The 144,179-nt window shown below is 35.6% G+C and overlaps 11 protein-coding genes and 1 long non-coding RNA gene across 16 annotated transcripts in view; 8 read left to right on the forward strand and 4 right to left on the reverse strand.

Annotated features, from left to right (window-relative positions):
* Nucleotides 1-1,364: 1,364 nt before the first annotated feature.
* Nucleotides 1,365-11,129, forward strand: LOC116160408. Of its 3 annotated transcripts, none has more exons than XM_031473597.1 (11): nt 1,365-1,595; nt 2,328-2,453; nt 4,218-4,334; nt 4,441-4,605; nt 8,091-8,207; nt 8,259-8,463; nt 8,513-8,586; nt 9,650-9,844; nt 10,064-10,278; nt 10,342-10,735; nt 10,781-11,129. In XM_031473597.1, the coding sequence occupies exons 1-11, from the start codon at nt 1,491-1,493 to the stop codon at nt 10,946-10,948; spliced, it is 1,881 nt and encodes a 626-aa protein (XP_031329457.1). In that variant the 5' UTR covers nt 1,365-1,490; the 3' UTR covers nt 10,949-11,129. The 3 variants fall into 3 exon arrangements, with proteins under 3 accessions (XP_031329457.1, XP_031329456.1, XP_031329458.1); XM_031473598.1 differs by having other exon boundaries at nt 1,366-1,595; nt 10,345-10,735; nt 10,781-11,128; XM_031473596.1 differs by having other exon boundaries at nt 10,064-10,735.
* A 1,433-nt stretch (nt 11,130-12,562) lies between these two features.
* Nucleotides 12,563-18,719, forward strand: LOC116182504 (RING finger and CHY zinc finger domain-containing protein 1-like). The gene is made up of 6 exons (XM_031503037.1): nt 12,563-12,736; nt 12,954-13,115; nt 17,310-17,465; nt 17,512-17,790; nt 17,839-17,935; nt 18,597-18,719. Exons 1-6 carry the CDS (start codon nt 12,647-12,649, stop codon nt 18,716-18,718), a joined length of 906 nt encoding a protein of 301 aa, XP_031358897.1. The 5' UTR covers nt 12,563-12,646; the 3' UTR covers nt 18,719.
* A 3,149-nt stretch (nt 18,720-21,868) lies between these two features.
* Nucleotides 21,869-35,089, reverse strand: LOC116159079 (mediator of RNA polymerase II transcription subunit 16). The gene is made up of 12 exons (XM_031471980.1): nt 34,889-35,089; nt 34,695-34,841; nt 33,744-33,942; nt 33,448-33,697; nt 33,245-33,397; nt 27,882-28,075; nt 26,454-26,995; nt 26,268-26,407; nt 25,847-26,221; nt 22,302-22,411; nt 22,040-22,248; nt 21,869-21,984 (listed from the first exon to the last, which is right to left on the reverse strand). Exons 1-12 carry the CDS (start codon nt 34,960-34,962, stop codon nt 21,921-21,923), a joined length of 2,457 nt encoding a protein of 818 aa, XP_031327840.1. The 5' UTR covers nt 34,963-35,089; the 3' UTR covers nt 21,869-21,920.
* Nucleotides 22,976-25,776, reverse strand: LOC116159081. Its single transcript, XM_031471982.1, has one exon. The coding sequence runs from the start codon at nt 24,586-24,588 to the stop codon at nt 23,491-23,493; it is 1,098 nt and encodes a 365-aa protein (XP_031327842.1). The 5' UTR covers nt 24,589-25,776; the 3' UTR covers nt 22,976-23,490.
* A 560-nt stretch (nt 35,090-35,649) lies between the features above and the next one.
* On the forward strand, nt 35,650-36,370 carry LOC116159083 (protein FAM136A-like). The gene is made up of 3 exons (XM_031471984.1): nt 35,650-35,852; nt 35,902-36,120; nt 36,170-36,370. The coding sequence occupies exons 1-3, from the start codon at nt 35,766-35,768 to the stop codon at nt 36,302-36,304; spliced, it is 441 nt and encodes a 146-aa protein (XP_031327844.1). The 5' UTR covers nt 35,650-35,765; the 3' UTR covers nt 36,305-36,370.
* Nucleotides 36,117-39,035, reverse strand: LOC116159080 (separin). Its single transcript, XM_031471981.1, has 8 exons — nt 38,806-39,035; nt 38,513-38,755; nt 38,142-38,467; nt 37,766-38,095; nt 37,404-37,708; nt 37,188-37,355; nt 36,563-36,708; nt 36,117-36,500 (listed from the first exon to the last, which is right to left on the reverse strand). The coding sequence occupies exons 1-8, from the start codon at nt 38,894-38,896 to the stop codon at nt 36,346-36,348; spliced, it is 1,764 nt and encodes a 587-aa protein (XP_031327841.1). The 5' UTR covers nt 38,897-39,035; the 3' UTR covers nt 36,117-36,345.
* A 612-nt stretch (nt 39,036-39,647) lies between these two features.
* Nucleotides 39,648-40,735, forward strand: LOC116159082 (translin). Its single transcript, XM_031471983.1, has 5 exons — nt 39,648-39,856; nt 39,905-39,998; nt 40,046-40,258; nt 40,306-40,385; nt 40,435-40,735. The coding sequence occupies exons 1-5, from the start codon at nt 39,782-39,784 to the stop codon at nt 40,669-40,671; spliced, it is 699 nt and encodes a 232-aa protein (XP_031327843.1). The 5' UTR covers nt 39,648-39,781; the 3' UTR covers nt 40,672-40,735.
* A 1,541-nt stretch (nt 40,736-42,276) lies between these two features.
* Nucleotides 42,277-65,955, reverse strand: LOC116159078 (enhancer of polycomb homolog 1). Of its 2 annotated transcripts, none has more exons than XM_031471978.1 (9): nt 65,119-65,955; nt 64,676-64,814; nt 57,891-58,150; nt 57,407-57,799; nt 57,155-57,355; nt 52,152-52,672; nt 48,657-49,252; nt 48,477-48,606; nt 42,277-43,121 (listed from the first exon to the last, which is right to left on the reverse strand). In XM_031471978.1, exons 1-9 carry the CDS (start codon nt 65,269-65,271, stop codon nt 42,980-42,982), a joined length of 2,535 nt encoding a protein of 844 aa, XP_031327838.1. In that variant the 5' UTR covers nt 65,272-65,955; the 3' UTR covers nt 42,277-42,979. The 2 variants fall into 2 exon arrangements, with proteins under 2 accessions (XP_031327838.1, XP_031327839.1); XM_031471979.1 differs by having other exon boundaries at nt 42,980-43,121; nt 57,909-58,150; nt 65,119-65,271.
* Nucleotides 65,956-102,022: 36,067 nt separating this feature from the next.
* LOC116159017 lies at nt 102,023-107,367 on the forward strand. 2 transcript variants are annotated; one of them, XM_031471908.1, is made up of 3 exons: nt 102,023-102,230; nt 106,626-106,822; nt 106,869-107,367. In XM_031471908.1, the coding sequence occupies exons 2-3, from the start codon at nt 106,657-106,659 to the stop codon at nt 107,252-107,254; spliced, it is 552 nt and encodes a 183-aa protein (XP_031327768.1). In that variant the 5' UTR covers nt 102,023-102,230; nt 106,626-106,656; the 3' UTR covers nt 107,255-107,367. The 2 variants fall into 2 exon arrangements, with proteins under 2 accessions (XP_031327768.1, XP_031327769.1); XM_031471909.1 differs by lacking the exon at nt 102,023-102,230 and adding an exon at nt 102,436-102,589.
* A 7,999-nt stretch (nt 107,368-115,366) lies between these two features.
* On the forward strand, nt 115,367-116,014 carry LOC116159347. The gene is made up of 2 exons (XM_031472307.1): nt 115,367-115,476; nt 115,525-116,014. Exons 1-2 carry the CDS (start codon nt 115,429-115,431, stop codon nt 115,975-115,977), a joined length of 501 nt encoding a protein of 166 aa, XP_031328167.1. The 5' UTR covers nt 115,367-115,428; the 3' UTR covers nt 115,978-116,014.
* A 5,218-nt stretch (nt 116,015-121,232) lies between these two features.
* On the forward strand, nt 121,233-123,318 carry LOC116159420. Its single transcript, XR_004142981.1, has 3 exons — nt 121,233-121,390; nt 121,452-122,253; nt 122,308-123,318. It is a non-coding gene; the product is annotated as an uncharacterized LOC116159420 (long non-coding RNA).
* Nucleotides 123,319-141,747: 18,429 nt separating this feature from the next.
* Nucleotides 141,748-144,179, forward strand: part of LOC116158966 — an 8,197-nt gene continuing 5,765 nt past the window's right edge. Inside the window, exon 1 of the mRNA XM_031471847.1 lies at nt 141,748-142,038. Within this exon, the coding sequence (XP_031327707.1) occupies nt 141,870-142,038 (169 nt within the window). The 5' untranslated portion in view covers nt 141,748-141,869. The remainder of the gene's footprint in view (nt 142,039-144,179) is intronic.

Raw genomic sequence — 144,179 nt, forward strand, 5'->3', positions numbered from 1 at the left:
GCGTGGAGGAAACATCGCATAATTCGTAAAATTCGTTAATTGTTCTTCTGTGGCTTCACCATCATAGTCATGCAACATGGAAACCCCGCCAGCATCAGGGGGCACCCTCCCAGAGCATCGCAATGAACGAAATATTCTCATTATGACTTCTTTTCACATGTTGCTATACAATCAACATTGCATCGCTACACTGTCATTATGGGCTATGAAATGACCTACCGACCACAGCCAGCGAAGGTCGTACAGGACCTCAACCAGTACGTTATGCCACGTAGAATACTGGAGGAATATCTCTGGTCAAAAAGGCTCTATTAAAGGTGCCCTCCGACGTTGAGTGAGAAATAAGAGGCGCAACTTGATTAATTTACATGAGGCTTATTCAGGCACCGACGTATGGATACGCCACTTGTTAAAAGGCACCGGGATGTGCCAGTACCAAAGCAACTTCGTAAAAAGTGATCGATTTCCACAGTTGTTGTATATTTCAGCGACGTTTAAGCATCAGAGTCGCACGTCGACCACACTCACACCCGTCCCACTGTGGGGGGGGGGGGGGGGGGGTGCAGGAAGCTTCTGGGGTAAGGATAGGTTGTATCGCAATTTTACATTATAGTTGCGCCTTTTTACTCTTTCCCACTCAACGCCTCCGTCCAAATAGTTTAGTAAGAATGATATATATCTTTTGATGGGACACTGTCAGATGAAAAGACACCTCCAAAATGTGACACTCGAAGTAGATCCAGTTTGCAGAGAGTGACAGGAGGAGGAAAAACTCTTCTGCATATATTGTGGCCTGTGAGGCTGAGGCATATGTAACTGATCAAGATAGTATCTATTTATTTATTTATTTATTATCCCTCTCTTGTTCTGGGCCCTCAACAGGCTTGCGCCCAATTACAGAGTAACCCACATAATGCTTTTTAGAGGTGCCTCTGCAAGGTCTTAAGTTGTTCTATACTACTCCAGTATTTACCTTACGAATTAGGAAAACTGCAGGAAAACCTAATTCTGGGTAACCGGTAGAATGCTCGAAACTGGTCTAAGGTAATTCCCATCTCTGCCACAGATGATAACTTCTAGATTTCTTCAGATGCATATATTGATACCCTTTAGAGAGTGAGACTAAAAGTAGAGGATAGAGTAGGGTTTTAGGCTGCGGTACAGGGCCCCTGTTAAGAGACCATCTCTGAGAATAATAATGCTTGGTTACAGAACTTAACATTTTTATTTTATAATTTCCCATTTATCATTCCGTTTCACTTGATCTTTCGGATCATAACTTGAATTTTGTGAACTGCCTATTCGAAGTGCATCAAGAGTTGCATATCCACTCCTTACATGCACCAAACAAGATTAGTTCAACTTTTAATTTGTAGTTCAAATTCGTCAGTGAAATCGTCAACTTCGTAAACAATTTCAAATTTAACTGTCAAGCATTTACAAGTTGATTTGTTTTTAATTAATTTTCGTCGTTTAACAAGACAATTAGGATGTCTTACAATAACGAAGATTTACTAAAATTAATAGAACTCCATAAGCAGTATATTTACAATGATAAACGAAGGTTAGGATGCTTGCAAGACACTGGGGTACAGGTAAGAAAGTTCATTTTCTCTACAAAAATTAAATCACTTATTAGGCAAAATTATTGGAGCAAGTACAAAATTAAACTCTTAAATGTCTTTACGCTCAACGGTGTGCTTGTACGGTATTGTTCTTGAAGTATCCTTACGTCACATTGATTTATAAAAGCCCTTGTTCTTTTATTGCAGAAGAGACACTTTAATATTGCTTAAAGACTTAACTGTACATTCAGCAGTACGCATAACACTTTTGATCGGTTTACAATCGTAGATGGAGCATTACCATTAAGTTCAGTTAAAATTTGGACCGGAATTGATTCCATTTGATGTCTTTTTCTGGAAACTCAGCCTTTAGAGGGCTTTTTAACTTAATACTTAACAACCCAAAATACTCATGCTAAAAACGTTAATTTTTCACACAATTATTGCAAACAAATGATAAATCAAACAACACACCTTTTTTGCTGTATAATTTGGCAAGTAGCAGATTTTAGTATTGGCAGGAGGCCAGTCGCAAAATGTATTAACTGACCTTGTCAAATATTGATTTTTCTCCCTCGTAGTCAACATGAAGGGGTGAAGTTTGATATATTCTGTTATTTGAACCTAGTATCCCTACAATGTGTTCATCCTCTGCATATATTATCCAATTAATTTAAAGTTTACAACATTTTATTAAGCTTTAACTAATTTGTATTTTATAATCACAATGCTATTATAACAAACACCAATTATATTTTGTAGCACAGTGAATTTGGTAATGAAAATTTGTGCGAAACCAAGTCAGAAGTACAAAATTTTGTATCAAAATCCGAAGAAACTAAGCAATATCCGGACAATAGTATAAATAAGGACAATGAAGTCGGTCAGGTACGACAAAAGTGCGTTTTAAGCTTTGTTTTTTAAAGTATAATCTCAAAACAAATCTAATTCGTTTAGAGGTAAGCTTATTAAAAATTAGTCATTAGACGTGTTTGGTAATTCGTTGTTTATATAATTGCATTAAAGTTTTGATCATTTTTTTAATTTACCTTAGCCTAGCGTTAATTCAGCTCGTTGCCGAGTGTGTTGTGCATGCATGTTAAACTCGTAGGTTTAATGAATATTATTTATTTAATAATTGTGTTATTGTATTTGTTAAGTGATGCAGAATAGTAATTGTAATGATTCACATTCAGTCTAATCATTTAGTGGGGAACTGAACGTAAATGTCCTAAATATTTAATCATGTTTTTGTTTTTAGTGTCTCTATTCGTATAGTCGGCCTTGGAGCAACAGTAAGTGTACATTATTTATGAGAGAAATGAAAGCTTTGCTCGCGATGAAAATAATTTATTTCATTCGTTGATAGCTATAATTACCACAATGCCACAAGTTGTCCATTATCTACTTGTGAACGTACAATTTCTGAATTTGTTATCAGGTATTTTTCTTCTCTCTTAATATAAAAATAATTGAGGGTACGAATGTTTTTTTCTTTGTTGAGATTGGCAGTCACCAAGATGCATAGGGAACATTATTGAATTTGTAACTATCAGATGTTGGTTATATCTTATATGGCAAGAATTGTGATGATTTTCAATAGTTTAAATGGGAAAACGTAGATGTCTCTACCATTGAGAAAACCTGCCTTAGTTAATATACAGGAATCTGTAATGAACCATATACAAATTTATTATTTCGTTTTTTTTGCATAAAGAATTGATACTCAATCTCATATCTCAATCAATTCTTGGTCGCATTAAGGAAATATAGAAAGGCTCTATAGCTTTGTTTGTCTGTCTGTGGTCTGACCCACGTACAATCAAATCTTAAAAAAAGTCCAGCAAGAGCATATGATATTTTTGCTGTTAATTCACACCTACATTCTGCATACTGATGGCTGAGTACATGAATAAATAAACAAAAAAACCTGCCTTTTGCATCCCTATTAAAATTTGATGAAGTAATAAGTATCCAAAATTGCAATTTTTGTGACAAAATCAATCTTTTTACCTCGCTTTTTACATTTACGAAGTAATTTTTTTACATCAATGAGTGGACATTGTAGGTAGGATAATATCAAGGCAAGTGCCCATAGAAAGTGCTAACGGGAACCGCCCATTTCCGGTCGTTTAAGCTAGGGAAAATGAAAACAAAAGTTGACATTTTTAGTTTTTCGGTTACATATATCCAGTTATTTTCAATGATGTTCCAAAAATTTCAAAAGCGTTTTTTTAGTTCCAAAAATTTAACCTACACTGTAGGTAGGTATGTCTCGCTGTTACAGAGATCCCAAGAGCCACGAATTTGAACCGCCCTATACATTGCAACAAAAATACAGGGTTGTCGATGTGCTATATTTTGCTGTAATACCCGTATTTTGGTTCTATGGGATCGGCACTTCTGTTAGTTATATATTCGATGGGAACACTGCATTGCAGAGACCTATGCATTAATTAATAATATGAAAATGTACACAGTCCTCCATTAAAGTACCGTTTCCGGGACTACATATTTTAATTGCTAGTGATTTATTAGTTACTGCTGCACACTAAGTAACCTATTAGTTCTTTTTTAGTAGATAGATATAAAAAATACTCATTAAACCTTTACTTTATTATATTGCCAGCTACACATATATTACTTTTCTAGAATTTTCCATTAGTGGAACAGCTTGATTTAAGTAGTTGCAATGGTTCATTAGCAAAGGATAAGCAGGCTTTTATTGATAAAATTGCAAATTCGGAAAATCCATTATCCTTTCGATCGGTAAGCATGATTTTGTATTTTGGCCAAAGACCAGATTGGTTCTATTTAATTTATAATTTCTTTATCGGTAAAATTGTCCGCTATGAGAAAATTTCATTGTGCGTAGGATGCTGGTAGCGGCAACGCAATGCTGCGTTATGGTGAATTTAGTCCCAACAATCCTCAATTGAGAGTAGCGGCGGCACCTTACCTTGGCCTTGGGGAGTACGAACAGAGGAGGGCTCTTATTTCTAAGCAACGCCAAGCTGATTATAATGCACACATTTCTCAGGTAGGTTTTTCATTATTGATATTAATAATTAATAAACACTCTGTATAATCCAGTTCAATTAAAAGCGCTATGTTTGCAGGAGAGAAATTTTAGTTGTGTTCTTCTTTTCTTGTTTTTTTCCAAATTTAATTCAGAGCGATATTAATAGACCTTCACAATTACAAAATCAATAAGTTGTTCAGGGTTTATTTGAACTTTTAATTAACATTGGTGGTGTAACGCAATGAATTATTTTGTTTGGATATGTACCTAGTCATTATAATGTCGATATGCAGCAATTGATTTAGGTCCAGGGCTCGGCACCAATTGAACAATGGAAGAAATATTGGAAATTAGTGAGATACAAAAAAAAGGTGATCAATTTCCATTTCGTCACACGTTCGCGAATATAAAATACTCGTTTGATTCATAAAATGAAACACACAAAAAATACAATGCCTATTTCGTGATCAAGTGTCCATGCTGAATTTGATCCTTATGTAAAATTCATCTTATCACACAATGAATTACTGGTACGCCCTCCTGAATACTAAACAAAATTTCATTCTCCCAAAGAACTAGTAGGTATTACTGAAATTAAAGGCAAAATTGTAATCAAAGAACCAAGATCTTTTGTTTGGATTTTCAACAAATCTGTCAAGCAAATAATTCGTATGGGTTACTTCCTTTAGGACTTGCGACAATCCGTCACAGCTCTTAAAAAATCACTCCTTTATCGAAAATGTATGCGTTGTTATCGCCAGGCATACTTTTGTTCATGTTCGCTATGAAGCGCCACATGTGTAAATTTGTCTATGTTGAATAAAATACAAATTCGAATAAATACTTTTTTTAATTCTAAAGCGACCACCCGTTACTCTTGAATTATTATTAGTTTAGACTAAATTAATATACGAGGATTGTTCAATAGAAACACGTTTGATCTATACAGCCATGATCTGGTCGTCATGGCAACCGAATTAATTTGTTTAAATTGTTTGCGTACATACTAGTAAAGCGTCTGACAAAACTATTTGCAGTTTGCTCTTTTCTAAGTGTTGGGACTGCGTTTGAAAATGGCATCCATGGTAGAAAATCCATCCAAAGACAACTTGCGTGCGGTTATTTAATTTTTGGGCGCTGAAGGACGTCAGCCAACCAAAATTTATACGAGAATGAAAGCTGTATATGCAATATACAGCACTCTGAAACGCTTACGGGTCAGCATCAAGAATAAACGTCCCGGGAAGCTCACAAATGGTGTCATTCTTCTGCATGATAATGCCTGACCACATGTAGCCCAGCCGATTCAAGAACTGCTTAGTCGCATGAAGTGAGAAGTCTTACAACATCCGCCTTACAGTCCCGACCAGTCACCTTGTGATTACCATGTTTTTGGCCCGTTAATAAAGCAATTACTAAAAGGACGGTGGATATGCGGATGATATATCCATACTTATAACCGGCAAATTTGAGGCTACTTTATGCAGACTGATGCAATCAGCTCTTACAGTAACCGAAGAATGGTGTAGGGAACACTCCTTGTCCATCAACCCGACAAAAACGGAGCTAGTTCTCTTCACAAGAAAAAGAAAGGTAGAGGGTATTCGAGCTCCCCTGCTATTCCAAAAACACCTCCAATTTTCAGAGTCAGTGAAATATCTAGGAATCACACTCGACAAAAAACTGAATTGGAGCAAACATATCCACCTTAAAGCCGAAAAAGCAAATAGGGCTTTCTGGCAAAGTCGCCGCGCTATTTTCAAACTTTGGGGACCATCCCCGAAGGTTGTCCTGTGGCTGTACACTGCCGTGATTAGACCTATGTTCTGTTATGGAGCAATTGTCTGGTGGCCTAGAACCAGACTCTCCACAACTGTAGCACTCCTTAATCATGTGCAAAGACTAGCGTGCCTTGCCTGCACAGGCGCGATGCGAACGACCCCCACAGCCGTCATGGAGGCCCTCTTGGATCTGCCTCCACTAGATCTCCACGTGAGAGAGCAGGCCATTCTGGCATTCCTGCGTCTGAAAAATAAGGGGTTGTTGAATAGCAGAGGCATTGAGGGGGGCCACTCCCGAATTCTGGGCGAGGCGATCAAGCGTCTGCCTATCCTAGAGGGGAGATCGGACTCACTCACTCCTCAATTCATATTAGGGAAAAACTATCACATCTTCTTTGATGAGAATATGGCATCCCAACCAGATATATTCATCTTCACGGATGGATCTAAGACAATGGAAGGTACAGGCACTGGTATTTACTCCAAAGAACTGAACTTCCATATCACCCAACCACTAGGTAAACTTCCTACTGTATTCCAGTCAGAGTTGGTAGGATTAACGCTTAGTGCAAGAACAGTTCTTATGCATAACATAAAGAACAAAACTATCAGAATCTCAAGTGACAGCAGGGCTGCCTTGCAGTCACTTGGTCACTGTAAAATTACCTCTAGGATGGTTTCCGAATGTCACCACGTACTAGAGCAAGTAGCAAGCAGCAACACCCTTGAGCTCGTATGGGTCAAAGGGCATGCTGGAACGGAAGGTAATGAGAAAGCCGATAAATTAGCCCGACTGGCCTCAAAACAGGCGTTTTATGGTCCAGAGCCGGCTCTTCCACTTACAGTTAAAACTGTAAACAACCTAATAACTCAAGACACCCAAACCCAGCACAGAGCTAGGTGGAACTTGATGTTAGATTGTCGCCATGCGAGAGAAGCCTTCAGAGGACCATCTCGTAGCTTGGCGCGTTTTTGTACAGGGCTATCAAGGAAGAACCTGAGGTTACTCGTGGGCATACTTTCTGGGCACTGTAAACTAAACAAGCACATGCACTGCATGGGTTTGGTGGAATCACCATCTTGTAGAGGATGTTACACAGACGACGAGACGGCATACCACATACTCTGTGAATGTCCCGCTCTAGTCCAACTGAGACGATCCATGTTGGGGGAATCCTGGCCGGACATGGCTACGATTAGAGCCGCCTCCCCTTCCAGCGTCCTAAGGTTCATCTCACGTGTGGGATGGCTTGAGTGATGTTGAGGGGTCGGGCGACCCTAGTCAGGCAGGTAGTACAAAGGGCCTGAATTTGAGGCCTAAGTACGCGTGGACACTGTTCACCCTCCTATCGTAATCCAGAATCCAGAAGGACGGTGGTTCAAATCGGACGCTGAGGTAGAGTTTGCGGTTAGGGAATGGTTCCCCAAGCAGCCTCAAGAATTTTACCAGCACGGAATTTACAGATTAGTACAACAGTGGGATTCATGCCTGAATGTTAATGGAGACTTCTTTTGAAATCGTTGAATAAAAAATGTTGTACAGCCTCTAAACGTGTTTCTATTGAACAATCCTCGTAGAATACATTAGAGAACGCTAAGTGAAGGTTTTGTTCTAAGTTATAAACGTTACAGAATAGGTATTTTAAAGTGATTCCTGATAATAAATTTAATTTTATTGTATTAGTTAAGTTTTATTAGTAGTTAATAAGTTTATTTTTTTAGAAGAATGACTTGATAAAGAGCAAAGTCGACAACTTTTTTGTTGAGACGCTGCCTTCAAAGCATAAAAGTTACAACAAAGCCGTTCAGACAGACATCCAGAACATACACCATAAATTAGTAAGTCTTCAAAAGGATCATGGTAACAAGCTGTTAATAGATGGCTTCCAGGTGCAATATGAGTTACGTTCACATAATCCACCGGAAAAAGAATTGAGTCCTCAACCGGTTTTCACTGCGAATAATACGATGCACAGCAATCGCAGTCCTATTTTGAGTAGGTCGGAGCATAGGTTTTCATCTTCACAAAATGTAAGGCCAGAAACCAGCAAACCTAAAAGTATTTTGTCATCGCGGAGGACGGAGTCAGTACGAGGTACTTTAGTCGGTATAACTAATCCACTCTCTCATTGTAGTTTTTTTAGATTACCATTATTCTTATGTGCCAAGCATTTTAGATGGATTCAGCTATGAAGACCGAGCCGACCTTCTTGAAAAGGTAATTACAAATAGAATAAAAGGTAATCAACAGAAAAATTTGCAATAGTTTAATATATTAATCTTGATTTAAAGGCCACATAGATTATTACACAAACTCCCTGTTCCTCTTTTCTCAACTACAAGCCTAAGAGGAGGGGTGCTGACTATTACAACCTGGTGGCGCCCCTCGACTACATCCGTATGGAACCCATGTTACCGCTGCAGCTGGAAGCACCCTCATCTTGCTCTCTCTGGCCACCGCAAATTGTTTCTAGCGCCTTTGTCGTGTGGTCGCTTTTTGAATAGCCCTGTCAATATGTTCTATATAACAGAGACTCCTAGTATGTACGTCAATTGTTCTTTCGAAAATACTTCTACTCTTCAGACCGTCACCCTGGACTGGACTCGTACCCGCCATAAGCGCCGCTTTCGTCTTGGTCCTTACAAGTTGAGTTCAGCGTGTTGCTACCATATGGAGGTCGCCATTGTAGGCAATGTTCTATAATAGCGGACCCAGCACTTACCCTTGAGAGACTCCTCTGTCCACTCTTCTAGTGTTTTTTGTCTATTGGTAAGATATTAAGCGCGTTAAATACGTAGACGCTTCTTCATCCTGCAGCGCTCTTAGGCTGACTGACTTGGGAACCACATTGAACGCGTTTTGTCAGGTTAAGACTGCTACCTCCAGGGACTTCCACGTGCCTGTTTGAGTGTTCTACGGAATGGATTTTTCTCTAGGGCGTTCTTTTTGCCTTTTCCTTTCATGAAACCAAATTGCTCCGGGCTCAACCAGATCCGCCTGCCTTTCTGCTGTCACGTTCTCAAAAAGCGATCTTCCCCTCTTTCTTCTTGGGAATCAAAACAACGGACGCCTTTTGCCATGGGCTGGTGAGCAGCCTTGGCCCAACCCTACCCTATTTAAAACAAAGGCGAAATAATACCCAAAATTTCAGATTCATTGAAGATCGCTTTTATGTTTCTTTCAATGAATGCCCTTAGCTGATGAACTATTTTACATCTTTTTGATTTGATTTTATATCATGGAAGATTCAGCATAATAAATAATGTTTGTACTTGGTTAGGAACGTTTGAAACGAGAAGCCTATCAGCTAGAATTGAGACAGCAAATAGAGGAAAAGAGGAGACTGGCAGCGTTAAGAGATGAACAAGATCGCCGAGAACAGGAGCTAGAAAATAGGAGATTTGAACAACAACTGTTGAAGATGCAAGAAGAGCAGTATAGAGAAGATCAGTATCGTACTCAAAAAAACCAAATGGTAGGTTTTTCATTATTAGTTTTTTTTATTTTTCATTTTCACAATTTTTAGAAAACTGTAAAGTGAATTAAATTTGAAACTTGCTGCATCCAGATTTGGATTTTGTTAAGAATGTTAACGTTTCATAGACTGTGTTAATAGTTGGATTGTTTTGTTTTATAAGTTGTTATATAATTAAATAGTTTATTAGACGTGCTAATTACTGTTCATTTTATATAGTTTCGCAGGACAAGCGAAGATTTGAAGATGTATAGAGACGACCAGTTAGACCGATCGTTCAGGAAGCATGCCGATTCGGAGAGTAGCGTGACAAGCCTTCGAAATACCAAAGTTGCCTCCAGACAATTATCCCATTATTCTCCCCCAGTGAGTCGTAGAGTACCATACTCCTTTAACGTTCCCTCAACTTCCACATTTGCCAATCATCCAAATAGGTATAATAGTTCGTTCTACGATAATTATAAGAAAGACAGTTTTACACGAAAAAACTTTTTTAGTAGATCAGAATCGGTAAATCGTGACGAACCTCGGAGCCGTTCGAATTCTTTTAACCGTTACGAATCCGCTCTCAACCGTCATGAATCATTAAGTAGAATAGATTCGTTACAACGACAAGAATCGTTAAATCGTTTGGACTCTTTAAGTATTAAAGATAGTATATGTAGAGTGCCTCGGCGGCATAGTGCAACGCAACAAGATTTCAGTTTAATGAGAAGGAGCCCGAAATCACAACGAAGTGATAGAAGTAGCTGTAGTAGATTGGACGATCCGCTTCCGATTCCTATTCTAAAAGCACATTCGCCGGTTGCCAAAGATCTGAAGAATTCTATCGCGATAGATTCCAGTAAGCGGAGTACAGACACAGTTAGAAAGCTTGAGGATCGTTGGCAGGTAAGTCGATCGAATTGATTCTATTGTTTTATGTATCGCATTTAGGTACCTGTTGTTCAAAGAAACATAATAACTCATAGCGATCCCAGGGATGGGCAGGGACGAAGTATTTTAACTCAGTTAGGTGCAATACGCCTTCAGTTGCAAAAAGAACAACTTCGAATGGACGAAACGTTAAGAAAACGTGGGATTTCTCAACCTAAGGCTGTTTAAATATTGTAATTATTTTATTATTATTATTGCATTTCTTCAAGTGTAAAGTTTACTAGTTATTTATATTGTTAGAATTTATATTTATATTATAGATTGAACAATAATAATAATACGAGTTGATATTAAAATATTTTACCTATGTATATGATAGTTAATAAATGACAATTTTATCGCTCTTTGGCGCAGCAGAGAGTGAGATGCTAAGAAATGTGTATTTACAGTTACTACACCAATTATTTTTATAACTAATTCAATGTTTTATCCACAACTTTGCCTGTTAATATGAGGTTCCACAAGGAGATGTTTTAGAGCCTTATTTTATTTGTATTATTTATATTAACGATATTGTCATGTTTTTAAATTGCTTGACATACTCGAAAAATTACAAAATGTTCATACTTTTTGCCAGTTTTGGGCTTAAAAATCATAAAAAGATGCATTCCTACGGACCATTTCAAAAGTAGAGTAAATTTCCCACAATTTGGGCCCAACTCCATTTTTTTAAGTTAAATAGTTTCCGAGAAATAGCCATCCCAAAACTGGCAATTTTTTCCAAAAAAGATAAAAAAAAATTTCGCAAAATATTGCTTGAAATAGTAATTCCGCGAGAAGGTCACGAAAATATTAGGCTTTAATTTAAAAGCAAAACAAAGCATGTAGGACCAATAGTTCTCTTGTTATCTTCGAAAGTCGGATTTTTCGAAAATAAGTCATCTAAATAGGTGATGACTTGATAGTAACGCATTAATGGAATTTGGTAGGTACTTATCATATTAAAGTCAAATAAAAATCAAAATTTACAAATTGTAGACAGGTGCAGTGAAAGGCGAGGGACCAAATAAAAGACTGTTTTGGAGGAGGATAACGAGAACCGCAACCTTTTATAAAGCTTCTCTTTCTACCAAGTTTCTCCATACTCGGCTCTTTTGACTTCGCGCTTGAATTCAACTGTGGGACCTGCAATGAGTTTTAATTGAAAATGGTTTTTCTCATCGAACTGTGTGTCATTGGTTCATCCGGGTTGTTGCTTTTTGTGTGTTAAATCACTTGATGAAGGGATAAGAGGTAGGAGTGAAAAAACGCGATATTCATTCAGGTTTTGGCCATTGTGGCATATGTGACCATGGGTCTAATGATGGTTTCATAGAACCATTTGGTCATTTCAGTCGCTCAGCTCCAGTTCCTGCCTAGTAGCCTTCTGCAGGCCCAGGATGCCAGGGTGGCCTTTTTATCACCTTACCCAAATGGGAGTTCCACGTGAACCTCTGGTCAATGTTCACTGCAAGCTATTTGACCTCTTTACTAAGATCCATGGTGATTTCCCCATAGTCCCCCTTATGTTGGGCTTCCTCGTTCTGATAAAAATTGTTGTTATGTTTGGTGTCTACAGTCACTGGGCTAACTTATTACATTTACTTGGAAGCAGCCAAAAGTGAATTAAAACATTTGCATGAATTGTTCGACTTCAAAAGTCTAATTTGACCGTGCTTGTGAAGTAGTGATGGTAATTTTGTCCGAAAAAACAATTTACAAGGGATATAGTTTGTGGCCACGCTGTAGAGAAAACTTTCGGCGGTTAGTAACAGAGGGAACTTCAGAGCAGTGGCGCAACGTATTGCGCTAATTTCAGTACATTTGAACAATATGAACAATTGATCGCAACGTGAAAGTTCTTCAAATTTTTTTAATTGACGAAAAATGGCAGCCACCCCCAGAGCAGAGGGCCCTCCCGAAGAAGTAATAAAGGCAGTTGGCTGTGCCCATTACAAAAGGAAATCGAAATTTGTGGTAAATACCTGCATTCATTTTAAAGTGATGAAAGTGCCTTCAATTAACGATTTCTCTTTCATGCTGTTCACCAAAATAGCAATAAAAGAGAAATGTCATGCTTTCTATTTTTGATACTCTTTGTGTTTCGGTGAAAACAAAGTGAATGCGGTAATAGTATAACTTTAATTTAAAAAGGAGGTGCTTCTTTTTCTACTAATTGGCTTCATGTTTTCAGACACCGTGTTGCAATAAAGTGTACACATGTCGATTTTGTCACGACGAAAAAGAAGACCATACCGTAAACCGAAAGGAAGTCACAGAATTGATATGCACACTTTGTGAAACTAGGCAACCTGTGCAAGCCGAATGTCAGAACTGCGGTATTCGATTTGGCAAGGTAGGTAGATTTGGAGTAGGTATACAGCATTATTTAAATAATTATGTAAGGAAGTAGAATGTCTACATTGAGATATTTCGTAAACAATCATTGAAGAGAATTAATTGAGGCAATAGAGGTCAATGTGAGTGTGCTGTGACATATTTGATCTCTTGATTGGTTTAAATTACAAGTAATTGTATGTGTATACTAAGTAGATTAAAAGATTTTTAACGCTACTTATTAAGTCAGTATTCAAACTAATTTGAAATGTGGGATTGGTAGAAGATGCTAAATGAATAAAAGCTGCTATTAATTTTGGTAATTTCACGCTATTTAAAATGGAAACATCTTATACATTAATTCATCGCATACAGGGTGGACTACAAGGTAGAACACCCATAAACAGATTTGCAGAAAAAAATTGTAATCTACATATTTGGTACATGGGTGCTTTTCAACATGACAATGAATCGAAGATTAGGTTTTGGAAATCGTCCGTTTTTGATAAATAATTACTTAGGTGGACAAAATGGAAAATGTTGATGTGAAAAGTATCGTTCGTTTCTAATTTGAAAGAAATGTTCAAGCTTCTGCTAGTAGGATCTTAAACTTTGTCATTTGTTTTGCTCCTCATTAATAGTCACAATGAATGCCAATGTGCGTTGTAAGTTGTGTTGCCTAATCAACAGATGGTTAAGATAGGGCATTTGGGCGAATACCTTTTGAGTCAGTATTCTCCAAAAATGTGTATTGATTTTTATGTATATTTTAATATTCTGCCTTTTTAAGTTTGAGGACTAGGGTTCTGAAAATTCTAAGAAAGAAGAATGAAGTTTTCTTCTTATTATTTTATATTTTTGCCTTTTTAGGAACGCCTTTAAGTCTTTAGAAAATTTCGAAAAATCAATTTCATAAATCGCAGAAACTGTCGACGTGAAAAGTGTTGAGTTTGAGATCTAATAAACAACTAATTTGAATGCCCTTGGTATCAAATAAAAGCTTCTATACATATTTTAGTCGCAATAATATAAAAAAAATGGTCCTCTCTGTTCTGCAGTGAGAGTTAATAATATTCTACTACACTATGTCAACGTGCAACAAAACATTTTTAAAAAGAGTTCATCTTTTACTGTGAGAGACGCTCTTAGTTACAGTGCACCGTTATTCAGAAGATTTGTTGGGGAATATTAAGAAAATTGCCAACAATGTTTTAAAAAAAGTTTCTAAAGAGATTTAATGTGTCAAAGGTTTAAAAGGGCCATCACTGGTGAATGTTAAACTACGAAAAAGTCCATTACAGTTTGTTGTGAGTTTTTTAGTTTTTGAGAAATTTTGAATTGAAAGTTACATTATATTATTTTTATTTTATTTGCACTTCTCTCGAAAAGCACCATAGCAAATGTTAAATACGAAAAAGATGTGCCTTGATGAGCTGTACAAACAGTCATACTTTTTGCGTTGGGTTCACAATAAAGACTGTTTTCTATATGTTACACTATGACTATATTGTTAAGTATTTGGAAAGTCAAATCGGGAGATTACATTTTATTGTGATTTTTAAATAAAATCTCTTCCTTGGTGCATTATGCTTTCGTTCATAAATTACTGTTCTATGCATCAACGACTGAGAACCCCCCTTTTTAACAGTGTTAAAATTATTCGCTTTAATAAATAACAGATTATTAGCTAATTTTTTTAAACAAAAAACATCTTTCACCTTGCACTGTTATTTTTTAAAGTATGCATCTGTTTTCTTTCATGACCATTGAAAAATTGTTTTTCTCGCAACTGTTTGAAAATTAGAAATTCGTCAAACTAATTAATAAAAAATGTACAAAGAATTCTCGTTTGATTTTTCAATCTCCTACTTTTGAAATAGATAGCGTCAAAACTGGTAACATTATTTACACAAAAATGATAAACAAATTACACATAAGCTTGCCTTATCTTTCCAGTATAGAAATTTAATAATACAGCAAAATAACTTATTTTTCTTTATGGAATTGTCTTAATGTGTAACATATGTTTCGGACGCGATTAGAGAAACATTTATTTTATACATTGCTTTCCTAAAAAGTTTTGCTTCATACACAGGGTGTCCAGAAGTATGGATTATTGTAGATTACCCATTTTATAAAAAAACTAGCTGACCCGACGGACGCTTTCCTCTTTCTTAGCTATGAATACCTATTCAATTTGGACTGGAATAAATAATTACAAAAAATTATTTCAAAACATTTACTGTGGCTAGCACAGGTACCACCCGCCCCACCTGCGCATGCGCGATTCTGCCCTTCTATGTGTAAGAATATGTGTAGCAAATTTGGTTTAAATCGGTTCAACCGTTTAGCCGGAAAAGAGATTTTGACACACTTGCCCCAAAATCTTCCCATCTCTGCAAAATCATTAAAATTAAACGCATTCTCTTCTAGTTGCTTTTGGCAATTCAGAGCTAGCAACGTACCTTTTTTTTTTGTTGCGCCAAATGCCGTAATTTGAAAGCAATGATTGTATTTCTGGATATGATGAGTCAAAAAATGTATAGAATCTGGCACATTTCCGCAAACCAAAAAAGTTCGCAAAAAAGGTAGTGGCTCTGGTGACGGTACCAATTGCGTCAGTTTCACTTGGACACTGTCGCAACATAATCCCGAGGCTTCAGTTTTAATCTTAACAGTCTTGAAATGTGGACACACAAAGTTCTTTAGTCTAATAGCAACAATTTATTGTAAATTGTAATCGATTGCTACGTTATAATTAAATGCAACTCGATAGGGATTAAAGGGGACATTTCTGCGTTGTTCATATCGATTCCGTTAACTTCGTTTCGCCCTTCGCTTTTCTCGTCAGTTTGACTTAAGTACTCGTACATCAGAATTACGAATTCTGCGACTTAAGTTGGTAGCATGTTGGTACGTCTAATTAGTAGCTTGAAAAAACTAAAATTCAACTAAAAATAGAAATTGACTCCCAGTGTTTCTGTATAACTATGTATACCACGTGTTTAGTCTATCAACATTGAACACTTACCAAAAATGGATATTAGGTATATCAAACTTTTAATACAAAAGATGTGATTGCGGTGAAATAACCTCGAAACTTCTCAAAAAACTCACTGAAATCTGGATAAACTATCCGATCGAATTGACAGCACACTATGATATGAATAAATTAATTTTTTGACGGATATATTATGCTGATCCATTGCCGATCGATGTAGCTGTTAAAACAATTGCCGTCGCACCGTCCAACGCGTGATGTTTAAATAGTCGATAAGTTTTCTCCAATTTTCAAATTTTCTGCGCGATTTTCTTAGTGTTTCTTGCCGTAAGAACCTTCTACACAGTATTAGAAAATTTTTAAAAAAAGATGAATGAAATCGGTCAAGTCGTTCTAAAGTTATTGCGTGACCAGAAGAAACAGGGGTTCATTTTTATATATAGAGATGTTTCAAATAAAAGTTAGTTTGTATTTAATTATTTATCACATGGAATTTTTTATTTTTATAAATTTTTTAAATAAATCGCTCCACATAAAAATTTTTTTTTAATGCGATATCTTTTTTGCAACTTTGATAGTGTTTCATTCCTTTTTCAAACATATAAAATATTAATTCCCTTGGATTGGAACAATTTTAAAAAAATCGCAAATAGTGCGCGTACGTTTATTTAAACAACGTTCAACAATTTATTCTCATTGATCTAGTCACCCATGACCGTTTTATGCTCATCTAGGTATTAAAACAATTGATTGCGCCTTACAACTGTCAAGGTAATACGCGAACTTGACGTAAAATGTTACCAATTCACATCAATTTGGAAAATATGCTTTTGAAGTAAACAAACATGGCTCATTTATAGGCAAATTTTAATTACGTTGGGATATGGAGAAAGCAGGATGATGTGCCTTCGCTTGTTTTAACATTTAAACAAGCCTTAAACGTTCATGGGTGATTAGATTAATGAGCATAAGGCTGTTACTGTTTTACATTTTTGAAAAGGGAATAAAACACTATCAAAAAAGTTGGCGAAAAATGTATCTTGTTATTAAAAAACATTTTTTTATTTGTTGCGGTTTTGTTTTGAAAAAATAAAAAACTCCATGTGTTATACGATATTCCCTGCTTCTCGGACGCCCTGTATATATTTTGCTGTGTTGAAAATGTACATCATAATTGTACACACTCTACTAATACAGAATGTTCCTTTGCAGTATACATGTTTGGAATGCAACTTATTCGACGATGAGGATAAGAACCAGTATCATTGCAGCGGGTGTGGCATTTGTCGGATAGGCGGTGCAGGCCGATTTTTCCATTGTGAGAAATGCAACATGTGTTTACCAGTTCAGTTAAAAAATGGCCATAAGGTAATCTCGTGTGCGCTTACAATTGGCTTTAAATGTCCATCCGTAGTGCGTTGAGAATGTTTCCCGAGCCAATTGTCCTGTTTGTTTAGAAGACATCCATACTTCAAGAATTCCGTGTCACATACCCGACTGTGGGCACCTTTTGCATCGCACATGTTTCGAACAGTTACTACAGTCTGGCCATTACGCATGTCCTATCTGCCAGACGTCGCTGATGGACATGACGCAACTGTGGAAGTACTTGGATAACGAAGTCGCGCATACTCCTATGCCGCCCGAGTATAGTAATTACATGGCGGATATACTTTGTAAAGACTGTCATAAGGTAAAGGTGGAAAGTTTAGCGATCAATTCAGTAGAATTTTTTTTTAAGGAAAGCACAGTAAAATTTCACGTTGTTGGTTTAAAGTGTACTCAGTGTGGATCCTACAATACATGTCGTATAAAAGGTCCTCCGTGTCCAATAGCAGGTACGTTCTTCGTGTACATAGAAAGAATTCAAATGTCTACTCTACTTATAAAGGGGTAGTATGGCGACGTTATGAAAAAAAAGAGAGAATGAAAAATTGAAAGAATATTTTTATGATGATGATGGTTCTATTTGGCCATCTCCCATTCCTCTCTATCCATAGCTTTTTTTTCATATCAGCATATTTCCCCTCTTTCAGATCATTTATCATCTTCACTCGTCTTCGTTCTCTTTTCCCTGTACCCTCCATGGGACAAATATTTTAATACAACACATATTTAATTGAACACAACAAAAAATATTCGATCAATATTGATGGATAAAATGATGGACGAAAAGTACATGTGAGAATGCCAATATTAAGTATTCAAAAAAATTAAAGAAGAAATGCAAATTTTGAGACTTAGCATGCAAAAACCACATCTATTACTCAAATTTTTCTTGACATACATACATACATACAATACCTTGTGTTATCCATTTTCAAATTATAGTGAATTTAAATTTCCGTGAACATTGCTATAACAGCGTTATAAGCACGCCTCTTGGGATTTGGATCTTTGGTACTTTGCATCCTCAAAACGTTCGCCATACTTGACTGACATACTATCTGTTTATAAAGTAGTGACGAAGCGTTAATATGACATATTACAAATTTACAGGTGAGACAGCATCAAATAACACTAACAGGGTTGCATTATCTCCCAATCCGAACTTCTTGGACGATCATCCCGACAGCGGTAGTGGTCATGCAGATAATTCCGAAGGATCTTCGAATAATTAAAAAAAAACTAGTCTAGTGATACTTTACAGCTACTTGCAGTCGTAACGAGGGAAAAATAGTTTTAAGTACCTACTAAATTAGTAAAAAGTATAAATGTGCATAAGTGTTTTCTGTTTACAAATATTAGGATCGAAAAATTTTTACTGTACATACGATTATTTATTTTGATGTTTAAAACTAGTCTATTGTTCGGCGGTGCATACGCATTTTAATGGATTTTGAAAGGTAGAGAAATTTTAAAATATGTAAAAGTTGAAAGTATTGACTGTTACGCTTTTAATCTCAACTACACTCTCACCGGTTTTAATTATGGTGCGCACGGACGCAGATTAATTAATATGTTTCGGCAATTTATTTAACAAAAATATTTATTCTGCATTCAGTGCGTTGGTTAGAGTGTGGGTGTTTGGCAACTACTTTAATATTGCACTTTAATTGTTCAGTATTTTAAAATACCTGCATGCATTAAGCATACGTTTTAATCATTCAATTTTCAAGTATTAACAAGTGTAGGTTTACAGTTTTATTCATGTTTGTAAATAACATTGTATGTGATCTGAATAGTTATATGATGATAGATTTTAAGATACGTTTTAAAATAATTTGTTTTATCGAACTGATTAGTGATTTTTTGTAATATTTTAGATCTTAAAAAGGTTTTAGGTTTGTTCAGAACCATTAGGTTTTTCTTTAGGAGAAAATTTTGTGTTTGTAGTAACCATATTTGGTGAACTAGGAAGAAACCACGCCGACTTTTAATAAACTAAAAATAAATCAAATTAAGCAACGCGATGATAATTTTAGAATCACATTTGCTGTGCATGTGATAATTTATTGATAGATAATAGAAGCAAAACTGGTACGTAAACACGGCTAAACTAATTTTTTCCGTAAATTCAGTTCTATTATTGAATAAAAACACTAAACGGCCTAACGCTTATGGAGAAATGTGTGACATGGCCCCTGGCGTCTCACCATACTGCATGTGAGGTAAATACTGCCACTAGCCTTTGGTATACGGGAAAGCTAGAACTCGTTCATCTCAGTTCAAGATAGACTGTGTATCGGTGTACCGCCTGTATCTCAGTTCAATCGTCTGCTATGATTTATTTCCCGACGTTAGACTTCTTATAGTGTTTTTATTCGATGGTAATATGCATATAATTTTGCTTGGATCAAATTTTATACCATTATGTGTTGCATGTTTGGACAAACCTATTGTAAAAGATTTGAAGTAGCAATAATAAGCATCTGCATTGCGTGCCAATTAGAATTACTGCTTTTGAAGTAAGAAACTGTTAACAGTACAAATAGTGGAAGGACTTCTTTATAACCAGCCCAAACCATTCGAATTCTCATAGCTTTAGAATACATGAAGATTAAATAGTGATACATTATTAGAGACCATATGTCTTTCACATTGTACTGTAGTATGGTATTGTAACAGAATGTAGCTAATTTCAAATGTTAAAATCATCAGTAATTGTTATATCGTTCAATCTGGCCGATTTCAATACAATATTACATTTTAACATTGACGCTTTATTAATTTATCCTCATTAGCAAAAACTGGTTCTTATAGATTTTGACCTCTAGAATCCATCAAGATTGGGAAGCTAGGTCAAAAGTAAAAAAAGGAAGGTTATACACTGCCTTCTATTGAGGCCCGCAAAAAAAATTGTCTCAGATCGACCCGGAAAAAAATGTACTTTAGTAGAATGTGGCCTGTAGAATCCATAATTTCAAACAGTTCCAAGATTGGGCTACTATTTCAAAAGTTACGGCCCTTTGAATTTTCTTTTGAAATTGGTTTCTAGTCCATAACTATTGATTGAGAAGTCCGATCGAAAAAGTACGAATTGTTTTGGATTCTACGCACCAAAATTAATAAGAAAAAGTGTTTTCCGAGAAATTTTGGTGCAGTCGATTTTTGGTAAGTAAAAAAGGAAGGTTGTACATACACTTGTACTTGTATAAATTGTTCTACGCACCAAAATTAATAAGAAAAAGTGTTTTCCCGAGAAATTTTGGTGCAGTCGATTTTTGGTAAAAAAGGAAGGTTATACACTGCCTTTTTTTGAGGCCCGCAAAAAAAATTGTCTCAGATCGACCCGGAAAAAAATGTTCTTATAGAATGTGGCCTGTAGAATCCATAATTTCAAACAGTTCCAAGATTGGGCTACTATTTCAAAAGTTACGGCCCTTTGAATTTTCTTTTGAAATTGGTTTCTAGTCCATAACTATTGATTGAGAAGTCCGATCGAAAAAGTACGAATTGTTTTGGATTCTACGCACCAAAATTAATAAGAAAAAGTGTTTTCCCGAGAATTTTTGGTGCAGTCGATTTTTGGTAAAAAAGGAAGGTTATACACTGCCTTTTTTTGAGCCCCGAAAAAAAAATTGTCTCAGATCGACCCGGAAAAAAAAATTTTCTTATAGAATGTGGCCTGTAGAATCCATAATTTCAAACAGTTCCAAGATTGGGCTACTAGTTCAAAAGTTACGGCCCTTTGAATTTTTTTTCGAAATTGGTTTCTAGTCTATAACTTTTGATTGAGAAGTCTGATCGAAAAAGTACGAATTGTTTTGGATTCTGCGCACCAAAATTAATAAGAAAAAGTGTTTTCCCGAGAAATTTTGGTGCAGTCGATTTTTGGTAAAAAAGGAAGGTTTATACACTGCCTTTTTTTGAGGCCCGCAAAAAAAATTGTCTCAGATCGACCCGGAAAAAACATTTTCTTATAGAATGTGACCTGTAGAATCCATAATTTCAAACAGTTCCAAGATTGGGCTATACAAGATCTCTTTTCCATTTTGGTGAGGTTTCGAAAGTATACTCTTGGGATTTACACTGACCCCTCCAACGCATATTATGAAGGCGTACTCCCTTTGAATCACTTCGCTATCCTTTGATTTAAACACAGTTACGTATGGGACGGTGTCTGCTTCATTTCTCGCTATCCGATGTTTGTATCAACTCGGAATAGATGTCTCACATACCCGAGGAACCCTATAGGATTGGACAATCACCAACATCAAAAGTGACCAAGCTGGTGTGAAACACAAAGTGCTTCGTGCTCATCAGCAATTTGTTTTATCAAATAGCTTAGTGGATTATCGTTTAGCTCGTCACATTTAAGAAGTCATAAAAAATTATATATATATTTAATATAAACATATACAAGATTATTTAATGTGAAATTTAATGGCATGTTACATATGATTCATTTCCAGAATAAATTTGAGTCCGCCATAAACCTCCACACCTGAAAAAGGTGGACTGATATTGAAAAATCGCAAAAATTAAAAACAAATACATACTGACAAGATCTCGACCATCGCTGATCCCATGCTCTTATAGCAGCAGTTCGTGTGACAGAGATTGTGCTGGCAGATGCCCCACATCGAACGCACTGCTTAACTACTCTAGGTGTGCTGCCTAAATAAAGATGTCTGATAGAGTCGACAGTCTGTTTAGTGGAAAAATCCAAATTGATGAGTAGATACTCGGGTTCACTCAGAAATTCCAACTGAAATTGTGTGTCATAGAGTACTCCGTTAAGGGTGATATTAGCTTGCTTACCTGTAAGGGAAATGATTGTTGGGATAGTTGTGACGATGCTAAAGCTACCCTGTTATTTGAATGTTGTAGCGATTGTATTTGTACTTGGTTAGGTAAAAGGCAGCATTCATCTGAAAATAAGAGTACCGTTAAAAGGAAATGATGAAATTTTTGCTTTAATTTTATTGGCTCTATTTGAAGACCGTTCTTTTGGTACTTTGCATCTTTGGTAAAATTGGCGTTTTCTTACGAAAAGTGGGATCACGCACAGAAAACACAACCAAAAATTTCAAATAATTTTGAGCAAAATACTCGTGATTTGAATGTCTTTGTGAAGAGCGATACAGGTTAAGACACAACTTTTATGTCAAGTGCCTCACTTGATTACAAAATATAAGCTGATAGTAAAGGTGATGAGTAAAATTCTGTTGTTTCTAATTACTACATAAAAGTAAATAACCAATTTTGAGGCTTTGTAAAAATTGATCTTCGAGATTTTAATCACATTCAGCAGGAAAGGTTAATTCTTCTCAAAAGTTCAGCTGTCCTGTGATCAAGTTTTTAGTGTGTATAAGATGGCAATCGCGGGCTGTTTCTGGGACCATTACAGAAATTTGCACTCTTTCCTAGCAGTTTCTACTGTTCTAATTGAACCCGACAACAAGGTTGTTGACTAAGAAATGAAAATCTATAAATTCAGTGTCTAAAAAGACTGAAATCTGAAAAGAACCAGAAATCCGTTTAATTCATAATTCTTAAATGTTTATAATAAAAATTGATAACATTCAAAGAATAGTCTAAAAATAAATAAATGGTATTGATATTAAACAAACGTTAATTACGGAAAACGTCCACCATATTTACACAGGAAGTGTGTTGATAAAAACAGCTAATTAAAGGAACAATCATGGCCCATTTTCAATTTTCACATTTTGGCGAGGATGGAATAATGTTCCACTTCCAACATGTCACCAGCACTGCAATTTAAACTCACTCTAATCATGATTCTTTGTGCACCACGTCAACATGTTTAAGCACAAATCTGTTTTTATTAATCCGATCTATTCATCGAGACTCACTAAAATGATAAAGAAATCAACAAATGACTCTTAGGGTTTATAGTTTAAAAATTGTTACCTAAGCATTTAGATAACTTTGTATAAAAATAACAACAGAATAAAGCTACAAACAATGAATTACCAAACAATCATTAAACACAATCAGGATTATCCATTCTAATTCTGTAATACTTCCTATCAGCCCCGCCATCTACATATAGATACGCCTCTGAAGTTTCATTTTTCCGTTCAGATACGTTTGCAATGAAATACTGCGTGTCAGATGGTATATGCACGCTTGGGATAGTACGACGCATTCGTAACGAAGCATCTGATACGGAAAGCGGGGGAGACTCCTTTTTTAGAAGGGGTTCGTCCTCCACCATCCTTGGTTCATCAGGTACCTCTACAGGTACGGTAGAAGAAGTAAAGGAACCGTCTTGAACTTCTTGCGAGATTTCACCGACCGATTCTTCATCAGATCTAATCAAATCCTTATTTGAGGTGGAATCTTCTCCAGATTCAATGCCCTTATCACTTTCGTCGAAATTAAATTTCACACTATCATTTTTATTCGCACTTTGTATTAAATCCCAGAAGAATATTTCACGAGGGGTCAGTGGATAAGCGGGACTGTGCAGTTCGACTTTCGTTTCTTCGCTAACCCGGTCTAAGTTCGATGGAGGTTGACTAGATGACGGTTCTACCGGTTCATCTGTCCTTTGTAGATCGTTTCTAACAAAACCGCTCAATTCACTTTTAGTTGGTGCTTCTGGCTCGACGGTTGGTACTTGTTCTTTCTCACTATAGACCTTGATTTCGTCAGTATTGATGTTTACTTTAGTAATCTCCACATCCAATTTCTTTTCCAAAGCTTTGATGTTTTTATCAATTTCTTCACTGCGTAAAGCCTCTTCAGCTACGTCGACTTTTAATAATGCCTTTGTGTCCGATGGACTCTCCGAGACTGGTACCGCTGCAGGATGTGGACAACTTTTACACTTTTTACGCCATAACAAGACTAGCAATCCAAGAATGAGTAGAAACACAAGGAATGCAACAGCCCAGTAGTAGTAATGCCAATAGTGCGTCCAACCGAAATTCATTCGGCGTAAGGCCACATATAGTAGAGGGCAGAGACAAAACCAATATAGTATGAACAGAAATGTGGCCAAAATAGGTAGCCATATGCATCGTAACGGACGAGATCTTAGTTTATTCGGTTCGTAAGCGACGTTCGGTTCACCCATTTTGCCACAGTCACATTTATGAGGTAACTGATTGAAGTATATCTGAATTGTTCTAACAACGAAATCAACAGGAAAAGGTGTAGATATCAAACTTCCTCAAAGATTTGTAGGTAACCACAAACTCGAATTCTTTTCATCAAGGATATATTAGCCTAAGTACATTTCATATGCGTATGATGAACCATTCGAACGCATTACAGTTTAACCAAAAAAACATTTTTAAACACATTTTTTGCATGGACCATTCTCTTCCTAATTGCTTTCAAAAATCAAATTGGGTTATCAAAAAAAAGTCGCACAGCAAGATTGCTTATCTTTAACATTCCCAGGGCGAGACTAAATCGTTCCTCCCTCTAATTGGTTTTTTTATGTTACTACTACAGTTTGCATGATTGCATTTTTTCAATAATAAAGTTTGGACTTCCTGGAAACTTGGAAGGTTGGTCACAGTCTCAGATACTTTCAGACCGTCGTATATTATTAGGTATGTTTTCCACGAGTCCAGAGTTATCTGGTTTAAATTTTTTTCAGGTCCAAAAGCAGGGGGGGGGGTGACCAGCTTCGTCTTTTCTTAGCGTTTAAATCTCATTTAAGGATGCAATTATTGATGTTTTGATTTTTCTAAATTTTATTTACTCAAGTTAATTATTAAAGGTATAAATATTTTTTTGTTTTTTGTTGATAGTTAGATGCTCTTTATCGACGTGTATAACACAAAACTTTACTTGATAGCAGAAGCCATATAAAATAGCAGGCTTATAAGTTCTCCCGTCGTTTCCATGGAAACAATAGTTTTTGGTTCTGAATTTCATTTTGTTTCATGCTCCGCGTTCCATTTTTAATAGGAATAACAAATGTAAATTGATTGTTCTCATTAGTGAATTCTACACTAGTCAGAAGTACTAAAATTTATAGCGTTGGCGTACAGGCTGATCAAGGCGTAGGACTTTTAGAGATTGAAAACTAGAAGCGCTGTTGAGCTGGGAGCGTTTGAATTATTAATCTAAAAGAAGTGGCACTTTCTAGATTGAAAAAGTCTAGCACCTTTACGTTGTGACCAAGGTTTGTACCTTGAACTTGAGATAAAATCATTGTAAAATTGATTATTGCTTATTTCTGCTGATGTAACGATGATTAACGATTTATTAACAATGTAGAATAAGGTAAAAAACTATATTTTAAAAGCGATTATAAAGTGGCTGACTTCAATTAATAGTGCGCAATGATTGGTACCATCTAAAGAAAATGAACAGTTTACCTATTAGAGTATCATCAGGTTCATTCGTATTTTGCACAAGACGACTTAGCAGTCTGAACACTAAAGCCAGTACATCTAAGTTTCCATCGGATTTCGTAAACACAGGAAGACAGGCAGGCCGTAAAAGTCCCCAAATTCTAATCAAAACGAGCATTTCTCGTAACGTATTCAGAGCTTTGATATCTCGCAATATTTCGTAGGGTTTCCCTGCAGGTCTACTGTCCGGCAGTTTAACGAGTAGGTTCAATGCCAGATCAGCGACCCACTGGATTAACTGTTGGAGGCTCTGCAAAGTCGAAGGTTCCACAGTGAATTCCTTCGCATCTAAATGTATTAACACTTTATCGACATCGCTTTGGCCCTCCGCTATTACACCTGAAATTTTATAATTAACACACACTTGCGACTGTGACATAGATACCTGCTAGTGAGTCGGCTGGACTCTTATCGTGGCTGCTCATTTCGCTGGGACGCAACAAGCTTTTGAAAGCTGTGGAAATGCTGTGCAGCATCAGCAGCTGCGTTAAGTCATTTACTTTATTTTGGCCTTGTGGAGTTAGCCTAAGGTCAACAGTATAAAAGCAGTATAAAAAATAAATACAGTTACCTGTACAGAGATATTTTAATGCACAAATACTGCACGTAAAAAAACTGTTGTACATTCGGCATTTGTCGGTTAAAGCTTTCGGTCAGCCTTTCACACAACGGATCCAGCATTCCAGGACGAACAGCCAAAAGCAAGTCGTACCAATCAAGCCCAGTGACCAGACAATACTCCAACATCGTCGTCGCGTAGGGAACGCTCAAAGGTGTCGAGCTGTCAACTTGCGGTGGTAGTTTAAACAGATGCAGGTAGCCGTACGTGTCTACTATTAACAGAAGGTTGCCCAACCAAGTCATGTCAATTTGGGAGATCCGTATGTTTAGCTTTTGATACTTTGAACCGTAATCATCGCTTTGTCTTTGATTTACATTCAATGTTGCATTTGTAAAAGACTTTAATGAATCTTTATACAGACAGTGGATTGAATTATCGCTGAACGACGCAATTATATATCCGCATGACACACTGTTGGAGACCATTAATTTACTTGTTGCTAATGAGGTCACTTTGTGGGGGTAACTAAAGTGTGATTGATACTGCCACAGCTGTAAAAAAATATAACTTTCATATAACATTTGGGTCAAATGAGGTGTCCTTAGACCATACACTAGATGGACTGCTTTCAATACAAAATCATAGTCATGGGTATGTGATTCTCAGGGTAAACTAAAGTTGTGTGAAGACTACCAACTTGGACAGTCTCAAATCGTGTTCCATCCGACCACTTCAAACAGAATCATTTACTTACTCTGAAATCCATATATCCATGCAATGTCCTTGACCATATTTTAGTTGGAAATGACTGTACGGTCTAAGGAGGTGTCTCAGAGAGCCGTTGTACGCACTTTTTTGTTTGATTGATAATATGACATAATATACCTATTTTAAGTACACATCGGAGCCACAAATTGCTTGGAAAATGTGTTGTACAAGTTCTAGCAAATGTGGCTGGATTAAACGCCCGCCCGCTTAGAAATAAAAGCAAATAAAAAAAGAATGTCAAGTACGTCACGAAGATTGCATCACTTAAAAATATACACTGTGTGTCCCAGATAAGGAGGGGGATTCTGAAAGGGTAAGCGATACAAATTTGGTTATATATAGGAAAAGTTGCGCAATCAAAGGTCTAGGGAGACAGCGTTTAGAAATCTTCTGGCGTTAATATTTGGCTTAGAGCAAAACCATTGACACTTCTCCGCAGCAATTTTTAAGGTGGACTTGTCAATTTTTTAATCTGACATTTCGACTTTGCGAAACCATCATCAACTTCATGTTTTTAAATACAGCTCTGATATTCCGATATCATATTATTTTTAAGTGCTGAATCGCCCGGCCGTTAAAACAAACATTTGAAAATATAAATATTAACATTCTGAAACACCTTTGTCATTAAAACAACCATAATGAAAGTATCGCAAGATAAAACCTTACCACTGTATTAAAGTATTGTGGTTCAGCTCCAGCTAACAGTTTATGGACAGGTACTGACTTTTCGCGAAGTTCCCATACTTGTAAGCAACTTCCGCAGTCGTTGTTTGCAGCAACAACCAGTGAATCTGCATCTTCACGCATTACCCAATTTAAATGACTAATCGTGTTCTTCTTTTCTTTACAAATTACATCGCCTGCAAGTATTAGATTAGATCTTTACTAATTAGCGATGGGAAAAAGCAATGGCTTTTCTTGTTTTTTTTTCAACTATCCTAATCCTACAGAAAAACTGGTACTTGATTTGCTTTGAACGGAAGCGCAGAAGTCTCATACAAGTTATTTTTTAAATTAATTTACACATTTATCTGGATACTTATTGAAAGAAGCTGTCTTGGAATTTACAAATAGGTATATCTGGGAATTAAGGTAGAGGTTGATCAACAATGAAGTCCATTGATATCCCCAAAAGTGAAACATACGAGTTATTCAGTAAGCCAGGTTCAGCTAAAGTATTTTCAGTTTTGTATACTCAATTTTTGGGGAACTTCTCATAGAGACCATGGTTCGAGCTTTAGGTAACTTTAAAGGCCGAAACCCATTGGCAACACGCCACGCCACGCTACGCCACGCCACGCCATGTGACGAAAATGTATGCGTATATTCATCCATTTATTTACATGTACCGCGTACACACTTGACACACGCTATGCCACCCCACGCCACGCCACGCCACCTCACGTGTGACGATTCAAAACCCTCAGATGTGACCGACGCGTGTTGGTACGTGTGAATGTTCCCCGGTCGCCTCTCCACTCCTGCGGCAATCTGTTTCCGGATTTATTTTAGTATTAATAGTTTAAGGATAAAATCAGTAGCAGGACATTGGTCCTGTGCAGGTGCGTCCAGCGTGGTTTGTCGATTGGGAGCTGGTACTGGAAGCAGGGGAAGCATTTTTTGTTGTTGTGGGTTTGCTGAAAAGGGGTGCTGATAAGCTAAGGAAAGATTCAGGAGCCCGTGGAGTGCATCCGACATCTGTTCACCCACTATTTCGATTCCGGTTACGCATCTAATCATTCGGCAGTCCGCCGCTTCTTCGCCGTGTATCACCAGTTGTTCTTTTGTGATACGAGATAGAGAGGAGTTGGGTCGTGATTATCGTTGTCAAGCCAGGTACAGAAATTATCGTCACGTCTAAATTGCGTGAAAAGAAGGTGAAGGTGGTATTAGCTGATAACTGTAATCCGTTTGTGTTTGTAAGTCGAGTTGATTTTTTTTGTGGTATAAGGGTACCCTAGGAATTCTTGTACATAAGTAGGTAATATAAGAATCTTGTTAGAAGTTAAGTAGATTTGGGGTCGTTGTTCCCTTATCTGCTCGAAATATTATTATAAGAAACCCGGCCCACCATATACGTACATGTGAAATGGTAAAATTTGAAATAAAGAAAACAAAAAGGTTTTTTTTGTAGTTTTGTTAAGTATTATAATTGTTTTTTGTTGTATATTGTGGTGGTAATACTACAAATTGGCTTACTATTAGGGACATTCCGCGGGAATGTTGCCGATAAATGGCGAACAAGTAGAAAATCACCTAAAATTTTATTAAGCATGCAATGTCTTTCACGAATGAGTAGAACGTTTTTAAATATCGTAATCAAAAAAGGAAAGTTAGGTTTTGGTATTAAAGGATTTAATATTTTGTGCATCCAGAATCTTCTTTTTTTCTGATTCAAAACGATGGCAGCACATTATTCTAAAGAACTCTCACTAAACGAACTGCTTGTGCTAGTGTAGTCCATCGCACTCAAAGTTACTACTGCCAATTTTTTAAATAAAATGACCAGCGTGTCATCACGTGGCGTGTTACAAATATGTACACAATCTGTCCCACGTGAACCTATGCCACATGGCGTGGCGTGGCGTAGCGTGGCGTGGCGTGTTGCCAATGGGTTTCGGCCTTAAACCGCGTGACAAAATTCGCAGTGGACGGTAACTTTTGAACGCCTGATGTTGACTACTCTCTTAAGACGCGCGACTTGCAAAAGGTGGCTAATTTCGTCCCTAGGAAAAAAAAACAAATTCCGTCACCCAGGAGTTGTGCGCGCTTACAAGATCTTTCCAGCGACACCAGTTTGAAAACAATTGCACCAAAACTGTAGAAGACAAGAAAAAACTGAAAAATCACCACGTTAGTAAACCAAGCTAGGGGATGTCGCCGACCCCACATCATATAGCCCCGCCCCTAAAATTGTTCTTTCTTTCTACAAGCGATCTTCTACGGGCCCTGATGCGCTGCCAACCAACCAAAGTGAGATTAAAAGCTACCTTTTTTTTTGCAAAAATGTGCTAAAAACCAAAACAACAATTTCGCGTGCTGCCAAGTTGGCACAGGTCTTGCGAAACTACAAACACTACTGGTAGTGGCCATAACAACATATTAAAAAATCGGATTTAAAAAAAAGGTGCTATTGTTCAGGTTTTGTCTGTCCATCCAAACCCACTCCTGCAGTGTTGATTTTAGGAGAATTGTCCTAGAGTCCTTAAAGTTTTTGCAATAAGTAATCTATACCTTGAAGGTGTGCCAGACGACCATCAAATTTCGCTATCTTAAGGGAGAGCACCCCCATGAATTATTTTCTGAGATACTGTTTTTGAAAGTGAAACGCATAACTGTTATATGCGACAGCCAATTAGTCTCAGATTTTGCATACGCATGCCATTGGAGGTGCCAATTAAAATCTTTGAAAATGGGGGGGGGGGGGGGTGAACACACGTTCTACCCTTCATGGTATTCTATTTAAAGGTCTCATTGAAATGAATTGGTTTGTACTAGATATAACTTTCTTGCGTGACTCCTTTTCGAGATTAATAGGTAACCAGGGAGGGGGGGGGGGAATAATTTTATCTTTCATACAGGGCAATTTGGACGCCTGGAAGAAATACATGTATATCAAAAAACTTGAAGAGAGAATCTCTCGATAACGGTTTGTCGGAGGAAAGTACTCACAAAGGCAAAATGCATCGTCTGGACGACACATATCTTTATATCAAATGGTGGAAAGATCGTCTAGACGAGGCACATCTAGTGGTAATGTAAAAACTTAATTGTGAATCTCTCAAAAACGTTGGAGGAAAAGAAAATACGGAGGCGTTTATAGAATCTAGTGCTTTGGAAAGGGCCTAAACATTTGGGGACACCATAGAAGGTTCTTGCACCACGTTTCAGATGGTACTTGAACTTTCTAGGCCTTTTCCAATGCATTCTAGAGCTTCCTTTCACCTTTCTTAAAAGTCTGAGGTCGCTTCCTGGGACCCCCCACTGAGAGTATTGTAAGGAGCTTTCAAAGCTTTTTAGGTAACTGTGATGTAGTTTTCTGGGCACTACAGTTTACAGAGCATTATAGGCTAGCACACCAGAATGATGTTAAGAGTGCTCTTAAATACGGTGTAAATACAACGCTTCTTTACCGATGGTTTTTTTTTTATACTGGTAAGATTGTGAAACAAGAATTTAATTTTATGATTTATTTGGAAACTTTTTGGTTTCTTATAATATTTCGTATCTGTTGACTGTTATCGAGAAAAAATAAAAAGCAATTTTCAATACTTACCTAATGAAAGTATGATTTTTAAAATACTAGTCCAGTAGACCCTTACCTTATTTAGGTAATATCTTGTTTTCATTAATTTTAATAATAATAATAATGTCTTTTATTAGTTACACATCTTGCAACAAAATTTATAACAGAAAAACAAATATATTTATCGTGCAACTAATTGGGCAAAGTTCAGATGACAGTAGTGAAACCCACTGCCTCTGCTCTTCCACTTAACCCAGTATATTACTTACATTATAAAGGGATGACACATGGCTTCTAATTATAAATAATAAAAACTAAATAATGAAAATTATTGTTCACCAGTGCGGTACAAAAATTATGAAATGATTTTGACAGTTGGCATTTAAAATTGTGTCTTGTGTTTGCGGTAGACACCCTGTAGATCGGTAACGAAGCATTTGATGGGCCTATGTTTATGCGAACTTTTAGTCATAAAATAATAATTATGGAAAGTGTTCAGACAACTTTCAAAAAGTGTGAAAGGACCTAAGCAGTTGCTAAAGACAGAAAAGAAAGCAATAAAGGACCCTGGAAAGTCGTCCAACGCCCGTTAGTGTTTGAGCGCCTCCTCACTTAAGTTTTCCCCGAATTTCTAGACGTTTTGCAGATCCTTCCATCATTTTAAAAGCTTGTCTAGCGCTTTGCAAAGGAATTGGAAAACTCTGAAAAAGGTAGGGACAAAATTTCAGACGTGTCTACTTTGAATTTGAGCTAGACTGAACTAGATTTGCCACTAAATGAATTTTAAGTAGAGAATGAACTTATGACCACGCGCACTGAGGCCCTTTTGATCCCACATACTACCTCCACTATTACAGTAATCCGACCTCATGTTTGAGGCAAACTTGAGTTCACTTTGAGTTCTAATCTTGTGCATGTTTGACCACGATTCTCCCACAATGGGCTCTCATTTGGACCAGTGCCAGACACACACAAAGACCGTAGCGAGCCATCGCCGTGCCTGTAACGCATTCTCTACAGAAGGGTGTTTTGACCAAGCCCATGCGATACTAAATGAATTAACAGTTAATGTCGATATCAACAGGTCAATTAAAATAATATCAGATGTGAAGAATGAATGTGTTTAATAAGAAATAATTTTTATTAAGTAGATATTCTTCTACAGATGATCCAGCCCGATTGGTCATAGTTGAAAAGTGAATGGTTGCCGGCTCAGTGAAAAATCTATAAATTCTTGTAAATTTCCAAGATCTAGTAGGTCTACCGAATTCACAGATAAACATATGCAAATTTACAGTTAGTTCTGTAAATTGAATTGAAATTACTCTTGTATGTCCCTTCTATGCTTTCTTAGCTGTGACATATTACAAAATTTTTCGATAGCTTTTTCACAATCTCACTAACTAATAAATCAAATAAATTCTTCTCAAAATCCATATGTCAATAATGCACAAAGTAGGCCAGAGTCAAACAGACACCTGTTCTTCAACTGTTCATTTCAAAAAATCTCTAAAACACAAAAAAACAGCACCAAATACACTAGCTACCTAGATTAAAATAAAGATATTAGGTGATTCTATACAACAAATTCGAAAATCAAATTGAGCGCCATTTTGCTTGTGCCGGTGATTTTTGCATAACACTTGAGCTTACAAGAGGGTGGCCAATATCAATAGAAACTTGAATTTTTAACCCTGTAGAATAGGTATAAATTTCTGCTATACTCTTCTTCTCAGACTGTGCCACCCTCACATGAAATGTCACCAAAATCTAAACTACTTACTCAAAGCCTCCTTTCCACCTTCATACAAAAAAAAGCTAGGTAATGACTGACTAGTAATCACACACTTCTCCTCCACTTTCCGAACTTGCACTTTATAACATTGAATAGGCATACTCGCATCACCATTACTCACAGCCAATAAAAAGTGACCATCTACAAAAGAGCCAACCATTAAACATTCAAAGAAGAGTTTCAGACATTACTTTTTCCATAACAAATGTCGGCTGTTTTAATATGTATTCTCGTAGCACCCAAACTCTCCGTAGCTATAATCATCGAAGTTTGTGCGGTGAATTGTGGAAGCAGAACCGCAGCGAGCATTCCGGTTGTAGTCAGCAATAATGTCCCGTTTGCAGGTCGTCCTCCGAATTGCTTAACGGAGCAAGCAAACTTAACATGTTGAAATTTGTCTAAATACGCAGAGCAGTCTTTTTTTTCCGAATTAAGGCAGATCTTAAATAAGCATCATAAGCAGTTGTAATTAAAATGAGTAAAGTACCTTTTTACCGCAGTGGAAAAAGGCGGCCGCCAAAATATGTTCACCTGGAAGTTCCGTCTTTAAAATTAGATTCCAATCATTCAATAGATGATCGCGACATCGATAGATTTTGACATTGCCGCTTTCGTCCGCAATTAACAGTAAATCACCCGTAAAATCCCATTGTAATACTGTTACTGGTACAGAGTTCGATAATACCCTACAAAAAATTGGCTGTAAGGCGTAATCACTTATCAAATCCAGCAAACACATGCACTGTACACTGGATCATTATGGGGTAAATGAGTTCAATGTAAGGTATACAAAATGCAACATTTAAGTACAGTAAAGCCCCGATTATTCGATCTTCCGTGTTAAACAAGCCTCACAAATCTGATGAAAATTCCCTATTATGCGAGGTGGCAGTGGAAACGTCCGCTTTACCCGAGACGAACAAGTTGCGCATTTCTGACTTACATATGCATGTAGATATTCCGTTTTATCTGAGTTTTCGGTTATCTGAGGTATGTCTCCTCCAAGTTAGCTCGGATATTCGAGGTTCTACTGTATGTACAAAAAAAAATTGGGAGATTTTTTTTCATTTCTTTGATTTTTTTCTGAGCTACCATTAGAGTTACAAAGACAGGTGACAAGTCTTTGAGTGCGTATTTAGGTATTTTTCTACAATTATAACCCCAAGAAAACCCTCACATATATCAAGATCATGTTTTTTCAGAATGCACCAGTTTAGCGTAAGAATTTTGGAAAAATGTTTATAAAATTAGAAAGAGCACACCTAAAAGCCTGTTCAAATACGTGCCATCCATCTTTGTTAAGAAGTTGCTTTTCCAATCAGTCCGCAGGGAATTCGTATTGGAGAAATCAGGCATTTTTGCTGTACATAAGACCTACCATTATAAACCACATGAAAATATGCAATCTTTGGTAATTAAACAATACAACTGTACTCACTTGTGTACAAACCAAGGCGTGTTTAAATCTGCAACGTACACATGAGCACCCCACGTTCTTAAAGTATTGTCTTCAATGTCTGTATCGGTACTGAAGGCGACAACATTTGCACTTGAAACTGAGCATATTAGCCTGTGGTGTTCGAAACTGAAACAACTTTAAAATTTCAAATGCAAAGTACACCTTGAGGTTACCTTTCTGAGAAAGCCTGTCTCATTAGGTTACTTCCTTTTGAAGGCCTTCTGTTAATTGAAAAAATGTGGTCCATGTTAATCAGAATTCATAATCGCCGGTTAAAATAGAAGTAAATAACTTTTCAACTTGTTTATATTTGATAACAGGTACACAGTGCCAAAGCAAGCAGTAACCTTGCAATGGCTGTGGTTCAATTAGGTACAACTGAAGAATAACAAGAATATACAGAGTTGTTGGTTGACCCACTAATTTATTTTAGAACAAAAACAAACTGGTTTGATCAAACTGGATTAGTGACGTCACCAATGCAGTTTGATCAAACCTCCTATTTTTAGAAGCAAGCGCCTCTATTTTAATTAGTCAGTTTGATGTGAGATGTGCTGTAATTGGTTAGTTTAAGTAAGTTGAAACGGCGTCAAATTTTCGAAAATGAAACGTTTTAACGAAGTTCATTTTTGGATTAACTGATGCCCACAAATGGAACGGCGCGGCGTATATACGTACTTATTGTTTCATAAAACTCCATGGCCTCATTAGTTATTGATAGACGTGTTCATTTCAGTTCTCCAATGCTTCGCGAACTAGACTCGAAAAATTTGAATTCACAAATATAGTTTAATTTGTTTCAGTTTGCAAAGTATTAAAAATGTTCCGATTCATAGACTGAAAACTAACGAACGGTGCGTTGCTCTGTAGCATCCTGTAGAACCTGCTTAACTTGAGAAGGTATGGTAGGTACTAAAAAGTTCATATTCCACCTTTCCGGAGCACGTGATCATAAGTCCAAGAAAACTAACCTCAATATTTTTCATTGTGGAGTTTTTGGGATAAAACTACAATTTCTCTACCGTTTAGATTTTCACTCAAGTTTCCGAAATGGTTGAAAGACAAAGGCAACGGATCGAACAAGAAATGACAAAAATGGTCGACGAAATCGACAAACAGTACCTTAGGAAAATGCAGGTAAAATCATACAGTTAGCGGGCAAGTTAGTTCAGTTTTACTTTCTCAGGCTAGCATGCATAGATGCGCGGCTAAATGCTGCGACAACACTGATATTTCATTAGAACGGGTGCAACAGTGTGTTGAAATGTGCAGTACGCATTTAAATCAGTCTCAAAATTACGTACAAAAAGAAATTGAACATTTACAAAGCAGGCTGCAGAGGTGCGTAATGCAGTGCAATGATGAAACTAAAGACAAAATGGGACCAAATCCTAGTGAAGCGGAGGTAAAACATAATTCTTTATTTGTAAAGCACTTACTATTATCCCTTTTAGATTGACAAATATACACTTATGTTCGAAAATTGCGCAGTAAAATGCGTTGACACGCACATTGGTTTAATTCCGACAATTATGAAGGCTATGAAAACAGTTTTAAATAAGCAAAGTGAAGCAAGCATTGTAACATAACGTTTTAACTGTTTGTGGTTGAAATGTTTGTAGAATAAACGTCATTGTTGTATCTTCACTGGTAAACCACGTGCGACACATGCACCTTTCATCAAGTATTGTCTTGCCGCTTTTTTGGCATTGCACAAAGCTCTCAATAACTCAGGCTCATGTTTTTCAGCGTGTGAAAGCGTTGTTTTACTCTTCATCGGAACAACTGAAATTTGTAATTTCGTAATAATCGTAATTTTGGAATGATATGCAGAAGAGAAGACTTACGATTTCCGCCTGTTTCCCATTTTTTTTTATCGATCAATTTCCAATGTGTTTCGGCTTTTGAAGGAAGCCACTGGCTCAATAACTCTGTTGTGACCAAATCTGTATCCATGTCGGTCACTGGCCAAAGCATACCGACTACACAAGGGCTGCAATATGCTTAATTAATAAAATAATAGTAACATATTTCTGCTGGTGAGATTAACAAAGCAGAAATATATTTGTGAAAGACAACATCTATTTATTAATTCATATTCCCATCCTAATTTGAGATTATGGAATCTCGAACTTTTAATTTATTAGTTGAAATGCACTAATTTCATGGGAGGTATTCAATAAATTAAACATGGCACACTATAGTGTGTGGTGGCACCACAATCTGCAGAAAACTTCTTTTTGCGCCGCCCACTTACAAAATTCTGTTCATTCGCAGGCAGATCATTTTGAACGAGGCTGAGTCAACTCAAAAACAAATGCCAGACCAGAGATCGAATCTGGCACCTTCACGTTGTAAGCATGCAACTACCCATCATAAGAAGTAAATGAATCAATGATTTACAATTTTGATGTAGGTATCGTATTGAAAATTAAAGAGACAGCTTCTTCTAAAGAGAACCATAATGCTCACCTGCAAGCAATCTGGTACTTATGATAGGAACCAAACATCTCAACCTGTGGACCGAGGGATGTTAGTGACACACTGCTACACCCAAATAGCAGCACTACTTTGTCTATCCGCATTTTTTGAATTTTCTCACTGGCGAAAAATTGGCTACCATTTCCATGCCCGCTATATCTGTAAGCCAATTTCACAAAAACAATCAAAATGAGATATTGATCTTACACAAATAAGTCACTGTTGACTAATAAATTTTTAAAATCATCTTCAGATGGCGTTACTCCCACAAGGCCATCCCAATCAGGTAGCCAATAATTAAAAAACTTATTTAAACGATTCTGCATACTCCGTAGGTCCAGTCCTGGATTTATGAGGTATGTACCCTTACCAATAGTTACATTTTTGACGCCATTACTTATAGTACTTTCATGTTCTTTGTATAGGGCATAGGTGAAATGTATGGAGGGCATTCGTGAAATTGGTTGGTTTTCAAGAATGTCGAGCATTTCCCAAGGTAGTGCATCTAATTTCTACAAAAAAACGAAGGTAAACAATAATAAGTCGCAAATATGGAAATCCAAACCTACTTCATCTAAAATAAGCAAAACTGGGTGGCGTTTCTGTTGTGTAAACTCATACCGCTTCAGCATTTGCTGTATATCCTTGGCCAAGGTGACACGAATACTTTTCTGCTCATCAAATGGAAACATACTCAACAATCTGTCTTTTATCTCACTTATACTCAAATAAGATGCTCCCTTAATTAAACACCTCAAAATGTTTTTAGTTTTCTCTGTTGTATTCAGTTCATCCACTTTTTGTGCGACAATATTCTCAATGTCGGCACTCACAAATTTTCCAACAAATAAACATCTCCAAGGGCCTAACCACTTGCATTGAATCTCTTTAATCAAATTCTGTAATCAGCCACATTAAATGTTGCATACATAAAGATTGAATTACCTCCAAACGGTTGTTCAGGAGGAATCGAGCTTCAGAGTAGGCCATCTTCTCGCCAATGTGTTTAAAATTCTTTCCGCAGAATGACTTGAAATTCTCCAACAGCTTCACATTATCGTTAACAATTGAAAACATTTCTTGACGGATTTCTATAACGTTTCCGCTAATACCATCGTGTGGTGCGTCAATTCTAACTGTAAAAGGCGAAGGCTGATTCTTTCCACAATTAAAAACTGTTAAATGCAATGGATTTGTGTGGCGCCTTTCTAAACTAAGTTCTAAATGTTCCTCTACACTAAGCTCTGATGTTAACTGAACAATGGTCCATTCTGCAACACAAAAGTTCATATTAAAACCTTTTGCCAAAACACAACCTTGAGGAAATTCCTCCACCATTCTCAGCATGGAATTTACTTTATCTTCTGTCGTCTGGGTGGAACACTGAAAGTTAAAGTAGGCTTTATTTAATGGTGTAGGATCGTAAACGCAGTGCAGAGACTTTTCATAGCAATGGACTGCATTCAAACGCAGATTTGGCGAGTGCGATTCAACAAGATAATAAATAGCTTCAAGTTCGTTTCTCTCTAAGTTTAAGAGAGCTTTAGCTTTGCAACTCTCTACGAAATCATTTATTAATATCAAAGTTTCATGGTAAGGACAGCAGTACTTGTATAAATCGGTCCTGCAGGATAATGTATATTACCCAATCTCTGTAAAACGTCTTGTATTTTGAGATCATCATCTTCTTGATTAATCATTTATTATTAAGCAAAAAGGCACGGTATTGCGGTGGTACAAATAAAATGAATAATAACATTCACAATTTAATTTAACCGACGTTGAACCTTTTAAATTTCTTAGGTTAGGGACGCGCGATGTTTAAATTTGTGTGACTGTTGCACCGTTTGAAGAACAATTACATACAGGTACGAGTACTAGTAAAGCTACAGTGACTCAATTTAGATCAATGACGTCACTGGTTACGTCGTTATTGATTGGCCGTTATATTGGGGCTACGTTGCTATAGTTTACATTCTTGTGCCAAAACATTTTGAGCCTCCGCTTATTACTTGGAAAAAATGTCAAACATGTTTTATTGCGTATGTACTTGTTACACCTTGTATGTTGGGCAGTGAGCGAAAGTTTTGGGGCTTTTGAGTGTGTAGCTCCAAATGAAACTAGTAAAAAAGCGATAATTTTGTTAAGGTTGTTTTGGTGGTTTTCTGTTTACATTATACGATTTGCTACCAACAATTACGAATAAGTATGATTGGACCCGAAAACATGGCATGGGAAATCGTAAGCAAAATCACAATTACCTATGCCAATATATTTTTATTTTTCAATAACTTGCGTTTTCAAATTTATTGGAATCAATGCTTTTAAGAGATGTTGGTGAACACCATTCATTGCAATATTGAAAAAATTTCCCTAGACTAACCCTGATTTGATACAAACTGCGATTGAAACCCCTTGTACAGTATGTACATTGCCATTGAGTGTCGAGTTTGGTGGGACTGGAGCCACTTTGCAACATAGCAGAGACGCTAGCAAATCCTAACCTCTCTAATTTGAGAAGATAAAAGACTTTAGTGTATTTTAAAAAAAGATTAAAATTCCGGAAATCTCGTTGAACGTTTATAATGTCTAACATAATCATGTCGGAAATATTCACATCGTTCCAAGATTATTTGCACTCAGAACAAAATATGCGAGAGGTAAGGTGTTCGGAACTTGTTGGTAGCTGTGAATTATTTCCATTTTAGGAGATACGCAACATTGTCAAAGAAATTGAAAAATACGCCCGGGAAATACTGACCGTGTTACAAGTAATACATCAGGAAAACAGTGGTCCAGAAAGTAATGAATTGACGATGTCAGTTTAGTGCTTATCTGTGTATTTTTAGTTGGAGCTTCTTGTCACAAGGCGAGGCAACTATTTGAGGAGGTCCGAGCGAATTATAAGAAACTGGGGGCAGTTATTCCACCTGGTCAATATTACAGATTCAACGATCACTGGCGATATGTGACACAGAGATTGTGCTTTTTAGCAGCTCTTACCGTATTTTTGGAAGCCGGATTTTTAGTCTCAATGTCCACAGTTGCCGAAATATTAGGAAGTAATGAGTGCATTTGTTTTACAATAACTGATAAATTGAAATTGTAGTAAATATGCAGGCGCGTGAAGGATTTCACTTGGACTTGGAGGACTATTTAATGGGAATTTTGCAATTGTGCTCAGAGCTTGTGAGTAATCAAAAATTTATTGAGAAAAAAGTAATTGGTATGTTTTAAGGCACGGTTTGCTGTAAACGCAGTTACTAGTGGCGATTATAATCGACCGATGGAAATTTCCAAGTTTGTGGGTGATTTGAATGCCGGTTTTCGACTGTTAAATTTAAAAAATGACTCGTTAAGAAAACGTTTTGATGCATTGAAATACGACGTAAAGAAAATCGAAGAAGTGGTTTACGACCTGAGCATTCGAGGTTTAAAACCGGGTACACACAGCACAGAGGCGCCTGTCGAGTGAATGGATTTTTGAAATATAAATTACGCTTTGTTTTAGTTTTTTTAAATAAAGATTTTTTGCATTACGTTTTTATTATGTAGGTAGGTATCATAATGCACTATGATAGTATAAAGAGGCGATTAAAACCTGCACGACAGATTTTATTGATCACTCGTACACATGTAACTAGTTTAAATATATTTACAGGTATTCACATTTAGATGACCTAATCAAAAAACCAGAACTTCTCAAAGACCCGTATAGTAAATCGCAATTTTTTCTGTTAATTAAATAATAACAAATTCTATTCGTATGAAAAATAAGATCCTTATATTTAAAGAATTTTCATGTGTATCAAAATTAATTTTAACGCTAGGAATTATTTAAATGTAACGATCTTATTATCATTTCTACATTAATATAAGCATTTTTTTGTTTTTTATTAGTAGATGCAGTATAGTTAAGTAAAATTTGCAGTAAATGATTTTTTTGGGATTTACAGCATTGCGTTTTTATTTGGTAGCGTTTATGATGCAAATAAGGCCTGCAGCTATAATTAAATTCACGCATTATTACAAACATCGCTATATTGTGTGGATGGATCAATTCCAAGTACGTGATACTTCTCTTTTGAATTTTAATCCCAAAAAAACATTTCACCTCACGAGACAATATGGGGAATCCAAAATTTAAGCATCGGTGTAATTACAGAGGTAGATTAAATTATGTCTATACTGCATCACCAGAAAATTTTATCAATGAATTATTGAATTAACAGCCCAAAGTTTGGTTTATTTTTATTTAATTAGACTACCTATCTACGAAACTAATACAAAATATACAATCACAAGTGGCATTTCTTGCACTTAAAACTGTTAATTCAGCATTTCTGAAACACATAGAAATAGGAATGTCACTTACATATTCTAGCATTTGCACCATTGATTCTAGACATAATGAACTTAATTAACGCAGTAGACCGAAAACAACCCTAAAATTGAATAAATTATGTACAACATAATTGACAAATAGTTTGTACAGAAAATACTGTTAAGTTCTTAATATATACATTAGCGAAACAAATATCTACAGCAGTTAGTGCGTTAGTTAAGTTCACGTTACTTAAGAATTTTAAATCGCACATTAAGAGAGCTTAACTATACCAATTACTTTTAAACCTTGTAACAGCCTTGTTATTCCGTAACTTTTTAAAAAAATTATACACAAAAATTTAGAAAAATTCGTTTGGAAAACATTACAAAATCGTGTTTTATGTGCTAAGTGAAAATATTTTTTGTGAAACTACCTTGTTAAAACACATCCATCTTTCATACAAGCAACAACAGTTACAAAAACGCTTCACTTACGTATCACGGAAATAAAAAATTTCACACACTCCCAACTGTAACACAAAAAAATGAAATCGTCGTATAAAAAATTATATACAATTTAATATCGTTAAAATTACAATCACTTTCTTACAGCAGTTGACAAGAAAAGGTAAGTACATTTCACAAAAACATTTTCATTATAAAATAAATTACTAATAATTATTCAACAGCCTCGGAATTCTTATAACTAATATTTAGTTTAGATAATTACAGTTACATCTTTATATTAAAATAAATTAGAACAATTCCTAATAAAAAACAATTTGATATATTACAGCAGCACATAAAATGTCGGCCATTTTCAGACGAATACAGCGTAAAAAGCTTAATGATGAGTAACGGTACAGTGAACACAATACATTTCCATTTTGTAATACTAAGGGCTATTTTCATAACAAAATTGAGACCTCGTTACGAATATTGCCATCAGTGTTCGGTTGTGAACATTTTTTTAAATTTGCCTCAGTGGAACACTGAAACTACTTCGGGTTGTGTAATCATGGCAATACGACAGATTAAAAAAAATTGCGACACATTTTCTTTCGAGCGAAAATGTAATATGCGTCAACACAATATGTTATAACCAAAAGCTGTAAGAAGCGATCCATCATTTCGTCGCATACACGATTCAATTAAAGCTCCAGTTTTGGACATTTATTTATCTAGAAATCACTATCACACCATCAGCTACGAGGAGAATACTTTGTGCCAGCACGTTATAAACTTACAGGTTTACACATATTACACTTTTACTTTATAGAAAATAAGCTATTTTTTTTTTGTTTTTAAACACTAACCAGGTACCATCACTTCGTGATTTAAAAAAACAGATGCCATCTAAATTGAAACCCATACTCGAAGCTTACGGCGATTTTCAACGACTGAAGGAGAAGACGTCTTCCTGCACCGATTATAAAATGCAGGCCTAAGGTTGAGCATCAGGTTACTTCCATAACGAAATTATTTTTTTGAATTATGGCTTTACTTTTATTGTTGGGAGGTGTTGAATTCGATTCTGTACATTGTTTATGAGATATTGTATCCGAATCGTTAGTTAGTGGTATTTCCAAAATGTTGGCACTGAAATAAATATAATTAATATTTCGACAAATAATGTGTTAATTGTTATATACTTTCAGAGAAAAAGCCAATCAATATTTGGAGTTCTAACTACAAGATATTCTTCTTACTCAGCCCAATATATAAATACAAGCAGCAAAGTCTTACATGAGATTTAACCCAGAACCTATGTAACCCTACTGATTATAGTCGACTAAACAGTACCAGATAAATTAACAGGAAACAGGATTTCTTTTCTTTCTATATCTAAAATCTGCCTTCTAGTTGGCATACAATTAATTGCTGATCGTTTATTGAATTTTGTAACTTTTGAATCTTTCACAACATTTTAGACCAAATCTAATCTGTGACATAAAATAGATGAAAATATATTTTTGTACATCTCTGTTTTAATTTGTTATTATAGTTTGCTTTTTGACAACCTCCAAGTACCTAAAGTTTTTATCCATAAAAAATAAATATCAATAAAACAAAAAATACAAACATAAAAAGTATGTTTTTTTTCTAGATTATCCATTGGTGTATTAAGGTTGAATTGAATTTGACGAAAATGCCATTGTCTGTTGTGATTATGAAATACAAAGCGTTGAGACTTTATTGTCCTTTGCAATTTGGGCATGGGAAAAAATTACATTTGCGCATAATCTTAATCAGATCAAGCATAGGTACATACTTTTAATAAAAACAGCTCATATTACAAATTGGTAATATATAACCAAAAAAATTTCCTCGCGAGAGCACACGCACCTACCTTCTTTAATTATTCAGAGAAATTGGAGCCATGCAGTTTTTGTTCAAAAATTGGCAAAAGGTTTCTAGCTTGCAAGAAATGCATCAAAACAACCAAGATCTTCACTTTACTCAAATTAATTCCCTTCAAAATCTAATTATCCACTAAAATTCGAGTCTTATTTATAAAAATTAAACTTCACATAGTTTATTTTTAGCATTTATACCATTTTGAATACCAGAAATTGAATAGTCATAATCATAATGAACAACCATAAAACTACCACAATTTTAGCCAATTTTATAAATGGATATTGATTACAAATATACTAAAGTTAATCATGTAGGGTTAATAATCATATCCCACCCATTATCTGCTTTGAACGCCTTTATTGCAGGAAAACAAGAAGCGCCCAGAGTTGATAGTTTGGTCAGGTTGCATCGAGGGTTGCGTAGGTTTTTGAATATGAACTTTTTGAGTTTCTCAAAAGCTCAAGTCTCTCAAGTGTACACTTAAAACGTTATTTTCATGTTGAAAGTCCCCCAGATGTGAAATGTTCTAGAGAAATATTTTTACAGAATCAGAAGAAGTATACCCATAAACCTAGGTAACGCCGCAAGTTCAAACTGTTAGGTTACTGAAAAAGACCCAACCCAAATTAACAATATTGTTAACTGGTTTATCACGTATAGATGTTACACATTCTTAGCATGTGTAAGAAAATTCATAGAGTTGAGTGGAAGAGCAGCGAAGTATGCTTCAATTCTTGACTGAACTCCGCAACTTTTCAGATTATATGTAGATATTTATTTTGTAAATGCCCAATTCCTAATAGACATTTATTATAATAAACGTTTTCCAAAACGCCCTGCAAATTAACACAAATGACAGCAGAAGGGTATGCCTAAGAAACAAATAATTGCCTGTACCGATTCTAATTGTATCCACCCACGTTGTAATCTTAAGGCGCTGGTGCTTGATGGAAAGACCCTACTAGATTCTGAAAGAGGTCAGATCTGTATTGAGATAAGACCCCTGCGTCCCTAATTTGCGCTTTGTGCATTAGTTTATTAGTGATTTGTTTCTGAAAGGTAAACGCATTAAGTAATATTTTATGCAGGCAGGTCAGACTAATTTTAGCGCATTTTTACAAATTTATTTGTAAAAAGTTAGCTTTTAATCTCACTTTGGCCGACTGGCTGGCAGCAAACGCAGGCCCATAGCTCGCTTGTAGAAAGACGAGGGGACAAAGGGAATGTGGTTGCTTCCGAAAAGATCTTATTGATGGTGTAGTCAAAACTGCCTAATTAAAACACAAAAATGCGCTGAAGTCCTTTCCATCTCACACAAGGATTTTGATAGTTTTTTCCCTCATATTCATACTGAGTCAAGTGGACATTTTAACTCCCCAAATATTAATACATAGATCATAGCACTGTATACATCAACCTTGAACACAAGTCTGCAATCTTTATACACGATAGTGCAATTCATACTTAAGTTCACTATTAATCTTATGGAAGCTAGCGCTGCCGAAATGTGTTGTTGTCTCACAAAAGACCCGGGTTGGAGAAACCTATTAGCCTAACAATGGCAGGTGCCATTAAGTACCAATAATAAATCAATACAATACATCTATTTCAAAGAAAGAAGCAGGTAAAGGATTTGTGACAACGCTGTGTAATTTACGCCCATAAGAAATAACATTGGCCTATGATTTACATACTGAACTTGCAAGTGTGAATTGCATTATAGACTAGTGTTTTTAACTCTCTAGGCAATACACCCTAGTTTTCTGCTATTTGGGTGAATAGGCACATTCTATCCCTTTCTTGCAAAAGTGGTAAACTACAAGCTTGAAGTTCTCATCAAGATGTCATCTACAATCTACAATCAATAGAAAATTAAATTGATACAAACCGAAAAACCATAACCTATGTGCCAAAAAAGGACTACTCCATTTTTATCCATTACAATATAGCAGCCTTAATAATTCACATCAATAGATCTAAAAAAAAGCATTTATTTTGAAAGATGCAACATATCAAAAATTGAAAACCATTCAAAACAATTAATGGCACTATTATACCGTGTGTCCCAGCTTAAATGCATCATAGGGAAACAGAATGAATGTATTTTTTAACAAAGGATCCACAAGGCCTTTGATATGTATTTGAAGTTAGCCTTGAACGTACATAAGTTAATGTATATAATGGTATTTAGTATTTTGCTGCCAACAAAAGTAGTAGGTATTTATAAAGTTTCCTTTGTTGAGACCTTTCATTAGAGCAGATACCGTTACTCTACGGTACCATAAAGAATAAAGTCACCCCCCCCCCCCCCATTGTGTATTGTGAGATAGGAGAAAGGATGTAGAAAGCAGTTCCTTTCTTTGAGACCTTTAATTAGAATACCTTGAAAGATAAAATCAATAATCCCCCCCTTCCCTCCAGCCTGATTTCAAAAAAGAATCGCGGAGGTGTTATTATTATTATTATTATTAAACCAATTACGTTCAATGAGATGGATTTCAACAAGTTCTGACTCGCTTTACCTCCACACAATTTTATTACGTAGGAGACTAAGCGGGATCTCGTTTACTCCAGTCACAAAATGTTTAATTACAACTAAAATTAGATAAATGTAAGGTTGCAATGTAAACATGCCCGAGTATATAGGTATTTAACACTGTAGTACTCGCGTGGGGTACTTAAGTATCCCACTGCCTCTTCTGAGTGTCATATTTTGGAAGTGGAGATGAGTTCAAGCTTCCGGAGTTGGCTATTTGCGACCAGACATCTGTGAAACGTGATACTGCAAATCCACATATTGTACGAAAAGATAACATTACGAAATGGAGCAAGATACAACCACTTGTATCAAAAAGGAGAGCACATCGCATAGTACTGAAAGCTCCAGGACCAGTAGGTACCGCAAAAAATGTCCGCACCAAAGATCACTTTGCCCATACTGTCTTAGAGTGCTTCTCTTTATACAGGGTGATTCCTATAGTACCTGCCACCGTTTGGGAGCGTGTAGGTGGTGCGTAGGGGAGTATTTTGATATAGGACACTTGGGGTCGGAAATCTAAAATAAGGGTGCCAGAGCCAAATTTACCTTCTGGAATTTCGCGCCTGTAGGTAGGCAACCCAACCGGCCGGCGGTGCACACGGAGCGATCTCAGGCGGCGATGTGTGGCTGACACTTGATCAGAATTTTGTTTAAACCCACGAAATCCCGTCTGCAACGACGCGTATCAAGTGAATAAACACTATGGCAATAGTATAATAATAGTTGGCTAGATGTAGGAAGTGCATTGAGAACAACGGTGGCCACGTTGAACACTTGTAAATGTTATTGCTTTTGACTGTCGTTTTCCCTCCTTCCCTCCCATTTCGCTTCCTCGCGCTAACTCGCTCTGCATCGCTCCGCGCGAAACGTCGGTCGGTTGGGTTGCCTACATACAGGCGTGAAATTCCAGAAGATAAATTTGGTTCTGGCGCCCTTATTTTAGATTTCCGACCCCAAGTGTCCTATATCAAAATACTCCCCTAGGCACCCCCTATACGCTCCCAAACGGTGGCAGGTACTATAGGAATCACCCTGTATGTAATAAATGATCAAAATGAACGTGCAAGGAGCTTAAAAAATAATCTATTTCAAAGCCATAGGCGAGGAAAATGATACACTTACAGTATCTGATTAACTTTTACAAATATACTTAATATTTTACGTATAATATTACACGTGTGCATTCTGTTAATTACAATTAAGACATAAATACGTTTATTTTGTTACAATACACCCTTTACTACGTCATGTTTACGTGTCTCGTTTTTAGACAACAACCATTCTTTGTATTTATGATATGATTTGAACTCATACGAAGACGGCTTCGGATGAATCAATTCCGTTCTTAACTTTGAAAGCCACCTATAGTATTTTTATGGAACTACTTAAACGGTAAACAACTCTTGCATTTACACTGGCTATCTAGTGTAGCATGATCTTTGACTGTCGTTAGGGTTGACAAATTTACATACTCACAAAGGGATCTTATACACTCTTTTCACTCCCAAAAATGGGGTTGGCTAAAGAACACATTCCAAAGGCTTACTACAGTTCAAGAAATTTTGATAATCAGATGAAGACGACAGTACACTTATTTATAAACAGGAAGAATAGGAGAATTATTTTTTGGTGTGCATGAGGGCATAGTAACAAACCTGAATACAGACAATGTTCCATTAATTGGGAGATGCATATCAATCTAGTGAACCTAAAGAAAATCTGTCCTCCCAATAAAAAATTATATTTTTAGATCCAAGAATCAAAGGAATAGGTTCCGTGTATTACTCTGAAGCATTCCCTACAGAATCGATCAGCAAACTGACCTCCATAGTTCTACTGCACCTAATGCATTTCTTGCTGGTACATTGTTTAACATTTTATAAAATAGATTAAAGATATAATTTCAAAGTTTTTTTACAAAATAGCCCAATACTGCAAGGTGGTTGATAAGTTTACCTTTGCTCAAATCACATGATTGTAATCTGGCTTTTTCTCTAAAGGTGTATATTTACCTGTCTCATCTTCCTATGTAAAAATACCAAATAGGAACTTACCTATGACTATTAAGCGTATTAAGAGAATGTGTGGAGGTACGAATGTTAAGTGTGCTGGAAGGTGCACTGGAGTTGCCTCCCACGTTTTTGTAAGCGTATGTATGAAATTTGTTGTTCTTCCACTTTTCACCTATGAAAACGAACAGTTCACATTTACTCTCATACAAAAAATCAATTTACCATCGAATCCAATCTGTGTTAATACCCCATTCACATTGTTAATTGTTTCGTTAACGGATTTTCGCCTGCTGGAATCAAAGGAAAGACTAACACTGTTCGTTTTTGGACTAGTTAAGGTGTTTGATAATATCGATTGTTTTTCATGCTGTTCATCTGCACTATCACTAATATTAGAAACGCTAAACACCGAACAACCTATAGTTCTATCACCATCAAGAGTGTCATATGTTACCGTACTATCGTCGTAATTGTCCGTAAGACTAATATTGGAAGTAAAACTACTATTAACACTGGTAGTAAGCGTATTCAACCCGACATTAACGTTCAGATTAATGCCCGTTTGCACATTTGTATCACTTGATTGCCTCGTGTCCGTCACGGGTACTTCAATGTTATTTGAAGCGATTATTTCTTCGAGCGAGAACGGCGTTGTGACAAAGTTGGACGTATCGAGAAGCGAACTAGGAGCTTCCAATGTTTGTATTTCTAATGAGAATGGAGTGTTGGCACTAGGTATAAATACGTCGTCTTCTGCAGGTAACAGGTGGCATGGTGGTTCGTAGTTCGAAGGTGGCGTTTTCGGTCGAAAATGCAACCTAAACAGAAGCAATATTTAAATATCGCATTACAAATTCAATTTCTCACATTCTTTTAACTATTTTTAGTAGCACTCTTAACTCTATAGGTGAAGATGGTTCAATGTAGGAAAATCATTGGGATTAATGATGGAAATTACAATGGCTTTATGGGAACAGCAGATTAATGTAAATTTGGAGCCAAACAAACATTGATCTTCCTAGAGTCATATACCTAAAATTCATATATAGTTTGGGGTGGGAGTAAGTGTTTCTTTTGAAATTTTTTATTTAAATTGCAATTACTTAAGTAATTCTTTTAAATTTTTTGAAATTTTTCTTGCAAAATTGTGAAGCTTGAAGCTCTTAAGCTGGCCAAAAAACAAAGTTATGTGTTTTGTCTATCAAAAACACATTAAAAAATCCCACAATATTCAAAGACCTCACACAAAACAAAATTGGAATATGGTTGGCACCTCCATTCAAGAATGCAGTAGATTTATGGAATTTTTTACAAAATTATGAGTTGGCCTTTTCAAAAACCTAATCAGCTGTAGCCGATAGGAATATTGCATTTTTTGTGACTCGTTCCCACGCGAAATGTTTTTTTTTGACATACCAATATTTCTCTTGCCTATTTTATGCGATGTGACCCAACTGTTAGAATTCTTTTGGAATTTTCAAACGTACATTCTAATTATTTGTGTACTCTGCATCAAGGATGTACGATACAATTTCGTAAACAAATTTTCAAAAATTGTGTCATACCTTTGTGGCAGACTTAAACTAGGCACCTAAATATTGAATCTCTTAAGGTTAGCTCCCATAAGAAATGTTACACTAAGTTTATTTTGGGAATATTTTTATGTCATGACATTTTGATTAATTTTTTTGTCTGCAGGGTGTCTTTTAGGGAGCTTTAGTTAAACGTTTCTGGGAAAGTGAAAAAGAATTGTAATTTCATGTAGAATTTAAAAATGCAATAAAACATAGTGACTGCTATTTAAAATAACAAAGTTACTAGCTACTTCCGAAAGTGCACCCATTTTTAAAATATATTTTCCATTGATTCTGGATTCAGAGTAACTCCTAAGTGCAAATTTTCAAAAACCTACCTATTTCACTTTCCCAGAAACGTTTAACAAAATCTCCCAAAAAAACACCCTGTATATTTTAGTCATTTACTTGTGAAAGTACAATATGTGATCAAATTGTTTACTTCTTTTTTAATGTTTTTTACAGATTTATATTTGGAAACTAAAAGTGAAAATAACATAGTGATAGACCAACACTGATATCTGTAGGTATATGAAAGCTAGTCAAAAAACACTAAATAAATACACTTTCGTATTTAAAAATACAAATAAAAAACAGTACAACCGTTTATCTTTAGTACTTAATTATACATTTCCAAGTTTTGGTAGGTTAAAAAAAACATGTCAAACTAAATATTGCATCCTTTCTTGTATTCCCTGGGGAACTTCCATAGGCTAGCCAACTGGATACTTGAATTACTTCTGTTTTGAAAAACGTTCTAAAAACCAATCAATGTTAAAGTAAAATTTACAAAATAAAAAAATGGTCCTTATACCGGGTATGTATTTTTTCGTGTGCCAATATTTGTATCTCCGTTATTTAAGATATTTTGTTAAAGCAAAGGTGCTAATTTTGAAGTTTAAAGTTTGCATAATAGTTGAATCTCAATTCGCAATTTTCAAATATTTTTTTTACTAGAAAACTACCCATCTTTACTAGTTTTACTAAAGCGAGTTGAGAAGAATGGCATAAATTTCTTTTTTTTACTTATGATGACCAATTTTCATTTTTGAATTTTAAGCAGGTAATCTTTTCCAATTAAAACGATATACAAAACCCGATTGTGACGATGTATTACAACGTGAAATTGTTTTTTACTAAATAAACATTATTATTATTATTATATTATTGTTTTCTCTTACGATTTGACTACATTCAAGAGATTGCCTTGTAAACAAATGACAATAATTGCTATCACACATTAATTGTTTTATTTTGGTTAGGACATTCAATTTAAAATATTTTACCAAAATATGTATCTTATCCCAATGCAGTAAAGCGTGGTAATATTAATTGGTGGCCATAATAGCAATAAAAATAAAATAGTATATGGATATTTTAATCAACCATTATATAAAACTAAAATTCTTTACTGAAAAATCCGAAAATGCAAAATGGTCGCCATAAAAAGGTCCAAGTTGTACACCATTCTGCTTAAAAAGTGATTCCATTATTATGAAAACTAAAACACAAAGATGCTTTTATTTTAAGATTTAGTTAGGTATTTATTTATGATGATCATCCCTAATTTGAAATGCAAATTTTACACTTCGTGAGATTAGCTCCCATACATGTACACAAATTAGTTTCCTGTCTATTTGTCCTTTACTCATGATGTGAGGATCGTTTTTTCGAAATTGCAACAAAAATATTTAACCAGAATTTTTTCCCCCACCCACGCTCAAGGATGCTGCACTTTGGAGTAGCTAGAAGTTACTCGAAATGTAAATTTTGCAGTTGTATCACTAGCACAATGCAGAACTGCAAATATTACACATGTGGTCCAGGTCCCCGGTTACTTCTTTTTTGCGAGTTCAAGCGCTTTGATAATAACGCTGCAAATCAATTTCCATACAGGGGGCAAAACTTGTAATAACATTTAATCTTTAATATAGTAAAATGTTTTTTGTATATTTTCCCTTTGTTTCCCATTTAAAAAGATTACAAGCAAAGGATATAGCGCATTGGAAATATGGAGTCCTTGTGAAAATTTTAAATATTTTGGGAAAGTTTGAAACTGGTTCAGATATATGTAGGAAATTATGGAAATGACTAGAACAATGATAAAAACTAAATGTAAGTGGTGAATCATTGGAATACTTGCCAATCCTTCCTAACTTCTTGAAGAAATTCGACCATTTCCTGTTGTTGTTCTTTCGGAAAATTACTTTCAGCAGGTATGCTCCATTCTTCGACGCTCTCCTCCGGCTCTTGTTTGACCGTACAACCATTTTCACTAAACGCACCCTCACTCACACTTGTCCGTAAATGACTATTTTCAACAATTACTTCGTTTTTAATGTCCGTTTTAAAATAATTTGAATGGTTATTTAAGTGACTACCTACATCTAAATTAGTAATTGAGTCTGCGCAACTTTCACTTTTGATTTCACTTGATACTAATTTCGGATCGTATATCGTAAAATCGACATTCCTCCAAAAGTCGTCCACATCGGTCGCTACTCGATCTAAAATGACGCGACCACCGCGCCCCAATCTTCTCCTCGCGAAACCGATGCAACGTCGAGGGTTTGATAACGATGTCAGTGTGAATCGATACCTCTTATCGCAAGAACCGTTCTCTTCTCGCGAACACCACGGCCAGTTACCTTCAGTCTTTTGTGGCTAGAATTATTAACGATTAAAGATAGTAAAGCAAGGAATTTGTAATGGCCCCCCCTTCACCAACAATCCCACAAATTCAAAAAATTAATGCTAATTTGTTGCTCATAAAGAATACAGTAAATTGAAAATGATTTCTTGACCCATAGAAATTGGTTATCAAAAGAGGGCAAATTTGGTGCAAATCTGTACTGGGATATCAAAATCTGCTACTAGGGAGTGTGTGGATTCATTCTCCCTCTTACGGTTTATTGTTAGCAACAAATTCGATGTATTGTCAATTATTGTGTAAAGAACAGTTAGAGCAACAGATCATGTATGCAAATAACTACCGAGCGATTTTCGAAATTGGGTCGCCTCTTTAACTTTTTTGTTTTTTATCTCCATTATGTTATTCACACGAATGAATTTGTGACATTTTGAAGCTGGTTTCTTCTAGAAAAGTTGAAATATTTTTGGGTAAAAATTTTTTTTTGAGAACCAAATGAGGTGTAGGGATTCCATTTGAAAAAATTGATTAAAAGTAAACAATATGAATTTTCAAACTTTGAATGAGTCTGTGTAACCATAAGTGACTTGACCACCTATCAATGACTTTCAATGGTTCAAAGCACTATTTATTTTATTTATTTATTTATTATCCCTCTCTTGTTCTGGGCCTTCAACAGGCTTGCCACCCAATTACAGAGTGACTCGCATAATGCTTTTTAGAGATGCCTCTGCAGAAGGTCTTAAGATTGTTCTATACTACTCCGGTATTTACCTTACGAATTAGGAAAACTGCAGGAAAACCTAATTCGGAGTAGCCAGTAGAATGCTCGGAACTGGTCCAAGGTAATTCCAATCTCTGCCACAGATGAAAAATTGACCTCAACCCAGGTTCGAACACCCGACCTCCAGATTTATAGCCCAACGCTCTACCGTCTGAGCATAAAGCTCTAGATAACAACATAAAAAATAAACCATATAAAAATAAATAAAAATGAAACTACGAAGTCCAAAAATAAATAAAAAATATGTATGTCAAAAAGTGACAAATGGAGTGCGATTGTCATTTTGTATCAAAATAAATAAAAAAAAACAGGGTGTCCCATTAAAAAATCGAAAATTAAGCTCAAATTGCATTTCTTTACTTCAAAAAGTACAAAAATTATAGGTCACTTTTGAAAATCACTCTGTACAAATAGAGAGAGAAAACAGCACTCCCCAGAAGGCTTACCGCGAATGTCGAATTGTCATCAATAAAGTTGGAAGTCCCACTTGTCCCAAATTTGAAAGTTATGTGCCAATAATTGAAGACTAATTAAGATTAGGTAATTTGTGTTCACAAAATTAGAATTTGTGTCCCTATTTTTTCTGTTGAAATTCGAATTTTCATTAATTTTGCAGCATGCGATTTTTTGGTTTTCTAATAGAACGCTAAATCAAATGGACAAATTCGAGAAGCTTGTTTTTTGAATTAAAGACTAATTTGTCCCCACAAGTATGCACTGAACGAATTTTTTTCTTTTGAAATTTGGCAACATGAGATTTTTGGAATTTCTAATTAAAAAAAACGTTAAATCAAAAAATCCGAAAAATGTGTGTAGCTTGCATATGTTTTGAAATTAGCTTGATCGAATCTTTACAAAAAAATAAGTTTTTTAACAATCCTTTGTTGTTCTTGAAGTTATTTTGTGGACTACGAATGGATACACACGTGACAAAATTGATGAAAAAAGGTTTTTCATTTAATGAAAGACGGTTTTTCATTTAATGAAAGACTTTATCAGTAAATGTGGGTTGCCCCTAAATTCCATACACAAATTTGAACTGTATTGCTTTGTTTCTATTTTATAGGAAAGAGTCTCCTGACCACAAAAGCAAAATATGACCACGATTTTAGAATTTTTTGACACCCATAAAAAAGGTGATTAGCAATCTCCCACAATTGTGGGAAGGTGAAAGACTGCCTTCCTAGGCTCTGTAGGGCTACCATCTGGGTCCCGGGGAACCTTACAAACTGGCAAGTCACTCCAGAAGGAACTATGTCAAATCTTAGAATAATTTCATATGAAATTAACTGCAAGACAGCCGTCCAGAAAGGGTTATCACAACCCCAAGGTAATGCATATTCCCCTTTACAAACATCTACTTGGAGAAACACTTACAAGAGCTTCCTTTTGAGTGACGCCTCTCGGGTCCTGCTGACTTATAGGACAAAGTAGATCTTACTTACTCCATGGTGGAGTCATTTGCACAGGCATGTTCTCTGAGGACTGTCAAGATGTCTTATAACCATCCCCGGTGGTACAGGGCGCTCAAAAAGTAGAAAACTCTGTTCAAAAAGACAAAGAGCAAAGCTATAGCAGATTGAGAGGTCTATAAGGTAAACCTAAAACCCGCCCTACATTATCAGTTCCAGCAAGCGCCGCAACTGTCGAGTGAACTGTCATGCCTTAACTGAAAGCAGAAAGTAACTTTCACTCTACACACAAATCAAAAAACATCACTCCAAACCGTTGCATTAAACAATTTCTAAACTACGCGCAAAGTCATTTCTTCTTATTTTCTTGTATCTACAATTTTCAGTAGAAAGAAGTTCGTGTTCTACAAGTCGCAATCAAAAATAACCACAGAAATGTGTTGCTGCCACTCTAATTGTAGTGTTATCGTAGAAGAAAAAGAGAAAATGGCTGAAGGAGTCAATATGAATAGTAAACGAACTTTGATTACCTATTAGTTACGTAAATGCATACTCAAAAAATGAAAATTTAACGATAAATTGGAAGGAAACCTTTGGTACTTAATTAAACAAATAAATTAACTACCAGCCATTTGGAGACTGACAGTTTGAGCTGTCCACTCTATTATTTCCAATGACGCTATCTTTATTTTGGCGCGGCTCGATGAGTGGAGACGCACTACACATACATTTTTAATGCTTACAGTCCATAACTCAGCCCAGGAGTTTCGTCGCGCTGAAAGTTCGCAAGCCGGGCCTCAGTTCAGTCCAAGCTTAGCGTGAAACATCCATACACATTTAGGCCTGGATTGAACCTGACTGAAAACTGACAAATAACTGTGTGTATAGGGGAAGCATAAGGCAGCAGGACGTCGGAGAGAGGCGTGGAAGAGTTTGCAGCGTTATAGAATACACCTCCTCTGCATCTCGTTTAATAAAATTTTAACAAAGGGTCATATTCCCAGCTAGCCTCAGACTAGAGGATGGTTGCGACATGGACAACCTCTCAGAGACAGCAGAGGTACTGAGGGACGCTCACTTTCCCGGAGCCATCACAGCGCCATACCCCACCTGGACAGAGGTAAGCCCCTTCATACCCACAGAGAATGACTGGGTAGTTGCCAGTTAGATGCTGGATGTGGCGAGATTGACCTGGGCAGTGAAATTGTTCTCAGCATACAAATCACCAGGATTGGATAGCATAATACCGGTCCCCCTACAACGGGGAATGGATGTTATTGTCATCTACCTAGTGAAAATATATATAGGGGCTCTATTGCTTTCAGATACATACCTAAACAATGGAGGAAGATAAAAATTGTCTTTAGCTATACCGAAAGCATATTGCCCAATCAGTTTGATGCCTTTTCTTCTCAAAACACTTGAAAGACTGTGCGATAGATACATAGGGAATTTCTGCTGCACCCTAACCAACACGTATACTCCCCAGGAAGATCTGCACTGCGCCATAGGACAGATTGAGAGATCGCTGGACTATAAATAGTCCACAATGGGAGTCAAAGATATAGAAGAGACTTTTGACAAAATAACCTTCGAAACAATGAAAATGGCTTTACGCCGCCATTGCATAACGAAAGTCGTACAAGGCTGGATTGCGTAGCTGCTGAGTCTCAGAGCAGGGAACATCAGCGTTGGCGACAAAATACTAGGTGCACAGTGGGGTGCTATCACCACTTTTGTGGATCTTACAGTAAATGGTCTCTTCTGTCGCCTCCATAACAGTGGCTACTATTGGGGTATGTGGATGATATATCCATACTAATAGCGAGCAAATTAGAGCTACTCTATGCAGACTGACCACAAAGCAAAGTATTTTATGGTCCAGACCCGGTTCTTCAGCTTACAATTGCAATCTTAATAACTCCAGACACCCAAACCCAGAACAGGGATAGGCATGTCACTACGCAAGAGAAACCTTCAAAGGACCATCTCGTAGCGTGGCGAGTCTTTGAAGACGGCTATCAAGAAGGAAGCCTAGGTTACTCGTGAGCATACTCTCTGAGCACTGCAAACTTAACAAACACATGCACCGCATGGACTTGGTAAAATCACCATCTTGTAGAGGATGGATACAAATTATAATTTTGTGAGTAGAAAGTAGCCACGTTATAGGCATATTAATTTCAAATTTGGGACAAGCGGAACTTTAAGCTTTATGTGTAGTTGACTCAGTTACACCATTTTTGAATATATACTATTTTTGTTGGAAGGGGGCCAACTTAATACATTTGAATACATACCATATGGTAGGTACACATCTTGTTGCGACGAAAGGCGAACTGCCCTTCATCTTCAACATCTTCTGGTTCTGGAGAAGCGTGGGGCAGAAGCTCTTCGTCAGAAGACAAATTACCGAAATCGAGCATGCCCGATCCTAATCTATGATTTGATAATTTGTGTTTCCTCTTTTTGTACTGTCTCTTTTCCTTACGAGGTATAATCTGGAACGTTCAATTATTAAACGGGGAAGGTGAATAGCATAAGATACGAACTTCATCTTTAAGAATAGGCTTGGACGACCATCCCTGATTGTAGTGGTTATGGAAAATAGGCGTGAAAGCGGGACGTGACGACTTAATTGCCGATAATTCGGCAATAACGCTGCCACTAAAGTCCTTCGCTTGATACCTCTTTTCGAACACCTCCACCGTCAGATGTACAAACTCCCTCTTCATTTTCTCTCTCCTTTTGATTAGCTCCAACAAGGTGACCGCCCGAGATAGATCCCTACGTAGTTTAAGCATTTTCTCGTACGACGACTCATCATTTTTGCGATTTTTCCGGGTTTGCATTTTTTCTGTTCTCCGCCTAAACGCTATATACGGATTATTACCCGCCATACCCTGTCGGTGTTCTGTTTTGACGTGCAAAATCAACGGATGTTGCTAAAAATGAGATCGTTAGAAGTACACAATGCGCAGAAACTAGTCGAGACATTCTACTACTTCTTTTTTATGTACACTCTCTAATATTTACCATCAAATTTCTGCTCACCGTTTTCAGCCTCTTATTCAGCCAATAATCGAACACAGCAATGATGAGATCATCGTCCTCTTTAAGGAGAGCTTTGGCCTCGTTTAGTGTAACGACTGTCTGTCCGCTGCTTTTCTCCAGCTTATCCATCATCTCTTCGAACTTCAATGGTGTTAATTCCAATCTTTGCGTTTGAGACATTAACCACCTTTCATCATCAGAATCCATATCATAGTCGATGATATCTTGTTCCATTGTAAAAGCTATTTAAACAAAAAACACTTTAACAAAACGAAACAATTTTGTTTTCCGTCAAAAGTAGGTAATTTGTTTATTTTAAAAGACATTCACTAGTGCATTTTCTATCAAACAAAGTCATAATGAAGATTCAAACTAGTATGGCAATCCAATTGGCCACCATTGGAAGAAAAATGAAACATTGTCCATTCTCATTATTTTCCACTTCCTTAAATTAAGGAAGGAGAGGGTGAAGCAAAGGCTGCTATCAGAAACCTTGTGCCGTTCCGACTGCAGAGATATTCAAATGGCTTTCCACCCATAAGTCACAGCCCAGACACGATAGGCAATGAAATTTATTATTTTATATTTGTTTCTTAGAATAAAAAAAGTGGTGGTATGTGATACCATTTTAATTGATTGATATTTTGTAAAAACAGCCAACAAACAAAAAATATATCAGTAAGCTCATTCATTCAGTTTCAAAGTCTAAGGACTGACCCAATTACCCAAACACTTACAAGATATTTGAAAATCATGTTTGAATTTTATTTTTTTAACTACCCTTATACCCTGTCTATATTTTACAAACTTTTTTACTAACTATAGACCACAATACATTATAGAGGACAAGCATTTCCTTTATTGTCTAAAAACTGACACCACCTCCCTTAATTTAACTGCACCTCCCTGATGTATTGCCTTATATGTCTCCAGTTTCTGTGTGAAGTGAGTAATTTAATTTTCTTAAAAATTGCAGTTTATTCCCCAAAATCCTTCATGAAGAAATATATGTAGTTTATACTTGCATAAATTCCGCCCGTCCACGGGTTTCTGAGATCTCGTAGAAGGCTGCGGTTCATCATCGTTCAGTTATTACATTCACTATACCTATCTGTTATGCATTTCGTTTTATTTTAGATTTTCGGTCGGCAACCTGCGGCCCTTTTGATATAAAGTTTATCTTTTTCGAAATTTACTTGCAGCAAATAATTAATTTGTGATACTTGTTTACTTTCTGCCTCGCTTTCTGACATTCCTTTGTTTTTTATTAAAACAGCCTACTCCCATGTATAAACATGTAATTAATTAATGGATAGGTACTTTTGTGAAAAATATTGAATAACTTAAAACTACAACACATCTTATAAAAATTGAAGAGAATACAAAAGACAATCGAATAGTGAAGTAAGTTTGGAAATTTTACAATTTCCTTGCGAACACCCTGTATCACTAAAGCCAACTTTCTCATTATCAGAGTGTTGCCCTTTACTCGGATTAACATTATTGATCAAATGTATTTGTTAACTTCAAAATCAGGCTTGCCTATGGAGATTTACTCGGAAAAAAATTAATAAGATGGCAACGTTGACAAAAAACCAAAACATGAGGGTTAACAAGTGTCGTAAAAATGGGACGCCCTGTACATTCAAAAATAACTTTTGTAGATGCGCTACCATCTATAGTTCACATTTGACAACAGATTTTTTTAATATTTTTTAACAGGTATGAGCTAGGAAAAACCAACGCACTGTTGCAGGACCCTGTATATAACCAAATACTATAATATTGAATCGAAAATTTTTGTGGCTCTTAAAAACCTGGGAAATTTTGACTCTTCCGTTTCAATAGGTTGCTGATAGGGAATGTAATAAGTGATCAATGTAAAATTTTTTTCTATAAAAAATAAACCAGGTTTCATTTGAAAAAAATTAACTTTTTAAGGTTTAAAGTTATTAAAATTGAATTGACCATTACTTTTAAAATACCCTGTAAAAGGACGATTAAAATTTAAGTCATTTTCACGTAGTATCAAGTCATATTAAAAAAAAAACTGTTTGATACTAGGGATGCCGCGGGTACCTAGCAACTACGTGGTATCCAGCCATTTTTGCCCAATCGCGACCTTTGTAAAAAAATATAAAAAATCTTACAAAAAACGTAAATTGGTTTTAATTTTCATTTTCATTACATTATCCCAGCTATTATCATACACAATCAAATTAAACTTTCATACTATTTTTATTATTATATAATACAACAAAAAACTACCTCTTTTTAAAATAAAATCCACACAATTAATTTAGAAAAATACTAAACCGACAAGCAGGTTACTGTAAAATGCACTATACCGTACTTGTTTTTTACTTTTGACCTCTAAGTTAACAATAGTAGTAATCGTAGTTACTGGTGTCTCGACGAACATTTTACAAAAAAAACCACACCATTTCACATCAAACCGTTTGGGATAAAATCGATGTATGGACGGGCAGAGGGATAAGACATTCCCATAATGTGCCTTTACAAAATAGTAGCTTGCTGTACACAGTACTAGCAGGTGACCATAAATAAATTGCAATAACTTCTCGTTTAAAATTCTCATTTTTAGGGGTATTATAGCAGTTTTTATGGTAGTCAAATTATAGTTATATTTATAGTCGGATATCCGATACCCGGTCACTGTTGTGTATTAGCATGACATTTTGGAAAAGTAGGAGTTGCTGTATTCCTATATAGAATAATATAGGTACGTTTATTATTTTTGATAAGTCGTATATACAAGATGTGTGACAATGAATGTCTAATGTAAGAACCTGTGATACTCATCTACATAATTTTAACTTATCTATATGTTGTGTCACGTGAGTTTAATGTTTTTTATGTATGACGCGTCCTATGTACTTGTTGTATGCCAAAGGAAAAGAATTGAATTGAATCTCGTCGTTAAATATACAGGGTGATCCCAACTATGATGTTAATACGGAAGGGGCCAATTCTTTGGTTTATTTTATGACTAAACGTTCGTATAAACATAGGCCGCAAACAGTTCGTTACCAATCTACAGGGTGTTAAAATTTCAAGATTTTTTAAGTGTTTTATATTTCCTGAATTTTTTTTCGCTTAAATTTGAAATACGTCTTAAATCATTGTCGTGTCAATGGTAGTGAGATACTACAAGGGTGCTGTTTTGTCAGGAGTCATGTTCTATTTTCTACCCCTGAACTTTTTTATTTGGATCATCCCTTGTTTCTATTGGTCTTGATAGGTCACAGATTTGAAATTGCATCTCGTGTTTGCATATGTTTATAAATTCAAGGCATCGAAGTGTTGTTTATATGAACTTTTAATCATAAAATAAGGCAAAGAATTAGCCCCTTCTGTATTTAGATCCCATTTAGGAACACCTTTTATATAGTGTACACAGCAAATTTTGTAAAATGTTTCCCAGAAAAGAATTGCAGTTGGAATTCTTTTGGAATTGTCAAAAGTTCTTGGACACTGTTTTTTCAAAAATGGGAAACGAACACCCAACAGAGTAGGAGATTGTGTGGTAATCTTAGCTTATTTAAACTTTGTCGTCCTGTAGTTGAATTTTCCACAAGGACAATACATTTAATTATTATTATGAATTGAGTATTACCTACTTCATTTGTTAATGTTTTGTAATGTTAGTCAACTGCTCTGTGCTACTTTTCTGTCCATTTTCCTTATGCCAGAGAGCTAAATTTCTTATATAACCCATGGAATAATCGTTTAGGGATTTTGCACTAAAGTGCAGCACATTTTCAAATTTTATCGTCGGTTTGTCACACTTATGGTATACCATACAAAACCGATGTAGACAAAAGTTCAAAGAAAATAAACTTATGACATTTCCATGTTTGTATATTTTCTATGCACTAATTCAGGGGTGCTCAATCGCGAGTGCTGTTTGAGTCAATCTCTAGAAATACCTATCAGTAGCAGATATATTCTTTAAAAGCAATGACTCCCCAGTTGAATTTTGATTTATTGAGGAAGAATTATCAAATATTTTGGGCGAATCTGAAAGATGTTTTTAGTATGAGTCATCTGTTTCGGGTACATGCAGGTAATAGCTACTGACATTGCAAATTAGTTTAACATGGACTCATCTTCGGTTGATTTGGGATATGTGAAGATGAATATCCGAATCGAGATCCGAATCAAAAGCAAATCGCTCTTCAGTTGGCGGCAATGTTTGATGCACCTTAGTTGTGTGATGAAAAGTCATACCTACGTTTATGTAAAATGTATAATAAATTTCCAAACTCTTTTAAGTCTGCCATAACAGACCACATTAAATTGAAATTAAAAGAAATGTTAATTCAAGAAACTTGTTACTCAATTGATGAAGGCTTTTTGCACTATTGCGAATTTGAAGTGTAAAATTCTCTTGTATTATTAACACATATAATAATAATAAATAATAATAATTATTATTAGTAACTACAAGGTTTGGTCAAACTTAAATTGGTTAAATCAAAAGTTAAAAATATTTGTTCATTTAAGAAATACGGGGGAAAATAAAAAAGTTGTCAATTTCAAAGTGACCCTATAATTTCTTAATTAAAAGAGATACAGAAAAACGTTTTTTTATAATGATCGTTGAGTAAGTACACAGCGTCAGGTAAAAAAGTTATCGGACGTAACCTCATTTTTTGAATGGAACACCCTGTATACTTTGATCTAAAAAGATACCGCATTTTAAGTGATGTCACCCACAGCTTACTGGAATTGAACTATACTTTTGTACAGATTTGTATGAAAGCAAGTAATTTTTAATTTTATTTGACTTTATTTTTGGGTGCACTTTCGGCCGTAACAGCTCTAGTCGTAACCCACTAAACACACCTACAAAACTTCTGTAGGTACCCAAGCCCAAATTCAAAACGAGAGATAGAGACCTTTTTGTTTGTACCCAAGCATGTACTCACTCCGGTATTGATTTATATTTTATTATAAAAGCAGTACGATAGTTAAATATAATGCAACCTAAATAAAATAAGTAGATCGACGAAAAACAATTATGAAGGATTGTATTACCAACGTATCGCACTCATAGACAAACAGGAACCGGAGCAAATTGGAAAACGATTGATTTAGTCTTATCATTAGGCCGTTACATATTGGGTTCCAAAAAAGTAATTAATCATATCCGAGATCATATCTTAAGAGTCAACCATTGACTTTGGTCCATAAATATCAATGATGACATCTTTTGAACAAAAAGATATTTAACATTAAAAAGGTTGGTGCATAAAAAAATTGAGTTTAGTCGTTTTCATGTAATATTGGTGCATAAATAATTATTTTACCAACCTAAAGGGAGGTAAAACAATGTTTGATAGTTGCGTATGTTAAAAAGTCAACGAACAAATGAAAATAAAAGTGAAGACAAAAGCACTGTCGGAGGTTGTGCTAAAAATAAATGTCTGCCTACTTAGTGCACAATTCTATATCTATCTGTATGCAGTTTCTCAAAAATTAGGAGAGTGGTGAAACATACATCCATCCGTCTGGATGATTAAGCATATAGAATGGAGTGTTGAAAGAGGGTGTTCATAAATAGTAATACATATTAATATTTCACACAATAACTCAAATGAGACAAAAGAGGATACTGAACACTGTGGATCAATGAGTTCCATTGAGATCCCTTTTGGAAATCCGCAGAATATTTATGCTACAATGTCAATCCAGAAAATAATTTCCTTGATATTTGAGAGAATTTTGTGATCTATTTTTAATGTCAAATGGTGCTCAATAAAGTGTTGACCCTCAAAATATGTTGACTATATGACGAACTCACAGTCAGGGAAATCATACATGATTACTCAAATACAAAAATGTGTACCATAGAGTACCATATTCCAAACCATCTTCTTAGGCTTAAAATTAGCTTATACCTACGATATATATAAATCTTTTATCTGTCGACTATTACCATAATTAATATGTTATGGTTTGCAGTGTTCATTAACTGTAGTGACTGGAACGTCTTTTCCAAGAACTGTAGCAATGTTTAGAGAATGTTAGGGAATTTAATGCTGTACAAGACTTTTGCAGATACAAAGTTTAGCAAAACTTGTGTATAGTGTCTGCATGTGGCACATGTCTGCACAAGCTTTTCCCTTTGGGGAATAGTTATCGATATAATTAGATTTGAGTGTATTGTTGTGGTTCTTATGGCCCTCTTCCAGAAATAAAGGATGCAGTTACCCATCTAATATTTTCCTATCCTTTTCAAATGATCATGGCAAGCAAAATAGCTAGCTTTTCACATGTCCTCAGAAAAGAGCAAAAGTATCTTAATTGGCTTGTTTCTTGATCTCATAATTGCGAGCATAATTGCAATGCCATATTCTTTGCCAGTAGCGAACAAACCTTCAAGATTCAGTTTATGGAGAAATACATAAACCTTATAAAAGCAACAAGAGAAAGAAAACACTAGCTTTGCGAACTTTTTTATTTAAAACAATTCTAGACTGTATCGTATGAAGAGCATAAAGATGAGAAGAGATTCGAACAGCTGTTTAATCACGAGAATGGTATTAGAAGTATAGATTTATTACAAACGAGAGCAATTCGGAAGTTACGATTGCCAGCTCAGAATGCAAATAAATACACTTCTGTGTTAGCATAACCTCACTTCACTTTCTTATAAACAAAATCACCATAGCTACACAAATAAACATAATACCTACTCATGCTCTCTAAAGCAATATTCTAAATAATTGTAGAAAACTTACGTTGCATATGAATAAGTTGTCGAGGTTGCTTATAGTTTGCGGGATAGAGCTTTTGATAGGCCTCTTCATCTGAAATGGCAGTCACCTCGGGTGTGGGAATGATAAGCCCCGCACAAATTGCACGTTGCAAATGATGCTCCTAATAAAGTATTTATTGTAAATACTCGCTAATGAAAAAGGATGGTTCAGTAAAAGTTAAAGGTAAGTGCTACATGAATTCGTTATAATCAGCTGACAGCTCGAGAAATTATATTAATAGCGCTTAAATTTGAATTTTACTCGTAAATCGCTTATCAAATTTGTATTTAAGTGAAAAATTGCTGTTAAAATGTTGTTTTGTATTTGTATTTTGCCGGGCGCATGTAGCGCCAATGAAATCCAATATGGTTGACACTTTCCTTTAAACAACTGTCCGGGATGTCAGATTCATGTATAAAACTTACACATTCCTCCTCTTTTTCCATTCCAGACGGCATTTGAGGAACAGCCCGGTTAATCGCTGAGTAATCAGGAAGATCCGGGAGTTCCTCCGCCATGAAAATTGGCATTGGTTTGCTAGCATCGAGGGCCCTCGCCCTAAACGAAAGCTTGGACATATTTGTTGACAGCTCACACCACACGACAAGGCCAACATATAAATACACCTTAAAATCGACCTTCCCGTGCCTCGGACCGTCCGAGACGGGCACTAAACGATTCTTTGTATTCTTTAGTACGTTCCCATTGTTTTTGTTTACACGCACTCAGTCACAAATACAGTAAAACAACTTCGAAACTTTGCATGTTAAGCGTGTAATACAGATAGCCATCATGGCGGCTCTGCCTTGGAACCATATAAATTTTACAACCAACACGCAGTGCGCGGGAATCTTTTACGCATCTAGTGTAGAGTGTGGTTCATTCATACTGAATGTATCCAATATTTATATATTACCATAACAACAACTAATCGAATTCGCATAATTACATTCGATGTACGGAAGGTATTTCCTTATCACAAATCGTCACCTCGCATGCAAAAATAACCCTCAAAAACCGTGAATAAGATACAACAAAGTGCCTGCATTGACTAGCGAGTTGAACAACTCGTATATTAAGATGGACCCACACGAATAGTTCCGAGATGGAAAAAACTATTAAAATTCCATTATGATTAATTTTTCTCATTCCAAATTATTTGCACTTCGTTATTTATGGCCAAATTCGTAGTTACGCCGGCAACGTATTAAATGACAACTCGTAATATACTTCATTTTCTTGTGAAAAATCTCGAATCGTAACGTACCGACATTAGAGCGATATTTTAGAGTGGGGGTGAATACACGGAAATTCCCACTACTTTTCAGGGCAGGGACGTTGTTACCACATATGACGTAATTGCTACACGTGGAGGTTTCCCAGTTTGGTGACTAATTTTTCGATACTACTCAGTACACTATGCGACATCTACTGGACGTATGGTTCGTTGTGGTAGAAAACTGTAATTTAGGATTTTTCACATAAAACAGTGGCGTAACATGTGCCCGGTTTTTAGCGCTGAAATATCAATCAACCTTTATTTAAGCGTTTTATGTGGCACGAATCAATTGAATTGGAATGTAATTACACCAAACTTTCTTTTGTAATAAAAAGAATGCACTCTATAAACAATAAGCAATTAGGTAGATAGGTATCATTGCATAGATATATAAGGTGGAAAAAGGAATAAGAAATATTTCATGATGGTAATATGGGAAAAAAAGTTCGCGTAAGCATCCGCCTAATTCTTTCTTGGTTTGATGGCGTTGACTTTCATACACACACTATGACATTCTTATTTTAAGACATTTAAAAGAAGTTCATGAATTATCAACTTCAGGAATGACTTTCAGCTTTCAGTCTAAGTGATGCGGGAATAATACAATAGTAATGCCCCAGATATACGTATAATGCCGAAAACCCAAAAGTTCTATGATATTCCGTTGCTATGAGGTCTCGATCGATTTATAAAAGGCGCCCAAACAGCCGAAAGTTAGTGAAACAATAAGGTGCTTGTTGAGAATCAATCATCAAATGCGCAAAAAATTATCCTTTTCCGTTCCATTGTAATAATCGTTCACTTGATGAATAGAGTGAGCTGGTCTCTCTCTTTTTATGGTCGGTGCCTATCGGTTTATACCCTGGTTCATACTCTGTGATCAAATTTTGTAGGAATGGTACGTGTGCCCAATTAAAATTGTAGGTAGTAATAAATTACGTTACGTTTCTACAAAAAAAAATTTCAGTTACATCATAATTATTGTTTTAAAGGTGGGCAGGAAACGTTGATTACACCACGACGGTGGTATTCCCCTTATCAAGTTAGTGATAGTAATGTCCTGCGGACATACATTGGGAAGTACAATATGCAGTGCAGATTCGAAAGATGTGGCTCCCTCACTACTCAAACTCAATGTAGCTATGAAGTCCGGTTTTTATTTTTAAATAAAAGAAAAGATCTCAGCATTGGAAATTCATAAATACCAGATTAATATCTTATTTTATAGTGCAAATTTCAGTAAAATTTGCATTTATTTCCTAGAAACACATTTAGCTTGATGAGCAAGAATGTAAATTTTGGCAATTCCTGTCTGGTCCTGGTGTTTCAACCAGAACTGGCTCTACCGCTAACTTTCTAGCTACAAAACGCTCTAAACTAATTTATTATGAAGCCCTTTTTTTTCAGGATTAGGTATAATCTTCAATTGAGAAAATGGAGAACAGAAAATTGAACCTCGGACCATCATATCGAGATATTCAATAAAATAACATTTTTTTAATGGGCATATCACCGCATTGGAGGAGGAGTAATCCCACAAAATATCAAACCTTCTAAAATCTAAATTATTTCCATCATACAACAATCGTTGAGCCTTCGCTTTTACTTTTCGTTTATTCTCTTATACATGGTTGCCATTGCCATACGTCTGATAATGGAAAAAGAACACGTGATTTGATATAATTCGTTGAGTGTGCTCCACATTTTTTTTTCGATCTGCTTGAGTTAGTTTCCTAACCATTTAATACATGCTTCCATAAATTACTTAATGGGTAATTTTTAACAATTTCAAAACATACAGAATTATATCTAGGTACTCAAAATCGGATTTTTTCGGATAAACTCAACCCTCTTGGAGCGGATTATGAAATTGATGTGCTTCCTTTTAGAAAAGATTTGTTTCGGCCGAGGATCCTCGGACCTGTTGCCTTGTCAATGTTTGATTGATGTAATTGGCAACTCCACAAAGTAGGAGAAATGTGTTACAATAGTATATTGAAAGACAAGTGTTACAATGCGACCTATTGTAATACGACTATCTTGTGGCACGAGTGGCGACGCCAAGCGTAGCCACGAGTGTCCGCAAGATAGGAGTATTACAATAAAGCATTGTAACACGCGTTTTTCATACTATTTTTTCTATTTCGGTGCTTTAATATCATTATCAGAAACTATAGGGAACATTAGAACTAACATGTTTTATGTTGGGAACACTTTTTATGCCGTTAAGTTTTAGGTTGGCAGCGTAGTAAGACTGACATTTTGAAGTTCAAACATGGAAGTACCCAACGAAGTACCTACTTGTACTAACTAGTAACTGCCAACTTAAGAGATGAGTTACCAAAAAAAAACGACTATAATCACTGTCTTTGTACAACTGTTTTCGGCCCAAAACAGTTGTACAAAATCATCATTGTGACACCGAAATAGAAAAATATTATTATTCATATACCTACATGAGCTATCACTTGAGTTTGGTGGTGCAGCCTTTTTTAATTAAAAATTGTAAATTTATATTTGAGTCTCGTGTAATAGTCCCAAAGGAATCACGATTACACCCAGTTATCATCCATTAAAGTAAAATAATTGAACGAACTCGTCTGTACATTTTTATTGCCATCAATCGACTGCGCGCGTTCTTGTGCGCGACCTTTACGCCATCTCATGTTATATTGTACATATACAAGTAAATTAACTTAAACACTACATATCCCCCGCACTAAAATTAAACTTAACTCTTAATTATTCGATACCTAATTATATCTTAGTCTATCGGGTTCTCTACGTCGCCTTTGTGGTCGTTCAGGTACAATTTCCTCATTTGTAATTTCCACTTCCGAAAAAGTAGTTTCTGGAGAAAGAACTGCAACCTCGGTTGCGTCCTGGTTTTCCATTTTTGGCGAATCTAACATTACATCATTAGTGACCTCTGAACCCTCCTTTTGTGTCCGGTCAATATTTTGTGAAAAGTGACTATTTGGCATTTCCTCATGATTAATTTTGCGTATTTGATTAGCATGTCTTTTCGACAAAATATTCCCGTGCACCTGTACAATGTAAACATTTCTACCTTTTTTACAATTTATTTTTGCTTTGGTCCATCTAGGTTTACTGAAACTATAATCTCTAACAAACACATCTTCACCTTTACAAAAATTAACAATCCTTCGTCCTTTATAATACCTCTCATTTTGCGTTTGTCGTTTCTTTAAATTTGCACGTACAATATTTACATCCAAATTATTTCGAACATTAAAATTAGGTTTCAATAAATCTAATCTAGACCTCAAAGGTCGTCATTAAACGAGCAGGCGTTTCATCTGTCGAGCAATGTCTTTTTTTTTATTCGTTACGAACGAGGGTTAGGCACAATTAATGAAATTCGAGAAGATTTGAAAAAACCGAGTTGAGACCAGGGCCCCGGACCCAAATGAAATATCGGTTCCGGTTCTGTTTATATTTAAGCGAAAATATTTATAACGGTTCCGGTCCGGTTTCGGTTCGAAAAAGAAATAACGGTTCGGTTCTGCGCATTTTTTTCGGTCCATAACGGTTATTTTCGGTTCTAGTTTTTCAGAAAGTATGGCATTCAAAAAATTCAAGAGGGATATAGGAGGAAGAGGGAAATATGTATTTACACTTAATTTATTACTAAAAAACGGAAAATTTTATCTTCTAAAACCTCGCCCCTCCTTTTTTATTTTTTTTAAGTAGTGGCTAAATTAGTGCCACCGCCACCCGTAATGCCTTCAATTTCGACACCTTATTAAAAATTTATAATCCACCGATGGCAATCATAGAGTAATATTTTATCAACTTTCAGGACGTGGTTGCCGGCGCGTCCTTCAACTTCCAATAACCTGTTAAGAACCGTAAAAAAACCGAAAAAAGTAATATAGGTTCCGGTGTTCAATACGTTTTCATTTCTGAAGGAATAACGTTTTCGGTTCGGTTTTCGGTGCAGAAAAAATACCGGTTTCGGTCCGGTTTTCGGTTCTTTTTCGGTCCGGTCCGCGTGCCTGGTTGAGACATGGTCATTTGAGAGTGTTTTAGAAAATATTCACTTCCATTGAAATAATTTCTATCTGAATCTTGTAAAGTAACAGTATCTGATGCTTTTGTTGTTCGATAAACTTTTAAACATTCATCCATTTCTATGTTGAATGACTCCCATGTAACACTTTCTACTAGGTAGGACTTATTTCGCACCCACAATGAGGTGCGCCATCTTGTGACATACTTAGTTACGACCTTGAAAGGGCCATATCCATAACAAAAAATCTAATTGAAAACTGTCACTTATTCCTATTATTCATTGGCGAAAAAAATGTGAATTTGAGAACTTTCTAACACATTTTTCAAACATGAACATACCCCATGCGTTTTAACCGCCCGTCCATCCGTGTGTATCAAGTGTGACAAAATCTCAGCACTAGGAAGACGTAGATGTCACGCTTCATAAATAAATGCCCCCCGTTAGTGCAGCAATAACCAAATTTTCCAAACTGGTTTTGGATGATCCCCAAATTTGGGCTAAATCTTTATTTATTTCACCGATTTCGTTGGGCGCCTTTTGGTTAAGTTAGTTCCCCATATCATTTATATGCAATTATAATTAGAGTTGTGGAGACCCTTACCCCTCCTTAAAGATCTAAAATTCCTGAATTAGTTCCGCCGAAAATCAATGGAAAAGGCCCCGTCAAATGTTCTGAAATAAAAACTCCCAACATTGACTATAGTCACAGATTAAATTAATTAAATTATTAACCAATTTTGTACCAATACCCAGTAGTCTATTCTTAATCTGTACTTCCTGATGGGAAATACTTCTATACAAAACTCTAAGTCGCACCATTGACTAGGTATTAGTCAATGTTCGCACTCAAAATGGGTTAGTGGGTATAAAACATGTTGAATATTTTCCTCTGCATTTAATAAATTAAAAATCCCCTTAAATTTATAATTGTAAGGTTTACCAAAAAATTCTATTTCGGAAAGTTTCAGATCTATTGCGCGAGTATAAAGAACGACCAAAACTCAAATCAGAACTCCAATCGGCTGCAATGCAATAATCTATAGCTATATTATCATCATTATTATTAATTTCAAGCGGCAGAAAACGTAGTCTGCTCTGCCTCTGTCATAGAAACTACAATTTCCTGACAGAAAGTAGGCATGAAACTGAAGGCTACAGGACGATTTTGGGTAAAAACATATTAAAAAATTGGAACTACCCGAACATTGCAATCGCGACCCCTGACCTATTATGGTGTATGATGAAAATATTGATGACGTTTTTTGTGTAATGGTGAACGATGTATTTGTTAATGTTGATTAACAGTTCTCTACTACATTTAAATCCTATTGTAACAATTCAACATCATAATTACATGAGACCTTACTTACTATATATTTTTATGTCGCTTGACTTGAGACATTTTACTAAATTATTTACACAAATAGATTAACGGACCTAAATCATTTCCTTGAGCTACCCCGGCTACTTTATCCATTCTAAAAACATTCAATGCACTCTAGTGGAAATTTGCGTAATCAATTAAAAAGTTAAAATGATTTTAAATATTTCTAATGCCAAGGAAAATACTCAAAATTCTTAATACAAATATTGCGTTCTGACTTAAGTTTCCTATAGCCCCTTTTTTGCGCTTTCGATGATACTTTTTGTCATGACAATTTTGCGTTTAACCCTAAAATATAAAAACAGTTTCTATTCAATATTCCACGAGTTTCCTTAAACATTTGCATAAGAGTTTTAGTTTTTTGGCGGAATTCTGGAATTCCAACCACAATTCCCATTCACCCTACACAAGGTGTACAATTATTACGAGTAATTATAAGATTTTCTGTACAATGTGTAGTTTTAGTAAAGAAGTAAACTATAGCCAATACCTACGGGGAGTTTTTATTTCAGACCATTTGACGAGTACCTATGTATATTTGTTCAGCGATTTTTCGCGCAAATTACTATGAAACTGGCCTCTCATATTTTCGAAATTGTTTTTTATGACTTAATTGTAGGAACTCTGTCTTTGTAGCATTTATCTAGAACCTTACAGGAGAGTCTTCAGAAGTCTATAATTACAATTATACAAATGTTGGGCTAACTTCATATGCCCTGATGTGAAGTATAAAAATGGGCCAAAGTCTGCCAAAGAACGAAATAAAATATGATGACAATTATTACCCAACCCACCCTGTAGGTACATATCTTCTTTTCTTACACGAAATTGTTACGAAGAAACTGGTCACTCTCAATATGAATAATTTGGAATTGCTATTTAAATTTACTACGCCATAAAACCAATACTGGCAATAGTCCTCGAACTTGATACCCACATACTCGTAGATTCGCAACGAGTGTTAAGCGAACGCAAGTTGTATAGGTCGGGAGCTAAGCTAATTAACTAAAATTTCAAATCCGGATAGTAACGTAGAAATTGAACGTAATTAATACGTTTGTTTAAAAATAACGATTCCCTACGATCGAAACTTGGCTGACGATTTCCATTTCCGCGTATATAGTAAAGGGAGACTTCAATGACGCGTCAGAATACGACACCAAATTTTGGATGGCGTCAGGATTGTCTCGCCGACCGGATTTCTTGTATAATAAGAAGCTAATATATGAATCAGGAATTTATGCACAGGCGGATTTCCAGGACACCACGGTAATGCTGTAGTGGGTAGGGAAGGAAAAAATTAATTACCATTGGGAATTGCTGCATTGCAGCGAATGTGACTGGAACAATTTTGAAAAGATCTCGATGGCGCCTAACAATAGCAAGACCTTGCGACTGTGGACAACCTTCACGAGGTAGGAATTTGAAGTATGTGTAAGTCCGGCACTTGGCATCATAAGAGGCGACAGGAAGATCTAATCCCTATATAAAAGCGGAGAGGAGTTATCTAATATCCCTTGATAAAGGTGCATTACATTGACGATTGGGATGCATCGGCGTTTTAAATGCATTGAACAGCTTGCAGACCACCGGCGGCGGCGCCTTCCTAAACTTAAAATTTGTTAAGTCAGTCGATAATTATATAATAATTTAAAATAGCTGGCTTTTACATGGAAGGCGCCAAATATTATCTTCTAAAGGAGTGTCCTTCCATTCTTGTACGTTTCTTCCTCAATTTACAATACCCAAATTGTAAAGTGCGTTATAATCCAAAAATTACTAATTAGCCTCGCCTAATCAATCGTGAAAGTTAAGTAATCGCACAATTCAAGACTCTGCGTCCTTCAATAACGTCGGACAGGCGGACGCCGTTTTTCTGACAAATTAATAAATGAAATATTAATCCATTCAACCGAAAATCGGTAATGCTCTTACTCAATTTCATTTTCTGTTAGTTAACGCATTTATTATTTGATATAGCCCTATCACATCATCTGTACCTATGTAAAAATTATTCAGTAGATATTCGTAAGTAACCGGTTTAGATTTTTTTTCCAATTTCTTGGCGCCATTATTTACATCGTCCCCACACGTGTCTATCGATATGTACAATTAATAAAACATAATTTAATTTCTGTTTGATTGGAAACCTTCGTTTCCGGTTCGAATTCGGTCACTATTAACACTATCCTAGGTATCCAGGGGTCTCGTCCCGATTAGCGATCCTGGAATTTATTTGTGTTGAGTTATGTTGTTATAATAATTATGAGTTATGATGATAATTAACTAAATGAATTGATTATCCTTGAAATTGGAACACATATCTTCAAAACAAAAATTCTATTTTTAAATGTACCTATCTAATGTTCATTTGTAATGACTAATGGTTCCAAATTGAATTTTCATTTACTTGAGGAATGTAGAAAGATTTGCAATTAGCAAAATAACATAACTGGAAAACAAGATTAGGTTAGAATTCATGATTTCAACTTGCAAAATTCATGTCAATACCCTTGGAATACCTACAAGCACACATTTGGAATGGCGGCTACAGTAATAAATTGTAATAATTAGTTCAGTTTGTAGTACGATGCCTTATACGAAATGATTGTGTCCATTCATAGTAGATACACACAATATTTCATCCGAATTTGGAAAGCAAAGATTGTGAATTATTCTCAAAAACCCAAAAATTATAAGGATTAGTTTAATTAAATAACTTAAGTTGGCATCCTTGCATTGCAGCTCATCCGAATTTTAGTCAACAGAGATTTCTATGGGGGTTCCCACTTTACGTAACACATTTATGCCCGAGAAAAGGCGGTTACTCTTTAAAATCTTAAAAATGCGCTAGTTCGAGTACCGTCGTTTTTTCATCTTCTTGCCAGGACATAACAAAAAACTTAATCGCATTTCTGGAATGCTCTGATAATCTCTGGTACCTTTTGATATTGTCTGCTTTCTTCCTCTTTGAACGTTTAATGTAAGCATTTTTGTAGTTGATATTATAATCCGCATCAGTTGTTGTACGACCTGCCTCTATGTGCAGCTTCTTTTATACATACAGAAAATGTTTATTTGGTGAGCAGTACAAACATACAATAAAATAGGGGCTTTAAATCATAATGAGTATGACGGGTGTTACGTTAAGGGTGGGGAATTTGATACAAATTAAAGACATATCTAGTGTCAAGAACAACTGCCAAAGTGCTTAATATTATGCTACGAAATTGATACCACGTGTAGATGATGAACTGATGTATAGCATGATATATTTGCAATATGACTTGATGCGTAATAAGTACGTAATAAATTGCCAAAATACTGAAATTTTTCAGGGAAAGAAATGCTTTCTTGTGAGGTGATATATTGCTTGCATCAACTTCAAATTACCGTCATACCGTACATAAGGGTTGATATTAATGATTTGCCGACACATAGGCATAGTGAACTTCAAATAAATGAGCTGTTCTTGACACTAGTTTACCCTATCATTACTTATGAGAATAAAAATGTAATGTGTGCATAAGATGGAAATTTGCTGCCCTTAAGCTGGAACTCTCTAGAGGAGTCTCCATTTTTAAAACGGAGGGGGTAAATACTTGCTGATGTACAACTCTGCAAGAAAACTATGGCATAAGTTCGCAACATTCCCAGGCACACTTAATTTTGAATTGCTTTTGATTTTTCCGGTTTGATTGACTGGTGCAAGACATTTGGAAGATTTGGGAAAGAGGGTTGCAAACATATTGTTCCTTGTTTCATTGTGTTGTACATGGTCCAAAAACCCCCCGTTAAGTAAACATAAAGGTATAGGCCCTCCCCGTTTCAAAACTTACAAGTTTTTTCTTAACTTCACTTTTACATAACGATTCCTTTATTGTAGGGACTGTTTGGAGAAATGAAATTACCATAATATCAATACACAAACACTTCCTTACCAGATGATGGATACAAAAATGTAACTTTTGTTTTAATGGCCAAGATCCTTTCCCCCATATCCAAGAGATGTCAAATTCGTGTCTAAACGACAACTACTTAACTAATACTTTAACCACATCTAATCTGTGTAGATAATTCATTGGTTTATGAACGTTTTTAATATTAAATGTGCCTTGGTTTTGAATTGGAGGTACTCACTAATCGAACTATATATGTTGAGTGGAAGAGAGTTATACTGGAAAATTATACTAGTATTTTCATGTCGACTCTTAATAAAAATTAGGACAGGGAGCTAATATTACGACTCATTTTGACATTTTCAGTTTGGCCCGCAAGAAATTCCGCGAATTTGGAATGTTAATTAAAAGCGCATATATTTGGACAAATAAAAAGAATGCATTTATGCAATTAATATAACTGGTTTTGTCTATTTTTAACTAAATGCGATCTTCATACCTATACATATTCCTCCCCTTCACATTCCATTATAGATACATAAAAATCAAAATAAACAGTACGATTACGAATGAATTATTAAAATACTCTTTAAGCAAGGTCAATATTGACCGGTAGGTATTTATTTTCTTTTGGAAGTTTTAATGGAGCCGTGAACATTATTTTATGGCACCTATTTAAGTGTTATCCCCACGAGTGAGGCCGTAGTGTTACAAAATTAATAAATAGAGTTGTATGTGTTGTACTCCCTCATACATTCGATGCTAACCTCGGCAGTGACTGTGAGGAGTGTTAATTAATTCATTTGTGACACAATAATACGTTAATAGAGACGGCGGTGGCGGCGAATCGTTGCGGGAACGCCGAATTTAAATTAAACGTGTGTTATGTGTTTTAGTTTAATGGGGTGCTCTGGAAAGAGTTTTCACTACTTCGAAACGTAAGACCTCTAATTGAATATAATATTTCTTCGCTGGCACGTGCTCATTTGAAATTATTGCAATTGCACACCTAAATTGAGTTATTATATGTACCTACCATTTCAAAATGTTCTACTGTGTCCTAATTATTAGTTTATGTAAGTGCGATATTGATCAGTAATAACAAAGGGTTGCAGTTTTGTACTAACCGGAACTTGTTACCACAACCGCCCAAATCAGAGTCTGTAACTACCCAACTGTGCTTTTGGTCAAAGGATTTTGTAAGGCAAAGTATGCAAAAGACCGCGGGTGAGGTATTCCTATTTTTTCTGAAATGTGCACCACACTACCCAGAGGACGTCACTCATAAAGTAATGACGTTTACTTCTATTTATAAACATCTAAGTAATCTATAAAAGGATTTTGGTTGACCAATCAACATACCAATCCAGCGAAAAAGGAAAATTGCACGGCGTTTCTAATGGGTCACAGGTCGTCATTTTATGCAAAGAGAATATTTTTTCCCAAAAATTGTATACGTTTTTTAGTGGTCAAGTTCATATAGGTACGATATTCTATTTACAAGACATGTATTGCATTTTAGAAGAAAAACATCGAGTTTTCATTTTCGAAGTGGTGCCGAAAATTGTTTGGGAACCGAAATGAATTCCTTAGATTTTCTATGCACATGTACCTAATTATTAAAAAAATGTGTACGATTTTCAAAAAGTCAATTCGTATATGATGGGAGCCAAGAAAGGGTGTTACGTTAGTAATTTTATTTCAATAAACACACATAAATACATTCTGTTTAAACATTTAAACCTATTAATTGTTTGCGATCTTCATATAATACGGACTAGGTTTTCACTTGTAATTAAAATATTATTTGTATAAATGCAACTTACGAGGAGAATATTCTTTGTTTATTGAATACAACTACCATTTAGGGTAAATGGCAAGTGTTAACTTGTACCTGGGTACTTATCCAAACCGGATAATGTAACGAAATTAATACCGTTGAGTGAATATAGAAATTAATAAAACTCAATAGGGATATTTAAACTTGAATTCTGAAGCTTCAGTTATCTAGATACAGAATTATCTGGAATCATATATTTCTTGGGCATCAAGCAACTTTTTTGTTGTATTCCCCAATTTACTCATTTTAATGTAAGTATACCTATATAAACAAACACAAAGCAAGGATTTCTAAATAAAACCAATTGGGGTTCGATTTTTGATTAAAATTTGGAAATGAATATTGTTACATAAAGTTGTTCAAACAGCACCTATTTTTTTAAACCTAGAAGCGTAGATGGATTTTTTAAGTGGCATACATTAAAATTCTAGACATTCTTAATACCTAATAACAAGCGCCACTGTATAGGTTCAGAAATACATATGTGTTAATAATGGGTTAATTGTTTGGCTTATTCTATGACTACATTATAATTTTACTAACATTTTTAGCTTTAGCTAATAGGTATTTCCTCTAATTTCGTCCATTTCCTACATATTTCCCGGCTATTTCCTCGAAATTTCCTTTATGAGGGATAAGAATTTCCCACGTGATCAACCCCTCGGAGCGACCAGAACCAGTATTAAAAAAATCTCTCTATTTCCTCGTTACAGTCCAGGAAGAATAGTCGAATAGAAAATCTGATTTCATAGCTGAGTTTTTCAGCCTAAGGGCATTGCTTCTAACATAGTGTTACGTGTACTGCAAGTTGAATTCTTAATATGTTCCCTTTTATTTAAGAATGTAAAAGGCTATCGAGTTACATTTGTGATTATAATAATAATAATAATAATAATACTGTAAGACGTAAGTTTTTTTTAAAATAATTTTTATCGAGTGTGACCGTCGATTTCTTACTTAATCCCTAAACCCCAGACGGCATGTCATTCATCCGTAACACCGTTCACGCAATTTACTACCCGAAAGGCGACTATTGGTAATATGATATTATTTTTGGGTTATTTGTAAACATTTGAAAATATGTTTCGTTCTACGAATGGAACTATAAATCAGTCACGTTCGCTACTTTGTTTTAATTAAAGGAAGGGATGAAGGAACAGGCAGTTGGTTTTTATACAAATGGGCAGTAGCTGCGTATTTATTGGAATTGTATTAGTAGTGAGTGAACAGTGCGTGATTAAGTGTCTGTGTTCTTTTGGAGAATAGGTGAGTGAATCTCACAGAGCAATTCAGTTTTACAAAGCATGTTTAATTAGCGTTCATTATGAAATTGATATACAAATATGGTACCACAGTTTATGCATAAACCAGGTAGAATTATTGGTTGGCGTAATCTATTCCACGCTGCTTGTTGTTGATTACTGTGAGGCGCGTTGAATCCCCTCGACAGTGTTTTGTTGATGGAACTGTGCACGGTTCCAGGCTAGTACTTAGGGTAGGTATTAGGATATCGTGAATGGCGATTGCGTTGAATCCCCTAGGACTTGTTAACACTTAAAACGTAGTGATGATGGGTTCTAGGTTGCGTCATGCACGGTCGAGTTTAATCCCCTAATACCATTGCACACTCTATGCTAGTTGTTGTGGCACTTTTGGTTGGTGGAGGGTTGCGTCTTTGAACCCAGGACCTACCACACACGTTGAGCAGGGTGATGGTCTGACCTGGACTTTGACGATTGCGTTTAATCCCCCAACACCACTGCACAGCCAAAAGGGAATGGATAACTCTAATTTAATAACGAGAATGAGTAACTATAATATAACGAGAATTAAATAGAACTCTCATAGAATATCGAAAATAAGTCCAATCTAATGACGAAAGATTAGAACTCTCCTATGATTATTGAGATTATATTATGGAAGTTTTCCATAGAGAGTATAGTAATTGACAGTCAGTATTATTTGTAGTCATCCATGTTGGGTTGACTGGTTGCTCAGAGAACTATTTTCTAATTGCAGGTACGATCATCCGCTGCCAACTTTCAGGTCAAGTTTAGTTTGATTTTGATTCCTTGTTGTAAGTACTTACTTTATCATTGTTTTGTAACTAATTATTTTATTACAATTAATCATCCTGACAAATTATGTCTATTCTTCAGCGATTTAATTATTTAAAATGATTGTGGTCAAAAACACGCCTTCCCCCCCTGTCAATCCATAATTACCCCACTACAATACTTTATTAGTGTAGTTTATCACAAGATATTTACACAAGTCAAATACAATAATAGAAAACTTAATGAACAGTTATAAGAATTTAATTTGGAAAAATTCATCAATAGAATACAGAGGATTACTTATCAGTGTTTCTTTTATGCGTTTTTTAAATAAGTTTGTGTTCAGACTCTGTATATGCTTAGGTATCTTATTATAAAGCCTTGCAGCCCAATAATTAGGTCCATATTTTGAAGTGGATAGCCTCAGAAAGTCATTATACAAGTTCTCACTGTTCCGGGTATTGTAAGCATGAAAGTCCTTATGAGTGTTAAAACACTGTAAGTTAGCTTTCGCATAGCATAGACACGAATATACATATAATGAATAAAATGTCATTATACCAAATTCTATAAACATAGGCTTACAATTCGCTCTATAAGGTATTCTTGCTATAATACGGATAGCTCTCCTCTGCAGCGAAAACACACTTTTGGCAGTAGGAGCATGGCCCCAAATAACAATGCCGTATGCCATATGCGACTGACAAAGGGCGAAGTACGCAATCCTTAGCACATTAGGGGATACATAGTTCGCTAAGTTACGTAGCGCAAAGATGTTGCCTGCTAACTTAGTCGAGACATAATTCACATGCTCATTCCAGCGTAGTTTGCAGTCCATACGCATACCTAGGAATATGCTATTATGACTAAATTTACCAGTGGTCGTAAACGGTCTAAGTGCAAAAATAGAGGTCTGAGTTTTATTACGATTCAACGTTAAGTCATTAGCGGCGAACCACATTTCGGCATCGTTAATTGCAAGTGAACTCTTGGAAATAGCATCGTCTAAACTATGACTGGAGACATTCAATGTAGTGTCGTCGGCAAAAAATATAGAAAGTGCTCTACTAGAGTAATACGGCATATCGTTAATGTATATAAGAAACAGGAGCGGTCCTAGGACGGAACCTTGGGGAACTCCTTGTCTTAAATGAGCCAAATTGGATATTGAATTGCCAATTTTTACTGCTTGCATCCTATTGAAGAGGTAGGATTGTATAAGTTTACTACTTACTAATTTAATTATATTATATACCTACTCGTATATTATACAGCGAAGCCCACTGAAAACGGACAATGCCAGTTTTGGCCGCTTAAGGACAGTTTGTGGGGGATATCTGAATTAAAGAATATTATTTACGTAACATCAACCATTAGAAGGGGGTTATTTGTCCAGCAAAAATTTTAAATGGGAAGGGGTGGTAAACATTAGCAAGTTTGTCAGTGTGTTAAATGTAACTGGCTTAATTTTGTGGTAACTCAAAAACAATTATAGTTTACACTATAGCGGAAAGGGTGAAAATTGGTTTTAATTTTTTTTAATGGTGATTGCGTTCAAAACAGCAGCTCTACTTAATGAAGAACACGCAGATAGGCATGCTCATCATACGTCAAAGTTTTAATAAAAAGAGAGACCGGATTGTAGCAAATAAGAAATCATGCAGACGTTGAACAAAGTTCCCAGAATTGCCACCTCTGGAGCCTATATAATCCACAAGAAAACAGATACTTTGTCAGGAGTCTCGCGGTCAAGCTGACAACGTATTTTAAAGACAAATTTCATCCGTAAAATAAGTTTGGTACAAGAGTTGAGTTCAATGAAGATGGCAACGATCGCCGTTTGCAGATTTGTTAGACCCTGACTGAGCGAATAAATAATAAACGTGTAAACAAATATACCAAACGTGCTCCTGAGTATGGCTGTAGCATGTGCAAAACCTGATCATCGTTATATAGAAAACGGGGTGATATTCCAACAAGACGAGGCTCCTTCTCATTTTGCACAGGATATAGACGGTTGTTGGACCTTAAGTTCTCCGATGGCCAGATATGTTACCGTTAGATTTTTCAGTGCTGTAAACAGAATGAATATTCCTTTCGAACTATCTAACGTTTACCACAGCTTCCCATTTGAAAATTTAGGGGCACAATGCACCCCTTTCTCAGGGTTGAAGATACGTAAATAGTATTATTTAATTTGGATGTTCCCCTCCAAACTAAAATTGATCTGTTCGAGCATTTCTGACATCGGATAAAATTGCCATTGATTGTTTTCAGTGGGCCACCCTGTATATTAGATTATATGAGCCTCTGATTAGTGCAAGCTGGCGCCTAAAAATGCGAAAGCTGTTTTACAGTTAAATATTATTGCATTTCGTTATTGTTTTTATATGCCTAGGTAAAAATGTCCCCTCGGAATTTTGCAACTACTGAAGAATTACTGACTTCTCTGTTACCCTTTTAACCCCCCCCCCCCCCATCCCCACACCTACTATTCGACACGTTGCAAGCACAACATTTGATAAACAAGTATAAGTTGTGCACAGTGCCGGATTATGATCATTTTCTCCCATAGGCACAGCCTTTCAACTTTCAAGTGCCCACTCGATATCTTAGCTAAATAAAAAAATCCTTTTTTGTGAAAAATTAGTCAATAATAGAAAATAAATGGAACAGTATTATTTCACTAAACATAAACTATTTGCACGATAATAAAAAAATAATAATTGTCTAAAACTGAATAGGAAAAGGTATTTTTAACTAATAAAAAATTGATAGCGCTCTAAAACAATTTTTAGCGCATTTTTGCAAAGTTATTTGTAAAAACGTAGCTTTTAAACTCACTGTGGCCGACCGGCTGGCTGGCAGCAAATGTGGGCCTGTATAGAGGAACGCTTGCAGATAGACGAGGAGTGTGCATGTACATACCGGAGCCGTGTAATTAACAACTTTTGGGACGGGGCTCCATGATGGGAGGTCGTCGACATCTGGGCGCCATCCCTGAGCGTGGTTTACTAACGTGGAGATTTTTCAGTTTTTTCCTATCTTCTTCTACAGTGTTCGTCCGATTGTTTTCAAATTGATGTTGTCAGAAAGATCTTGTAAAAGCGAACAACTCTTGCGTGACGGAATTTTGTTTTTTTCCCAATCCAATCCAAAACGAGAAAATATTTATTAAATTCCGTTACAACATTTAGAGCCCGTTTTGAACAAATTACCCCGCATGCAAGCGTTCGACAAAGAAAATCTTAAAATTACTTACAGTTTTTTTTTAATAATCCTAATAATCTGGTCTCTAATTGAATCTCGTCCGATAACTAACCCTCTTATCAAAGACGAGATTTGCCTACATTAAGCCGTCGCGCAGCGGCGAAGTGGTCACGTTGCCGATACGCCACGCCGCGCGTCGCTCAAGTGAGTGTTTCCTATTTAAATCGACACGAGCGAAAAAGGCGGTCCGCTGGGCGTGAGTGCGCGACGACCTTTAAAGCATATTAACTAAATTGAATAAATTACAATAGAAATAAAAATCAAACAAGAAAATATTACGCAATTACAAACAATTCTAAAAAGAAAAACAAATTCCAATGAAATAAACCGATTCTGAGCGTATTCGTAAATTACCGTCCTCCAACTTTAAATTGAAATATTTACATATACAGGATGCCCTGTCATTATTTTTGGTGTTTAGATTGCAAAAACGTCTACATGACGTGGTTTACGCAATATTATTTAGTTTATTCCACCCTACAAACTATTTTGAAAAATAAACAAATACCATATGGAATATAATAATAAAATTTGAGGTTAGTATTTGAGTTCACCCTACTTTTTTATGACCAATGAAAAGCATGTTTGGTAAGCTTTCCAGAGAGGTATTACAAGTGGGGTATTGTAATTCAAAGTTTTTTTTAAGGGAGCGGTGAGGGTAGCGTTTTGAACTCCCTTTGGTTTTTAAAGAAACGGTATTATTTTTTTATCTCTCTCAGCTCTCTTTAATAAAGAAATGTAGCCATTTTAAGTTTTCAAACGCCCAGACTGTAGAATAAATTTCAATTTTACAAGGTCGACTATAGGTATAAATGTGGAGTCCCATTCAACAAATTTGAATAACACGAATAGCACACGAGACGTTACTATTTTTTCTAAATAAAAAGTAAGTTTCATAAATATTCTCGTAAGCTCATCCTCCTTTAAGGAGATCCGTTTCTAAATTTTCAAAATTTAAAAAAAAGTATGATCGATTTCTGACCATGGAAATACTGCAAAATGGAAAAAAATTTTAAACAGGGTCAGAGGTTACTGATTAACCATAAGGCATAAAAGGTAATAACCATGGGGCTTAAAGAATTGAAGGGAGGGAGGGTTCTATGTGATATAAATAGTAATGAAGGAAATTTTGTAGGATGGGTTTTAAAAAACTAAGTAAGGAGCTGTTGTGTAAAAAAAGATAAGTTTTTTAACAGCTGAAAATTGTATGCTCTACCAAAAGCTCTTCTTCGAAATTTACGCGCCTTTCCTGTGCACAGAAGGAACTAATATATTTGCGATGAAAAAATGCGTTGATAATGAAGTTTACACTCCGGTTTTCTAATCCTACATTTCGCGAGAGAAGCTGAAAAGGAATTTGAGGTAATTTCAAGAGCTTGAGAACGGTTCGTGAGGAAGTTGAGAGCAAAAGAACAAAATCTGTAAAAAGAAATCATTCGATGAACCTACTACCATTCTGATACACGAAAATGTTTGAAATGAACTTTTGAAGCATTCATCTTGCAGATAATGTATGCAAAAAAACAAAATTTGCACAAATATTTATACGTTACATTGACTTCTTCAAAATTCTTAAAATTCTGGTTTAATAATTTAAATGTCACGTAATATTATATTTTATCATGTAAAGGAAGCACCGAAATGATAAGGAAACAGTCAAAAGGATACCTAACTACCGCATGTTTTATGAATCACAGTTAGATTAGTTTAACTAAGGAAGCGTTGGGTTAGTAACTTAATTTAGCGGATAGTTTCCACCTATGCACACATGAAGTGTTTAAATAAATTAAGTGCGTGGTAGGTAAGTAATTTGTGCAATCGACTCAGCTACAAAATTACTTGCTGTCGAAATTGTTTCCAATAAAAAGGGTAAGGAACAGCCTCTCCTAGGCTTTGTCTGTGTATTTAAAGAGGACATAGCCTAGCTGAGGTTAATCCGATCCTTTTATTCATCTTCACGTCTACCAGGCCAGGATTTCTGCAACAATTTGATGCAAGCGACAATGTATCGGTCACTGTGCGAAGGTAAGTTGTTTATTTTTTCAAGTTTTCTTAAAATTTAATTAAGCATGGCGCAGAGCAATCGGAGCTTCCCTGCAAGAAATGATTTTTGTTGTTGCTTTCCCGCATACCATCAAAGGATTTCAAAACATCGCCACGCCCGAATTTGCTAGCAGTGATTTATAATGGGTTATGGAAATGGAATTTTACCTTAAATAGGTATGTCCTTGTGTAGTGCATGAAATCTGCTTCTGGAAAATAAATTGGTACCTACATTTACTAATTTCAATAGTTTACCATGATACTCCTTCCTTATAAGAATAGATATATGTAAAGTTAATTTATTAGAACGAATAAAAACAAGGTAAGGTTAAAGGTAGAGGTGTAGTTTAAATATGGTTAATGTAGTGTATTTTTATTTGGGATGGCATTCAAATTCAACTAGTCGATCATCATCCCCTGGAATTTGAGCGACTCCATGACAACGCACCCTACGGCATCCCTTTAATGAAACAGACATTAAGCGTTTTTCTCTTTTCACGTAAGGATGCACCAGCTGGAAATCAGAAGAAGAAGGAACCTCCACAGAGATGTTACGTACTCCATCGGTGCTTCCACCTACCATCCTATTTGCATCCGTCACATACAACTGACGCCAACAACTTCAAATCAGCGCCGATCGCAAACGCACAAATGACAAGAGATTAATTAATGTGGAACAGATCTTTTATTGTATTGCCTTTTAACCCATTTTATTTTACTAACAAAAAAAGGACATCTAATTTTTGCTAAGAAGAACTGAACGTTTGATGTTTTCAGCTGCACCGAAGAATGTACTCGCCTTTGGAGTTCCTAAATCGACAGCTATGGAAGATAAAATATTATGTAAGCGATCAGTTTGGTTCTGGTGATGTTTCTATTGCAGTTTAGTAATTAGTTCCGGGTCCGCCAAACTACCACCGTTTTAGATATCCTGAAAAACGGCAATTTTGTGTAAGACCCGGTTACTTTCGGAGGGTGCTAAACTCTAGGACGACCATTGTACAATATCGCTTCTAAAAGCGAGCACCAAGTTCTTCGCACCTAGCACCATAATTTCTGAAGGTCTTCTGACCTAGACTCACTTTTTTTATTCTTATAGGTATACTCGTAGTTTATGTAATAAATCAAAAATGTTGCCCCACTCTGTTTAGGTGGGAATTGGGTGTGTCTCTATAAATTATTGAGTTAGTTTGGTTTTAACTTCTGCTTTTTAGCCGTGTACTACCTAAAAATCCATCTTTAATAAAGTGGTCTATACAAAAGTTATAGTGGAATAAATTCTGAGTTCTACAAGATCAAAAGTATTTTTTTCAACCACTTGTTTCCATAAACTTCCATCTTAAAGTCACATTTATTGTGTATGTTATTTAACTAAAATGGAAAATTTATCATTAATTTAGCACTTCAACACTATTTAGGCAGAGTACGTAAGAAGAAGGTGACCCAGCTGTTGGTCGAAAATAATGTCTTTTCGAAGAAATCAAACCGTTCTTCGATTATGATACTCAAGCTGAAGCTATGGCTTAAGCCGGCCTACTATTTTTGATAACACTCTATGGAAGTAAGGCAGATATTTTAAATAAATTTGACCTATCATTCCTACCACCAACATCCGAAGCAGCCCGCTAACATTGATTGACAACTTACCTACAAGTGCAAATGTGGATAGGGCACAAGACGGGTCCGCTACTTTGGGGATGGCGGGCTTCAATGTTTGGTCTTGACCCCCGTTCCTACCTCAAGGAACCAGATTCACAATTTCTTCTTTGCACAATTTTCTGCAAATGTAACAAGGTGCGTGAAGGTAGTTGTGGGTATTTGAAGGCTGGGATTAAGTGATCAATGGTTTGTGCCAACTGCAAGGGAAACTCATGCACCAACTCCCTCCAACCAGACGCAATAGATGAAGCAGATGTTGATCACGATCTGGGGCCTATTTAATACAGTAACTTTGCAACTTTTCAGTTGTCACTTTACAATTCCATAATTTTAAAGTTGCAAAGATTATTTCGTATTTCGTAATTCGTATGTTATTTATTTCTGCTGAACATTTTTTGAGTGTTATCACGTGTCAAAATAGTCTTTAGGGACCCAATTATGATAAAGTACAAAGTGCAAAATGCAAACGTGCAAAGTAACTTTATGAAATAGACCCCTGGACTGAATATATGGGGCGACGTAGATTACAGTCGAGTGATGAGGCAACGAACTTCGTATTGGAAATAATAGACTCCGAGTGGGCCCGCGACAATCAAACGTGAGTGCTAGTAACGGGGCGGTTTTCGGCTCCTGGAAACTGATCAGTTTCTTGGATTATCTTAGTCCAGGGCAGATTCCCATAGACGTTTCCATACATTTCTGAGCTGGCTTCTTATCACTCCTCGAGATAGACTTGGTGGTACTCTACAGTAGGGTTCCGGCTCAATTTGGGGATGTTTGGTGCCGGTCTTATTGAGGCGATCAGTTTCCTCCTCATGGCTTGGCACCCATACATAACACGATTACGCCTGGTTATTTCTTCCAGTTTTGTGTGGCATTCCACGACCAGCTTGGAGGTCAGGGAGAAGGCTGCTAGCGCCTCGAGGACTGCCCGACTGTCCATACAGATGTAAATCCCCGCACACAGAGCCCTTTGGGCGCAAGGACCTCTGCGCACTTGATTAAAGCTATAACCTCGGCGGTAGGAGTGGTTCGTAAAGCCATTGCGAGAGCGTAATTTGGCCCTCTTATGCATGTTCGTATCCCTTTCTTCGACACATCTATTTACCAGGCTCATTTCTCAAATTCTGGACTGTTCTTACAGACTTACTTGTCCCGGATCACCACTTTAAAGGGCCTAGGGCGGTACTCGGGTTTAATGTAGTCTGAAATCCTGTATATGTACTCAGAAATGTTTAATTGTTGTAAGTGTTTTGTACTTTTGTGTTTTCCTCCCTCGGAAAAATCTCATTACTCCCCTCGCTGCTTCTTTCATCACCATTAAGTGAAAAGGAAGGAGGCCCAGCAAGACCTCCATGGAAACTGTGGGTGTAGTACTCATTGCTCCAGTAATACTCAGACAGGCTAGTTGAGTCTGGGGTTACTTTTGCTTTTGCTTTGGATCACAATACCATCGAAAGATTGGTTAAGATAGGCGTAGTTACAGTGGTATATAACCAGAAGGAGAGGCGGGGATTTAGTTCTCATTTCCATTCCATAAGGCTTCGATAGCTGGCCTTGTTGACCGCCATAGTGATGTGAGGCTTTCAGGTTAGGCTCTTGTCCAGCATGACCCCTTTGCATCCTGGAGTGTACTCCAGTTCCTGCATGCCCAATCGTAGCTTCCGAAGACTAAGTCTTGTTCGCTTGTTCGTAAAGGGCACTGTCTGTATCTTGTCCGGGTGCGCTTTTAGCCCTCGAGCGAAGTACCATTCCTGCACTGTAGCAAGGGCATATTAGCATTAGGTCACACAGGGTGGCTTCATGTTTGCCCTTCACCACAATTGCTAGGTCGTCAGCATATGCTATGCAGTCAAAGCCTAGATCGGCTAGGAGGTCCATGCCTAGCGACCAGAGGAGAGGGGACATTACACCCCATTGCGGACAATCTCTGCTCGCGGCCACAAGGACGATCCAAATCTGGTTTTAATCGTCCTGATTTCTAACATTGCTTTTGTGAAATGTCTTGGGCACAGGTCGATATTTTTCTCTTGCTGCTTCATCAATGGAGTCATGGGAATACACGCTTCGTTCCAGTAGCTGGAACAAGTACTAAAGCCAGCCAGTGACTAAAATTTAGCTAATGGAACTGGACACCATAATTTAGTACTTGAGCAAGTAAGCCTTTTAGTCAGTAGTTTAGTCAATTGAATAGAAGCATCTGGTTCTATTTACTTGAGCAAGTGGCCTTCACTACTTTTATTTTTCGACTGGCTGAAGCGAACTGGACGCGTGTAGACAGGATAGTTTAGCCGATTTTAGGAAAGTGTATTACTAGTGTTCTAATTTTGAAAAACAGCGCAGTGCATCACGTTGCAATGTCGTCTCGTTAGACTGAAAAAACAACCTTCTAGTTTTCCTTGGTTAGTTGAATCAATAACGTAGAAGACGCAACGAGATTTCCATTGTCGAACCCAAAAACGTTTTTCTTTGTTAATTTCTTTTGATACAATATTAGATAATTCTCCACATATAGGTACTCAAAACGCATTTTTAAACAGATAATTTAACAACTGTATTTGCCACCATTTTAAAAGTGTTCAACTTATCTGAAATAGTCCAAAAGACTAAAATGCGCGTAGACAACCACTCAACATAAACAAAATTTATTTTAGTCACTAGATTTAGTACTTATTCCAACTACTGGAACCGCGTAAATCCCCTTTGAGAGTTGAATGCCATTTCGACTAAGGTCGATTATTAGTCCAGCATGCTTTTCTCAATCATATAGCTTTCTCCTTGGGGCGCAAAATTTGACGATTGATGAAGAAATCGGGAATGTATGGGTATAAAATCGGACGTAGTTGCACGTCGTGTAAAATATCAACGGACTTGGATTTTCGTCCGAATTCTTGCCGATTTCTAATTCGAATGAGGCTTCGGGCATGGAAGTTGTAGGCGAAAGAATTAAGGCCGAAATAAAAAAATGACAACAAGAAATAATGATATACACATAATATAAACATGAAACTATAGAACCCTTACATTGCGGAAGAACTCTTAGATAACACAAAATCGATAATAAAATTTGAAATGCAAACCCAGAAAAAGGTCATAAAAATTCCTAATTTCAGAAAATAGTAATAAATATAGAGCTGTATCATGGGTGAAAGTGAATTATAACCAATACTTACTCAATGTGCCAATTAACGATGTATAGATTGAGTGGTATATCACTGCCATCAAATGATGCATGTGTTAAACACAGAATAATGGTAGGGTACAGCGGTAAAAGAAATTCTTACATGCTTCAATCGAGAATATTCTGTTTATCTTCGAAGAGTGAGTTACTACTTGAAGAAACAGAAAGTTTCATCCCATTTGATTTAAAACGCGCAGTGATGTTAACCGATAAAGCGGACGGGTCATAAAATTAATTGTTCTCATCTTATAGGATTACTGATGTTTACCACGAAATTGACCGTGTTATTACTTTGTGCGTGTAAGTGAAATTCAACGGTTTGCTTAACCGATTTCTACATCTCGCCAATTTTCAGCTGTCCATGCCCAGGAAAAATTTACGGAATCCTACCGTTTTGAGAATATGACTTTTACGTTCGACTGCTCCAATAGAGCTGTCGGTTTTTACGCAGATCCTGAATATGATTGCCAAATATTTCATATGTGTAACGGGGATGGAAAGCGAATTCCACACGTTTGTGCGAATGAGACTAGTTTTAACCAAGAGTTTCGAATCTGCGATTGGGAATACAATTTCGATTGCTCGCAGGCTGAAAAATGGTAAATTAAATTTTGCACTTTCTATATAAATATATGCATGAATAATCGAGGCACATTGCAGGTATTATTTAAATGAACTGACTTATATGACGGATTCGTCTCAAGATGAGGATATTGTAGAGTAATAAAATTTCTATTTAATAATTTATGTAATAAACAATGAAAATTAACTTCACTTATTCGATTTCCTTCCATGCATCGCATGGTGTTTACATTTACGCAATATTTATTGACCGAAATTGGTTTCTTTTACTTTCTTCAGCGCCTTTTTTACGAATTATACAACCTCCTAAATCATTTACCTTATACGATTATATGCGAGAAGTAACAGATGGATGAAATGAAACAAGAGTAAAAACAAATTCTGGGTTAATAAGAGCTATAGAAACTGGAAGGTTACACTTTCCATTGTGGTTCCCTCATACTCGTGTGAGTGATTATAAGATTAATGTTCAGTCATTCATATGGAATATGGAAATTTGCACTAGAAAAGAAATATAAATTTCTTACGAGAATCATTATTTGCTGATTCTTCTTACTGGTGTCCGTCTGGCACACCTTCAAGGTATAAGTTACCTATGGCAAAAAAATCCAGGACTCTAGAATCATTCCCCTAGAAGTAGTTTAAAACGGCAGAAGTCGGCCCCGACGAACGGACGGACGGACACACAAAATTTTTAATTCCTTAAAAAATGCGCTAAAAACAGCGTTTGTACAAAGAAAATAGTAATGGAGCACCTTTGCCCATGTGCAATTGTGCCCCGACTTGTATCATTAATAACTATTAACACACTCTGTTTCAACGATACCTCATTTTGACAACCACAGTCTTGCTTGTTAGGTATCTTAATAACCAATGAAATTATTGAGTAAATGCTTTCATACGATACGTAAAGTTAGATAGGTACTTACAAGCTCAATATATTGTGTCACTTTACAAGATAAAAATGTTTTTTTTCTCCAACCACCTGAATAAGACGCTATTTTGTGACAGTGTTCGATACGTAAAATTGGCGTTTTGCGGATTAATCGCTATCACCATGGCAACTGTACAAAAAGTGGATACTTTTGGTCCTAGTACCAAAAAGAAATTGACCTTGAAAGTTGGCCAATTAAAAAATTACTATCACGGAGATATGTCACATTGACATCGTTTTACATTGCAGGTTGTAAGATATTTCTATACGTAGAAATCAAATATTTTTGCATATTCAATACAAATAATGCTGTTACCTATACGTATGTACATGTATTGAAAATGATTTATGCTCGCTATTTTTATTTAAACCATGTGTAACGTAATTTACATATTCGGTGAACGTAATTTTAATACGTATACAACCCGCCGTCGCGCGTAACGCCATCTACTTAAGACACATTGCACTATTATCTGTCATTTTGAATTCAAAATTTGAAAAAGTTAATTGCAATTAATTTTAATTAAAAAACTGTATGGTAAGTTTTTTATTTCAATACAAAAAGAATATTAATTTTGTATACAATAGAAATGACTGAAACTGTAGGGACATGGATAGCACTCCGCCAGAGATTATAAAAACGGCAGAACATGCTACCTTAGATTTGCTCCCTACAAAGTCGCGAGAGGTGAGAAGTAAGAACGAATAGGTTATAAGTTAACCTAAATACTAGAGTGGCATGACACGTGAGGACAAGAAAGCAGAAGTTCTCAATCTAGTATAGTGAAACTGTGAACTGAATCTAAATTCGAATATAATATAAAGTAAAGGGGGTTGGAGAAAAAATTTTATGTTTTATTCGTACAAAAAATGCGTTTTCGGGACTCGGAAGGTTGCTGGACTCCGCTAACGCGTCGTCCAGCAACTATCTTCCTCGTCCCGAAAACTGACATTTTTTGTACTAATGAAACAAATAACTATTTTTCTTTCCTTGTCTTGGAACTAAAAATGAGTAGCCACCAGTACGTAAATACAATCTGAAAATCATTTTTACCGCGATAATTCAAAAAGTTCAAAGGTGCCCCATGTTCAAAAATGTTCCCCCTTCTCGCTACAGAGCCTACTATAAACACGTACGCAACACGGTAGCGAATTTGCTAATGCATCTACTACAAGGGGTGTTACAAGGTTTCGCTGTAACTATGGGATTTACTGCAAGAGCCAGTTAGGAATGAACCACTGAATATAGTTAACTCTAGTAGACAATGAGCATATTATACTAAAGAGGGTTATAGAACATATTAGCAGAACTTATATGTATGTATAGGTAGGTACTACGGATTCGGTCTAGTACAAAATGTACTAGCGGAATACACTAGAGACTGCAATATAGTATATGCACGTAAGTCTCCTGCAATAGATTATTGAATCTGTTACAGAATTTACAACAAAATATGAAACGAGATCTGCTGTGGAATTTATATCTACAATAACATCCGCAGAATTTGCTATTAAAGCTATTCATAATTTATCACAAATAGTAAAGGATCTACTTCAGAATATACTATGGAAGACTATGGAATATGTTAGAGAACACACTACAGAGTGCAATACGGAAATTGCTGGAGATTATTACGCAATCTACAATGAGGTCTTCTGCAAGATGTACTACAAAATTCCCCACGAAGGAATATTTTACGAAAGTCAATAAAGATAATATAAAGATAGTAGACCCCGCAGTACGTAAGAGTGGTTATGTGTCTTTACCGTTTAAAGTTTGTAAAATGTGTAAGTGCTTTGCGACCAAAGTAGCGTTAGAGTAAAAAAAGTGTTTGTGGAAGGGCGCAAATATTCATATCTTGAAAACTGTAAAAGAAGTTGAATTTTATTCTAATTCAAAGTACTAATCCGCAATTTTTAAGATATTAGGCCGTTTGGTGTAGGCCTATTATGGGGTATACATGAAAAGAAATCCATACGTCATGTCCATTAAAGATCCCAAATTTGCTTCATTACAAAAAGTACCTAAACATTTTTAATGTAGTACTCTGTCATCCATTTTCAGTAGTTTTCCATGTATTTATACCGTGAGCTCATCGACTGATACCTCTACTTATACCTACCATAAATTCCATTTTTGTGTAGGGAGGATGTGATGATGGAATGAGCTTAAATTTTGTTTTACATCTAGAGGTTCTTTAAAATTGAGAGTAATTTGAATGTAACACGTAAGATTTTGTTTTCCCGAGGGTGCAGTTTGTTGCCCGAAACGTGTCATAATGGGGTGATGGTTGTGAGCTATTATAAAATGCAAGAATTGTAAGGCTTGTATCGTCGCTTATGGTTACCAATTAATTTGATTTAATGAATAATAGGTACATAATTTTCGCTATAACTACGCTTTAATTAAGTTGACTTATTGTTAACTATTTTTAGCGTTTATTTAATTTGCATCGTTATCTCTGTTCAATTTGACGCCGATTTAGTTAGTTTTACATATCGGTATGAGGTGGCATATCCATATGTATTTATAAACGCAGACATGTATCGATTAAAATATAAACAATGACATTCTTCCATCCAGTTAAAGACCGCCATGTCTATTTCCATGTATGTGGGTTAATTACCGTACAATAAGTGTAGGTATTTGTACAAAAAAGCAAAATGGAAAGTAAATTCCCCTCTTTTGGTTTGACACATACTATGTCAACAGAGACCAAACAAATAAGGTGGTTATTATATTTATAAATAGTCAATTAAAGATATCGAAATTAGGTAGGTACTAACTGTTTATTTAGAGGTGTATTTGTTTGCTCTCGAGTCTAAATAAAAGGAATTGTAACTATATTTAAATGTGCAATCTTTTTCTCAATTTTAATGTCGCTGTTTATTGCACAAGATTATGGTGCCTTTTCTCGAGATATTCGCATTTAAAGTTTCGACATATGATTTTTATTTGTCCAAAGAGCGACTCTGTACACTTTGAGATCGAAGCGAGTTTTGATTATATACCTAATACAGGGTTGGAGTGGATATTTTGAGCCTGGTTCTTACAGAAGTATTCTTTTGAACCTAACTGGAGACATCAATCAATGACAAGCAAGAGTATCACGAGCAATATTAATTTATAGTTATACAGTACTGTACAAAGACAGTGTGGTCACAATGCTCACACTCGCGCGGCCATGTTTTTTTACAATTTATCTTTGAGCTGATTGGTTTAACTGAATTAGAACATTTTGATATGGTTACAATAATGCTGTCACAATTGTGTCCACCATGATAAATGCATCACTTTGGTTTCCAGGTTGATTTCTACCAATCTGGTGTATTTGACCAAAACATCTCCCAACACATTATGCCACTGCGCGCCTCTTCCGGCAATGGTATAAAGCCAAAGTAATATTTGCGGCACGCCCTTAAATTGTTTCTAGATGAGATCATTTTTTACTATATCAAACTTGTTTTCTGGATGAGCGAAACGCCTGACATCGATTCAAAAAAATCAACTGCAAATATTCCGCGTGTAATTTCAAAAACTATATTACCCAGTGTGATGTGCTAATAACATTTTTTCTTCCTTTGTGGAACATTTGAGCACTTACGAATAATATTACACCAGAAATATAATAAATAAATTTTCAAATTTTAATCGTTTTGCTAATGGGAATAGAAGAAATAGAAGGAATACTTACGAATCTCTCTACATATTAAACAGAACAGTGCATTTATACGTCAATGCCCTTCCACAATCTATATTGTTTTTTGTCTTTTTTATCAAAATTACAAATTATATGAGTATAATGGGATTCATTTTGAAAGCTCTGTATAAGTAGGTAGGCAAGCGTAATGTGTTGTTTGTGTTATCAACTGGTGGGAAATATCCGTTTTCTTCTATGATTTATTAATTATTTGATTAGAAAGTGCTTATTAGTATTCCAAACAGAGAGAGTGATTACCAGTATATCCACTAATTAGTGTAACGAGCTAAGATAAATATATATAATAAATATATAATAAAACATTATTTATTCATTTATTTTATGTACACTGTATTTACACTATGACTGTATGCCTCACTTTTCCCAAACGACACGATTTTGGTTAAATTGGAGAAAAGCTAAATTTTAAGCCCAAATTACACGTTCAATTTTATGTACTTAAATTGGAGGCTATTAAGTTCTAACGGGTGATCCAGATTGAGCTTTAGGATTTGAATTGCGCGCCCTTTTCGTTCTATGAATGTTGGAAATTAGCATTTCAAACAGTTGGTATTTAAACACATTTTGAAAGAAAATTATATGGAGCGATGAGGCCCATTTTCATATGTGAATCGCCAAAACTGTCTTATCTGGGGTAGTTAAAATTCACATGCTATTGAAGAACAACAAACGCACCATTGCGGATTTTTTTGTGTATTGTGCGCTAGCGGAGTGTGATTGGTCCGTATTTTTTTGTGGACGAAACTGGTGTGTGTATCGGTGTACGTTATCGTGAGATGCTAAACAACTTTTTCTTCCATGAAAGCAATATGTGGTTTCGACAAGTTCACATGTCCCACACCACATGAAACAGCCGCTATACCTCAAACCAAATTTCCTGGTCATATTATCCCTCAGAGGGGCGACATCAATTGGTCAGCGATCTAACGCCACTAGACATTTTCCTCTGGGACCATTTGAAGGGAATATGTCGACAAACTTGCCATGATTCCAGAACTGGAGAACATCAGACGTGCAATTGCGGAAATCGAACCGCAATTATTGGAACTTGTTACGGAAACTTTCGCTAATTGATTGTATCATATCAGCGAAGTCGTGTAGGGCATTTAGACGACATCACATTTCATACATAATTGCCAAGTCTATACTTTACATATAATTATCAATAAAATCTGGACATATCTTGAGTTTTATTCCAAAAACAAATCATAAAGTCCAACCTGGATCACCCTTTATTTTCATGCCTTAAATCTGTCAATTTATTCTCGCTACAATATTGTCTGTCTTCTCAACCCAAATATATAAAGCATCCACGTTTGCACAATACAATTGCTACTGAATAAAAATTTAATGGCAATCGTTTGACAGTAGGTAAGTTGGCGACATGAAAAGTAACTAGAAGTTACCAAAAAATTGATGGAACAATAGAATTTGAAAAACTTCATCAATTTTATTTTCTTAAAATTAAGTTTAAAATTGACACATGTACCTAAGTGCATTTTCGCGACCTTAATTTTTAAGGACTTAGAATTGTAGAAAACACTAACATCACGAATGACGAAAATGAAAGCGTTTTTAGGGTAGGTAGGAGCCGGTTTTTCTTCTTTCAGTTAAATTTATCTGATAAATACTTTCTATGGGAATAAATGTACCTATTGACATCTATCCAATACGTTTAACTAAGAAAATTAAAACGGGCCCTGTCGTCGTAAGTGAAATGATCTACGTACACATTTTTTGTTTGTTTCAAAACAGTATCATATTCAAGTTTTTTTTCAATGTGTTTTAGTAATGTCATAGCGTTTATTTCTACTCCTATGTGAAATAAAACATTAGCAAAATTGAGTAATTTATGGAAAAATGTTTTCTTAATTCGGCTTTAAATGTCTCAGTTTGCTCCAATTTACTTAAAATCATTTCTCACCCGAAATGAGGCGCGCAAAACGAGAACCCTGTGCACTAATTTTCTAACAAAGCATCCGTGGGAGCGTAAAAGCCCAGGCAAAAGCATTTAAATAAATATAAACACTATTTTATTCCATGATTTCACTGTTGGCTTTGAATATAAATTTTATATTTGAGATACTATAGAATAGACAAATGCAATCTGTATATACGACCTGTACTTTGCTTTGCATAAGTGTAAGGTGCGATGGTATTTGTAAGAAACAATAAAAAGATCGTTTATAATTTTGTATTGCTGTCTGCCTGCCTGTCAGTCTATCTGTCCGTCTGTCTGTCCATGTACATGATTATGATTACCTTGATTTCTTCTTCATATTCTTTCTGCTTCTTCATCTTTTTTCCTTTCATCTCTATCTCTTCTTTTCTCTTTTTCTCCACCATTGTTCTGTATCTGTTTCTCTCTTCTGTACACTCTCTGACCCACCCCTTCTTTTATCTCTGTCATCCCCTTTATTTATTTGTTTCCACGTTATTGCCTTTTTAACATTCTCCTTCATATTTTTCCACTTCTCGGTACTTGGGCCTGTTTCTCTTTTTTGTTCCTCTAGTCTTCTTCTATAAGTCTTCGTTTTTGTATCTTTCCGTTTCTTGATCGTTTTATCTTCCCTTTCAAACTCATTTCCATAGGTTGGTGATCCGATTCTATCCATGTTCCTACCTTAAATTCATTTATTTTTTCCAGCATTGTTTCAAATGTTGGAAGACCCTATCCTCAGATCGCTCCATGGTATTCATGGATTCGTGGTAAAGCCCGAACAAATTGGTCAATATTTCTTATAAAAATCTTAATCGAAATAAAAATTTATAATTTATATAAAATTCTCTCCACGTATTCCTCTTGAATATCCTCTCAACTCATGCATTCGGACCAAGCTCCATGAAACGCAGTAAGTCCTTAACATCCGTCATGGGTAAACCCATCGTAGATTCGTCGAAAGCGAAAGTGGGAGAAAAATGGGCCGGGCTCTCGTTATATGTGCGATAAAGAGTTCTGGTTTTAGTAAAATCTAAAGGTAACTGCAGAGCCTGACAAGTATGATTTTACCATCCCGTTACCATAGGAATTAGAATATATGTTAGACTAATTTTATGTATTAACGCACCCTAAACAGATAGGAGCCTAATGGCCGTTTGCACCGACAAATTTAAGTGGAGGTTAGCTTAGGCGTAGCTTAACATCCATGGCAACGATTATTGAGACAATGGTTGCCGCTTAAGCTAAGCTCCGCATAAATTTGTCGGTGCAAACGGCCATAATTCTGCTTGACGTTTGTTCAATATACAGGGATCCACTTAAGCCGTGCCAAAAAAATTGGTTGATAGAGGGGACCAAAACAAGTTTTCACGTAAACCAAGGATTGCAAATGCTTCGTTTGAAAGCTACCCTTACAAAAGTGCCCAAAATTAATCTCTTAAATTTTTTCTTAAGAACAATATCACGACGGATGACATATCTTTGGTTAGGGTATTGGGTATACCCTTTCCAATATTTAGTAACAATTTTCTAAAATTGCTACCCCAAGATGGTGCAGACTAAATGGGGGTGAAACTTGCAATTAGTTTTTGATTCTTGGTAAAAAGGTCGGCTGCAGTTTTTGGCCGGACAATGAAAATGATTAGAATATCACGAAATATCTTTCGTTCTTGAGATATTATTGAGAAATGTGTCGAAAAGGTTTTCAGTGTGACCTTTGAAGCGAAAGTGATGCATTCTCATGGTAAAAGGTGGTTCAAAATATCAGATTCACCAAAATCAGAATTTTTTTTCTCCTTTTTATTTACGGGTGCGCTATCTTGGGGCATTGTTTAAAAAACAATGCTTGGGGCAAGAATTTTGAAACTGTTTATACAAAATCGGAAAGTACATAAATACCCAATATCCTATCCAAAGACATGCCATGCTTCTTGATATGCCTTATGATACCCTGTTTATTCAGCAAACATGTTTGACTACCGTAACGTTTGTTGTTGGATCTTTCAGGTTACCTAAAATATTTTTCTCCACTACCGTTTCGGATTGTAAATTTAATTTGGAATAGATTTCAAATAAATTTGTAGCTGACAGCTACTGTTACTGGCAGAAAAAATAAACAAATCACAATTTTCATTAAAATTTTGAAAAATTGAGATTGTTATTTGGTTATGTTTGTGTTCAAGGTTAGGCTAATCAGAAAAATTTCTCTAGATTACAAAAGATTTTTTACGTAAATACATTTTTTAATACCTGTTTTTAATTTTTATGTGAATATTAATCTTTATGTGTAAAAATTGTTCTGTTTTGGAAATACAATTTGATTCATACGGCGTTCAGTTCTTCAATTGTCGGTGACCTTGTTAATCGGATTTGTGTACTAATGATCCGAAAGTAAGGTACACTTCAAATAATAAAAAAAGCAACTGCCAAAGTATCCACCTTTAATACTTTATTAAACGTATTTTGACTTGCATGGACCATTTCTTGAATAATTAAGATCAAACTCACATATTGTACAAAGTGCCACCTTCCTCTTTAGTCTTTATACTTACCTATACAGTTTTTTACACACACCAAGAAAAAAATAGGAAAAAGGTTAAAAAATTTGCCTTACACGCACGATGCTGCTTATTCCTAATTCAATTATGAACACATTTCATAAAACGGGTGACCCCATTTTCTGTATCGGCACATCATTAATTAAGGCTACGGGCGAGCAAAAGTAGGTTGCAATAATTGAACGCTATTTTACAATAGGATGCGCAGTGTGCACTTTCGCTTAGCAGCTAATTGTAAATATAATTAATTTTTTTAAAATTAAAATATGCATTTATAACTAACTACAGTACAAATTGTAATGTTTCGCTTACTTTCGCTTACCCATTGTACTCCTTATTGTGCAAACTTTATTATTAGTTTTTAGTGCAAGGTGTAACCCACGAAAGTCCAGACGCTTTTTCAAAAGAGTGGCGCCTCGCACATAAAAAATAGTTGTTTTCGGATAGTTAAGGGGGAATGAAAAAAAAACACCTTGATACGTCAATTTTGCGTATGATGGGAACACCGGTTATGATGAAATTTCCCGATCATTTCATACCCAAGTGTTGGGACCGTAACCCCTCAAATTCAATCTGCATAATGACATGTTAGACATGTTTTTTGAAACAGATATTTTGATCGATAATTAACATGTTAATTAAAAACACGTTATTTTTACTTAACTTGGATAGACTTTTGGCCGATCATTACCTATGTTTTGAGTCAAAATAATGGCCTAACTAAACCACCATAAGACTAAAAACATGTTTTAAAATCAGAACTGTTCCCTACATACGTAAGGATCAGTCCTCAGATTGTAAGTAACGTGGGTACAATTATCCACCTGTAGCACCTGGTACCTTAAGTTAGGAGGTTTGTATACCTTAATTGTACACACTAATACTACCCTACTGTACATGTTTTGTCCATAAGAAAATAAGTAAGGTTTGGGGGCCCTGGGATCTTGCTTTAGTAGGAATATAAACACTTATTTGTCGTTAAACTTTTGCAATATACAGAGCGTTACATATAAGTTAGTAAAAAAATTGGGCGATATAGGGGATCAAAATAAGCACTTTTTTCCAAATAAACCGAGGGTCCAACATGCTCCGTTTTGGAGACATTTTCAAAAAAGTGGTGAAATATGCATCTCTTCTTTAATTTTTTTCTCAGCAATCATGAGTTACAAAGACTGGCGCACGTCTTTGAGTAGGTTTTGGGGGATTCTCGAATAAAAATTACAGTGTTACTCAACCAATCATAATTTATACGTACCTACTTGCAAAAATAAAACTGTTAACACATAAATAAAACAAACATAAACTATAGTTAAAAGTATAGAATACATAATTATAAATCACTTAATTGGTATGCTTAAGTGTACTCCCTATGTTCTTGTACATTTTTTCGCATTTTAGAAGATTTTTTTAAATTTTTTGTTTGACATCGGGCTTTAACAGCTAGGTCATACCGCCCATTACCTAACAATTCATTTTATATCTTGATTTTGTAACAGGAACCTGCGACAGAGCATTTTCTATGGTTAAATATTTTCGGTTGAAGGGTAAGATATATGTACTAAATTAAGGGGCGGTTTGTATCTTTTGAGGAAGTATGGAATTATATTATGCAACATTTAAGAAATGCTCTACACATCTACATTTTTATGACTTGCTGTTACAATTCCGAAGACAGTCAAATTTTCGTTTAGGGAAAAAATCCGGTGGCGAGTATGCTGCGGGGGAATTTAGCTGGAGGCGAGTTTTTTAGGGGATAACTTTAACTTCGTCATGGAAGAATCCATATCAGATATTCCAAGGGGAGTTTTCTTAAGGTCATTGTCAAGCTGGACATAAGGTGTTCCTTGGTGCAACATATATTCTGCAATATTCTGAAGAAGGCGTATGGGGATAAATGTAACAGATGCGAATTTATCATTCCCAGGTGGATTTTGTTGGGGTCAAAGGCGAATTTACATCAGTGCCAATTGCGCCAACAAAAATAAAAGGAAACTATAGGCACATTACTTCAATCATTTGAGGTAAAAGTTTTATGAAACACCATCGTAGCAATCAGCGCGAGAGAACTTTCCTTGGTTGCAAACTTTTCCGGTGGGAAGAAAATCCTTTGGGGCCGAATTTCCTTGGGAGCAATCCCGAGGGTAACTCTTCAAGCGCGAATCATCCGAGAAAGATTCTTTCAGTGGCCAGGTCTTCTAAGGGGCGAATATTCCAAGGGTGAATTTTCGAATGCATTAGGGGAAGAATTTTCCTATTAATCCACTGTAAAACTATTACAGATATTACAACGAACAGTCTCTTTTTATTATTTCATTTCACTACACTATAAAAACGAACCTTCTAACTTTATTTTGCACGACAATAACTTTTTTAACACTTGGCGTGCCGCGTTTCATTAGAGTTTTTACAAAAAGGAATAACAGATTTTTTTCGGACATGTCATTTTTAAGTATTTTGAGGTCTCTCGTTTCACGTAGGTGACATGATGAACTGGACACTAAAGCAGTATTGTGGCGTATTCTTTGAATAACTTTTCACTGATTATTAGATCACAGTTGGTGAGATTAGAAAAATACTCGACTATTACGAATGCTGTACTACTTCTGCACGCTCTACTACAATAATTGGCGGTCACTAAAGACGGCCTCTTAACGAAAGCGTGTCCGTTTTGGTTGTTTGTTTTTGTTCAAACGACACATGATTGGAAATTTCATTAAAGGAATACCAAAATAATAAAGTGACTCAGACAAAATCCTGGTGAAATTAAGAAATTCCATTAGTGTGTATAGAAAATCGCAAGAAAAACAAATAATAGTCCATCATGCTTCAATTTCTCTTTCTATCGTCAATTGGATTATTAAAAGAGTTAATAAGCAAAAGCTATAACCATTTTACAGTTAGATACGTACCTACACTTAAGGGAACCAGTTCTTATAGCATCATCGCGAGGATTTCTTCTTTATTCATTGTACGTTACCAAAGTGGACGCTTCGTTTGTTTGTGCGTTTTGATCGATAATTATGAAAGAAAGTTAGGGACAAACAGGTCGTGGTTTAGTGTTTGTGATGTAGAATCAGAGTAATGATCAAGGTGATAACTGCACAACTTGCCCAGAGTTCTTCGTGCACTCCCGAATGAAGATCATGTCACAATAGTAAGTTCTGAATTTATTAATAAATTAGTCATAACTGTGTAGGTGATGGTTTATTCGCTAACTAGTCGGTTCACTGAGTACAAGTGATCGCGTTTTGAAAATGAGTACGCAGAGTTTATAAAGCATGAAAAAAGAAAAATAAGCTGCTGGTATTCTTGTTATAAATTTTCCCTTGTGCCAAATAATTTGGAAAATTCTATTGCAGCCAATTTTGTCACATTCTCACGACCTACATACCGATCCAAAGCAGCATGCCCAGCATTTAAAGTACCAAAATATTCATGATTAACAGTATAATATGCCATAGGCTTGGCACTATACATGTAAAGGTGGTCGAGCAAATTTTGCTGTCAAAACACGTAAGTAACAGGTAATTTTTGTCTAGTGAATTAACTGGCGTAAATACAGCTGCAAACAGAACAGTTTCGTGTAAATTTACGGTATCTTACTTTTACAACATAAAAAAGACAGTAAATGCCTGTTAACAACGCTGTAGTAAAGATTGTTAAACGATGTCTAACTGCACACAAAATTTGTTGACTAGTACCCGGTGTAATTCAAACTGTTGCATTAAAAAAACATAATCCACCCTCTCCCACTCATGATTAAATATAAAAATAAACCATTGGCAAGTTGTGGAAATGGATTTTATTCCTATATATTTTCATTTTCCCTTTAATTTATTTTCCTTATGTTAGTTCCTTAGTTAAAGGAAGTGTTTAATCACTTTGGAATTGCTTAATTTGAGTGAAAGACATACTTTAGGATCTTCAATTTACTTTTCTAGATAATTAGCTCATTAAATGATAATTCCACCTTATTATCTGAACTAAGCTTTCATTGTCCCAAGAAATATGTATGCGAATAGCGTTTTACGTTTTGCTAGGAAGTAAGAGACAATTTAATGAATCTATTGTAAAGGCCGAATATAAAATTCGTTGACCCACAATTTTTACTTAGTGAATCCCTTGATTTGTAATGTTCTGATTTATTTCTTGTTAGTGTACCAAAACATTTGTTTGCGTCAAAAAAATCAGTAACAATTAATCTCTCCAAATAGCAAATTGCCCAATAAAGTTAAGTTATGTAACTCTGTGTATTGTTTGCCTAAGGAGATTGTTAATTTATCGACATTTAATTTTAGAAAACAATATATTATGGTTTTACTTGTGAAAGACAAAACAACATTTGGATAAAAACTCCTTAACGTATAACTACTCGATAAAGAGCAATAAATATTCAATTGAATTAATTCATCTTCATTACCCAATTCTAAAATGTAAAACAATGAGGGAAAAGATTTGAAAAATAACTAAATTAAAAACTAAAATTTTGCTCTCAATTCGTGTGAAGAATTTTTACTTTTTAGGCTAGTAATCATTTGTCGAATATATCAATTTGCACTGAATGTTTAATGCCTCGTAGTCAACTGAGAGCGCAGTAGAACGTATCCAGGGCGTTTTACTTAAGCAATGTTGTTTCATAAATATCTTTTTGACTAGATTTACTTGTTTCTTTTTTTTTACTATTGCAATTTTGAGAAAAACGCCTAACAAACGATGACAATGGAAATAACCAAAATACTATAAATTTAGTGTTACAGGTACAACAAAAATACATGAACATAATGTCCCGGACTTATTCAACAAAATTCTCAAAAATCTTAAGACATGCAGTTGCGTTAATGAACGCGCATGCAGCACGTCCGTCCGTCGCTGAAGTGTTCACATGAAAGTCGTGCAACTGTGTCGCACATCTACTCCAAAATTCCAAAAGTTTCGATTACAGACGAACGTTCTTGCACACACGTTCATTAACCATAGAAAACTCTTGGGTTAGCTTTTATATGTCATTAACGCACTGGCATGTCTTAAGACAAATTTCTACGTCTGTGTCTAGCTTAAGATCCAGTGAAATCATTTTCTTTATCTTGTTGATAAAAAGACCTATTTATTTATTTCTAAAATAAAATAATTCTTTTATCTTGATGATAATTTTAAATAGTAGAACTAAAATCAACAAGATAATTTTAATCGTTAAGCCATTTATCTTAGATACAGATACTCCTACCACGTGAGCGAAGGATTTTGTTATGGACGAGTATACATGCCCCTTGCCCGGGAGCGACTGTTTTAAAATTATTTGTGGGAATATAGGATGTTCCGCCAAGAGTGAGATTGCATGACTAACATTCGTACATGGAAATTCAATGGTCAGATAAGTTTAGGCAAAGAAAACCGGCCCTAATCGCAGTTTTGTTTGTTCTTTTTTCGACGATGTAATCTAATCTGTACTTGAAAAAAGCATAAAAAACAAATCGTGAAAAAATGTAGTAAAAATGCATGATGTGGCAACTAAACACCAAAATTGGTGCATAAATAAGCTAGAACTGGATAAACGTTTGAATGGAAATCCGAAAATGCGACATTCCTTTTGATTTTTAAATGACATGCATCCTTCTTGTATGATTTGGGGTCGTATCGATATACAGGCTGATTCAAATTCGATGTTGCTGTTTTGAAACACAAAAAAAATTCCGACTACTTTCGGACAGAAAAAATGAAATTTTGTAAAATCGTTTTTATTTTTTACCGAAGTTACATAAAAATATATTTCAAAATAAATGACACATTATTATGGCCATTTTTTCCCTCTACATTCAGAATTCAGAATTGAATATCTACGAATAACACCCATAACGGAATATCTAAATGCAGATACTATGCTTAAGGGCGTTTTTTGACCTAGAAACTCCCTAGAGAATGAATAGCGTGAAATGAGGCTCGTGAGGAATTTTCTATTTTTCAGGGTGAATATTCAAAGGAAAATTATTTCTTGACCAAATATATACGTAGGTAAGATATGGCAGATGTTAAGTTTCAGGCAAATTCAGAGGGAGTTTTCCGTGGAAACATATTTTCCTGATAGATCCTTTCTATAGTTATGTCTGTCTCCACGATAACTCTCGAACGGGAAGAATGTTAAAAGTTGAGACATAGGTTCCTCCGGGTCCAAGTATTTGGAAATAAAAGATCTAACGTCCATTGCAAGAACACGTGCGTTAATTAAATTTCGTCCGATAAGACTTCTTTTTATAAAATACCCAAATTTGACCAGATGTGACATCTTAACAACATTCTGTGCTTTAATTGTTAGGTAAAATGTGTTCAAAAATGTACACAGGGTGCTCAACGATACGCGCGAAAGTTGCCATTTCTGAAAATGAGAATTTGACACTACACTAAAAAATCAAATAAGTCCATTATTGAAAAAAAAAAATGGAACTTTCTATGCCCAAAACTAGGTTATCGCATTTAGAACTGACAATGTGCACTCCGGAGCACCAGGTATTTTTTGTGGTTACATAACAGAATCGATCGATGTCTTATTTAAGTAAATCATGGCTTTTTGGTTCAATGGTATGGTTATAAATACGGAGGTCGGGTGTTCGAACCTGGCTTGAGGTGAACTTTTCATCTGTGACAGAGATGAGAATTCCCTTAGACCATGAGGTGAACTTTTCATCTGTGACAGACATGAGAATTCCCTTAGACCAGTTTTGAGCATTCTGCCGGCTACTCAGAATTAGGTTTTCCTGCAGTTTTCCTAATTCGTAAGGTAAGGTAAGTTATGCGGGTCACTCTGTATTCTTTAATTGAGCGCAAACCTGTTGAGGGCCCAGAACAAAAGAGGGATAATAAATAATAAAATAAAATAAATAAGTAAATATCCAAAAATGTCGAAAAGCTCATATTCCATTTCAAATTACGAAGTAATAGTCAATTCCTGGTAAAAAGAAATTGTATAATACTGAATACATTTTAAATAAGACGCGGTTGAGTTGGCTCAAACAGATCACAGCTATTAGCTATCTAACTCCATGTAATGAGAAAAGGGAATTCAAATGAGATTATTTAGGTAGGAATAAGGTCAACTGTTGTGGGAAAAAGCCTCCTACTCCTAGAGAATCTACGATACTAAGATTTAGATCAAGCTAAGTTGAATATGGCTTATTGTGTTTTTCTAGAGCAATTAATAAACTTTCATACGCCGTAAAGATGCATTTTCTAACACGACAGGACACTCATTTTACAAACACAGCCAAAGATAATTTTGAAAGGTTTTTGCCTTTCCTTCTGCACTAACTAACTATATAAATTCAATTACGCCATACCATTAAAATTTTAATAGCCCATTTGTCAATTACAATGCGCTTTCAGCGTGGATTTAGATCGAAAAATCAGATAAACACTCACTTTATATACATGCACTTTTTGTGTACAAAAATTACCGTAATTGCACATTTTGTTCATTTACAAGTCACGCAATGTTAACCATATAATGACTTTTCGAAATAACTTACTCGAGTTGACATTAATTATCCTGTAATTTCAGCTGAAAGTTAGACTATGTCTAAGAGAAGATAATGAAGTACAGCTTTTCGTTTTTTCTACTGGCTACCTTCTACCTTTCCTCGTCGGCAACTCAGGACACAAACTTGGCAAAAGGCACGAATCATGTCGAAGAAATTGGAAACAAATTGAGGAGCTACTGGCTGTGGATCACTCAGAGTAATCAAGACACTTTTGTAGGTAAGTACTAAATTCGCACGTTCGTATTCCATCCGTCAACTTTTAGGACGATGCGTGGGCGCCATCAAGAAGTTGCATTTGGTTATGAATTTTGTGGTTTTCAAGTTGGGAGTTATTGTGACAGCTCTGGCGTTTTTGTCTATCATGATGTTTAAGAGTCTAGGAATGGGTGTTCTGATATTGATCGTTACTTCCGTTGGTCTTGTTTCGAAATTATCAGTTTTGAAGCACGGCGCAGGCAGTATTGAGCATCAACCGCAGGCTTCGGTACATCTACACGTGCATAATAAAGGACAAGCTTACTATAAAGAGCCGCCCGTTTGGCATGATCGCTTCGACCGCCTTGCGCCAAAAGATTCACTAGAAGAGCAAGCTCTAAATGATCTATACAAAAGAATAGGGTTATCTACTTCTCATGATACTTTGAGTTGATATTTGTATGAAGTTACTGTTGAATATTTATTGTTGTAGTAATGTGCCAAATATTGAATAAATTTAGTGCAATTAAATGTATATTGTAGGATTAAAAAAATGTTAAAACGCTATTTTTGAAAATAATATTAAGAAAGTTATCAATACTTTGGAACCAGGATCTAATTATGATGCTATCATCCTCGATCACCCTGCTTTAAATTTGACATCGGCAGTGTGCTTATATAAAAAAGATTTGGAAGTGTCAGATATTTCGTTACATACAGTGTAAATTTTAACTCTGAACAAACTTCAATATCTGAAATATTTATTAAATTAAGAAGTAGATATATTTTCTGCTAAATATCCTCATAAGTCAATTCCGTCAATTGGCCGAATACAATGCGATCAAAAATGAGTTGCTGTCGAGTCACCTTTGGAATTTTTGTTTATATAGCAAATCGTACTTAACTTGAAATTCCAAAGCTGACTCGACAGCAACTCATTTTTGATCGCCAGTTACGTAAGTTTCTTTTGTTTACACTGCTGTCACATTCGTGTGTAAGGTGGGTGTTGCATAACTGCCGGGCATATCAATGCATTGACATGTATATTTCAGAATTGAACATAGGAGATTTGTATGTCCAGAGTGAAAATGTACGTAAACCTCTCGCCAGGAAAGATTGCCGGTCACAGAACACTTGATCCCGGTCTACAATCTATGTTTTTCTGAAGATGTGAGCGACTTCCGGAAAAGTATCGTGTCAATGTTGAACAAAAAGACTTTTCGTTCAACATTGGCACGATCCTATTCCGGAAGTCGCTCGCTACTTAAGAAAAACATAGATTGTAGACCGAGATCAAGTGTTCTGTGACCGGCAATCTTTCCTGGCGAGAGTTATATGTCCTACTGCTTGATAATAATATGATTTAATAAGCGATACGCAGCCATAATTTGTAAGATTACGAACTATTTCATAATGGTAGAGAAAAAGGGCAATCTGACAATTGCACAGCCGTATCTTCAGAGTCTTTCAAGAAATAACTAGATATTTATAGCTTAAAATATTTGACATTTTTAACTGTTAATTGTATATAAAGATTTTACATTGTTTTTGAATTATCTTAAATTTTCTTCTTTAAAAAGTATTAGTTGCAGCTGTACATAAAACATTGTATACACCGAGTACACAGGGATTTTATGGACTCGCCTGGTTGTTTATATTTTATTTTTCAATATAGTTTTTATTATTTATTAATTATATAATCAACGGGTCGTATTTATAAAGCCCTGCTTGATATATAAATACCCAATTTCAGTTATATCGCTGTAACGAAAATCGATATTGACATGGTTTAGAAGCAAAATTTTTTGAATGAAACTCTCGGCTAGTTCACAGCACTACCCAGGAATCACCACGAGGAGGTGGTTGCAGGTCGAGTCCCGCATGTGCGCTCCAATCCACCTCACAGGAGCACTGCAACTTAAATTGGTCTGTGTGGATTATGAGCAAATTGAACGTTGAGCATTTTTACTAACTCTAGAAGACAGCATTTCCAAAATGTTTCCAAATTGAAATTGAAATCATAAAGCTGTGCTTAAACTGAAGGCTTAGCATCAACAGCAAATTTTAATTATTGTATAAATATTAAATACTACATCTATTTATAAGGAATAATAAAAAAGTTAGGTATGTACAAACTATTGGCTGATAGAGAGGACCAAAACAAGGATTTTTTCCATATTTTATTTTAATTTTATTTTAATGTAAGAAAACCCATACTGTTGGGCTATGACCAAGGTGTGTATTTTAATATGCAAAGGAGTCATCTGTTATTAAAGGGATAACAAAATAAAATGATTTACATTATTGTCATATATAAAATGGTAAACCATACACGTATATTACACTTACTGCCAGATATACGTTAACTGTATACGTTAAATCAATACACCATAACCAAAAAATTACTGAAATATGGTTAAACGCACGTATATTAAATGACAACTCAGATAAGTTTGTTGCTTGGGCAGGTACAAAAAAATAGAAATTTCCTGAATAACGGAAAATTTCTCTGATAGGTATTCTCGTACGATTAGGGAGTTGTGCGCGGGTGATACCATCCTGTTGAAACCAACAGTATTCAGTCTATCTACGTTTTTTGGTGTCTACTGCTGGGACTTTACATACACGTATACTAGCAATGACCTAAGAGGTTCCAGAATACAGACAATTCATATGGGATCGATGCGAGCGATTCTACAACAAACATAATTCATGTATACAATTTTATAATTATATTTTTAATATAGCATCACATCAAAGCTTGGTAACCCATACTAAAACTAAAACGGCATTATCATAAAAATCGCTCCATTTGTAAACCAAATGCGCCTATGTAATGTAGCTATAAAAGAAATGGGGGGGCGCTGGATGGAATACAATAAAGGTATTTCGAGTGGGTATTGGCTCTTTACGAACGAACATCAAGTTACATAGTACAAGAAGAGACAGGAGGATAAGAAGAGTGACGGGACGCAGGAAAGTAAGACGCGAGGAGAAGGGAAAAAACGATTTGGTGAAGGAATGCTTGCCAACAAGGTTCAATGTAAAACCAAACTAGCGCGAGAAAAGGAAAAATACTATGAAAGAGACAGATATTGATGGGAATAGGTAAAGATAAGGAAAGAATGAGGTGAAAGTATGCAACAAGAAATAAACCCCTAAAGCGGATTTAAAAAAGCGGCAGAACATCTCGGTGTTACCCTACCGGGTCATTGGATTTCACCCATTTTCAGGGCTTGTTACATGTGGAATATAGGTCAGCTGTGTAAAGTTTGAACCGAATCGGTCCAAGCTTTTCACAGTTATCGTGTTCACGGATGGACAGACAGACACCACCGACTCCCCTATCAAGCTTGCGCCGCTTTGCTCTGCCACTTAATAACAGTCCACTAGAACTGAATTGCAGGAACAGAACGACAAAATTCAAGGGGAGCAAACGTAAATCTAAATTCGGTACCGCAAAAAAATCAATAATCAAATTGAGAGATTAAAACACGCGTTCTGTAAATTAAATTTGTATTTGATATTAATTTCGTCTCGAAAATCCGCGTGTGCACTTCCAATATAGGAATTGATTAATGGATTAGAAAAATTTGCGGTTTTTGCTTTTTTTGATAAAATTAATTACGAACGCTGAATTAATACTTATTATCTCAAGCTTAACCAAAATTACACTTCTATTTTTAGAGATGTGGTCCGTGTAATACACATAATCGAAACGCATTCTATTAGAAGTTTGTGCTGTCTCATGGTAGGTACATTTTCAGTGACCTACTGTAAAAATGATACAGTTTCACTTTACTTTATTTATAAGAAATAGTCTTTCGGAAATTATTTATTTAATTATTATTATTTAGACTATTTGTGCTCATTTACTATTTCGTTGTGTTTATTTGCAATTACTCGATTTTTGCCCTGCAAGTCAAAATGTTTTTGTTAGCCTAGATCCTAGAACAAGTATAGTAAGTCCTGATGGTGTAAAACAAACCCAGACAAGTTAGAAGCAATAATAGTAGTTTACGTATCAAGAAACGTTATTATGGGTTTTACATTACGAGGGAATATGTTTGAAGAACGAGGGGCAACGCCCCGAGTTCTTTAAAATTCCCGAGGAATGTAAAACCTTATAAATAACGTTACGTGTTTCGTAACACGTTTTATTTTATCCTCATTCCTCATTCATGTTCCTTATACGACATTCATTATAGGTAGAATGATAAACCAGGGAATCTTACAGTCGGCCATGCGTAAGGTATCTAAGGGTATCTATGACAATCAGCGTTTGTTTACCCAGTTTGTTTATTCGAGAAAATTTACACGAAAATGTGCTATAGAGTAATTCATACATTAAAGAAAAAGTTGATGCAGTTCGCTGCAAATTAATACCAAACAAGTCTGCGGATAGGTATAAAAAGGAATTTGATTTATTAAAATGTTGACAGCTAAATAACTGTTTTAGTCAAACTAGATGTCATGTTGACATACGATTCTGAACTGGTAAGTCATTCTCTGTTATTTATTCATATAAGTGAAAGTTTTTTTGTTAGTCCAAGAAATTTGAAGCTTCCTCTGTATGGACGAAAGTCTCCATGCTTAAAAAAATGTTGATCACACATGAAAATGTAGACGTTTCTTCCTATGAAATAGTTAAATCCTTTATGAAGACCAGCATGTTTTCCAAAACGAGAATGATTAACGACACTGGTACCTACTAACACCGCCGATGATTCCTTGAGAAATATCAGCCTTGGATAGTCTTACTCGGGCACCGTTTCTTCTGGTGGAATAAAATTTGAAAACGTACAAAATTGTACAATTAATGTGACAGTCAGTGACAAGTCTAAAACCGAAGAAAATACACCGTTATTTAGTAGTTAATGTGTTCCATGAATTATATTCTATACTGCATTGTTGGCCAATAAAAAACAGTGTTGTTAAGAAATTTTTTACAGCACTAGTGTTGTTAAATGTACCTTAACATAACCCGTCGCTAAGGAGTTATTGTTACTATAACGATTTAGGATAAAATAATAGTTATTTATGGTATAAGTGTGTTATATTACAAATAAGTCACGCGAGAAAAAAGTAAGCCCACGAGGCCGTCAGGCCGAGTGGGGCTATTTTCTCAAGTGACTTATTTGTAATTAACACACGTGCACCATACAAAACTTTATCCAACACCTCCTCAAGCTGGTTTAAAACGTGGAAATCTTAAAAACTGCGTGTTCCGCGAAAAGCTAGAGTGCATGGAATACAAAAGCAATAATTCGTTGCTATGGGGAATAATAAACAACAAAAAATTAATTAATAAAAGAATGTTCCTGTACTTTATCTTGCTAGTGAGTTATTTTACGTCCATAACTCATTAGTGGGTTATATTATACCTTACTCGTTTAATTTCGTCATGATAATGACTGGATAACATAGAGGTGTTGGATAAAAAATTTATCATTGTTTTTGCGAATATTACTAAACTATAGTGACTAATTGTTTTCTTTCTTCAAAAATTTCTTCAACATTTCAACTTTAAAAACCCTAAGTACTTACGCTAGTAGGTAATTAGTACGCCAGTCAGAACTGATTTTTACCCTACAAATGGTGGTGCAGTATAGTAAGTTTTTAATATGTTGTCTGGGTCTTGACTCTTGAAGCACAAAAACCATGTTTTCGGCCTTGGAGGAGGACCGCTCGCGTCGCCATCCTGAATGAATGCCCTGTAAGCATTTAACATACCTACAATTTAAAGTTGCCTTGCCGATGAGCCCTCACAAGGGTCATTAGAAGAGCTTCAGAGTTTACCACTACCAATACTAGCATCTAATACGCAAACGTTTGAACTACCACGTACCTTTTCTATCCGTTTATCGAGACTTAGTTGAGGTGATATTTCCTGATGGGGCTTCTTCTAGAAGTATTCGTAGTAAATCTCCAACTGCTTTTATATGATGTTTTTCGGTGTGCCAACCTGCTACAGCATTACAACATTATTTACAGCTTCGTGGGAACACTAGAGCTTTTGCATGATTGCGTAAATAGGCTGATCACCGGCAATAACAAATACTTGGCCGGGATTTAGATAATAAAAGTTTTCTTGGAATAAGGTATCATTCCTGGAACGGTTGAAGGTTCATTAAATACCGGTAACATGGTGCCACCTCATTCTGGTCTTGTGCGTGATACACTGACCACCTGCTAGATCTTCTGCAAGAACCTAAAGAAGCGCCGTCATTTCCGGGTTCATCTGGTTTCAACGAAGAAACTTCAAAACGGCGGATAAACGTTACCAAACAATATCTGGGTTATCTGGGTCTCCTGGTGATAAATGCCTTAAAACAATGTCTTCATTCAGTACAATTGCCTTTTTTCTTTAGCTCATCGGTCAGTTCCACCTTATAAAACGGATGAATAACTTTGTCTTTTTCTCAGGTCGTCCATCCTTGACATGTCCGGCTGTCCCCACACCGGGCTGTGTTTTCATTACAAAACAAGAAAAACCTCAAAAAATTATTCTTGAAAAAATGTGATGATTGCCCTTCTAAGTCAACTATTTGGGAGTGGTCAAAATTGTTTCAACATAACCGGGAATCACTAGATGATGATCCCCGTCAAGGATGCCCTGTTGACGTGATCACTTAGACGTTGTTGAAAAAATCAAGTGTTTGGTACTGGAGGATGCAAGACTAAATAAGCAACAATTAGCAACTTCACTAAGAGTTTCAGAAACCACGGTTTTCAGAATTTTACACGAGTACCTTAGAACGACAAAGGTTAGTGCAAGATTCCAAATGCGTGTCCGCGTAGAGACCTCTGAACAATTCTTGGATGAACCAGATTTAATTATCAATCGACTTGTCACTGGAGATGATACCTGAGTTCATCATTATGATCCTGAATCGAAGCAAGAGTCGGTGCCGTGACATGTTAAGGGCTCCAGCCCTCCCAAAAAGGTTAAATTCACCTCTTCTACAGGAAAAATAATGGGAATCATTGTTTGGGACTCTCATGGAATGCGGTGCGGTGCGAAAGTGCGGTAACGGTCGGAAGAGTATTATGCAAACCTGATGCAAGAGATGCTATAAATGTGAAGGGACGCGGAAATTGACTTGTTTTAATAACTAAAAGAAAAAATAATTGCCAAACTTAACGAAACTAACGACAAAACCAAGCTTACTCAAACCAGGCACTAAAGTTTGTATGAAAAAAAAAACATGTAAAGCAAAAAACCGCTAATAAATTTCGAAATCCAACAACGTTCCAAGCAATAAACAAACAACAAACAACTTCAAGGACAAAGTAGACAATTTGAAACGACCTTTATAATCTCATATCCTATTATTATGTCATTTTTTTGCAGGTCACCTATCGTTTTTGTAATTTAATAAAAGTAAGAGCCGAAAAATTAAATGAAATCGAAAATAAAAATTAAGGAAATACAACTCCATCCAACAAGTACCTATAAAAAAAGGATTAATTACCGGACCGGTTCGATATTCAAATCAATCATTGGTAACGCTATCAAAAATTAATTGCAAACTTTCAGTCTTAAAAAACAAGATAGTTTCTAGCAGTGCAAAGCAAAGTTCACTCTCAATAGAAATTAGTAATAAATTTAACTCAATTGAAAAAAATTTACGTAATAAAAAGGATTTAAATGCCAAAATTACACAAGTATAATCAAAACAGTAATTTCTTAATGAACTATGTAGTTACAAAGAATCAATTATCTCTCCACGTCTGTCTAGAGTCTAGCTAGAGCGTAGACCAATATTCTGGTTTTAGAAAAATCAGTTTCATTTGAATGCTTTATACAATCATATATTTAGGTATATCGCTTTTCATTACATTACGAATCAACGAATCAATCAATGGCAAGCCAAGATTCAAAAATCCAACTTATTTATTGGAGATCCCACTTGCTTGTGCCATTCAGTCCAAATCTTTAATCAAGAACGACGTATTAACAATCACGCAGTGCTATGTACTTCCAGTGAACATCGGCTCAAAATCCATTTAGAAGACACCACATAGTTAGTCAGCAATTATAATTCAAATTAAGGACTTTAAATGAATGTATCAAACAAATGCAATAAAGTAAACTTTTAGACAAACATTTGGATCAACCAGCAAAAAAATGTATAAAAATTCAAGCCAGTCCTGTGGGATCACGTTTGGATATTTATGCCATTGGTCTTGCAATGACTTTATAGTAAGTTAATAAAAATAATAACATTTACATGTTGATGATCGTTGGGTACGATGACATTAAATAAAAACCAAAAATAAAATATTGACCGATAACTCACGTATTACTTTGCATTATTCTATTATCTCTACATTTATTTTTAAAAAGTTCAAAAACCTGGTTCATTAAACCTTTTTATGTTCTATGCAAATTTTTGAAATCATACAATTACCTATTGTTGGTTTGCTAATTGCGATATGAGGCGAAATTCTACAGTGGTCTCAGGTCTGGGAAGTAAATGCAGTGAGACACGCATAACGCATAAGTAACTAATGAGCTATGCACCCTATCATGAAAAAATGTAACCTTATTGACATCTCATATCTTTATTTTTACTACATTTTAAATACAGGAATTACGGTTGAAGATCTCGTAGTAATCTCGAGATGATGAAAGTTACAACAAAATACGTGCTGCTCATTGACTTTTTACTGGTAAGTAATAGTCGTGATTTGTTAGACGATGTAAAATTTACATTTCAGGTCAATATTTATGTGGCACAAGCGAAAGTAATACCAAACGAAATACCTCATAAATGCGTGTCGCACGGTGTTGACTATAAGCTATTGGAAGAACTTCCAAAATTTGAGGTCGTGAATAAGTTCGTCCAATACCCCCTCAAGGAGGTACTTCCGCCGCGAGACTTCCTCCCGGAAGGCAACCAAGTCTATAACAACTACTTGCGTTGTGTCTGGAAAAGTGATAGGCTAATGTTCAGAAATGACGATGTTAATTATAATAGGTTAGAAGAGTACGTCAAAAAGGCGATAACATCGGTGGTAGGAAGTACCGGTCCCGCAATTAATTTAAGCACCCTCCATTCGAAGGAAATTGTTGAAGGATGTAAATCTATAGGGGGCGATCCCGGTACGAAAGTAATACGTATGCAAAATTATATTATAGCAAGATTACAGCATCTTGTACATGTTTTGTAAATACTAATTTTTAAAATAAATTGTTGTCTTTCTTGTGGGTCAGTACAGTAGGTCATAACCTCCTATCGAACTTTAGGACGTTTTAGGAAATCCTATGTTTTGTGAAACTTAAGATTTATCATAGTCTGTTGATAGACTTGACGTGTTTTAATTTGTTTTAAAAATTCTTACGTCGTGCCGTAACTGTTTCATACAAGTAAGAGAATGTGGTTATGAATAATGTCATCTTTATTTTATATATGTATAAAAATTGATTATAACTTCAAAGACGGTCTTATTTACCGTTATATGAGCACCTTTAAATACACTGTCTGGTGAAATATTTTGTTATGCGTAGTTTCATTTGGAATTGTTTATAGAGAGACTTAAAAATCTGCACTCCAACAGCCGAATCAATTTAATTATTAAAGGCCTCGGAAATTAAACTTTTCTCGCGCGGATAAAGAACTAATGACACATGACATACGAATCACACATAAGATTTTCTCCAAAACCGCTCAATGATACGTTCTAGGATACGTTTTTTGAAATGGATCGTGACCTGTTAATGCGACAAATTAATTAGTAGCATTAGTGGTAGTAGGTAAGTGAAAAATTGTTCGCAATGGTTTTGCACATTTCAGTTTTTTCTGACATTTCGAAGAATACAAAGCATGCACAAGTAGAACATATACCGGGTGTTCCAAAAAGACTGAGCGTCCCTGAATATCGCATGTACGATTCTGTACCTTTTACACGATTGAGTTGGCGGTATGAATTTTCTTAGCGATTTTTACTGTCAAAAAATAAACCAGTTCTGGCCCTTAAAAAAATTACAGTTTTGCTTAATACATATTGATTTATAGTGTATTAAGATCAATCGCATCTTCGTTTTCCACTAACGACCACCCTTTTTTGCGACTCCTTATCAAAAGAGGAGGCTGGAGGGAGGGGGGAGTGGAACTGATTTTATCCTTAATGGTACTCTAATGAAAGGTCTCAACGGACGGAATTAATTTCTACCAACCATAGTCCTCTCCTCGACCCCTTGTCGCGATCTAATATATTCCCTTATATCTCCAGAATGGATTGTTTAAAGAGTGTACTCACGAATGGCCAGTGGAACGTCTGGAAGAAATATATCAATTGGTGATGTCAAAACTTTGAGAGCGAAAACGGTTTGTCGGAGGAAAGTGCTCTCAAAGGCAAAATGAATCGACTGGACGACACATATCTTTTGGTGAAGTCGAAGCAAATACCTTAACAACGAAGTAGCGGAAAAGGGTACTCATAAAAGGGAAGTGGAACGTCAGCACGAGACATACCCATTGGTGATGTCAAAGCTTTCGGTGCAAATATCTACAGAATAGAGTGTCGGAGGATTTTGAATGTATGCCAGGCGGTCTTTAAATGTTTATGTGTCAAGAGCCTCTCCCCAATTAATAATCTACCAATAAAGTAAACATCGATAGCATGTTACTACCTTATAACCCAACCAGTTGCTAAGTTATTTCGGTTTTAAAAAATGCGCTTCATCCGCACGAGAGTTGTGCATAATTTATACTTTTTTCATTTCTGTCGATATGAGAGAAACTGCATCAGGTTAGCTAAATATTTTCAGGCAGGAAACACCAACTTAAAGCGGAATTATTTAATTATCCATTGTTGTATTCATAATATAAGATGCCACTCAATACAATGTGTACTTTTTTGCTGGCCATATAAAAAATAAAGTTGATGATGATTTCCCCGAAACGGAACGTTATATTGAAAATCTCTTAACGGTATCTAGAAGAGAGATGAAAAAGTGGAAATGCGAAAGTTTTATTTTATTTGTACCTGTTCAACCAGAAAAAAATAAAAAATAAATCAGCAAATTTCAGTTTTCTGGCATATCTTCGGAAGTAATCGGAATTTTCTTTAAAGCATGACAATAATTCTTTAATTGCCCTTTTCTCTTACTTAACGATCGTCATAACTTCTATGGTTTCGGAGATCCCCATGATAGACCTCTTTATCTTGGACACAGTGTATAGTAAACGAAAAGTTTCAAGGAAAATCACGGAACATTCTCGAAGTCAGCAATCCTTTATCGACTTGATTGCGACGTGATGGCGCCCGCGATGTACAATATTCGCTACGATATTTATGGAAACCTATGCTGGGTGGTAATTCATGAACTTGGGAATTCCCACTGAACGTCGAAAAAACGATCAATTTTCTTCTGTATGGAGGTTTTGCAAGTTTGTGTGGGATGGTATATCGGTATACGTGAAAGTAAAAGGAGGTATTCATCACCTCAATCGAGCACAATGCTTATGCGGTCACAAGATTTCTGAATTACCATTAATAATTGGTGTGGGATTCTGACACTACCTCTCTGTTGTATACACAAGGTAATAAATCTTGAATAGGCGTCAATTTCGTCAAATTTATTATTATTACAGCTGAAAACGCATAAAAGTAATTTTTTTATTTTATAAATAAAATACCGTATCGGTAGTACGCGTATGCCAATACTTTTCCTTCTTTTATGGAGATACTGAACATGCCAATAAGAGAAAATGGACGAGAAAGTTTTTAAAACTAGCATTTGTTTATGGCGAAATATTCTAAATAAACATTTTTTACAAACTGTAGGCAAGAGCGTTATTTAGACGCCTTCCTTATGATTGACTGATTGCATAGGTTTAGATAAGTCAACTCTTGGCAAAATGTTCTTAAAAAAAATGGAGAAATTAGTGAAGGTAAAATGCCATCTTCTGGTACTAAAAGTTAATGTTACTTAGTTCAAGGTGTCTTTCTACCTCTCATTGTCTTATTAGGTTTATTACAGTTTATACCTGACTCAACCACATTTACGAGTGTATTACATAAAAATGCCATTATGGTAAATATTCCAAGATATAGTTTTATTCAGATTCTTCGAAATAATGATTCAGTGTTTGAAGAAAAAGTCGTACCTACTATTGTTCTTGGCCAACCATTTGCAAATGTTTACCACACTCCTATAACCACTGTTTTAGTTACTCTTTTAATACTTATTATAATTATTATGCATAACTGTATGTCTATTTATCGTTTGCATTTTTTCTTTACGGTATTTGAGTATTTCATAAAGTGCGCCTACCTATTCGTTATTTCCTTATTTACTGGTAACACTATTTATTACCGTTATGATATGGCTATCTTTACACTGTCGTACCCAATTATCAATCACTTAGGACTATGCATGTTAAGCTGGTAAAGACCGTAATTAATTCATCTAATTAGCACTGGCTACTTATAAAATTAATTCGTAAGTGTGTTATTAGAACTTATAGCAAGTTAATTGAAGTAAATTTGTCTCCGTTACCCTAAGGTCATTATATAAAAGTAAATATTATTATATTAAATAGAATAGCAAGGCGCAGCTAAAAGACGCGTGATGGCACAAACTATGAGTGAGAGAGAAGCAAATAAGTAATTTTCCTTATGCGCCACAAAAACATTTTTTGCTTCATTTTAAAGTATCCTTTCTCGAAAATCAATTAGAATATAGTTTTTTTTAAAATTGCAGCTGATAATTAAAAGTAACAAAATATACATATACGTCTTTCGCTATAGAAACCGTTGCACGTCATTGATTTGTGTATCAATTTTAGACATATGTTGCAACACTGCAACATGTACAAAAAAAAAAACAAGTGTGCGAAATCTATAGAAAACTTGTCTGAAATTGATTCATAAATCAATGACGTGCACCGGTTTTTATAGCGAAAGACGTATACATAATCCAAACGACTAACGAGGCGCGTCGTCTATAACTGTGTTTCAGCACTTTCAAAATACGACCCAAAATGATAAATTCATTGTAAAACACTTAAATAAAAACAGAATTTTATAATGAACAACCTAACTTCCACCCCAATGAGAGAAACGTGTTAATAATTTAGTAATAGTGCAAGAAACTTACATTAATGCTGTCTAATATAGCACATACTTACAAATTTCCAATGGGCCATTATGACCGACAGGCCAGATGGTAATCGCCACCCGCCCCCTCCCGGGCCAGTCCATCACTGGGAGTGCTTTATTCGCAGAATTATGTATAATAGTAGCATAGACTAAAAAAACCCAGTCCATGATAGTAGTAAGTTTGAAGGCCTTGTGGATAATATGGAAGGTGTATTCAATACCCCCCCCCCACCCTTATGAAGTCGAGCTCGAGAGGTCGTCAACAAACAGTCGATGTTTTTCGGAGATTTTTGGTGAAATTGTAATGAATGAGATTACGGAGGCGAATACATGTGAATTGATTTTTGGAGGCAAATTGGACGGTGCGAACCCAAACAAAACGTTCCCAAGAATGTTATCATCGATTAATTCACCACTACACTTCACCAGTTCCCTTATCGTCGTTCATACCTTACTTTCTTAAAGAGCTTTCTCAAAATGTAAGACATTCCGTAATTATCTTGCCGATCAAAATATATTTGACAAGGTGTTGACCTCCGAAGCATAAAATCTAATCACTTCTATTTTGGTCATGGCTCATGACTTACAATATTTCTGCAACAAACAAGTAAAATTAATCAATTTAATTAATCTATTAGTTCTGAATCATTGTCAATTAGGTACCTTTGCCAAACTGACAAGATAACATACCAAATTGGTTGGATATTCATTGCTTGAAATTCAATTTAGAATTTAGTGTTAGAAAGCTTACTATTTTCATCTTTGCAGAACAAATGACGTCCTTGTTTCTCGTCGATTTTGTACAAATGTGACGCTACAAAAATTGCAAGTATAGTCAAATGAATCAAATACGGAAATTGTTCAGTTATACCATTGTTTAAATAAAGTATTTAAACAATGGTTATACCTAACTGTGCTTCCTTACTTAATATTAAAATTAATTATAATTAAAGTTAAACACAAACGCGATTGAGGCCAATTAATTTAATTAATTAATTAATTTATTGTTCGTATTCGAACCTATTTCGGTTGTCTTCCTCTGAGCAGAGAATGACGATGTAAAATACCAATTATAGGAACAGTTAGTAATCCAAAATAGCAAAAGTGTTGACGTATTGAGCGTTATAAGAAGTGGCCAACTTGCTATAAACCTGTAGAACTAATGGTGCAAATAAAAATTTAAATTGGTCATGTTTTTACCTTGTGCGAAAAATAAAATTCAACAGTAGCTGATATTATTACCTACACACGATTTCAAGTTACTTTAATAAAATAAAGACAAACTTAATTACTACTTTCCACACTAATAAATTGTCGTATTGCTCTATTAGCAGGTGGGTCAATGTAATTCGGGCAAAAAATTAAGTTTGGCGGAATTGGTGGCTATCCGAATTCCGTAAATGTCTTTTCATATGAAAAGGCTCATTTTTAAAGTTTTCGTTTATGATTTGACTAATTTTGAAACACATTTATTTAGGTATGTTATTTTTCTGTAATTTCTATTTTCTCACAATTTATTTGTAATGCAACAAATCCAGATGCTAGAAGCATTTCGTGTAACAGCTAACGTGTACAAGATAAAAACGTGATCACCCGCGACCGACGAAAGCGCATTTTCCCCGCACAGAATCAGTAATAACTCGAGAAGGAAGTGATCACTCCAAATAAATTTTTGTCGTTCTGGTCTCTGGGCTGTACTACACCGTATAAGAAAAAAAACCACAACGAAAAAGCTTAAACTGGAGGACTAGTAGTGGTACATATGGACAAAGTGCGGACAATAGCGTTAATTTTCCTTTTTGAGAATGCGCAAAAAATGAGATCAGATGACGTATAGAAACGCGATTTCTCAAATTTCAGCCGAAATGGCGTCAAACATTTGAAATGTTCTAACTTTTTCCCAAATACACTTACATTCACGTTTCTTATAGGTTGGCGTAGGTTTTTGGCGTCAAGGATCACAATGGAAGGGTCAAAAATGTGACTGGAAGTGGAAAACCGCGATTTTTCATATTTAGGCCGAAATGGCGCTAACATTTCGCTATGCTTTGAGCATCATTGGTGAAGGTTTGAATTAATAAGCAGTTAAATACACTCTTTGACTTTGAAATTATGTATTTGGAATGTACCGTACCGTGTATAATAATAGTGAACTACGAATTTTGCAATATTCTTTAGGACAGCGTTAGTGAGAGGACCTTCCTTAGGTCATCCAGAAGTCAGCAGGAAACACTACGGAAAACCTTCAGGGCAGTTGTTTTAGTTATTGAATACTGAGCATGAAACAAAACCAAGTAGACATTACATCCAAAACTCATATTCAGCGAAAGAGATTTCAAGGTAACATAATCTCCCACAGCGTACATAGATAACTAATATCTACTACACCTACAGGATCGATCAAGAACAAACTCAGTCACCACTCACATCATAGGTCACTGTAACATCAATATATATGCAGAAATCTGTGAACCCTAACACATTTCCATTGCGATAGGCAACTTTAGATAGTACTTATACTAGGGATGTTTCCGAAGTGGTTAGGTATATCGGCACCGATCGTAAGATGTCTTCACATTTGAAGAACGGTTTCGAGGCTTTTTTTTCCGAGCAGGAAGCAAAACTTCACAGCCCTGCGCTGTTCATAAAACTTTTCCATGAAGAACAATGGCTGGACAAAACAGCTCTTGCAGGAAAATTCACTGCGGGTGGACTCAATGCCGCTTGCGCACTGATTGGCCGAACCCGTATATAAAAAGAGGCTGTCTTTGATCGTGCTGCAAAGATGAAAGGATTTTTTAATGTTTACCGTTGTAATGGATTGTTGGTAGAATGAACTATAGGATGACCCAAAGGAACTAACATTTTTGCAACGAAGTTTGGTGTTTAATTTTAAAATATGGTTATGAGATATTCCAGTAATTTAGTTTTTTCTCTCTGGTTAAGGTTTCACAACACTCTAGGCAAGTTAAATGATTACTGGGTTTTTTTAAATCTTTATGTCGCGGAACCATGTTTTATATCAAAAACTATTGATCAATATTATGTTTACCTAAACATGTGGAATCAATACGGAAAGTATTCCACGTAGGTACTTATTTACATGCGACATTAACTAGCGAAGTATCGCGATAAATTCTAATATCTTTTATTATGAATGGATCGCGATAAAGCAAATTACAAAGTACTCAACTAAGCAGCAAAAATGTACTTTAATCATTAAAATCGATAACTAAAAAACGTGCTTGTTTAACTAGCACTACGTATACTTCCAGTATTTGTTCAATATGTTAAGCGTCGTCGGTAATTTAACTTGATATAATGAACAAGAGTAATTTATTCTGTGCGATTCTTGCGTCGCTTCTATGTTCAACATATAATTGTTATATAAAGCTCGATAGAACACCTGGGCAGGTATGTACTCAAAAAGTTGTTGAGACAATGTTTGGCGAAGAAACATTTTACTACATTTTTAATCGCAATACAACCGATTTTTTACCATTTCATACACCAAATCCGAGGATTGTTATTAATACCGATGGTAGAGTAGTCAATAGCTCCAGGGATTGCAAAATTTTTTACAATTTTGTAATCATCATGGAAAGCATGAACTCTTTGGAAAAGGATATAAACTATTTGTTGAACCAAGTTCATAATATAGTATGGTCTAAATCTCTTTCCCCTACAAGCAAATTTTTAATTATAACTGACAATATTTCTTTAGTGAAAGAGGTGTTTAATCTACTTTGGAAATACGATCTTATTTATTTGGGAGTTTTGGTGATCGACAGAAGTGCAAACGCAAAGCCACAGTTCTTTACATCCAATCCGCATGACCAGAAAAATGAATGCGGAAGAATAGCCCACGTAATTCAAAACCAAAGCTGTGGCAGTACCATAGTGGATACTACCCCTAAAGCAATAAGAAATTATAATGGTTGCCCTGCAGTTGTTAACTTTATTGGTAACCATTACGATGATCTAGGGAATTACATTTTTAATGTAACCGCAGAAATATTAAACATCACACTATACAATTATCAGATTACAAAGTATATTTGGGATGTACGCTATCGGCCCATTATGTTATACGAATTGATACTCACAGTCGATCTTGATCAAATAAAATTCAGTCATATAATCTCGAGGGATACCGTGGTGTGGATTGTTCCACCCGCAGAACCCATTTCGGTATTGGAGGTTTTGGTGATTCCTTTCGAAAAGGAAGTTTGGATATTATTTTTTGTGACTTTTGGTTTATTTGTCCTTACTAGTTACGTTCTCAACCGATTTATGACAAGTTTGGCTGAGATAATTATAAACACTTTCAGTATGACGCTATATGGCAGCATGAATCGTATTCCTAAAACTTCAACGTTAAGATTTATAATGATATGTTACATTATCTACAGTATACATATGCAAACAGCGTATGTATCAAGTCTGATACGACTTTTAACTTCACCACCAGTGGGGAAACATATACAGGACTTACAGGAGCTATTAAAAACAGATCTCCTTATTTGTTATGATGCGCAAGCTAGAATTGCCTTTCATGCCCATTATTCGTCTGAATTTAACGAAACATTCTTCAGAGTGGTCAACAAGTTTTATCCACCTCAACAGCACAAAATGAACGATAACACAGATCCATACGAGTTGCTGAAAGTGTGGTCTAAACATCACAATTTTTCTATGATACTGTTACTTAAAACACTACATGAAATGGAATTGCGTTTACGATTACGAACCCCAAATTACTTCGTTGACAAACTTGTGACCCCCACTTGTCTTAAAGTGTTTGCAGCTATTCAACATTCTGAATATTTTATTAATACAATCGACGTAATTATAGCAAGATTGACAGAGAGTGGCTTGTCTGATTGGCTAAGTAAGACCCGACAATTGTATTATGAAGATACCAAGAGGCGGATATTTCTTTCTGGGGACGAGATTGTGGCGCTTTCTTTTGAGCACCTCAGCGGTGTTTTCATGGTATTCGGCTTTGGGATTGTACTATCCATTGTTGCATTTCTTGGAGAAGTAATCTTGACTGTTCTGACAAATAAAACAACTAAGTGTTGGTCTTTCATGTAAGCACAGTGGTTTAATCGCTTGCCTGCACAGTTAAATTTAAATACAACGTTTGACAATGGTAGAATCTTTTTCTACTAGGTTTTTGCATGTTAACGACTTTAATTGTCAAGATACGAGTTTCTGTTTGTAGATTACTGTAAGATAAAGAAATTTTCAATAAAGGATAAGCACAAAAGTTTAGATATATTTTGGAATATGCTCTGTATGAGTCACGCCTTCTGGTAGTTTATCGTAATAATAAAGCCGTAACAGCTTTGAGGTCCAGTGCAGCAGCACTTAACGAATTCTCGGCACTTCCGATATTTAATAATAATACACTTTTGTATAGAATTATATGTCTATACGTTAAATATACCAGTCTTGAGAATAATACGTCTTAAGCGTACGCAATCGAGCTAATAGCCAGGTTGCGGACAGCATTTTCCGTTATGTTAGACGGCCATTTTTTCTTATAACATAAGAAATATAAATTTTTGTAGAAATAATTTACGGTATGAGGCCTTTTTGTACGATATATTTATAAATAGCGGAACCAATGAAAATGAAGTTCTTATAATGTGTCACTGCGCAGTACGTAATCACTATCATAAATAACATTTTCCTGCTAACCTACAATTGTGCAGTGTTTATGTTGGCGGTAGTTCTTTTCTTTTTGTCTAAGAGCATAGTAGTGAACTTTGGACATTTTAAGTTTTAACACAATGTAAAATAAAAGTGAGGTTAAGACTCCTTTAAACTTATAAGCAAAATTGAACACGCCCAGCACACACCGCAACTTAACTTTGCTATAAAAATGTTTTATACTTATAAACTTATATTATAAGGAAAAATGGCCGTCTAACATAACGGAAAATGCTGTCCGCAACCTGGCTAATATGCAGACAATCCGTGTTAAAATTATATACCTACCATTTTTATCCTTGCACAACTTCCGGTTTACATCAGCAACCGGAAGTGGAAACGTATACGTGTATGGTAGGTACCACAAAATTGTACTCTTTTGTAAAAATTCAAGTTCCTGAGAAAATGAAAAATGTCAATTTTCAGGGGTCCGAACCCATTCAAAAAAGGGTTCCCATTGACCCCTCAAAGTGGTAAAAATTACGGTAATCCTGGATCAGGTGGTCGATGAAGAAGCGGAAGGTGCACGCGAAGAATATAAGAAAAGCAATTAGCACCCCCAAATAATTAGAAGAGTGACAGTCGATGTCAATCAGTGTAGTCAACACTTCCCGAATTGAATAACAATGGAGACTGCTTGACCAGAAGCACATGAGTCATGAATCCAAATAGTGCAGCGGAGAGGCTGCGCTAACTCGCTTATTTAAGGTAGTTTTTTTTCGGAGTAGAAAGAATTGGGACCCACACCATTTTGTTCAGAAATGTTTGAACCTTCAGAATCTCGCTTTACGACATTTTCCCGTGGTCCTGACAAAAGTTATAGGCCGCTAAAGTTGATCTTTACACATTTTCGCGCGCGCGACTAGACCACCGAAAGTATTTATTTTCTCAGCAACTAAGCGATATACATCAATAATTCCTTTTGTAAAATGAAAGTACATTTATAGCAGAATCTAAAGTATTCATATTTACCTATCTTGTTATGCACAGTTTTTCGAAAAATGACCGTCAACTTCCAAAATTCGTGTAGCAGATGAAAAGTGCGCACTTTGAACTCTCAGAACTTTTTATTTCACGATATCGATTTCCAATATTCATAGCTCATTCGATGCTCCAAAGCATTGTGATTATTTTATTTTCTATAACATTACCGTGAATTTTTCATAATAAAAAAGTTACGGTCATTTAAGTAAAAACCTACCAACCTCGCCGAGTCTGGAGTCGCGAGTGAGACGGAGAGGGAAGGATAGTCAGCAGCGTTCGCGCAACAAGGAGCGATGCGTAAGAGGTTCTACTTTACTAAGAAATTTCTCTCCGAATACCAAAACTAGCTATTTAGGCCGTTTAAGCGTTTACAAATGCATTCCGCCGAGTTGCATTGTAAAATCTCAAACAATTCATTAACTCCATGTATCTCAGTTCTTTGGTGAAATATATAGGAGCATCGAATGAGCTATGAATATTGGAAATCGATATCGTGAAATAAAAAGTTATGAGAGTTCAAAGTGCGCACTTTTCATCTGCTACACGAATTTTGGAAGTTGACGGTCATTTTTCTAAAAACTGTGCATAACAAGGTAGGTAAATATGAATGCTTTAGATTCTGCTATAAATGTACTTTCATTTTACAAAAGGACTTATTGATGTATATCGCTTAGTTGCTGAGAAAATAAATACTTTCGGTGGTCTAGTCGCGCGCGCGAAAATGAGTAAAGTTCAACTTTAGCGGCCTATAACTTTTGTCAGCACCATGGGAAAATGTCGTAAAGCGAGATTCTGAAGGTTCAAACATTTCTGAACAAAATGGTGTGGGTCCCAATTCTTTCTACTCTGAAAAAATTTTTTGAACGATTTCGCGGCTCTCTCCGCTGCACTAAAAGGAATAACATCAGTATGCGGTTTTTAGGATGCTGGATCAGGCCATGTCGAGGTTCAATAGAATATACACAGTATTGCAGACCCAGACTAAGATAAAGTTCGATACCGTTGATTACGTTAACTGTTGTAAACTTACATCTTATAATATTCACGGAAACTTTCATTTGATTTAATCGTTTTTGCATGAAATGTTTATAGTGCAAATGTTTATAATATAAGTAAACGTCTAAACAGTACGTCAACAGTTCTAAAGCTTTCCTTATATCATAATAAACTAAAAGTAAATCACTATATGAATGATTAAAGCGCATCTGATATTACAGATGCGTATTTTATTAGCAAAGTAAGTTTTCCCGTGACAGTAAATTTTCTCGCCACAGTATTTACGTCTCCATTATGAAATTATTTTCTCAAATTATCGATCTCACGAGTAATCTTTTTGTTTCATTTTCACTATAGGGACTCGGAAATCGTACAAAACCGCTTGGCCACGTTATGCAGAATTGTATGGTGATTAATTTTCCCTATCAAAGTTTCTTGTAGGTCTACAAATAGCGAAGTTATGGCCAAAAAACCGAAAAATGTCATTTTCGCCGTTCATTTATTTTCAAAGGTACCAACATAGTTATGTACATAAAAGTCACGAAAATAATACATTACTGGCGAGGAAATTTTGAAGTAAAAGGCTTCAAGGAGATAGACGTGTGATAGCATTTTATTATCCCAACACCTGATGTTTAAACGAATTTGTTCCATATTTTAGCCGCTGACTGTATATAATTTTTTTTTTTTAATATACAGTAAAATCAGTACTGGGCTTTTTTATCTTGAACATTTAGCGACGCAAAAACCATTGATATATCGTAGAACCATGTTTTATGAAGAACTTTAGGACTATTTATGATCTTTACAGAAGTATACATAAGTTTCCTACTGGTACAAGATGCTTATATAAAGTTGCCCCGACTTACTTCCAGAATTCTTTTGATGACTTAACTTTGGGAATTCTTTTTGATTGAGATTGCACGAGTACATGTTATGTATACCCTCTTACGCTTTATTGAGCAAGTAAACCTAAACATGCGGGGATCAATACGGAACGTATTCCATGTAGATACTTTTATATTTTATTATAATATCTTTTATTATGAATGTCGAACGATGAAGCAAATTACACACCGCTCACCTAAGTAGCTAAAATGCACTTTAATCATTTAAATCAATAACTAAAAAACGTGCTCGTTTGAGTAGCACTACGTATACTTGCAGTATTTGCTCAATACACGTAAAGTACGGTCGGTATAATTTAACTTGATAAAATGAAAAACAGTAATTTACTTTGTGCGATTCTTGCGCCACTTTTATGTTCTACAAATAATTGGCAAATAAATCTCAACAGAACACCTTGGCAGGTATGTACTCAAAAAGTCGTTGAGACAATGTTTGGCGAAGAAACTTTTTACTATATGTTTAATCACAACACAACCGATTTTTTACCATTTCATACACCAAATCCGAGGATTGTTATTAATACCGATGGTAGAGTAGTCAATGGCTTCAGGGATGGCAGGATTTTTTACAATTTTGTAATCATCATGGAAAGCATGAACTCTCTTGAAAAGGATATAAACTATTTGTTGAACCCAGTTCATAATATAGTATGGTCTAAATCTCTTTCCCCTACAAGCAAATTTTTAATCATAACTGACAATATTTCCTTAGTGAAAGAGGTGTTTAATCTACTTTGGAAATACGACCTTATTTATTTGGGAGTTTTGGTGATGGACAGAAGTGCAAAGGCAAAGCCAGAGTTGGTTACATCCAATCCGCATGACCGGAAAAATGAATGCGGAAGAATAGCCAATGTAATTCAAAACCAAAGCTGTGGCAGTACCATAGTGGATACTACTCCTAAAGCAATAAGAAATTACAATGGTTGCCCTGCTGTTGTTCACTTTATTGGAAAGCATTACGATGATCTGGAAAATTTCATTTTTAACGTAACCGTTGAAATGGTAAACATCTCAATAGAAAATTATCAAATAACAAAGTATAATTATTGGGATCTAGATCACCGACCCATTATATTATACGAAACGATACTCTCAGTCAAACTTCATCAAACAAAATTTAGTCATATAATCTCGAGGGATACCGTGGCGTGGATAGTTCCACCCGCAGAACCAATATCGGCGTTGGAGGTTTTGGTGGTTCCCTTCGAAAAGGAGGTTTGGATATTATTTTTTGTGACTTTTGGTTTATTTGTCCTTACTAGCTACGTTCTCAATCGATTTATGACTAGTTTGGCTGAGATAATTATAAACACTTTCAGTATGACGCTATATGGTAGCATGAATCGTATCCCTAAACCTTCAACGTTAAGATTTATAATAATATGTTACATTGTATACAGTATACATATACAAACAGCGTATGTCTCAAGTCTGATACGACTTTTGACATCACCACCAATGGGGAAACATATACAGGATTTACAGGAACTATTAAAAACAGATCTCTTTATTTGTTATGATACGCAAGCTAGACTTGCCTTTCATGCCCATTATTCATCTGAATTTAACGAAACATTCTTCAGAGTGCTCACGAAACTTTATCCATTTCAACTTCACGACATAAACGAGGACCCAGATCCATACGAGTTGCTGAAAGTGTGGTCTAAACATCATAATTTTTCTATGATACTGTTACTTAAAACACTACATGAAATGGAATTTCGTTTACGATTACGAACTCCAAATTATTTCGTTGACAATTTTGTGACCCCCACTTGTGCTAAAGTGTTTGCAGCCATTCAATATTCTACATATTTTATTGATACTATGGACGTAATCATAGCAAGATTGACAGAGAGTGGCTTGTCTGATCGGCTTAGTAAGACCCGACAATTGTATTACGAAGATGCCAAGAGGCGGATATTTCTTTCCGGAGACCAAATTGTGGCGCTATCTTTTGAGCACCTCAGCGGTGTTTTTATGGTATTCGGCTTTGGGATTGTGCTGTCTATTGTTGCATTTATTGGAGAAGTAATCTTGACTGTTGTGACAAATAATTATTAAGTAGTAATTTAAATCCAACGTTTGACAATGAATTTTTTCGTAATTCGTATTACCTATGTTTTTGCATGTTGATGTCTTTAATTATCAAGATACGAGTTTCTGTTTGTAGATTACTGTATAAGAGAAATTAATTTTCAATAAAGGATTCTCTGTATGAGTGACGCCTTCTGGTAGTTTATTGCAACAATAAAACAGAGCGCAATGCGCTTTAGATTTGTTCTTAGAATTTAATGAAAGTACATTACCTATTTCCTGCGACATTTACCCGAAATTTGGGAACACCGTTAAAAATTGGAGCAAGATGTAGGACAATCAATTCCAAATTTAACTGTAGAAGATAGACAATATCATTTATTTATATGATAATAGTCCGTTAGCTCAGTTTTGTTTCATAAGATATTAACTGCGTCAACTTTCACTCACTTCGGTGTGTACTTTACGTCGGAAATACCTCCTTTTATAAGTAAACCGAAATGCCCCACTGGCTACGTGATGTAAAGATTATGATTTTAAGGACCAAAGCATTTTAAACAACTCTCGTTTCTAGGAATACCTTTGTTGATGGAAGAATTTCGTTTGAAACGTTACAACACCCTTTCACTGTAGTGCGTCAGCGATTCTCAAACATTCCTTTCGTTTACATATCTACGAGTATCTTTAATGAACCAAAGTTTGACATTTTATTATAAAGTGAAATCGTACATTGTTGTTCCTTGTGGAATCCTTCAGTGGAATTTCGAAGGGGGCTGATGCTCCCTCCCCCCAACTACGTGCCTGCGTTGACAGTACGGCATTCCGGTTTATTTAAAGAGGAGCAGTATACCAATTTTTCTCTTCACTGAAGGGGAAATGGTGCGAAAGATGAGAGAATTGCCTGTACGGTACTAACTAACTTAAATAAATATTGGTCCAAACCATTATGATGGGGCCGATACTCGATTTAGGACAACACAAGATCAATCCAAGTGCTCGCAGAAGAAGTTGGAGTGTCTGAAAGTATAACATTCAAGATTATACTTACTCGATTACTTACTCCAAAGTAGAAACTGGCGGGGAAAATAATTAGTCAAAAGTATTTGGACCTTTTGGAAACAGTGACAGTTATTATTTGCGTATTGTCAAATACACAGTCTTCGTTTAGATAACTGATGGCAACTCTGAGCAGGCAGCACGATTGATGGTGAGGTTTATGGAAGAAAGATTGGACGCTTTTATGAAGCGCAAAATATGAAACGGAGGCTGGATTAGTGTAGTGTAGCAACATACCGAAGCAATTTTTTTTGCGCTTGTACGGCTTATTTAGTAGGAATTTTTTTAAAATGTCTTTGTTTATCCAAGTAAAGGTTTTGTCACATCCTCTTCAGCGCATTTCCACAAAAAAAATGCGCTATTGTGTCGAGGCTTGCACCAAGGAAGTAATGAGTCGAATCGATTCAAAATTCACAGTGCCCTTTTCGCATCTCGATCATTTATAAACCGAATTGCAAACTTGGAATAAAGGAAAATCTAACACCAGTTTCAAAATTTGGTTTTGCGCATGCGCTGTGCCAACTTTTTTATTTGATACATATAGGTAAAATAACAAGTTTTCCGTTGCACGTCATTACTGGAATAATTTCACGTACCAACCTAAATATTTAAATGGAATGTGTTGTTATAAGTTAAAAACAGTTTATTTGAAATTATACGGTTGGTACAGAAATGCGACGTTGGCGCGACTCTGTACTATGCATTTAAGGTTATGTTGCTATCTGTCACTCATTCTGTCATCTTGCGTGTGCTTCGAATCGTCTAGTTTATCGTAGTTTCGTGCCTTTTTATCAAGCTTCTCAATTCCACAAACCAAACTGTTCTTTTCAGAACAACTTTTTGTCATACTGTGAAGCGTTATCTATTACGATGACGAAGAATTTGGATAGCACTGCTAAAAAAATGGTAGCATCTTTAATTCTGTATTTTGACAAAAGCATGACTATGGAATTAATTAAATGGAAAAAAACGAGCCCAGGCGAGGTCTATGGAACTACCTCATGGGACAAGTAAAAAATTCGTTTTCTGCGCCAATACAAAGATTTCAAGGAAACAGATTTGTACCAATTTGATTTTCTTGATGAAATGTGGATATTCCAAAATGACACTATAACAACGCTCATGGCAAGATAGTAATGGACGAGGTAATGGAAGAAGTGTGAAAACTATCAAAACTGATGGAAAGCGGTTGATTTATTATTAATAGTGGTAACAATAATTATAGCAAAAAATATGTTACAGTCAAATAATTCTGCATGCTGGAAATGAGAAAGGATTCATACCTGGTGCAAATTTAATATTTGCATCAAAAACTTCAAGTGGTGATTATCACGGAGAAATTAACCAGACGAATTTCTTACATTGATGGTTTCAAAATCAATTGCTTCCAAATTTAAGTGAACCGTCTGTCAATATTATCGATAATGCGCCTGCGCCATATCACAATATGGAAGTTAACAAAGCACCTAATGCGTCATGAAAAAAAAGGTGACATTCAAAGCATTCAAACATATTGGTATAGGTGGGAGAACAGAGGCTGATTGTTTAAATATGTGACAAGAAGCAGTTAAGGTCGTGACACCAGATATGTGGAAAAATTCAATCAAACACAGAAGGTGAAATAATGAAATGGTATGAAAGAAAAAAAATGTTAGATATGCAAGATATACTGCCAATTTAGGAGAAGATAGTGACAGTGACACAGAAGATTCTTGTTAATTTGCAAATTAAGTAATTTGTATTTATTTACACTGTAAGATTATAAAAGAATGACATAAAAGGGACTTATTACTGCAAAAATCCTCTGGCTTTGATGATCAAGTATGACATGTAAATTGTGAAGCCTTTAAACCAAGTAGAAAAGTTCATTAATGAATTTATCGAAATTGCTGTCGGTTCTTAACTTTCCAGTATGTTCTTCAAAGTATTAATCCTTACATATCGCTCCAACATTAAAAAATCGATCGCCTGTAAGTAATTCGAATCGTTACATTCCTGTACACCTAGATATCTTGTATTTCATTACTACTGAATTTAGAGCTAAGATTGGTAACCTATATCGGTTGTTTGGTCGGTTTATTTTTGTATAATTTTCATGTGTTAATGTTTATTCAAGTTTTGAGGATTGTAAGGATATATTAACTACGAGTAGGTACTTGGTGGGGTGTGTGGGTTTATAGCTGCAATTTAAAGGTAATTTCATGCACGTAAAAGTATTTCTAAAATTGTTATACATGCTTAGTAGGTGAAATGTGCAAGCAGTAGATACAATGATTTGTAAATAGTTCTATAGTACACTAGATGTTTGTCAACGCTGCATAAAAACGACGTCATAAAATTAATGACGTGTAACGGAAAACTTATTATTTTACCTATAGGTGGTGTAATGGAAGATGCAATTACATACACAAATGGAACCCAAAACACAATCCAGCCTGCCTATGCGGAGATCCTAAAGAAACAATCCAACATCTAGTTGAGGAATGTCCAAATTAAATGTTGTATCACATCTTTATTTTACTTTTTCTTCTTTTCAAAAAGAGTTTTTGACTATTCGGGTAGTACAAAAGAATGTATGGGGTACTTACAGTACACTACTCCTTGATTCGCACTGTATTATTTCGGTCGCTGGGTGGGTGACTAGTATTCGTAAGTTATGCACCCGTTTGTAGAAGTCATACTCATAAATCCAAGTGTCCAAGTAATGAAAATTAAATTCAGTCAAATGTAATCGAATTAAGGAAGTCACGCATCAAAAAGGAGAGTAAGGCACTTTTAGGGTACGTAAAATTTAGACATCAACGGTTAATAATTAGCTCTTAAACGCGTAATGCATAACTTATTATAATAAGACTGAATACTGTACATCCACCTACTTCACATAAACTCCAATTACCAAAATCGTAACATTTAGATTGTTATCACGTTTAAAATTTGCGTTTTAAATTCAAAATTAGTACCTGTCACAAACACTTTTAATATAATAGAATCAAAGACAATTATTGCATAGTTTTAATTGGCGTGTAATATCTTTCCACATTAAAAGGTAACGGTAACATGACATGCCTGTAAATAGGTTAGGGGTATCGAGTTTGGAAATTTTTTGGTATTATACGCAAATAAGCAAAATGTTCCGCGAGTATTTCTTTTTTTACGAATTATCCAATGACCCATTTCAAAACGAATGCAAAATTATAGGAGATGTAATTTTTTAATTGCTTATTTCGCCGATCTAGTATAGTAGAATATTTAAAATTGAAGTGACTTTTTTCAATTCAGAAGTATTTTTCGTGTTTAATGCAATATTCTCTAAGTGAAAATCGTTTAATTGTGTTATTTCATTTTTTAAAGACTAAATTATTTATGCAGTTCTGTAAGAGTGGGTGCCAATCGTTCAACAATTAAGGACCTTTATAAGACGATAATGACAAAGAAATCACTGGAGGTCTCCTAAGGGGTAGCGTTCCGTCCTCTAACTCAAAAAGAACAAATGTGCCCCACCCAGATATATATGCCACAGCACAAAGTGCTAATTTCACGCTATTGTAGTTCAAAAACCAAAAAAGTAAACTAAAAGGTAATCTAAGTGGAGTTGCACTCCTGAAAAGGGGAAAGCTTTCTGATGGAGATTAAACAATAGAAAATTTTTATGGGATTTTTTGTTTCAACAAGTGGTTATTGAATTTAAACTAAACTAAGAGTAGGTAACAACAATAATCTTAATATAATGTGTTCTCCCCAGTTCTACATAATTTTGATTCAAGTTGTTTTTTATTTAGGTTGTCTATTTTTGAGCCTCCCATGTTAAAAGATTTGTAGGAGAATAACAATTAATATTCATCGAAATAGACTGAGTTTAAGACTAGTGGGGAAAATGACTGTTTCCACTTTCTGCTGGTGCTGCTTGTTCTTCTTTGACGTTGACCGGGCTACAGCAGAAAACAGTGTGCCGATTTGAATGAATTATGTGCAACTGAACTCTGTTTGAGTGGCAGATGTGCCGTTGAATATTTAGATAGCCCCAAAGAGGGCATTTTGGTCCTAAATAATAAACTCAAAAAATGGTCAAAAATCCAGTAATGACCAACCAATGTAAACGTTATTGACATATTTGGTTGTTTAAAAGTAAATAAATACCAGAGATGCAAAGTACCGTTTTGACCAGAAATTATCAAAATCCTTGCTTAAGCAGCAATTTCGTTCGGTACTATACAAAATGTCCCATGTTTCTATGTCAGAACCAAGTGGTTCCATCAAAGAGAGCTCTAAGGTCCCAAGAGTCTATACGAAAATATGATTCATCACGAGTTTTTCATGACCTACGTCCTATACCTTACGTTCATACCTACTACTGTACAGACGACCACAGAGCATTTAACATTTTCCCATCAAATTAACTTGATATATGGAAGTAGTCTTTTATTATCATTATATATTCGTATCTGTCATTAGAAACTGTTGTAGTTTAATCGAAACTTTTGCTCATATTAATACCATCAACATGGTAGCAGAGCGTGGTTCGGGTATGCACAAAATGGATGTCGAACAACGCTTTTGGTAAAAAAACATGCCGAAATATCTGTAAGTGGATGCGCTCAATACTGCTGTTTACATTATTTTTGAATTACAGTGGACCAATTGGCGTTGATAAAAATCTCCTTACGAGCTTTCCACGGGGAAGAAGGTCAATTTCAATCGTTTCCGTGTTTTTGGCACAGCGTGTTTAATTATTATCCGTACAAACTACAGTGCCATCAGGAAATTTTTGATTTACGTTAGATAATGAGCCAACAGCCAAAACACTCGATATTGGTCTCAAGAAAATCCGCGGATAAATTTAAATAGAACACAATACCCTCAGAAAATTAATATTTGGGCTGGTATGGCCCTGCAATTGAAGAATTGAAGATCAAGAGCTTGGAAGGCTCTCCTGCTCATTTTGATGTAAATGTGAGAACCCACTTAAACGAAGTCTTACAAAATCGCTGGACTGGTTGTGGAAGTACTATCAACTACCCGGCCAGATCTTTTGATCTTGCACTAGGTATGTGTGACATCTGTGGGCCTGTCTTAAGAACAAAATTTATAAAACATTATGACACTCCGATTCTCTGAGGGAGGATATCAGTGCAGAATGCAGAAATGTAATTATTTTATCATCCGTTGGGTTATGGATATGAGTAAAAATCCCATTGGGAACTTACACCACAAATTCCATTTATTATGCATTTGTAACGTTTGCATGGTACAAAGGCATTTAAATAAGGTATTTAAAACTGAAACGGGCATTTCGCACGTTACAAAATGTGGAACACGATCATTAACACAATTATGCATATTTGTCTTTAGGGCAGAACACCAAACAAAAAAAATGACAGGCGTGATACCTGAGCATTAAAAACTGTGTATTAGGTTCATGTATTGAGAGCAATACACGACGGTAGGTAATGTCGGATTTTACCATAATCGCTGGCGAAAGTTGGCATGATACGCCTACTGTGGGGATCATAATTGACTAATTCCCATGTACGCGTTACGTTTATGTACCAAAGCAAATAAATATAAATTGCAATATAATTACCCGAGAAACCACGACAAATTATAGAAATATCACACAATCCGGCCATAGCAGATCCGCTCAAGGAAATTTTAATTACATTTATTCTAGAGATCGCAAAAAAGTGAAATCTTGCGTAGTAGTATTAATAGATCTGTGATATACCTACATACTACCTTTTGCAAATCGGTGTCGTGGGATTGAAAAAAGGAAATGCCTTTAAATGTTTACTGACAGAGAATAACGATATGGTAATATGTGTGGTAGGTTACGATAAATAACTACAATACTTCAGATGAATTTTTGAAGAGTTACAGTTGGAAGAAGTTGATGATTAGGATTACTTTTAAAGATGCTTCATTTGGTATTTTGACCTTAACCAAATGCGAAATTGGAACCAGGTGGAAATGAATTCATACTTGTACTTCATATAGTGCAGCATATGTCGACCATATCTAATGGTTGCGTGGCATAGAGCAAGAAACAAAAAGAACTAATTTAATAATCGTGATTGACGCGTAAAAGAGTAGGTAATTAAACTGAGCGAATTTGCGCGTGTTGATGTACTTTTAAATTCGAAGGACCTCTAAATCATTCGCCATGACGGAATTTTATAATAATAATGTATTAACCGACTACAATCTAATAAGCAGTATGTTTTATGGAATTCGTGTGCATATTCATTTAATTAGATGTTGCACGCCCTCAGGATTAGCTTATTGTTCATAAAGAAGTCGTTCAACGAATGCAAAACCTTATGAGTGAAATTATTATTATTAATTTCTTTAGATTTAAATGGGGAGGCGAATAGCTTTTTTTTCTTTACATCATCATATGTAAATTGTTATTTCCCCATAGGTACGGCAACTTATACTCAAAAAGGGCTTCCTGATCGCATAAATTTCTGCATTGTGGCAAAGTAAAAATAGTGTTTTGTTATGTTGTCATCACCCAAGATTTTCATCCATAGTGACTCCTAGGAACTAACGTACAAGAATGACAAACTTGGACTTGTATTATTCTGTAATTCAAATTGGTCATACTTTGTTTGGAAATTCGCTTATACACAGTGTGAGTTTTTTAAAGTGGCAATAACTCGAAAACGGTTTAAAATATTTTTATGAAATTTTGGTGACTTAATAAGTATACTTATTTATTATTTTTTTAAAATGTATTATCCCTCTCTTGTTCTGGGCCCTCAACAGGCTTGCGCCCAATTACAGAAAGACAAATATTAAGATTGTTTAAAATTTTTTTCCAATTTTTAGGAGAGGGGGTCACTTTGACATTTTAAATTAAATGAATCCATGGGGTTCAAATCCGGGAGCCTATGAAACATTTCATGTAAATAATTACGGGCCTGCATTGTATAATGGGGTGGAGCCCCATTCTGCTGAAATCACATGTCAATATGTATCTTGTCCTCGTCAATCAATTTTAAAACATGTCCAAGTCTATCAATTTCAATTTTATATTATTCACAGCAAAACAAGTAGACGGTAAGCAACGTCACCTTAAATGACATAATATTGTACGTTTGTATGTTTATTTTCAGCTAAAGTCTGATGATGAATCATAGATTCGAAATCGATTACCTATAGTAATTTTAAAGTAAATTATTTTTAATCTACATAAACCTACTCAATAAGTAATTAGAAATGGAGCAATACATCAATAAACCACATGTCAATATTTAGGGCGTCGCCAAAGAATTGGCCTAATTTATTGATTTCTTAAAAATCTGTGTAGATTTATTCATCTACATGTTGTTAAAAAATGCGGACCAATAGATACATATATCCCCAAAATGCCACACCAGACGTTAATTGACCCGGGATGTTGATTTTGCAGAGTTTCTCATCCAGTGTGGATTTTCCTGCGCCCATAATGCATCTGTTTACCTTTTGGAAAATAACTAAACAAAAAAAACAAATTTCCTCTTTGCTAACTTACGGAAAGTGACTGCTTAAAAAACATTTTTCAAGAACCTGGTATTTCCTTGGACCTGTCTTGCTACCCAATTACAAAACTTAACGCGATTGCTCATACAGCAAGATGTACAAGTGTAATACGGTTATAACTGATTTTTGAAACATTGTAAGTACCCTTATCCGACATGCCGTCTTAGAGATATGCGCAATGGAAATGTAACCCTACCGAAAGATCTCCTTCGTCCACATCTGCCAGTTTTTCCTTGCAGGAAAAAAAGATTTCAAATTTAAAGATTCTAGGTTGTACTTTTAAGATTGGGCTTTAAGCTCCAAGATGTAAAAACTCCAAGCTTCATACCGTATGTATCGTGGATCGTGCTTTAAACTTTAGACTGCAAGATTAAACTCAAAAAGGAACAAAATAAAGGGTTCAAGATTGTATGTTTGCGTAAAGACTAGTGCCGCATCACTCAATATTGAAAATATAAGCTTGAGAATTCACCTTTGAGAGTTCAAGTGCCAGGATCGCCTATTCAAAATTCAAGCTTTAAGACTCATAATTTAAGGTTTAAGTTTGAAGATCTCCATTTGAAAATATTTAAAATAGAGGCTTCACTTTTCAAATTTCAATGCTTAAGTTGCAAGATCGAACTGAGATATGGTTACAAACAGTTTGTATTGTTACACAGCTTTACATGTTACTCAAAATAAAATATTACGTTAACAGTTCTAAATTCAATGGTGTTGGTTATTAACAAAAAATAGTCATCGTCGACAGTAGAGCCGTTTATTTGTCAGTAAGAATCTTTGCTATTGGTTGTCCTTATGTTTCAAATTCTTACATAGATTTGATAGATTAGCGAAACATTATACCTCTCCCATTACTATTACGTGGAACTGCCCTCAGATAGGTAGCAGCTGGTTCTCCACATTCTTCTATCCCGAGCCTCCTGCTCCACCTGGTGGTAACTTCTTTCCCGTGGCGATGCGTCGCTTGCACGTCTGGCCGCAAACTAAAACGGGCTGCACCCTGATTGGTCTGAGGCCTTTATTCCAAAAATGGGGATCTCTAAGTTGCCTATGAAAACAAAATAACTGAAAGTTGGAACGATATTATTTGTATCAATATATTCAAACAAGCCAATTCACATGAGTATTAATTTCAGTGATTAAACTAGGCAGGTTTTGATTTTCAGATTATAAGGGGAAATAAAGAACCAACTTTCCGCAAGGTAATACTCATTAAAAGTTTACTTATTACTGAGCTAGTCGCGGATTTAGATGTTTCAATACAAAAAAAATCAGTTGTTACAGTAGAATTTTTACCTGTGTCGCCGAGATTAAAGTTGAATTTATGCAAGTGGGGCTTTCCCGCTTTCAACCCCTGTAATTGTAGCTAAACCGTTAAAAATTGCGGAAAAAATTGGAGACCTGCCCTATGTAAGGTAGGCAACGTATTTGTAGTCCAGGGTTTAAATCTTGAGGGTGGTTTGGGAGCAGAGATAGTGTAGTAGAGGTTGGGCATAAAATTGATCGTGTATTGGCTCTGGCAATGTGTAGGATAATATGAAATTCGGTCGGGTTAAGGGGGATGTTTACAAGTCTGCGAAGAAAGACTCTGAAACAGGGTAACTTGTGTGGTAGGCGATGGGAGGAATCAAAGGGAATAACGTGGTGAGTGGTCGCAGGTTTTATATAGACACTGATTTCCAGGATGCAGTGAGTAGAAATTGAGGGATCTATTGACAGTTTCACTTGAGTTTATTGTGACTTTAAGATTAGGGTGCAGGTATTAAGGATATTAAAACAATCATTCAGAGTGGTTCTGTTGTTTTCAAAGATGACATCGTGTGTATTAATGAAAAAGAAATGAAATAGGATTTCATTATATTATATTTAACTGGAGCTATTCATTTTTCATTATTGATGTATATGCCAGTACGATTAAAATCCAATTCAGAAGGTTTTATTGTTTTAATGGCTTCATTTGTTGCCCAATATGACTATCCTAGGTTTTCCCCTCGACGGAGTTGTGCTTAAGTAGTGGGGGGTAAAAATGTAAATACAAAAAGGGTATTTTTTTACGGTTATATCTTGTAAAGGACTCAACATCAAAAACATAGTCCCACTAAAAATATATAGGCATTAAATTCTGCATTGAATGAGACCAAAATTCGCGGTACCTACATTAGGTATAAAAAATTCAAATGGTTATCTATTGCTACCCTTTAAAGTAGGTAAATAGGTGCTTGAAAAGACGCAAATTCGCATTCTGGTTTGGATTTTGGAACTCTAACAAGCATTCAATCCATAACCGCACAGGCAAACCCATGAGATACCAATGGACATCGCTGTCGATTTTATAGACCACAAACATAAAACGTGTGGCCGTTTCTACCGTTACTTGAATGATAGCGTAAGTACAAAGCGAAAGTTCCATACATTTTTGGTACTTTTTTCTACAAATTGGGTTGCTTCTCATCCAACCCACTCACTCTTTCTGAACGACCCCATTCATTAGCACCTCCAATTACGCTTTACTTAAAATTAAATTATAGGCCGTTATTTACACAAAACAAGCCCGAGTTGTTCCACATTCCATCATCGCCATAAGTAGTAGGTCTGTAGTGTACGATCTCTCTTAAGTTATAAATGACTCTTCGGAACGGGTAACCCTCAGATGTATGTTGAAGTTCAAGGTGAGAACGTTCTCATTTTGAATTGGCGCGTTTGTTTAATTATGTGATTTTGCGCGAAAATACGAAAATGTACAAAATTATTTTGTTAGTTTTTTCGATTTTCTCCTGCAGTCATGCACAAGTTCGATCTATGGGAAATGTTCGGGAGGTTTTAAAATGTGCGGCGAGATTGGATTATTCCTGCATTTTAGATTACGCTGAAGATGCTGCGCATAATGCGTATGCTAACGCAATAAGTAAGTAATTCATGTTAATGTGCTTATTTTAATACAAATCATGAAAGCAATTAGTTTAGAGCATTCATTGCTTTTATTTAATTCAACTGACTGATTAATAATTATGATTAGCGATATGAGATTGAAGTAATAATCCATGCTACGGCCTCATTTATTACCAGTTTTGTTCTGTGTAGGGAAATTAGAGATGTAATGACTAATTTAAAGACTTAGTTTATTAGATCTAATTAATGGAACTAGGCTGCGATAACGGATTTTTATGACTACAACCCTAGTTGAGCCACTGTATTAAGTGTGAATTTCAGTTTCTTGCGTTTCCGCACTTACCTACGTTTTACTGCAGGCGGATGTGAATTTATTCTAATGGATAAAGCAAAGTAATTGCGGTACAACGCACTGAATGGCAATAAATCGCACATTAAAACAATTACAAAAAAGTTTGAATACCTATGCGGATTTGTATGTAAAAACGCACAAGTTTAGGCTTGACGATGCATGGCAATTAAATTCATTAAAAACCAGAATACCTAGTCGTACTTTGCAGATTGCAGTTGAAAGCTCTTGATTTGTTTGTTTTATTTGAATTAGGCTTCTTTCGCGCATGAACTTTTTCTAATAGAAATTGACATGGGGAATTTAAGCATCAAGTCCCGATTGAAATTCCTCAATTTTTTCCTAGGCATTGGCGGCTACGGTACCTAAATCGAAATTTACATTTCATTATTCTTTGCAAATACAATTGACGTTTTTATGCATCCAGTCACCTGTACAATGCAGAAATCACCCAAGGTATTTCGGGTTTGTCAAACAGATGCCATTTTTTGATAACTATTCGCTATCTACCATATTGCCATAACAGATTAGGTACCTACATATTTAGTAAGTTATAAGGAGAAATGTGTAGACCCAATGAAATGTAAAACGTGAATCAAAACAACAAAGTAACTATAGTAACCACAACATCGAAGCAGTACCTTCCCTTTTTGTATCTTCCTAGGCCAGGACAGGCAAATATTTAAAGATGATTCACATCAATGGAAATGTATGAAATTAACTTTTTTTGGCATAAAGAAATGCGGTTTGGTGTTTGCACCGTAATTGACACGTACTTAAATAGCGTTTTGATGGTTTCCTGGATCTTGGAAGTTCGTTTTTTCTAAATAAGAATGTGGAAAATATTGTGCTTATTTTGAAATCGGTATCGGACACAAAACCTAGTTCGGTTGAAATAATTTGAGAGGAAGCACCTGGCAAGTTAGAAAGGAATTTTGCTAGAACATGTGGAATTCGTACTTTGTTTATAAAGCAGTTGTTTATTTATTTATTTATTTATTTAGTATTTATTATTTATTATTCCTCCCTTGTTTTGGGCCCTAGACAAAAATAAACTAAATTTAAGAGAACAAGGGTAATTTTAAGGTATATTCTTAGTTGGCACCTAACGTGAGGTAGGTACATTGTATTTTAAATGTCAGATTCCGTGAGGAAATAGGTATCATAATTATTGTTGCGTTTGCTAGACTATATGGAGAAAAGCGACACGAATTTGGAAATAAATGGTGATGAACTCAAATAAAAAATTATAAGGTGACGAGGCAGAGTGCTGCTAATAGAATAGCTTGAAGTATGTTATTTGAAAGAGGAAATGTGAAGATTAACTAAGAAAGCACATTTAAAAGAAAAATTACAAAATGTTAGAAAGAGATTACCCAAGGAACGAATTAATTGAAAAAATATAAGAAAAATAATTTTAATGAAGAAGTGAATCTGAAAGGAAAGCAAAAATGAAGAAAAACAAAATGGAATTGAAATGAAAGAAGAGGTCGCGGGAGATAGAAAATCATTTAAAAAGCATAGTTATAAGAATAAAGACGGTATTGGACGGAAGGTGAGAAATGTAGAAAGAACAAGTTAAAAAGTAATCGTAAACGATTTACATAAAGCGCATTTCCACTTGCATTCATTTCCCATTTGTAAGATGCAACTTCTGTTAAAATCGTAAAAATCCGGCCCCAAATATGAAAGATAGCGTTGCACATGGGCAATCCATTGTTGACGTGCTACTTCAATTTCAGTTTATGAGAAGAATTTCATTTCAATGCTTTTCTAAATAAGAAAGTTGGAACTGCGCATGCGTAAAC

The sequence above is a fragment of the Photinus pyralis genome, unplaced genomic scaffold (assembly GCF_008802855.1).
Source record: "Photinus pyralis isolate 1611_PpyrPB1 unplaced genomic scaffold, Ppyr1.3 Ppyr1.4_LG1, whole genome shotgun sequence".
Taxonomy (NCBI): domain Eukaryota; kingdom Metazoa; phylum Arthropoda; class Insecta; order Coleoptera; family Lampyridae; genus Photinus; species Photinus pyralis.

What these genes read in the sequence shown, in the direction of transcription:
- LOC116160408 (XM_031473596.1), top strand. Translation starts at nt 1,491, where the DNA reads ATGTCTTACAATAACGAAGATTTACTAAAATTAATAGAACTCCATAAG. An exon ending in ATCCATTATCCTTTCGATCG is followed by an intron (nt 4,335 to 4,440) that starts GTAAGCATGATT and finishes CATTGTGCGTAG; the next exon opens with GATGCTGGTAGCGGCAACGC. An exon ending in AGCTTGAGGATCGTTGGCAG is followed by an intron (nt 10,736 to 10,780) that starts GTAAGTCGATCG and finishes TATCGCATTTAG; the next exon opens with GTACCTGTTGTTCAAAGAAA.
- LOC116182504 (XM_031503037.1), top strand. Translation starts at nt 12,647, where the DNA reads ATGGCAGCCACCCCCAGAGCAGAGGGCCCTCCCGAAGAAGTAATAAAG. An exon ending in AAAGGAAATCGAAATTTGTG is followed by an intron (nt 12,737 to 12,953) that starts GTAAATACCTGC and finishes TCATGTTTTCAG; the next exon opens with ACACCGTGTTGCAATAAAGT. An exon ending in TTTGTAAAGACTGTCATAAG is followed by an intron (nt 17,791 to 17,838) that starts GTAAAGGTGGAA and finishes TTTTTTTTTAAG; the next exon opens with GAAAGCACAGTAAAATTTCA.
- LOC116159081 (XM_031471982.1), bottom strand. Translation starts at nt 24,588, where the DNA reads ATGGGTGAACCGAACGTCGCTTACGAACCGAATAAACTAAGATCTCGT.
- LOC116159079 (XM_031471980.1), bottom strand. Translation starts at nt 34,962, where the DNA reads ATGGACCACATTTTTTCAATTAACAGAAGGCCTTCAAAAGGAAGTAAC. An exon ending in ACCTGATGATACTCTAATAG is followed by an intron (nt 22,412 to 25,846) that starts GTAAACTGTTCA and finishes TCTTATTTTCAG; the next exon opens with ATGAATGCTGCCTTTTACCT. An exon ending in AACAATCATTTCCCTTACAG is followed by an intron (nt 22,249 to 22,301) that starts GTAAGCAAGCTA and finishes ACACAATTTCAG; the next exon opens with TTGGAATTTCTGAGTGAACC.
- LOC116159083 (XM_031471984.1), top strand. Translation starts at nt 35,766, where the DNA reads ATGGTTGAAAGACAAAGGCAACGGATCGAACAAGAAATGACAAAAATG. An exon ending in AGTACCTTAGGAAAATGCAG is followed by an intron (nt 35,853 to 35,901) that starts GTAAAATCATAC and finishes TTACTTTCTCAG; the next exon opens with GCTAGCATGCATAGATGCGC. An exon ending in CAAATCCTAGTGAAGCGGAG is followed by an intron (nt 36,121 to 36,169) that starts GTAAAACATAAT and finishes TATCCCTTTTAG; the next exon opens with ATTGACAAATATACACTTAT.
- LOC116159080 (XM_031471981.1), bottom strand. Translation starts at nt 38,896, where the DNA reads ATGATTAATCAAGAAGATGATGATCTCAAAATACAAGACGTTTTACAG. An exon ending in GGTGGAGGAATTTCCTCAAG is followed by an intron (nt 38,468 to 38,512) that starts GTTGTGTTTTGG and finishes TTTGTGTTGCAG; the next exon opens with AATGGACCATTGTTCAGTTA. An exon ending in GTCAACAGTGACTTATTTGT is followed by an intron (nt 37,356 to 37,403) that starts GTAAGATCAATA and finishes ATTGGCTTACAG; the next exon opens with ATATAGCGGGCATGGAAATG.
- LOC116159082 (XM_031471983.1), top strand. Translation starts at nt 39,782, where the DNA reads ATGTCTAACATAATCATGTCGGAAATATTCACATCGTTCCAAGATTAT. An exon ending in CAGAACAAAATATGCGAGAG is followed by an intron (nt 39,857 to 39,904) that starts GTAAGGTGTTCG and finishes TTTCCATTTTAG; the next exon opens with GAGATACGCAACATTGTCAA. An exon ending in AGTTGCCGAAATATTAGGAA is followed by an intron (nt 40,259 to 40,305) that starts GTAATGAGTGCA and finishes TTGAAATTGTAG; the next exon opens with TAAATATGCAGGCGCGTGAA.
- LOC116159078 (XM_031471978.1), bottom strand. Translation starts at nt 65,271, where the DNA reads ATGTCCAAGCTTTCGTTTAGGGCGAGGGCCCTCGATGCTAGCAAACCA. An exon ending in CGGTGAGCAGAAATTTGATG is followed by an intron (nt 57,800 to 57,890) that starts GTAAATATTAGA and finishes TCTCATTTTTAG; the next exon opens with CAACATCCGTTGATTTTGCA. An exon ending in AGCCTATTCTTAAAGATGAA is followed by an intron (nt 57,356 to 57,406) that starts GTTCGTATCTTA and finishes TGAACGTTCCAG; the next exon opens with ATTATACCTCGTAAGGAAAA.
- LOC116159017 (XM_031471908.1), top strand. Translation starts at nt 106,657, where the DNA reads ATGAAGTACAGCTTTTCGTTTTTTCTACTGGCTACCTTCTACCTTTCC. An exon ending in TAATCAAGACACTTTTGTAG is followed by an intron (nt 106,823 to 106,868) that starts GTAAGTACTAAA and finishes GTCAACTTTTAG; the next exon opens with GACGATGCGTGGGCGCCATC.
- LOC116159347 (XM_031472307.1), top strand. Translation starts at nt 115,429, where the DNA reads ATGATGAAAGTTACAACAAAATACGTGCTGCTCATTGACTTTTTACTG. An exon ending in TGCTCATTGACTTTTTACTG is followed by an intron (nt 115,477 to 115,524) that starts GTAAGTAATAGT and finishes TTTACATTTCAG; the next exon opens with GTCAATATTTATGTGGCACA.